We start from the raw sequence: 144,179 nt of genomic DNA on the forward strand, positions 1-144,179 counted from the left end.
TGCTCAATGTAATGTTTTAATTTCTGGTAACACAAAACTATTTGAATGTTGTATCTCTCCAGATAACATTTAAAAAGTTTTAGATAAAGTAAAACTGTATGTAATAAGTTATGTTTAAAAGTGTGTTTCCACTGTGGCACTAACTATAGTTTAATAGATAAACATTTACACATCTTCTCACAACCCCCACCTTAACAACACCATGTTACATAAAGAGCAAACTTAATATGAGTACTCATCTAATGTGAATATGATTACATAATACAGACTGCAGTCAGAAACCCTCTGAGACAGCCAAAATGCACAACTACAATCAAAGTCTAGGTAGAAGTTGTATACCACATTGAGCAACAAGAGACTGAATTGTTTGGACAATCTGAAGGAATATTGCTGCCTTTTGTAGAGTTTTACATTGTGTGTTCCATAAAGTTTACACGACTCAACAAATTAAGAGAAATCATAAATATTCAGTGTCATCTTGTCTGAACAAATGCTAAACAAAAACACTTTAAGTCACCACAGCAGGATGCAAATCCTCCCCTCCCTAAAGTATTCATTTAAAGATCATAAATTCAGCATTTAGTCAGACGAAAGCAGCCAGCCAGTGGCTCACGCTGTGCATTGTGGTAGGGGGGTGAAGACTGCACAGCGACAGCTTGTCGTTGTTTTTTCCTGCCTAATTGTGGTTTACTAACTGATATGTAGAACAGACATCTCTTGCTCAGCCCTGCTCTTGTTTTTCGAGGAGATAAAGCAGAGCTGTAAATGCAGCTCTATAAATCAATTGATGGTGGCAAAAAGCTGCTCAGTGTCTCTTAATGGGAAAAAGAAATAAGTGATTTTGAGGTAACGTAATATTAAGAGCCGTATGAAGAAACATGTTCACTTAAAGCAACCATTCTGTTCTCTATACAGCAATCAGCCATTTATAGTTTGGACAGCAGGCTGTGTGATCTGAAGACATGGCACCCAACCTCATGTGCTGTCAATATATGTCACTTGGGATTTCTGTGAAGGTTTTTATTATTATTAACAGCTAACAAGAATGCTATAAAATGTGGAGGGCTATAGAGCTCCAAGGCTTCAGATCTTCCTGGGTCCCCCTCAGGCAAAACAGAATGAAAGTCTGCACAGGCAAGCCAGTGTATGATCACGGCAGTTTAAGGAACTGTCATCTATGTGATGATTAATCAGACAGGTTTAGCAGGTCTTTGAATATGCTCGAGAAGGAGCAAAACACGGCTGTAACAAATGCCAGCCTGCCTTTCCCCATCAGGCAGTGTGCTAAATTGTTTACAGTGAAAAATGCTAAAGGTTTATTTGAGGATGTTTATCTGAGTATGAATTCAACGCTTTAATGAGGTTTATACCGAACCGTCATGTGACAGAGGAACAGAGAAGGATGCAGGCTTGGGCCCTAGGGTTTTACTTCCTTTTGTCATCTCTGCTCCTCTGATCTCTGAAGTCTGTGCCTGCAGAGCTTCCACCTTGTGTTTCGTCTTTGTGGCATTTTCAGCAAGAGGACTGATGGGTGAAGGATTGAATGTAATAATTGGAGCTTTTAGCTTATTTGCAGTAAAAACCTTCATACATAGCCCAATGCAAGACTGATTAGAATAACTTGTTTCTAAGGCTCACACTTGAAGAAACAATTTCGTGTCTATTGTGTGGAGGTGAGGGGGGTGGGAGTGTGGGTGTGTGGGTGTGTGTGGGGGGCGGGGGTATTCTTCAAACGCTGTTGCTGAATGTGTCAGTATTTGAAAGTTAGCACAGCAGTATTCACTTGGAGAGGGAAATAATTGGCTGCACTGTGCAAAGGCGTACATGTCAGTCTTCCTTGGTGCAGCCATGGATTTGAAAATGCTATGAACTGTGCCTATTTCAACACGGACTTTGTTTAGATGCAGGTGTACTCAATATACAATGAATCTCTTAATGAAAATCTACAACCAAAGAGCAACTTTTCCATCGTTTTTCCTCAGTGGAACTTTCCTTTTAATCGTTACTTGATTTTGTTTATGCGTGCAACTGCTAATACTTGCCCAGTGCTGAGACTTCCATTAGTGCCATTTACATTTCTATGATGATAATTTGCCATGATTTAATGCCCATATGAGGACATCAAAGGATAATGTCAAAAGAGACGCTGATATGGGAAATGACAGGTTGCAGTATTTTGATCCCAGATGGTAAATCACCCTTTGCTGACTTGTCTCACTCGCTTCCTCTGATGTTTTTTCACGCTTCCTTGGTGCTTCTCACTGTAGGGGAGAAAAGAAGGGGAATAGCTGATAACATTTTTTTTTGTTTTTGCTTTATGCAAAAGCAGAACGAAAACTGTATGAGAGTGAATGTGGACATTCTGTGTGAGCCCCTGGCTCCTGTTTTGCTTTAGAAGAGACAAAAGACAAATGCTTTTGAAGCATACATTAGTTTTGAAAAATGAAACTTTTCTCATTCTTATTATATCAACCTGAAATATGAATTCAACCAGCCTTTTCCTTCTCAGTGGCAAACTGTCAGCGGATACCGTTTTTAATATCCACCTACACATTAATAATACAAATTACAATCACCGCGGGTATTGAAGCATAAATGAAGATATGGCCCCCATAGGTTTCACTGAAAGCAGAATTTATTATTTTTCAACATAGTTCCAATTGCTCCTCAATGGCACTTTCTCACCTAAAAGTGCACGGTGGCTTTCCACAGCTTGTCATACTGTCATATAGGGAAAGTACTCACAGCAGCAGCAGCAGGACAGGAAGACACTAATAAGGTGACAAAATACAGAGCCAAGCATTTTCTAGGGGGAAAATGCTGCCACCATGATTTCTTATGGAAAAGAAAATTAATGTGCTGCACTACTCCAATCCTGAATCTTATCTGTCCCCTCAGAATTTTTCAATAGTTATTGCAAACGAAATTGTTGGATTTCTCCAGGCTTTTTAGCGACAACAACAACAAAAAAAAGTCAATGTGATATGCTCTCTATTTGCAGCTAATGCATAATGATTGGGAAAAAATGCAAGCGCAGTAATATTCATCTTGTTTTGACCAATGGCTTTTTCAGTGGTTTATTTCTGAGAAGCGAATGCTCAGCCGTACGGAAAACTGTGTGCTCATTGTGCTAATGAACCTGTTTTCAGTGGCAGCCATAACTGTCACTTTGATTCACAGCTGTCTCCAGCTTGGCACAGAAAATAAACATTCATACAAAGAAAGGCGTAAGAGAGAACTTCTCTAAAGGGCTATATGAAACACCTGCGCAGCCCACTTCACCATCCATTAGATATAAACTACTCTCAGATGGCCTATTCTCAATTGGACAAGATCATTAGTTTTGCTTGAGCCCCTATCACTACATAGACTTAACCGTTACCTCACAAGGGACTCCCACCTGCAGTCCCGTACATTGCTTCTTGCTTCCCGTAGCCTCCTTCGCTTTTTACATTTCTTCCCCCAGTCATCAAACTTTCATCCTTTACCTCCGTTTTTAAAGCATTCTCTTCATTTCCACTATATATCCTGTCATCTCTTACCAAAAACCGTCTAATTTGTCTTTCAGTTTCCTCATCCTCATCTTTGTTGTTCTATGTTTTTTCTATGTACAGCTTTCTGCTCTACCTTTCTCCTCCCCTCATCCTGAATTCACTCTATTTGTTCCCCGCTCCATCATCTCTGCCTCACTGTTTCCTACATCCCCCCTGTTCCCTTTTCAACCCATCCACTATTTTCTCCTGTCCTCTCCGCCTTGCTAAACAGAGTCCCACATTATCCCCCTCCTGCTTCTATCAGGGGTAGCTAGCCTGTCAGCCCCAAGCCTTAGTTAATCACTCAGGCAGTCGGGCAGCACGCTGCTAGCTCCCTGGACACTAATAGCAAGACAAGCAGAGAGCAAAAGAAGGGAGGGGGGTTGGGCAGACTCATTAGGAATACAGGTATTTAAGGAAATGGTCCATTTCGAATCAAAAGATAATTTGTCTTTTGCTCAAGCAAAGGCTTTTTTTCTGTCATACAGACTGGAGTTATATTAGGTTAGATACAAATGTGTTGTGCTGCTGGCTATGCTGAGGCTGGCTGTTGACATTATCAATTTTAGGCTTGATAAATACTTCCTGTGTTTAGATGGCATATTTTATTCCCAAAAGAGAGGCTGGGTTTGCTACCCGAAAGCGTTTTTTTTGTGCTGACTCCATGTTGCTGCCGGACCGACGGGGCAGGACTCGATAAAGTTGAAATATGACCTCCATTTGCACAATGACATTGCTTCAAATAGAAAAAGGTTGCTGTCAGGTTTCTGAGCTGATCAATGCCTTTCAACAAATCCCTCATTGCCCATTTTGTGTTTGCATGGCCAAATCAATATGAGTACAAATAAAAAATTCATACCTAACAGGCAAATGAAACTAAGAGGTGGATGATAATACTTTAAATGCAATAAGACGAGGTCTACAAGATGACATCTTGTCTCACCTTTGATAGATATGTTCCTCAGTTTCAAAGTCTGAAGCCATAACAAAGGATGCATTAAATAAAATCTTGAAGTAAAACACAGCTAGAGTCTTTCTATCAAATTTGCAAGGCCGTTTATTGGTCATCTTGCATAAATCTTATTCATTTAAAACTGTAATGTGTGCATGAGCTTTATTTCCATTAACCTTTAGCCATAAATTGATGCAAAGTACCCTGTGTTGCACCATTTGCATTTTAAATCAGTGTTTGCAACACAAGTCAATTAAGACAAGCAAAACACAGCAAAAATGAAGAGCCCAGCATGTGATGCGGAGCAGTGGAGGAAAGGCAATGTGTCATTTGGTGGTCTTAGTTCTAAAATCATGAAAAGAATTTATTCTGTACCAAAAAAGTAACTGCTAAATTGAAAAATAACAACGCCAATCTATTCGGTAAGGCCAAAGAAAAAGGCCCTTGCTGAGATTAAGAATGAGAAAAAATGAAATTGTCAAACTACAAAAGACAAGTAAAAGGAAACTAGTTCATACAAGTAAAAGCAGACCATTATTCTCAATCCCACCTATGGCAATGCCAATAACAATAACACACACACATGCAGAAATATATTTTAAAAGGTATGCAATGAGGGAGGGAGTGGAGGAGTGGAGAGTGAAGGAGAAAACTGCTGCTCTACTGCCACCCCAAATGCATAAAAAGTGAAGACGAAGGCTGTGAACTGTTCATTTCTCCAGCTTTTTTTAAATATATACACTCGCCAGACACACTACACCTGTTCAGCTGCTCATTAACACAAATATCTAAACATCCAATCACAAGGCAGCAACCTAATGTATTTAGAGATGTAGACATGGTCACGAAGACCTGTGGAAGTTCAAACCAAGCATCAGAATGGCCAGCAAAAAAATTTGAGTGACTTTGAACCTGGCGTGGTTGTTGGTGGCAGACGGTGAGGTCAGAGTATTTCAGAAACTGCTGCTCTGTTAGCATTTTCCCACACAACCATCTCTGGGGTCTACAGCAAATGGTCTGAAAAAGAGAAAATATCGAGTGAGCAGCAGTTTTGTGGGTGAAACTGCCGTGTTGATGTCAGAAGTCAGAGGCAAATGACGAGACAGCATTGAGCCCCAGAGCAAGGCAACAGTAACTTAAATCACCACCTGTTACAGCAAAGATGTACAGAAGAGCATCCGTGAATGTGCAACACATCAAACGCTGAAGCAGCTAGGCTGCAGTAGTAGAAGAACAGTACTGGGTGCACCTTCTGACAGCTAAGAACAGGAAACTGAGGCTATAATTTTCACAGACTCACCAAAATTGGACAATAAAAGATTGAATAAAAGATTGCCTGGTCTGATGAGTCTCGATTTCTGCTGTGACATTCAGATTGTTGGGTCAGAATTTGGTGTAAACAACATGAAAGCATGAATCCATATCCTGCCATTTCTTAACAATTCAGGCTGCTGCTGGTGGTGATGGTGTAGTAGTGTGGGGGATGTTTTCTTGGCATAATTAAGGTTTCTTATTACTGACTGACTATCGTTTAAATGCCAAAGCCTACTTGGATATTGCTGCTGATCATGTCCATCCTTCTTCTGACGACTGATTCCGGCAGGATAACCCATCATGTCACAAAGCTCTAATCATGTCACATGGGTTTCTTGAATATGATAGTGAGTTCATTGTACTCACATGACATCCACAGTCACCACATCTCAATTGATGCAAACTACTCTACATTTCACTATTTGCATTTTAAATCACTGTTTGCAACACAAGTTATCATATATACAGCAATTAAGTGAAGCAAAAACAGCAGGAATGAAGAACACAACATGTGATGCATAAGCAGTGGAGGAAAGGAAGTCTGAAATCATGAACAGAATGTATATATAAATATAATGTATGCAATGCATAATTAGTGTAGTGTATTTAGTATGTTGTACATAACATATATGTTAATGTGAACCAAGCCAGTTTTGACCTCCAATTTCCTAATGATCCAAGAAAGTCAGGGTTTGTTACAATATACGCATTGTGACTTTGTAGTAGGCCACTGGTAAGTAACTCAAAGTAAGTTTTTATATCATGACTTAATATTAAACTTTTATTTTAAAAAACTGCCATAAAAATGAAAAACACCGTGCAGAGCCATACCACAATATTATGTGTGCAATGTGGAGATCTGCAAGCTCACCCAGAAAAGGACTCTTCATATGCTAGAGCCCTGAAAGCATTGATGCCTGAAGAACTTTTTAAACACAAGGGTCCAGTGCATACCTGTCAGCAGATAGAAAGCACGGAGTGTTATATTGGGACATGATGTCCTGTTGTGGTCCCCACTCCACACATGCATTGGTGACCTAATGATGACATCTTTACAGTAACTGACTCAATAAAATCATTGGAGACAAAGAGAATGTTTTGGCAGTATTCTGGTGGGCGCTGTCAGGCTGTATAGTCCCGCTCTCAGCGTGTATAAATTCACACACTGAATAAAAACATTTCTCAAAAATTAAAACTATACTTGTTGCTTTGCTCAGGTGTTCTTGTTATTATGTCCAGCCTATTTACTCTTAAATAGATTAGTCCATTACCAATTAACAAAGGCAGACTTGCTTTACAAAAAACAAAAAAAACCCACTGGTACAGTGAGTGCAGAGGAAGTGGACCTGTCACTGTGCTGACATCCTTGCTATTAGAGGAACATTCTCAGGTGCAGTGGCTGGCAGTCTCAAGTGTTTACCGGGGAGCATCATTAGCCTGGCGTCTCACAGCCTTAAAATGTCATATATCCACAGTAATGAACTGTGAGAGCACGCACTATTCCCAAACTTCCCCCTCTACAGCACCCACATTAATCCAAATGCTCAAACTCTGTAACTTGAGTCCCTCCACTCATTAACAGTGGCAGATATCAAGATAGGAATAATGAGGAAGTGCCCGCAAGTCAGGACATATATTAAAGAAATAGAAAGTGCAGGAGAGAGAGACAGACAGAGAGAGGGAGAGAAGGAGAGAAAATCCTGTCACAAATGGGAAAACACCCTGGAGAAATGGCCCAGGCTTGGATGACAAACAGCATGCATTCATATTGTTTGGTGATGGTGACAGCGTCTTCTTCCAATGCCAGAAACATAATCATAAGAACGTATACAACCCATGTGTACGTCCAACAAAATGCACAGTTTTAACAATGTTCATAACATTCAGCTGTGGATACAGCAGCATTTCTCGCCCTGGTATTATAGAGAAAAACATATTTATTAAAAACAAATCTAAAAAAAAGCATTTCCTATTTCCCAGCATGGTGTGGTAGAATAATACTGCTTATGCTGAATGTCAGAATTAAGGAGAACAGATACACACACACAATAGATAGAATTTCACCACTGCAGTACTTCTACATTTGAGCTCATTTTTATTTATTTGTATTTATTTTATATGTGCAGTGCTAAGAATGTAACTGTAGTTGTCAAGGACACAAAGCCAAAGCAGCAATGTGTGCACATGAATATAATTTCTAACGTCAAGAAGAGAAACTGCAAATAGGTTTTGGGTCTATACCAGAGAAGGAAATGTAATATACATTTAATGTACAGCTATTTTCTTGAAGAACTAATTGTGCTATTATGTGTATAGTTTAAACCTAAGATTCAGTAATTACAGAAATTTTACAGAAATGCAGTTTTATGTTCCTGATCATGAACCGTTGCTATTTTTGACCATTCACTTTTAGTTTAATGGAAGTAATATGATAATTTATTTCTCTTATCTTCTACCTAATTAATAATTTCCTGTTTTATTTCAGATTCTGTTTTTTGTTTCTGTAGGGTTTTTTTTTTTTTGCAACTCCTGCGTTCAGCCAATTAACCTTCCAGCACTGTGCAAACCTTGCTTACATTGTCTTCACACATCCAGTTGAGCAATCCAGTTCAACTCCACTCCAGCACTCTTTTGTCAGTGACACCTGCATTAAAACAAGGATTACAGACTTTTATCCCAATTTCTGTCTGATTTCTATATCTAAGTCTGTTACGTGTTATACAATTTCTAAATATGTATGTATTCTGCATTTCATCACTGAAGAACGAGATTCTGAAATCAAATTTTTAAAGTAGAAAATTCTGCAAAGTAGCAAAGAAGCTTTAATTTCTTCATGCTTGTTTCTCTGTAGACACCAAGTCATACAGCTATTTGTTGTAGTGTAATATTAGCCATATTTTTCATCTATTGTATAAACATATTTTTTGTTGTCCAAGAACATCATGACTAAGGTAAACAAAGCATGTTTTAAAATATTTATTTTTAGGATTTTAGCATAGTTCATCACCTTGTTTTACCAAAAAGTAAAAAAAAAAAAAAATACAACAACTTGTACTTTTTCATGTTCTAGATATTGATTAAAGATAATCCGGTCTTTAAGACTGACGTCATTAGCCAAATGCCTGGCCTAAACTGCGCTGCAGGTCCTTATGTCAAACGAACACTGCAGCATCACTGAGAGTTAAAAACTGTCTAAATTCTTTCATCTGTAATAAAATGATCAGCGTTGCTGCTCTACTATTGTAGTGTAACTATTAAGTTTAACATCCAGGCATCCATGAAAAGAGAATTTATGAAATTTAACGGAGTTAGAAGTTAGCAGGAAGTTAGCTCACTAGTTTCCACGTGTTCTGACAGCAAATTAAGATGTACAGCTCTGCTATCACTTCCGACATAAATGAAGACAGAAAACTAAACAGCAGTGATGTTTGTAGGGTTACTGAAGTTTGGCTAGCTGGTATATAATGATGTGCTACATGATCGCTAGCAACACAGCTATGTTAGCATGACATAAACAGTGAAGCTGGAGGACGAACGCTTTTTCCACTTGATAAAAGTTAGCATGAGGGTTCCCGGTGGTTAGGGACAAACGCAATCGCATAGCAGGATGCTGTAAACAGACCAAACTTCAGTCAGGAGAACAACTGAGATAATCCATCCTTATTACGAGGTTGGTCATTAACCTTCCTGTCGTGTTCGGGTCAAATCTGACCAATTTACACATTTAAAAACTCATAAATATTGTGTTTTACATCCGATTGCCTGGAGGCCTTATGACATCCTCCACACTATGCACTTCAACATATAAAAGTGATGAGCACCTCTTTCGTTAAATTTTGAGTGTTTTAATCAACTTTGTTACATCTGTGGTGTTCCCGGTCAAAAGTGACCACTATAGACAATAAATGTCCCCCCCCCCCTCCCCCCCCTTGGCCTCTGACCCCCTGAATGGCCCACTGAATGACAAAATGAAAGATCCACTTTTACGACCTACTGAACAACCCACTGAATGTCCCACTGAATGACCACTGAACGACCCACTGAATGACCCATTGACCAACCCACTGAACTGAATTTGGTGGTGAAAAATGTTTATATTAATTTAAGAGCAGTTAAAACTGACTGGTCAATTTTGACCAGAAACACTAAAGTAAAGGGGAGGGGGTGAACACAACCGGAGGGTTAATATACTGCTTATGGGCTGGGCTGTAGTTACATTGTAAGGTTTTAAAAACTGAGCTTTAAAATGATTAGCGGTAATAAAAACCAAGAGAGGCCGGCAGTGATCACTGACTGTTTTTAGGGACTTGTTGAGATTAAATAGAACAAGATACAAAGAATTAAAACATGTTAAAAACACAATAGTCTTATTAAACACAAAGTAATTTGGGCCTGGAACCGGGGTTCGTTATGTCATCACTTAAAGACCGGATACTGAAAAAATATGGTACTATGATTGGTTGCTTGTTACCTGGAAGCATTTGTTTCTGTGTAGTGTACATGTAGTTTACAGGTCTGTAAACTATAGACCTCTGCTACTTTCCATGGTGATTTTTTGCTAAACCCAAGAACCAAAGAAATATATATACAATATATATTTAATAACTGTGTTCTGTGAGTGTTGTGGCTCTTTTATTGCACACTGACACCATTGGAACATTTTAGATGGTCATATTTAATGGCTCCATGCACACTGTGGACACATTCAAAAACTGTATAGGGAAGCAAAAGCAAAGTGTCACCATAGTCTAACATCTTTAACTGTAGCTTAGTTTCTTCTCTCTAATTCACATGTTTTGAATCTTATATCATAAGCCTTTCTAAATAATGTCATTACTTATACTCTAGTAGTAAACTTCTAATGTGTTCACTCTAATACTAAAATAACTGTTTGCAAAATAATTTGTGGAATGCAGCTTTCAGTCAGTTAATATGTGTAGGCTGCAGTTTATACATTTCAGATATAGCAAGAAAACTCCCAAAACAACTTATGAATATATCCTTTTCATAGCATGAATTTCAAAGAACAGGGAAGGGAAGTGGGAGGAGAAATGTTTTATGGGCTCTAGGAGATGTTTTGCGGCCTTGTGAAACCAGTTGAGTGAAGCTGAGATTAAAGTTGGAGTAAAATGTGGTAAGCTCTCATGTCGTACTTACATACTTCCACAATACTGACTTTTTGCATTTGTTATTAATTCTTTTTTTATCTCTTTAACCAGCTTTTGATGATTGCCGTGTTATTTTTCCAAACTGTGATGTAAGTAAACAGCTTCCAGTTTCTCATTATTCAAAAGTGACATTTCCTACTTTCCCATCTTGTAATATAAAAGACATTGATGGAAAATTAATGATAATAAAAATATATTAGAATACAAAAAGTAGTAGAAAACAAAAATAAGTTGCTTTATCTACAACTTTTTTTTCTCCAAGAGTCTAAATCTGTCTAAATGTAAAGAGTCCAACAGAATCTAGGCAGCCAGTTCGACCACACACCAATGCCAATGTATTTAATGCCTTCATGAATAACTGTCTCTGAATTTCAAAGTGTCATCAGTTCCACAGGCTAGTTCTTATTACACATCCATCCATCACCGGAGGAGATTATATCAATATGAAAACTTACCAAACCAATTAATATGCAGGTATTGACTGAATATTGTTTTTAGTTTTGCAGCTTCACAGTATATTGCAGCTCACTACAGTTATCCAGATCACATTTCGTGCTGCTCATTGTTTGACAGACATGAACGTCAAATTGCATTGACTCAAATAATAATAATAGTAGTGTATACTTTATTGATCCCCGTGGGGAAATTCCTCTCTGCATTTAACCCATTCACTCAGTGAAGCAGTGGGCAGCCACTGGGCGCCCGGGGAGCAGTGCGTAGGGACGGTACCTCAGGGCAGCCGTTCAGTGGATTTGAACCTCCGATCTTCCGATCATGGGGCCACCACTCTATCCTACTGAGCTACCCCCAAATAGTCTTCTACGTGAAATAAATGTAACAATACTGAGTTAAATTTCACTATTACCTATTACATCACCTATTACAGAACCTTTGATCCTTTTTTGACTAATAACTGTACTCTAAGTTTGCCCTACCTTAAGCCATTAATTGCATGTATCTAAATGATGGGAATTTCAGAACTAATGGCAAAACTGACAAGAGAATACTGATAACATGTTAAGGAAAAAAGTACCAAAGTACTAATTGGTAAATATAATTATACTGTCCAACATGTGAGTGACTGGAGAGAATAAATAAGATGTATTGAGCATTACCCTGCCATCCTTACTATTACTTGCTGAAAATCATTCTCTTTTTCTATTTAATCATCTACATTTAGAAAACTCAAAAGAACATGGCAATTTTGTTCAACTTGGAAACTTCTCTGCACAGGTATATAAAACCATTGTGCCAGCAATATCTCATTGTGTCTTTCCATTGAATTGTTTTGCTTTTTTCCATTCAAAACATTACTTTTCCCAACTCAGTCACAAAGGGTCTCCTCCTTTATGCATTTAATTGTTATGTGCAGAGATGTGTGCTCTGACATTTGTTTTTTTAAATTTTCAGTACTAAATCATAGACTTGTGTGAAACTTTGATGGTGATACACTGTTTTGTTTATAGGAAGTGAAGTGCAAGTTATCCATGATTCAGCAGGAAATGAATGAGCTCTATTCAGGTATTACCAATGCATGAGAGAGCCCATTGTTCAGTAGAGTAACGATAAATGTAATTATACCAGTGAAATCAGTAAGTGCAACTTAGTTTGAAAAGGAACAGTGGGACAAAGCAATTTGCATTATTTGGTTCATTTTGTGGGAGGTGTGCGCGTGTTGGGGGTGAGGGGCTAGGTCTGGTAAGTCAGGCTGGGTTTAGATCAAATAGAGGTCTGATCGTTCAGCGTTTAAGTCAGAGCAGTCTTTAAATATGCGGGTTTGAGAATTGAGCTGGTACGAATCCAGGTAACTGGCACAATCCTACCCTGGGGCAAGATATTCATCCAACTGTTTCAGTGGTGATGTACTTCCAGGTTCCTGGAAATCAAGCTGGGAGGCTTGCCATCTGCTGGAACAGTCGATGGTTGAACCTTCTTCACTGGATCTTCTCCCGTTAAAATAAAAGACCTGACCTGCATTTAAAGATATAGTCCCCATTCTGCTTTGTCTTCTATTTGATCTAATCTTTCTCTTTTGTTCTGCTGTATTATATTCAATTGTAACATTAAAATCAGTTAATGCTCAGTGTAAATACAAATGCGGTACTTTTTAACTTAGCTACTAATTTCTCAAATTCCTTTATTGCATATTACATACTTGGCAAATTGACAAAATAGACATGAGACATTGAAAAAGATTTTTAATGAAGCACTTGAAGACATGTAAGATCTTCATATCCATCTCTTTTTGTTAGTAAATGCAAATGTGCTTTTTAAGCTGTTTCATCAGATAAACACAATAATTTTAACAATTAATTTGACATTATTTGACTACATTGTACATATATTATACTATTTTATTAAATACTGCTTAAGAAAAAAAGAATCACGTCTTTAAAATAGAAAACGAAAACACTCCAATGCAATCTCTTTTAAATAACAAATAAAATGCCCATATTTTCGTGGCACAGTTATGAGGCAGATCAAACAAACAGATTAAACAATTGCACCGTAATTTATAAAAGTGCTTCTCTCTTTGTCTTTCACCTTTTCATATGAAAAGTAGCACGTTGTCAGTACATACAATGTGTATGTTGATTTTTACGGGCATTACTCTGTGAAAGGACATCTATTCATAGTCTGGACAGACCACACAGTCTTTGCCATCAATTAGTCAGGCAAATAGTTCAGCCACTTTTTTATCCACTGTTCTCTGCTGGAATTATGTTTCAGCATTTTTAGGTTACATTCTATCCCATTTGATATAGTTTCAGACAAAGGCCCACAGTTTATCTCACAGGTATGGGAGGCTTAGGGGCACAAGCAAGCTTGACATCTGATTTTCACCCTCAGCCCATTTGGGCAAACAGGATGTAACCATAAGGAGCTCTCCATCCCTGTGTGGCCTCCACAAACCCCACCCTGGACACATAATGCACTGATTAATTTGTCCACCTTTGAGCCTTCTCTAGGCGATCAGCCTCCTCTTTTCCCTGAGGTGAAATAGCTGGTCCCTCCGTGCAGCTACAGCACTGTAACATCTGGAGAACCACTAATGCTGTCCTCCAGAGAAAGACTGAGCAAAGTAAATGTTTGGCTGACTGTCACTGAATCCCAGCCAACCAGTTTACCTATTCTCTAAGGATGCTGTAGTAAAAACTGATCCTAAACAAATGTCCCCAAAATTATTGAGACTTTTGAGGTGGATAGTGCTGTTAACCCCATCTATGTTAATATGAAGATCCTTAGAACTATGAGGATTCATGCTATCTTCCACATGTCTCACTTCAAGCCAGTAACAAGCTTCTGCAACAAATGTTTACATTTTTGACAGGATGACAGGATGTTTGCAGGGTACAAATATGCCATACACAGAGGCAATGTCTGAAGGCACATATTGTTAATGTAATACATTAGTAAGCATAGGATATGAATGTGGAGAACAGAGAGTCGTGCACTACTCTCTGAGACAGAATGAATTTGTGGAGTGTTTTTCAAAACACCATAACTCCCATTTTGTTTGTAACGAAGAAATGTGTCAGCGTGTGCAGCAGTGTGCCATGGTGGTGTTTTCTTAATGATTTTTGGATAACAGTGGAGCAGAGAAATAGCTTTAATTAGACTTTAGACACAGCCAAAAGATAAATTCATTATTATCCTTTGTCTTTTCATGGGTTTTGTTGACAAATGTGAAAAAATATCCATGTTTTTTTAAAGTGTGTGTGTATGTGTTTGTGAGGGAGATTTATCCCAGATTCATTAAAGTCAGTTTCTGATCATCATTATTGAATAGGAAATAACTGCCAGTCTTAGAATATCTGTCCTTTGTGAAGTCAGGATTACAGATATTTAGAGGATAACAGATATTATTAAAATACAAAGTCAGTGGGATTTATGGAAGTTAAATCTGAAATGAACAAAATTTTAATTTGCTCGCCAAAGATAATGGTAATTATATTATTCATGCTTTAGTTAGCAAGACCTCTGGTCTGAAATGTGGCTGTCACAATTAGATGTCATGCTAAAGGCCACAAGGCTTTTGTGTGTGTGTGTGTGTGTGTGTGTGTGTGTGTGTGTGTGTGTGTGTGTGTGTGTGTGTGTGTGTGTGTGTGGTGAGGGGATGGGGGACTTTTGGATCTCTGTTCATGAAGTTGAACTGATTGTAAATGACATGAGCTACTTATGCAGACCATTTTTACACCCTATCTAGACTACAATCAGTTTATCTCCCAGCCGCTCCTCACACTGACAACTTGTTCTCTTATCTCTCCAATACTCAATCTCCTGTGTCTCATGTGGCTGGAGCAAAAAAGACTAACATTAATTTATACTCAAGACAGCATTCATCAGTTAACTTACTTCGATCACCAAGCTGCATTATTGTAATGAGCAGAAAAACAAAATTAACAATAAGAAAAAAAATCTCTGAAAGTGATTTTTTTTCACTTTCAGAGAAAAAAAATCTCTGAAAGTGATTTTTTTTCTTTTCTTTTCTTTTTTTTTAGAATTGCTGACACATGTCTTTGATGATGGAAAAGGTTCATTTTGATTGTGACACATTGCTTTTTTTCTCATCAATGTATTTACATTCACCATACAATGATTAACCAGCTGATTAAACCTCATGTCATAAAAACATAAATATGTTAGAAATCTGCCAAAAACTTATTTGTTGGTCAAATAATAAACAGAATTAATGTTTTTTATCTCCAAATTTGAACTGACTCACCTTACTTCTCTGAGAAATCTAAAATTAATTATCTGTAACATTTAACCACTAAAACTAATTTTCTGTTCAGATTTTAAATTTTAAATTTAAAAAATATATGCTTTACTATTTTTCTGCTTTGGTCTTTGGTCTTATAAATTTGTATGGTATGTTCCCAATATAAGTTCCCGATCATCCAGCTAATGGCAGTCTCAAGTGCTTGAAAAAAAAAACAAAAAGCATGTCCTGTGGTCTTGCATTTCATCCAAGTGGCTTCATCAATTCTAAAACAACTGATAGAGAGTCAAAGGTTTTTACCCCTAATGGTGGCTGTCCCTCATGTGTTAGCAGCAGGTTTGCTGTCCTCTTAAGTTTGTGTTCCATTGTTGGTGGGAGTCAAAGCGGAAGGACTCGTGTCTGGGTTTTTGGTGAACTTTAGTGCTGAGGCTTCTGTCCTCCTCAATAAGCACAACACATTCCAGGAATAATAACCTTTTTTCCTTGGAATCCTACTACGTGAACTTGATATTTCTATTGACTGTGTTCATGGTTTTATTGAAAGCCTCTACCTCCTGGGTTGACTTTGACCCATGTTATCTGAGCACCAGCGTCTTAGTGCTGTTCAGTCACTTTCCTTTCCACTTCCTCCACATAAAGGTTGTCTACAGTAGCTGACACCGATAAACCCACGGCACACCCATGCTTTTGTCTGTATGCTGTCGTGGTATTTAAAATAGGATTGCAAGGCTGAGTTCTAGCATCACACAAATCTGATCAAGGATGAAGCCGGTGCAGCTCTATCCGCAGCTTCATGCTGTAGGCATTTTCTGACAATCTCCACTGCAACAGTTATTCAACTCTTAATCAGTTGAGTAGAGAAGAATGGTGCACTTTTCTTTACCAGCTGGTAATAAGATGATCCTTTGGTCAATACTAAGGGACGGATTAGCGTTCTTTTCCTGAATGGTGAGGTTGGAAGTAGGTATTTTTACACTAGAGAAGAGCATTGATACCTTCATCCTACTTTGTTCTACTTCAGAGTGTGCCAATTTATTCATTCTTATTGCTGTCTCTGTGCCTGTGATGAGGTCCACAATGGGCTGATGATATAAAGATATAGCATAGTTGGATCATTTGGCTAGAATATCCCTATTTGATAAGTTGATAAGTAAATGTATTTATCCTGGTGGTCTGTAGTGATGTGTCTGTAATGTCTTTTTGCTGTGATCCAGATGGTATGGTTATTACACTGAATAGAAAATCCTTGCTTGTGGCATTTTGAACTTGAAGTTTCTTTGCCTTATATATGATGTGCAAACTGTGCCCTTTCCATGAAGACAGAAACTTCTTGTAAGATGGAAGAAGGTTGTCTGTTCAAGCAGGGTTTGGTTGATCTAGTCCTGGATTACATCTGTAGTTAAAGAGACCTGTTTTCTCCTTTTACTTTTAGAGCTGATTTTGTGCTCGTCATAAGATCTGCACAGCTCTATGTCTCTTGACTGTGGACTCAAGGCACAAGCTCTTGGAAACCAGTGTGGACTGTCTGTACCTTAGGTTAAAACAGAGCTGTTCCTATAGCCAGCTTTCCTGATACCTTTTCATACTTCTACATGAATTGAACAGTGTTTCTCCCAAAGTACAACAGAATATGTCTGAGTAGGTTCTCAGTAATCCAGGGCGCGGTAGTCTTGAGAGCTTGAAAAAAGGGCAACTTGACTTTGTTTTGGTTCACAATTACATTTCATCTCTTTAAGCTGACATTATGGGATGCTCTGAGTGCACTATATAAGGTACAGTAATATTGATGGTCCATTTAGAAAATTCTAAATGGCAAATAAATAAGATGTGAAAGTGCTGAAGAATAAATAATTGAACAATTTCACTGTTGAAGTTTAAATTCATGTAACAATTTATATCTTACCTGTTTTCAATGTGACACTGGACCACATGATTTCATCATCAAACTGAGAGTCTGAAGGAATGTGTGTACACAAGGTACAAGGCATAAAACCTCAGATAAGTAGCAGGGTGAAGCAGCAGGTATCACAACAGTGCACGGCTTCCTTTTGTGTTGTTGCCTAGCCACATCAGGGGCGGCAATATTAGAAGCCGAGAGCTAACGGTGGGTTTCCAAGTAATAGAGTCCTCATTAGAAAGCTAGAGGAGTGACTGTGTCTTAAGTCAGTTTCTGATCTCAGGGGCTGAGTGGTTCGTGTTTTTGAGTGCTTCATTTTTTCCCCCTCCTTGCTGATTAGTTTTGTTTTCACACTCTTTTTACGTTCACTTTCACTCTATGATTAGTTAGGTTTAGGCACCAAGATTACTTGGTTAGGTTGTTGCAGAAAACAGAGCTGACTTCTCAAGGACTGAGCTCATTTAAGTTGGTCTGAGGCAAAGTGGAAAACTGTCCTGTGGTCTGAGAAATCAAAGAAGCAAGCGTGCATTTCAACTTCAAAACTGCACTGCTTGGTCTCCTCAGCTCCCAAACACTTCCAGCGAGTTATTAAAAGAATAAGCGATGAAACGAAGAAAACAAAACAAAAACAATTCCATATTGGTGCCATCTAATGAAAAATGAGCATGTTTCTCAAAATGATAAAATTTCTACATTTTATCGCTGAATCGTTTTGGTTTTGACTTTGGAAAAGGGTTCATTTACTCAACAGGAGCTAAAAGTTTCACTCTAGGTATGCTTTGAATTTTACAATGTATCAAAATGACTTCCAGCTCATTGTCATTTTTTTTCTCCTAATCTTTCATCCAAGACAGTGGATGAACTGAAATTGTGTTTTTCTTTGAGCAGTTTTGAGTTTCTCAGAGTTAAGCAGTAGTAGGGCATCAGCTTTGATTGCTTCTCGGCCTGGAGTGGAGCTGCAGATCCATACTCGAGCCTGCAGTGGGCAGGTGCAGGAAAAGGCCCTGATAATTGGCTGGCTAGTGTGGCTAGGCCTCCGGTGGGGCTGGGCTGTGACTCCTGAGGAAGACACACAAAATGAGCTACTGCATCAAAAATTGAGGTTGGCAACCTCCGTGCACGTCCGGGCGATTTTTCAAATGAACATTTCTCAGCCCCAGAGGAAACCATGGCGCTCCTGCTATCATAAGCAATTTGAATAGAAATGGACACAAAATACTTTTTTTCCTGACATGCATTAGTAGGTTGGGCAAGAGGGCAAGCTGTGATATTCAAAGAGTTGTGGATAAGAGAGCAGGAACAAAAAGAGACGTGTTTTATTTTCTAAAGAAATGAGGTTAGCATATTTTGGTGACTGTAGTATCTCTTTTAAGCCTCACGTTTCCTTTTCCTCTTCTTTAAAGAATGAAAAGAGATCAGAGAAATGGGCTTTGAGTCCTAATAAGAACTATAAGGGCTGCGTGGAGCATTTTGCTGGCATTGACAAGGAGCTTTGAAAGCCCAGAGCAGAAATAGCTCAGTTTTCACATCAGAGGTTCTAAACCTCTTATTAAAGTTTGATAAATGTTGCGCTAGACATGTGTGTTATCAGCTTTCTTTAATCCAAAGCAGCTATAATAACACAAAGGTCTGCATTGTTTTTCTACAGTTGCATATTTAAAGACAGAGTGAAATGGTAATTTAAGATATGAATATATTTCAGGTGGGAATTCATCACATTCTTCAGAGATTTGATTTAATGCCTCAATAGGGCGTGAGTTTTAGCTGACACGGAGTCTATGGAGAACCACACTTTCACTAACACAACAGTGACACTAAAAAAGCAGGCCAAGGAAGAGAATGAAGAAGCAAAACAGGATTTGTAAAAAGATTTTTGCCCCAACTTGAACAAATACTGTGTCTTAGAAATGATGTTTCTGTAGAACTAAATAGCAAAAGCAAAAAGGGAGAAAAAAATAATTGTGGTCCATTTACAGTAGGGCAACTCAGAAATATATCCGTTCTCGATGCATGAGTTATATAATCACTGTTATATGTTTGTATTCCACCAAAAAATATCTGAACTTTTAATACACTTGTATTTTGTATTGAATTGTACTGCTACTTTATTGTACTGTAGTAATGAAAGGATTATTGTTCAAAATGTTGTGGCCAGCTTGTGACCTATGTTCATACAACCTGAACCTGAACCTAAACCATAGATAAAAAGTCTAAATGTGAGCGCTAGCCTCTAGAATGAGAGCTTTCTGTGTCTGCAATCTGAGTTACCCCTTGCCCACTTCGAATGTGATGCTTGTTGAGTAAACCAATATTTTGCCCACTGATGTGGCCTAACAAGTAATTCATATATTTAGACTCGGCAAGCTAGAATAGCAACCCCTCAGTGGAGCTAGCTGGATGCCACACATCAGCTTGACTTGATTGGCTTGTGTATTTCTTAAAATTTAATCTGAAATTACTGTATTACACATAGACTTCTTAGTAGACTTCTTTGCTCCATCAGCTTTTGTATGTCAGCTAGAAAATATTTTCAAAGCAAGCAACCCTGAGCAGCCTAACAGACATTGGTGGGTGTAATGCATTCCAATGTATTGCACTGCTGTAATTACATTACATTTCTTTTCTTTCTGGAATGGAGTAATCTAAGACACAAGGGTACTTAATTCAGTAACCACACCAATTAAATTATGTATCCTTTAAAAAAAATCTGCATGCTAGGTGGATAGAACAAAGAAAAAACTAAGAAATCAAACATGAAAAAAAGTGATGGTCAGTGGCAGGAGGTGATAAATAATAAAATGATCTACACCTTTTGTAAAGTGGAGTTCTGAACATTAATTTTTATTGGAAAAAAAGCACAAAAATATGGTGGTACAGTAGAAACTGCACCTCATTCAGAAACACCTGTTTTCTCCTGCTAACTCATAGCATGTGCAAACAATCAACCCAAGGTTGATTTTCAGATAAACATTTCTATCTATACCAGTTTTTAAAGAAGAATTTCTTTGACTACAACATTTTCTCTGTGAAGTGTTCTTTGAGCTGGTTTTCAACTGTTCTATCAGCCTTGTGTTGACACTTAATTCAATTCAATTTCATTTCATTTATACAGCGCCAAATCACAACAACAGCCACCTCAAGGTGCTTTATATTGTAAGGTAGACCTGACAATAATACATACAGAGAAAAATCCAACAATCATATGACCCCCTATGAACAAGCACATTGGCGACAGTGGGAAGGAAAAACTCCCTTTTAACAGGAAGAAACCTCTGGCAGAACCAGGCTCAGGAAGGGGCGGGGCCGGAGGGGGGAGAGAAGGAAGACAGGTTAAAAGACATGCTATGGAAGAGAACCAGAGACTTAAACACTAAAAGAAAGATATTGTGTGTGTCCTCAAAATGACTGAGATTTATGTCAGTGAGTGGGACTGTAGCCTAAAGTTTATATTGATAAATGATATAAGACTGATTTCAACTGGATGATTTTTTTTTAAATTGGAAGACAGTGGAAACAATGCAAATGACAGGATGCTGGGAATAAACCAAACCGAAATAGTGACTGTGTTGCATCTCTTTCTAACTTCACCTTTTAGCTAATGTTTTGCTGGATTTATTAACATTTGTTAGCTCTAAAACCACTAGATTGCTGATATGAAAGCTTGTGAGACAAAACACAAACAATATAAAGCAATGAGCTAAAAGGGCCAAACTTTTACATAGAAGGGGTGATTAACAATGCTCCGTGTGTCCATACAAGCAAACACTTGTACACATCACATTGATGCAGCTTCTGTGAGGCAGAACAAATACAACTACAGTTTCTCAAAGCTGGAAGTTGAATTTTTCTACCCCATTATCCAAAATATTCTATTCTCCTCCAGGCTACCCTCAAATCTGATGATTTGGGGGAAAAAGTTTGCCTCAGATCCAGTTTGCATGTCACGCCTGGACAGAACTTGGCAGAGCTGATTGAGGAACACATTTGCATTTGGCCGACCAAATCAGTATTTTTATAGACCTCTTTCACAATTACATATTCTCAGTGTTAATGTTACTTTCAGATGGAATTAGTTCTTTATGTGCTCTGATGCTTGTAGTCCATTAATTTAGTTTTATTGCCGCTAAATTAGATTCACTTACTCCCTCTGGCAAGGAAGTGGAATGTGCATAAAAATAACTTATACCCCTAAACATTTGTTCTCAAAATATTCAGCTCAAGTGCAGTGTAGGTAGGCCACCTGCATGTCAATAACCTTCAAAACTCCTTCGTGTTTTTGACGTTTATTATATGAACCGAATTGCTCGCGTTCTCTTTTTTCTTCTTTTTTTCCATTTGCGTCTTTAAAGCAGTCACAAGCTGTCTCTTGCCAAGCTAGGACATCATGTCTCACCGCCCACTCAACTTTCCGAGGGAATGTTTCCTCTAAGGATCTGGCATCAAGATAATGATAATATTGTCACCTTCACCCACCACAGTCGGTACAGATGGTGCTCTTTCCTTTTCATCCTTTAACATTATGCTTTAGTGCCACTATTAAGGCATTATGAGTTTGCAGTAGTGTTTTCTTTCTGCTGGAGAAAGGGCTGTGACTCTCAGGGTCACTTTGGGAATTGTTACTGATTGCAGCTTGTGTGGTGAACTATGAAGTACATTTTCAAAGAGCAATGCAGATTGTTCTGGAGCCAGAAGTATGCCGAGGAGAAACTACATGACAGTGAGCAACAAGCAAAGGAGAACAAGCTGGTGAGAATATTTTGAGTCTCGAAATCACAGAACACCTGCCTTTGGAGAAGAGAAATGCTGCTGTTTGAAAGTTGAAAGGGCATCATGTAAAGAATTTAATGTAAACCTTTGAGTTTGAATATGCAACAAACTTCAATTGATATGACAAAGAAGCTGTGGACCACAGTTTTGGGAAACAAAAGATGATTTGAATATTGAAGGTATAATAATGAGTAATAATGTCAGTAATAATATGTAGATACTAGGCTACACTAAGGCCAGATAACATACCTGTCATCTTTGCACAGTCTAAAAGGAAAAACAAATTATAAATAAAATACATTTTTCTTTGTAAACCCCAAACTAAGTGCACTAAACGATGGTAGTGCACAGTATGTAATTCTGTTAATTAGACTATAAATATTAATGTTCAGGGTTTTTGCCAGAAGAGTTGTTAAGCCAGACGGCTACCCATCCACCTACTGTAACACAAATTGTGCAGCCCCGACGGCGGAACAGTGTTACGTATGTGCAACTCTTGCTACATTTGTAAAAATACAAAGAGACTAGAGACTTCATTTTCTAATCCTGGTTTGAAGACAATGTAGTGTAGTGTATTCCAGCAAAAGAACAGTGAATCCCAATTACCCTCCTTCACATACAGCAATTAATAATCTAATTAGTGGATATGCAGTAAATGAACAGCTATCATTAGTTACCATCACTGTTATATTTATGTATGGAAAAATAAGGAAAATTAGGAAGGTTCCATAACCTTACTGGCCATACAATAAAAACCTTGACCTTTACTGTCAATCCTTTCAAACTATACCACTGAATCAGGTGGCTGTTTTTCATGCCAAATCCCTGGCTACTACAGTCTGTGTGTCAAAGTATGTACTGAGCCCCAAGTTGGTCCTGATGCATCTGAGTGAGTGTGTGCCAAAAAGATGTTGTATGAATGTGCAAGTAAAGAGGGGAATGAGGCTTTTCATAGTGCTTTTCTGCTCTGAGTAGAAAAGGCCGATGAAAGTGCCAGTCCATTTACCACATACTTGGAGGTATTGTAAAGTTGCTATAAGTGGTCAGACATTTGTGTCTAAAAGGCATATCACTAATGGTCTAGCAACGTTAAATAAGTACAAGACAGACAAGACATTGAGCGTGTTTTTCACTAGCAAGCATAAACTTAATTTATATGAAAAAAAGAAAAATCAAAGTGAATCTTACTGTTTTTTCCTAAACTGTTACTCAAGAAAAAAAAAACAAGTCTCTTTACATGACATTTTAAACATTCCCCACATGCAGTTGCTTTTCATGAAACTTAAAACAGTCATGAAAAGAATGCTCAGCTCATTTTTTTTTTCCAACCTTCGTTCAAGAAGGCTGGAAAGCTATTTTCTTTGAGGACTTTTACAATATAGCTTTCAGGGCTCTTAAGCTGTGAGTTCATTCAAATGGACAAATTCTGAAGAACCTTGGAACAGCATGGAGCTTAGATACTGGAACTTTTAAAAATGTTTTATTAAATATCACTGCAGCTCTGTTAGCCCCTCAGAGTTGAGCTGTGGTGGAGCATCAAGTTATTGCTCTCTGAGCCTAGAGGGGAGCGCACCTTAATACTTCATACAGTCTGAACAGTTTTGTTCTGAAACAGTTGATTGTCTTATTTGATTATTAATTTCTTTTTTTTTAAAGTTACAGTTTTTAAAATGATTATTCATTGTAATTGCAAGTTTTGTCATGTCAGTGCTTCCTTAAATATCTGCGTATATCCGTGATAACTGTGTTTGTTGTCTAAGTGACTAAGACCAAGACTCTTGTCTGGCTCTTGTCAGCACAGACAGAAACACCATATCATCATGTCTCAAGTATCAAAGGACTGCTATCGGTAAGCTCCTGTTTGAATATCTTATGATCAGGTCGGGGAGAGTCCTTATCACCAAAACAGATTAAAAAACGTAATTTCAAAGGTTTTCGTGGTCCAAAACACATCACAGCAAAATCTTTATGATAATAATAAAAACATCTAAGTTTAATATAAGATACCAGCACACACTTAAAAGCACTTCGTTTACTGACCACCTGCCCTCAGCTCTCATGAACACTTGAAGTTCCTTAAAACTATTTTTTTCAACTGGTTTTATATTTCTCACACTTACACTGATGTGACTTTGTTTCTCTCATTTTTGATAGATTTGGAGATGTTCTGACACAGTCGTCTATCCGTCACAGTTTGGCTCTTTCAAAATCCAAAATCCCTACACTTGCCAATTTTTCCTGCTGCTAACACATCAACTTGAAGACAAAATCTTCTTAATACATCCCCTACTAGCAGGTGCCATGATGAAGAGATAATCAGTGTTATTCAGTTAACCTCTCAGTAGCCATTATGCCTGATCAGTGTAACTGCTTGAATTAGGTTAATTTGCCAATAAAGAAGTTCTGCAAAAGTAATAATGAGTCTGGTGTGATTTATGGGTGTTCAAAGCCTGAGTTAAGGGTTTTGTCCGCCTAGATTTGGATGCAGCCATAAATAAACAATAGGTTGGTTTCAGGAAGTAAGCATAACTGAATTTTAAACTGTTTACCAACAAATTAAACTTACATCAACGGTTTCTGTTATTCAAATCAAAAACTCTTTATTATTAACAGCTTGTAAACTGCGATGCCAACTACAGTTACCATATTTGTGAACAATTTATTTAAATGTATATCTCATTTTGGAGTGATTCAATGGCCGCTCATGCTACTTTAGAAAAGAAGTTAGATCTAATCATGCATTCATGCAATGGTTGATTCTGAACACGTCAAGCATTTTATCTGGGTCACATCTAGAGTATGGCCAGTTTAGAATCACCAGTTCATCTAAAATGCATATTTTTGAAATGCGGGAGCAAAATACATTATATTTATAATAAACGCTAAAGGCATAAAACTGTGGACATGCAAAAGCTTTCCCTTTACTCTTCCTTAGAGATACAGTACAACTTTTCCATTTTCTTTCTTTGTTTTTCTTGATAGAAGCATTATAATGATAGTCAGACGCATGAAAAAATTTGATTCATGCTTGGTTCCCTGTTGTCTCTTGGAGCTGCTGTTTGTGGAAAACATATCACTTTTATGTTAAATGAAATAGAAGTGGCTACATGGAGTAAGAGAACATTACACACAGGGGTTACTTTGATTGCTGTAATGCATGGATAATTTCAAGCCAAATAACTATGCAGAAAAATAATGACAAAAGCAAAATACCAGACAGTCTGGTGCATGTTGGGGCTTACACTATGTTCTATTAAATGTTGGAAAGCATAAATTCCCTGCTGCTATCGTATAATTACAGTATTAGTATGTTACAGGAGTTTAGCTCAGATATGAGAAAACAAATGCGTGAAGCATTTTATGCTTGTGAGATTGCATCTAACTAGCAAATATGTATTCTTTCCATGCAATGTTACCTTGTGTCAGAGTTATATCAGAGTGTTTTTGCAAGGTCCAATCATCTACTGATCTACTCTTTCTACCAGTGCAATCCATTATATAAGTAAAGCAATGCTAAGATTCATATATTGAGTAATTTATCACACATTATCGTTCAGTTGCATAGCTAAAAGTACTGCATTGTTAATTTTTTAAGCTGCCTTAAACTTAAAAAGCTTTAAGTGGTGCGAAATGTGACAATCTTTAAAACTTGTGGTTGAAAAAAAGTATTTAGTTTTTATCCTTCTGCTGTTCTAGCAGAAAGAAGTAGCTGAGACTTCTAGCATAAAAGCATCACTGCCATCTAAACGTGGGGAAAACTCGTGCTTTCATCATGTGAAACAGATACACACACACGCATACTACAACGTGTTTGTGTGTTGGGGTCAGAGCTGCAAACTACACTCAGTACAAAGCACCTAAAGGATCTGGAGTGTGAGGCTTATATTTCAGGTTGGAGTAAGACATAAACCCTGCAAATTACAACAGACTACAAACCACGGGGAGAAACACCTGAGATATCAGGCTTTGATGCTGTGTCTTCCCCACTGCATCAAACATCAATGCATGAGAACAAATCTAAAGCCTAGAAGAGATCTTAAATCCAGAAATTCTCTTCTTATCACTACTGACTATTGCACATATTGCTGCATTTCTAAAATAAGTCAAACAATGGCTCATCCTCACAGGAAAAACAATGCTGGACACTGGTTGCTTTTTCACTTATTTTCAAACTAGTCAGTCAGTATCTGACCATTTTATTTGTTAAGCCACTTAACACTGACCTATCAATCATTTCAGCATAATAAAAGACACCTAACTCAAGGTCTTAACCAGTGTGATGTTTACACTTAACAGAAAACTCTCATATTGGCTAAATGAATATTCTGAATTCAGACTCCATACACTGAAGGAATTTTTTAAAAGGTTTAATGGGAAACAACAAGTTATTTACCGAGGACGGGAGCAGAGCTTGAGTTATGGTTAACTCAGTGATGAACTGCTGGAAGCCCCGTGGAGGGAAAGAGAGGGTAATATAAGGCTGACATTAATGAGAACAATCTTACTTGTGAATGGGACTGGTTGGATCCAGGAAGGGGTTTTCTGAGGGCAGGTGGAATCCAGAGGCTAAGAGTGCCTGTGGTGGAGAGTGTGTAGGTGGGTGAGTGTTCCAGGTGAGTCCTTCTCTTTCAGGTACCAACAGAATTGAAGCTGAAGGCAGTGCAGAACTCCTAAGAGCAGCAAACAGGGGAGTGGAGTAGGAATCCAAATGAGGGAAGAAATCACTAAAACAGATGGAGCAACAATATTAATTCTCAGGGAATTCAAATCTTTGGTGCAGAGAACCTGATTACTGCTGCTGAGGTGATGATGATCTGGTGGAGCTCTGCTGTCCGTCCAACCTTAAAATACTGCATGGTTGATTGCATAACATAAATATAAAAGAATGACTCAAGACTTTTGCACAGGATTGCATGTCATTATAAATCTCACAATATTGAAGTTCAGGGATGCAGTAGGTGTAAAAATGTATTTCTTACTCCTCTGATATGGAACTATTCCTGCAATGAGTGTTTCTCATCATGTAGTCATGTTAAAAATGTTGTTGTAATTTTGTTATTATATATTTGTATATATATTCATAGAATAGAAATATTCCTAAATGGTAAATTCCAAACAATTTTCAATTGATTGAATATTATTTAACATATATATATATATATATATATATATATATATATATATATATTAAATATTAATATTTGATTAATATTTCATTCATTTTATGCTAAATGTTTTTCAACCCTGAAAATATCACGTTGCTATCTCCTGTGCTCATGAAGTTGTGAGGGCTTGAAAATACTGGAAAAATAACCCAATTTAATAGACTCAAAATTAAAAATTTGAAATACCCAATTTGCTCTTCATGGGTCTATAACTTGCTAAAAATAAATAAATAAGTAAATAAATAAATAATAATAATCAGAATTGTTATTAAATACAAGTATTTGTGGGTGATTGCAGATCATTGTGAGCAGCTCAGGTGGGAGGCGTTGACTGATTTATTTCATGCAATGAAACTGTGGTTTTGGAAATTGGCAGTCAGTTCAATGGCAATAGTTTCTGCAAGTGTTCGCGGGCTATCACTATAGCTGTGTGAATTTAGTTCATTTGCCAGTAAAGAAGTGCTGCAAAAGTAGGAAGGAGACTGGCGTTGATTGTGGGTGTACCGAGTAAGGGTTTTGTCATAGGACAGATTTGGATTTAGACAAATAGATAAATTATAAAATAAACTTCATAAAGTTAATACTGAGCAATAACTAAACAACTTACCAACAAATGAAACTAGTATTATTATGAATCTACTGTTCAAATCAAAAATGTTTTCTTGATAGCAGCACCAAGAGTAGCTGTCAGTAACTTTAATGATATCAATGTCCTGTTTAGGTGACCTTTAAAATGAGTGATCATACATAAAATGAAGAAGTCATAGTGTAACAATATCTAGCTTTGTTTTGGAATGATTCTTTTAAAAAATGAATTGGAAATGTTGCATTTAAGCCCCTTTTCCATTAGTACATACTCGGATCAATTCACCATGGTTCGCCACGGTTTTCCATTAGGTCATACTACCTGGTATCAGGTACTTTTTTTAGCACCTGCTTGGCTGGGATTCCGAGCAATCTGAGCAGGTAATAAAATGTGACATCGTCACACTGCATGCCACTGATTGGCTGCTCAGTCGCGTCTCTTGTTGAGTCATGAGAGCATCAAAATCAAAAGTGACATTTTTGAAACGTGACAACAGAATAAATAATGTTAGTAACCCCTATCATAAATCTGATAAACTCATTATAAATGGCACTATATTAGTTATTACAGTACCATTTAGAAAGCCAAAAAGCATCTATGTACACAAGAACACCATGTACAGACCACACATAAAAATGTATTTTATTTAGTGTATTAACAAATCGTATTATACATTTTATAGACAGTGTTTTTGTAACTTTTGCTTCACAAACAACAGCATTATAAAAATAAGAGCACATGTAACATATATTGTGAACATGATACATTGTTTGTCAGCAAGTCCGGAGTAATACAGCATTTATTTATTCACTTTGTTTATGGCAATGACTATTTTCTTACAAAAATGTGAAGTAGAGCTTAAAAAAATGAGTGATTTTATCATGATATGAAAAGCAAAAAGAACACGGTGCCCATAATTTTCCAGCCAAAGAAGGAGGACTGTGATATTAAAACAATTACTTATGTTGGGCTTTTTTTAGAAAGCAAATGTAGCGAGGAACATGCTGGTGTTGAAATGAAATGAGTGAGGTGACTACATTGCTTGGGTAATATTTTATCAGCAAAAGCCTTTTGTTTACGTATGTGAGCAATTCAGATTTGTGCAATCTACAAACATCAGCACGCTGGCAAAATATCAGTGATGGCAAATATTGAAATTCATATTAATAACTATTAAAGTTATTGTTTTCATCAGAAGAGAAAAAAATCAAACAATGAGGCAAGTATGGTGAAATCCTCCTTATTTCTAAGACGTAATACAAATTTATACCAAAAGCTGACATAAGAATCTCAAATGCACTCTTGAGACCCATGACAACAAATAACATGTCCCCCAAATGTCCCTTGCACTGCTCCAGAATTGCTCTTAACTATCGTCAGAGTTGTGTGGTGATTGCTCTTCCATCTGTGCGCCTGGCCACCTGCCCACTTCTTAGCTACATAATTTGGTTGTTTCGTATTCCATCGAGTTTGGCTGCTTGGCACTGAAAGTCTGCAACGCTGCCTGGATCCTGGCAACGTCTGTAGTGGACAGTTTGAGCCGGTGCCGCAGCAGACAGGAGAACAGGTCCAGTGGCTGAGCTCCTGGTGGGGAAAGCCTGTTGACCCGATCCCGGATCTCCAGCAGCTGAAGCAGGGCTGAGTCCTGCGATCCCTGAGTATATGGGTAGTCCAGCTGTAAAATCAAGTCCTGGATCGCTTCCGGGTCAAAGTGCATACTATAGCCGTACACCTGGATGCTGTTGATCTTCATGTAGCCTAGATTTCGTCCTGATTCCAGGTACTCCAAGGGTTCATAATATACAGTTCCATTCCCGTTACTTGAGGTGCCCCTGATCCGGCTCCGTAGATAAAAATGCACTGTCTCAAAAAATGTTTTCCACTTGTTGCCTAAAGTCAGAGTCCAATTATAACAGTCATAAGGAAGGTCTAATTTAGTCCTCTCCCAGTCTGGATAGTTCTTCTGCTCAATGGGCATGATCCAGCTCTCTGAGTGGCTCCCGCCAAACGGATTGATATAAACAGACAGCATGGGGTCCAGAGTGATGTTCTTGGTAAGGCAGATCTGTAGAGACATCCCCAGGAGCATGTGGACATGGTTTGACTTGTATTTGTTACTTTTCAGTGTCAGCAGCATTCTCTTCCTCCACGATGGGTCAAACCAACTATTCAGCCTGACGTCGTTGCTTACGAAGATGCCGTGAATGCTAATGCGGTTGTCACGTTTCTGGAGAAGATAGCGCAGCTCCATGTCCTGCAGGTCAGTCTCAAAGCCTATGTAGTGGTCAGTGGAGTCTGGCACTTCGTTGCGGCACACACCCTGGCTCAGCATGTAACCCTGGTTGCAGGTGGCGCAGCGGGAGCGATTCTCATAGGAGCATGACGCACAGGAGGTGCCCTCCCCCACTGTGCATGGGATCAAGCCCTGGCAGGGAGGATGCTCATAAGGGCAGGAGCAGCTCCGGGTTTCCTCCAGGTAAGAGCCGATGTGATTGTTTTCGCTGCAGTACATGATGGAGAGGATGTAGTTCAGCCAGTAGCTAAAGGGCCTGCGACAGAGACGGAGCAGTGGGTAAGATTCATTGTTGATGCAGAGTACATAACACAAGAATCACATGGCTTCAAACTTTAATTATATTATTTCTAAACTGAACAATAAAAAATATAGATATTTTGATGACAAACTCAATGCTCCTCTGTATGGAGAAAACCTGTGAGCCACTTAGTTTGATAGTGATCATCACGTATGCTTTTCATCAATGTGAAGTCTCACAATCCCATTTACTGTCTTCGCTCACATCTCTTTTCCCTTTCGGGTCACTATGCTTACATAAGGTGCGTTCTCTTTTGTTGGCTGTTGAGTTTCTACTTTATTGTCAAATATAATATTTATAAAAATGTTCCTGATTGTTCACATCAGCAGGTGAGCTGAGTAATTATTAGACAGTCATATATTTTGAGTAATTTGACATTTCATTAACAATAAACACTGTATTTTAATTTTTAAAAATTATAGTGCATACTTTCTTTCTTTGTGGAAGCTGTTACATTTTAACATCTATAAACAAAAACAGAGATGACTCAGGATAGAAAAAGCGTTTTTCCCCCCACACATACTTAAAAAATATAAACAATAAAAAAAAACACTTTTTGCATGTATTTCTTTTCAGATTTTTGCCTATAAATAAGAGATGCAGTGGATATAGATGGGAAGTTGAACAATAAATATGTGGGCATGAAATGAAAATATGGCTATGGATATAGCAGTTATGCGGTACTTCACAATTATGAAGCCATGAAATGTAAATGTCAAAGTCCCTCTGCTCTATGTGATTCGTTAATGACACATGAAAATATGTTAAATGAAATTTAGAGCAACCAACTCTTGCACTGTAAGGAGTAAAACTGAGTCATTATTTTAACTAACAGATTGAAACTATGAGTTTCACATGCATGGTTAAGTGCTTTCTGAAGAAACACAGCTAAGTTAAATTTGTCTGCTTCCTGACTAGACTCTGTAGGGGAGGGAAGGTGCATTATGGGGGAGATCAACAGTCATTGCTTGTTCTGTATCACTTCATAATCTCAAGAGACCAATGCCTGCTACGCAAGTCCCACATTTAAGCGATTCATTCAAATCCTTCAATGTTTTCATGAAATCCCTGTAGAAAAGATTTCCTGTCCACTTATCCAGTCTAAAACGCATCCTACTATAGATGGATCACTTGTCGTTTCACTACAAATATGCAAGGTCAAAAAAAGATGATGAGTTAGAAATACACCCATTTTATATTTAGTGCTAAGAAAACGAGCTAATTGGGTAATTGGAAAGTCTCCCTCTGTAAAATAAGCTAATGCTAATTACATTACGATTTTTATGTTGTTTACTTTGAGCAGAGCTGAAAATACTAAAAAAGATACACTCTTGTTAAAAGCATAAACAACCAAAGCAACCAAAAAATACAGAAATGTAATCAAAACATAGCTTCAGCTTTGGCATCACACAAAATTTCCTGTAAAACAAAATTAGGTTTAATAAGAGGCTGATAAAAATCACATTAGGAAAATACATCATTTAGTTAAGTTGGAAACGTGCAGAGTCTAGTCTAGCCCTATGTATATCTAGAACCATACATATAGTATATGATTTGCAAAATACTCTATTTATTCCAAGCCACAAACTATATCGGTGAAGCAATATACCGAAATTGTTTCTGAATGAAAGAGCAGATGGAATGCATGACAGGAATATAATGTGGTAAATTAGTCTGTCGCTTGCTATGTTCCACATCTGTCAGATTTTTTAATCCACTTTTGTTCTTTAGCAGAGTGGCTGTTCTGTTGCTGTAGCCGTGTGCAGCTGGTAAATTAATTTAAGGGAAACAAAAGTGCATGTATAAGTAATTTACATCTAAAAAACATAATTTTGAAGGGAAAAGTACCGTTTGTTCAAACAGTTGTTAGACTAAAGAAATTAAACTGCACTGTGTGTGTGCTGGTGAGTGTGTGTATCACTGGGAATTTGAACCCATGATAAACAGTAGTGTTAGCCCTGCATCAGACTGGCCAGGCTGTAGCCCGCCTCTCACCCTGTGATAGCTGGGATAGGCTCTAGACCCCCTGTGACAATGATAAGGATAAGCAGAAGAGGATAGACAGATAGATGAATAAAAGTTAGATGTAATTCCTAAATCAGGCTTTTTTACCCTTTTCCACAAATTAGCTCCTCAATGTTTAATACATTGACTGGAAAAGCATTTGATACATTCCTATATCGACATAAATACTATGAAAGTGATAAACTGCAGTGAATGGAGATTACATGGGGGTGTACCCAACAAATAAATGCAGTAAATATATGCAAAACATTTTTAAAGAACATTTTGATATTTTGGATATGAAGCAATTGATTATAAAAATAGGCTATAATACATGTAATATTCTACTGAGTCAATTTTTAAACTAGCTATCAAACTGGATACGATTGAGTTGTGTTTGAACTTACACAACATATTTAAATGGATTTCGTCTACACAGTCCTGCGTCTCTAGATTCTAGTTGGGCTGGAAAAATACACACAAATGGTGAAGCTAAGCAAAGTGATGATAAGGGTGAAACTGTGTAGTAAACAGCTGGATAAACTAACATACTGCTGCTGCAGACTTCACAGTTATATGAAAAAAATGGAAACAAATGATTGTGAGTTCACTGATATTGTCAATTCTGTGCAAAAAGCAATATATTCAAATGTGTTTATTCCACTTTAATTGAGAAAACAATTATTTAAAAAGAAACATGGCTTAGAACACCTTCCAGTGGTAAAAATAACTAAATATATAAACTTGTGATTGCGTTTTCTTTTCTTTTCCTTTCTTTTTGTTTTCCAGCTCTATAATTTGTTCCTTCCAGTGTACTGTACTTTTACTCACTAATGATGCATATCTTAGGCATGAAAAAATAATTATCATGCAGAGCTAAAGTCTATAGAAGGCTCCTGGTGTTTCTTAGTTTCGAGACCATTTTTTTGTTCTTCTTTTATAAGTGCTTTGAACCGGCAAGCCCCCTCTAGTATTCCAGCATCACAGTGAGCGCAGTCAGTGTGATGTGGAGAAAAACAGAAAGGAGCAAAAGACTTTTTCTTTTTCCTCAAATCAAATTTTAAATCTGGTGACATTTTGTCAAAAGATAGTCGATGTAATGCGTTAACAGTCTTAACGGCACCCAGCTTGTCTGAAACTCATCAGCGAGAGTCAGTTGTGCATATCTCACCTCCAGAGTGGAGACTGTGCACAGCAAGAGAGAGGAAGCTGTCTCGCCATCATAAGCACATTTTGTCAGCAGGACATGTAAACTGTCATGGAGACGCAGTGTGCAGTATGGGCAAAAGAGAAGCCGGGTGTTCACTCTGCAATCTGTTCATTGTCTGTCAGTTCATTTCACACAGATCAATGCCACACACGAACTTTCTCCTTCTGCCACAGAGTACATTTTGACTAGTGAAGAAAACTTTTTTTTCTCCTCTGCACTAGATACACTTCATTTTTTCCATTACAAGCCACATTTATTTACTTTGGAAGCACAGAAAAAGCAGCCTATCAGTTGTTTTTGTGCAGCTCCATCACGGCTGCCCTGACACCTCTTGTATTCTCGGAAAAAAATTAAAGGAAAAAAAATACTGTACATAGTTCCAAAGACTGCGCTAGAAAGTTACAAAAGAAACTCCAAAATGGATTTACAATGTAACAGCCTACATTTTTTTTTATGTTTGCTTTGTCTTCATCTCACAAAGACCGTGAAGCTTTGGAACATGAATAATGGCTACAGAGATGTACAAATATTCCATACGAAAAACAAATCCTCCGTGAGCTCATTATGTACAGGGCGATATGAGTATGAGATGTAAGGTAAATGAGGATAAAATCTTTGTATATTCTTGCTATATATATATATATAGATATATATATCTATATATCTATATATATATATATATATATATATATATATATATATATATATAGAGAGAGAGAGAGAGAGAGAGAGAGAGAGAGATATCTATATATATATATATATATATATATAGATATATATAGAGAGAGAGAGAGAGAGAGAGAGAGAGAGAGAGAGAGAGAGAGAGAGAGAGATATATATATATATAGATATATAGAGAGAGAGAGAGAGAGAGAGAGAGAGAGATATCTATATATATATATATATATATATATATAGAGAGAGAGAGAGAGAGAGAGAGAGAGAGAGAGAGAGATATCTATATATATATATATATATATATATATATATACATATATATATATATATATATATATATATATATATATAGAGAGAGAGAGAGAGACAGAGAGAGAGAGAGAGAGAGATATCTATATATATATATATATATATATATATATATATATATATAGAGGGAGAGAGAGAGAGAGAGAGAGAGAGAGAGAGATATCTATATATATATATATAGATATATCTATATCTATATATATATAGATATCTCTCTCTCTCTCTCTCTCTCTCTCTCTCTCTATATATATATATATATAAAACTATTCACTATTACATTGACAAAGGGCAGTATATTCTTCAGTGCTGTTTGAAGATTCATCTCAGCTCAAAACACTGCAAGTCGCCTATTTCATCATTGTAATTTAGCTGTTTGCAAGCTTTTATACACAGATGGGAACATTTACTAAACCTGTCACCATTTTCCATCAGGGATGAACATTTTGCATCTCTTTAATTTTTTTGCATAGCACAGATATTACTAAGAATATAGCTGTAAATGACCTCGGTCGCACCTAATTTGCATAAATTGCTACTAAGGAACATCTGATTCTGCAGCATTATGATGCTATATGAGGAAACGGTGCTTAGGACTGGAGCTGAAAGCCATTAAAAATCAAGTTAATATGATATGAGGGACCATCTGGAAACAGAAATGCAAAATCATGCGAAAAAATAACCATTTGTCGTTGTATTGAATCTTTTGTGGTATGATTAGTGCAGGACTGAGAGCTCAGCCACAGTGATTTTGATCCATCTTTTAATCTGCCTTTATCGCTCTTATACATTTCCCCTTAAATATCAGAAATACACTTTTCACTATAGTGATGGTCAATCTATAATGTTAATAACCTGCATACATTTCTATTCCCTTATAAGATCTTTGCAAATAAGTGTCAGTATAGCTCATTTGGCTGTATAGAAAACCCATATACTAAAGGGGTGCAGTACCTTGAGTTTGAGTCTGCAAATAAAAATTTGGATTCCCTAAATATACTACTTCAGGTGAACTAAACAATTTTTGTGTTCTATTTTTAGGAAACAAAACCTTTTCTTTACCTTGCTTAAAAATGTAAGCAAACACAACTGTGCTTGCAGCAACTCCGAATTTAACACTGCATATGTGTACAGTGCTGTGAAAAGGTATTTGCCCTCTTCTTGATCCCTTAGTTTTTTGCATATTTGTTACACTTCAATGTAAAATAGTAATTGCCCCCTAAACCTAATAGCTGCTTGCGTCACCCTTTGTAGCAAGAACTATATCCAAGCTTTTGCAATAACTGGCAATGAGTCTTTCACATCACCACTTTGCTTTGTAGAATTGCTTTAATTCAGGCTCATTGGAGAGCTGAATTAAGCAGCCTGTCTAAGGTGATGCTAAAGCAGCTCAATCTGATTTAAGCACAGACCTTAACAGGCCATTGCAAAATATTCATTTGTTTTTTTTTAACCATCCAGGTGGAGTTGCTGGAGTCTTTCGGCTCATTGTCCATAACCCAAGTGTCCTTGAGCTTAAGGTCATGAACTGACAGACAGGCATTCTTTTTTAGATTTTTCTAGTAGAATTCATGGTTGCATTCATTTCAGCCATCAAGCCATCCATTTCAAATTGTCCAGCTGCTGAAACAGCAAAGCAGTCCAGACCCTCATACTACCGCAACCATGTTTGACTGATGGTATGATCTTTCTATGATGCTATGTTTGTTTTTGCCAGATGTAACAGGACTCAAACCTTGCAAAGTTTCACTCTTGCCTTGTCAGTCCATAGAATATTATCCTAAAAGTCTTGGGGATCATTGATATTGTTTTTGACAAATGTGACATGAGCCTTTGTGTCCTTTAAGGTCAGCAGTGGTCTTTGGAAATCTCCCATGGCTGCACTCCTGGAGTAATTTTAGTAGCCACTTCTGGGAATGTTCACCAATTTTCAGTTTTCTCCATTTTCTCAATGGCTCTCCACTGTGGTTCACTGGAATCTCAAAACCTTAGAAATGGTTTTGTAACCCTATCCGTAGATGTCAATGACTTTGTTTTTCCTCTGTTCTTGAGCTTCTTCAGATGCCAGTATAACGTATTTCTACAGGTTCATTTTTTAGGGATTTCTTGATTTAGTGTGTCTGGCAGTAATCAGGTCTGCATGTGGCTAATAAAATAGAACCCAGCTTTCCAAAAAATGTGATTAATCACAGTTAATTCAGGTGGGTTTGGAAAGCATTTTCTCCTTAATAAATGATATCTCCATTTAAAAAAACTGCAAGTAAGAAATCAGGTATGAGCCAAATACATGACTTACAACACTGTATGTTCCCATAGATTTTATAGGTAGTTATGTACAGTTTGAATGAACAGAGATATATTCCCTCATTATAGAGGAAATGAAGGTGGGGGCAATTGCAGATTCGAGCTCTATATTTAAAAAAAAATCACATTGCAGAGGATGAATATTTGGTTTCTCACCTGAAATAGCTCCTAAAATAAACCTGGGTACTTCAGCTGCACTGACATAATCACATTTCTTTTTCATAAGCTTTTGTTGCAGACTATACAGCTAAACTTTGTGGAGAAAAACACAAAAATAGATGAAATGATCAACAGAAGATCCACGGCAGATTTTCTTTAGTATATGATTTCATTGCAGTCAAGTTAACCAACAGGAAAAATGGCCCAAACTTTGCATATTCCTTTGAAACACTGCAAACTTTAATTTCACAGGAGGATAACTTTGATTTCCTGAATGTAAAGGAGACCCGGGCTGGGAGTGCAGCCAAGTCATCAGGTGTGACACTATAGCTCACTTCAGTGAGACCTCGGTTGAATATCAAAGTGCTAATGTATTGTGTGTATTATTAGCATAATGCCTAGTTCAGGGGATAACAAAGCACTGCGCACAGAGGGGGCTGAGGAAAATAAATGAGCACTGCCGTTTGCAACGTGCTTGAAAGGACTTGCAATGTGGCTGCAGGCTTTGGAATTTTTGCTTATTTTTTCACACTCATGCGCGCAAACACACGGCCTAACACATCTGTATCCACAGAAAGGTCAGCAGGAATACTTATATTTCTCACCTCTCTCTCAGCATAATAATTTTGGGCTGAGTTTGACACCTTTTGCTGAGGGTGAAGAGCTTGTTGATAATGCGTCGTGCTTTGCTCAGGAGCTGCTGGGTGCTGAGCTCCAGCTGTTTGTAGCGCTGGAGAATGGTCGGCTCCGTTTTCCAGAAATATTGAATGGCCGATGCGTTCAGAGCATAGAATGTAGGAAGCCTTCGAACAAAGTTCTGGAACTCATCTGAAAGACAGAGGACAGGCAAGATAGTTTAGTCTGCTGTGGAAAAGAAGTGGATGGTTCCTGTCTGACTTTGCCTAACTGACTTGAATGCTTTCTCACTATATTTGGCTAATTTAGTCAAGCCAAAATGAGAAAATCAGTTTGCAGAGTCCACGTAGACTGAAGAGCTGTGGGGCAAACTGGAAGTGATATTGTTTGAAACATAGGCTAATAGAAAAAGGCAGAGCTAAATACGGTGATGGGGTAAGATTCATTAATGAATAGCATACAGATTTTCTGCAGCAAGTCTGTCAGGGGGAAATCAGGATGGGCATGGAGCACAGAGGATAACATCTGTCAGCCTTTCAGAAATGCTGTTTGCCTCATGTGCTAACAGATTACATTTCAATAACAATATCATCACAACCACGATAGGATGTATGGAAAATCGAAAACATGCTCACTTCTGATTAGAAAATGACCGTGCTGTTTGTCTGGATAATAAAGCATCAATTTGGGAAACCAATTAAGCCCCAACGCCTTCCCTGCTGATTATGTAAAAAGCTTTACATGTTCCTGTGAAATTAATAAGTTGAGTGTTTTCTATGACCTGTATTTTGAAAACTAAAGAAAAATCACATGGTGCTGCCTCCACCATTATTTTTTTTCTTTCTTCTAATCACAGATTTAGCAGATTGTGTGATATATTAATTTGTCTTAACTAAAATTAGTTTCAAAGATAAGACCATTACTGGTGTCCAATGAGATGACATAATCCAAAAATGAGTCTGTCTTTTAAAACATCCCATGAGTGTCTTCATCGTAATAACCATCACTGTGATTTACATTTGAATAACAACAGGATTCTGCGTCAAAGAAGAATAAGAATATATCTCAGCTTATATAAATATTTTAGCATTGCGCTTAACTTATTGAAACATTAAAACATCAGTCATGCAAACATGCAATAAAAACAAGCTTAGTAGCAAAATGCAAATCTGACAAGACAAAGCAAGTTTAAGTGACACTGGCTGTTAAAGGATGTCATGTAAAAATAAAAATACATCCCAAAAAGACTGGCTAATGTCAGCTAAAACAACTAAAATACGATACTGTCAGATCATTGTCCAGTTATAGAAAAAAAGAAGGAGAAAAAAAAAACATAATCCATAAAAGTAGCATAAGAAAATAATTTTTCATTCATGAGAATATTGTTTGTTACATGTTTCAGTATGTGTGAAATATATATAACAGTGCTGTCAGCGTTAACGCGGCAAATCTCCGTTAGCGAGTTAACACGGATCGCCCCGTGCGTGGGGCTGCACGGCACTAGCGCTTTAACGAGCTAACCGCGCTAACGCATTGACGCTGTGCAGCCCCACGCACGGGGCGATCCGCGTTAATTCTCTAACGGAGATTTGCTGCATTATTGCGGTTATGGTGTTAACATCATTTTAACGAGATTAACGCTGACAGCACTAATATATAATATTAATGTAGACTGGCTATGCACACACTGTATAGAAGGATTACTATAAATATTATATTTCCCAATAAATCTAAATTTCCCAACTATTTTAACTAGTACGATTTATTATTCTGGAAGACAAAAGGGGTTTAAGTGGTTGACTATGAAAATTAAAAACCAGGGTAGTATAAATGTGTTCAGTCTGAAAAAAATAACTGTGGGAGTGGCTCAATAGCCACGTGTTTAGCCCTGGAGAACCCATGGAGTCAAATTTGACCCCATGGTTTCCCTAGAAAACCAATGGGGTCGGCTCTGACCCCATGGGTTCTCCAGGGTTAGCTATTACATTGATACAAATGCGTCTAGCATTGAGTGGCTGGTTCTTTACTGCATCTTATTCCCCCTCCTCACATTTCCTGCCTCCTTCCACTGTCTAATAAAATGCCCAAAAGTGATTTAAAAAAAGGAGCAGTAAATTGCTGATCTTTCAGCCACATTATCAAGATTACACATCGTGCAGTAACAGCTGGAATTTTTTTGTCTCTAGCATCCAACTAAAGTCTAACCTTTCCAATAAAGAGTTAATATTACTCACTTTTATTAAGGCCTACAAGTACCTGTGTTATAGATGCTAAATTTACAAGAGGAATATTGCGAGGATACAATAAGTAATCAATACTCAGACTATCATTCTTGCTTTTATTTTCTCTTGGTTACAATATTGCAATGGCATTTTATGGGAACCGAGAAAAAGTGAACGTATTACTCCATTTTATAGAGTCCATGACCCTATACAGGTTGCCCATTACCCATAGAGCTGATTTTAACATTTTACTTATTAGTTTTAAAGTCCTTCATGCCCTGGCCCTATAATAAACAGTATTATAAGTATTGAGCCATTCCTCCTTTCTCTATTTCTTGCTAGAAATGTATTGAAATGTGCAACCATACATGAAGATACAATATATTCGGTAAAAAATATTATTTCTTTAAGTAGTCCTCAGGGATAGCTGTAGAGGATTCTTGAAGAACATTCCAAAGCTCTTCTTTGGATGTTGGCTTCCTCCTGCTCAGATGATGACAACAGTTTGAACCAAAGACTTCAAACTTGGATTCAAGTTTGAAATATTTTTCAAGATACTCTGCAAGACTTGGCCACTGATTTTCAGTCCATGTTCTTGTGTAATCTGGGATACCTCAGAGCCCTTTTCCCCATTTCCCTTCCTTCAAAATGGCTTCTTGTGACATCATCGAAGTTGCCCAACAAGAAAACTGAAGGGGAGGCTGGAATGGCACCAAAACCTCTGAACAGGTGGATGTAATTGTCAGGTATATTGCCCTGACAGTGTGAGCAGCTGTTAGATGACACAAAACCCAACGTGAACATCCGCTGACCCATTTGGTGCACTCTATGCAGGATTTTGTATTGTATTAATTGTAGATCGGGGTTTCTAGTCATTTTAACAGAGAGTGTCCTGCATATTTTAGTATGCAGCATTCAGTATTTTGGGGGTTTCGAGATTGAGGAATTGCACCACACTTGATGGTGTGTGTAGTTTGACTTGATAAGGCTTAAATTTCTTTTTTTATTATAGATTTAATTTGTTGATATTCTAAAAATCTATTCTCGTTAATCCCATGTTGTAAAACTAATTTGTCAAATAGAATAGTCTATTCTTTCGAATAGGTGTTCCAAGTATTTAATTCCTTTGCAACTCCAATCTGGGAAGTTTATCATATTGTTGTTTTGTAGGATATTAGGGTTGTTCCAGATGAGTGTACGTTTACATGGGGAAAAAAAAATGGAAAAAAAATTGGAAACAATTTATGGTACCTAATGTACCTGATGATGTAGTTTTAAATTTGTTCTCTATCTTGTATCTATGTGTTGGCACAACATTGGTTTATCCCTTGACTTAGGCGCTGTTTCAATGTTTACATGATTAATTGGTCTGTGTTATGTGACTCAATAATTAAAAAAAATGGTCTAGTCTTGAAAATGAGTGAAAAAGCAGCAAATGTCCAAAGAAAAACTTTAAAAAACCTTCAGAAAGCTTGGAGAACTATGTCTCAAGACTACTTAGAAGAAAAATTAAAAGAAGTCTGGCTCCTTGGAAGCAAATTATAGGGCGTGAGCTCACAGTACTACACACTGTACTACTTGCACAGTAACAGCTCAGCCTCAAATCCTCAGGCAGAAACCTGTTAAAAATTTCTATGTCAGTCTTAAACACAAAATACAATCGAGCATTTGCTCTTAGGACTCCTTGTTTGTGGAATGACCTGCCTGAGGAAATCTGGCTCGCTTTGTCAGTGTCTTCTTTTAAATCGCAGATCAAGACTTACTTCTGTTGCAGTGCTTTTTGTATCTTTTTAAAAGGTTTTATATCTTTGACATTATTGGCATATTTCCATCTTATTTCTGTTTATGTTCATTCTTTGCAGTGGATTCACATTGTATCTTGTTCTTATTCTGACATCGCACTTGAGTTTTGACCCATTTTAGTGGATATGTAAATTGTTTTTTGTATTTTCTTCCCAGTAAGTTTGCTGATTTTGTGTTTCTGGGAGGAGTTGATTTGAAAAATGGGCAAAAAAAATTGATACATTCACTTCTTATTACTATTCATTATTTTATACTGTCATTTGGCTCCTTAAGCAGGAAACATATAGAATATAGGTGTACTTACAGGCTAAAAAACAATACTGATTAATTAAATATAGTTAGCAACATGGCAAAATCATAATGTTGAATAACCATGAGAAGGTGGGAATGGCAAGTCACTTTTTAACTACATTATTATTTTATCACCAAGACAACAATACCTCATCCCTGGAAACTTGCTCTCTAATGACCATTATTATCTTGTCAGCTGCTGAACCCAGGAAGGTAACGGCATTTTCCTTTTGTACAATTTTAAAAATAGAAGACACTGTCAGATTTTCAGGAACACAAGTACAGACACAGTGTGGGTCTTATCAAAAATAACACAATGAGGTTGAAGGGCAACGACGCGTGTATGAGGCTTATTTGGCAGGGTTTTCTTAAATTACTTAATTATGAGGTTATAATTAATAAGTTATGCATCTTAGTAGTCCAGTAACTTTAAGCATGTATTTGACTTACTGCAACATGTTGCAGTTTATTTAGACTAAAGCCTCTTGGATCTCTCTTGGATATGAAGTGCACTCTCTTATTTATGCTCCCCTGAGTCTAGTTTTTCACACTGTTTCAATGCTCTGTTATGACTATGGTTTGTCTTAGCCAAACACTGAGATAGTATACTGATCCAGGTATAAAAGATATGATGTCTTAATTATTAAACAGTTACCACTCAGTGGGTGGTGGGACTTAAAACAAATCATGTCCACCATCCTCTGATGGTAGGAAGCTCATTTAACAATAAGAGTTATGATTATTAATCTCTCTGCTGCTGGTGCGAGTTGTCCTCTATTAGATTGACTATACAAGTAGATCCTCAGGGGTTTCAAGGAAACTTATTTTTCATTATTTAATACAGCAGTGTAACTGCAGTTCTCTGGGCACCTTGCTGCTTAAGTCATTGCCAACTGCGCACTAATCAAGTTGCCCTTAGTACAGAAGCATGTAGCCGGTAATAACACACAGCCAGCCAGGTGCACTGAAAACAGCTTAAGGCAGAGCTGGAAATGAGTGAAACAGCAAGATGCCCTTAGAGCCTGTGGATGCAGCACAGTTTTAATAATGACAGGGGAACATGGAGGCAGAGCTATGCTGCAAGATACAGTAAAATTCAAGACTGAGGAAGAAGAGTTTGACATAACGGTCAACGGGTACATTAGCGGAAAAAAATGCAAAAGCTAATGAGACATTGGTTAATACAACTGCAACATCATTGCTAGTGCTATTACAAAGCTATTAAATTGTATTCTGCTAACAGATTAGAGCAACTGTATTGTGTTTCAAAAGGCATGACAGCTCCTACTGCAGTGAAGAGCTTACTTCTGACTGAATCACTGTTGACCCAGTAATATTGCTGTAATTGCTCCTCTTTCATGTACTGGACTTTGTAAATCATCCATGCATTTTTTTTCTAAAGACAGGTTCAAAGGTCACAAAAGAGTTATTAATCTGAATGCTCGAAAAGTGGTTCGATTTTCACCAGAGAAATTTTATTAATTTCATTATTTTGCTGTTTCTACTACGTCAGCTATTCACTTACCTCTTGCTGTATTAGGCCACTAAGACAAGTGTTACTGATCAATAATCAGTGCTGCTTAAGGGCAGGATTGGATTTATAAGATTTTTACATCAACACAGTGAAGTAAGGTACCTTCATTTCATTCATTTGTTAAGAGCCTTAACGTAGCTGATATTTAATTGTTTTAGAATACCTCCTCAAAACATCCTTTGTTTTACAGAAATCACACATCTTTTAATATTAATGATCCTCATACTTTGTAAGTCAAAGAAAATTGAACATATCATTAAATCATCGAGGCCATGAAGTCAAGCTCAGCCGCAATCCAGGAAGATCAGCTGCTCTAAGAGAAGTCCACATCAGCTGATGGATGGATAGCTTTTACTCTTTTACACGTCCATCTCGCAAATCTTATACAGTGATTGCCATTTGTGTACCCATGTTCATCCATAGAAAGGCAGGGAGGTTCCACCCATGCTGCTAGATAGATATTACTGCAGACAATAGTTATCTGCAGATAATGCAAATAATCTTCTTACTGAACGTAAATCAAAGACAATTAATGTAAACTGTTGCGTGCAAGAATTCCAAATAATACTAAATAAAAGGTGTGTACTGATATGTACAACTGACAATTTGTTATGATCAGGAAATGGTTTAAGAGTTTCTTTCCCTCAAAAACCCTGAAAATAGTTAAAACAATAAAATTTAGATAAGCACATGTGGATTAGAAACATTATAGATATTACATGTGCAGAACAGGGAAAAAATCTGTTGTGTCTAAGTAAGTTAAATGAACAGGGCTTCTTAGTTGTTTTCATAACCATGTGTGTTTGCAAGAAGCTGTTCCAAAAAAGTATTACACTCTGTAATGTTGAATTTCTATTACATAGATTGGATGTAATAGTCCCTTTTACAAAGATCGTCAGTTTGATTTTTCCATCAGTGCCTCCAACAATAGGGTGTTATTTGCAGTCAGTGAGAGGGTCATTTAAAATGGCAAAAATAAATAAATAAATACAAATACTAAAACACTGACCTGACTCTTCAAATTCTTGGTTAGCCATGTTCCAGGAATCTCGGATTTGCAGCAAACTAGTTTCCATAGCCCTCAGATCCACCTCAGGGCAATTACACTGTGGATAGTCGACGGCACACTGGCACCAGCAGTCGTTGTTTCGGCACACAAACTGGCCCTCCTCATTACAGCCAATGTAGCTAAGAGCTGCTTGCACAAACCTGGCCCTCAGATACTCTGGCAGAATGGCCTGGAGGCCTAAGGCAAGGACAAAAACAGGGCACAAACATGGAAATGTCACATGGATGAATGAAGTGGGAGCTGTAAGCACTTTAGGTACTGCAAAAAATTGTGTTTAGATAGCTTTTCTATGGTAGATCTGTAAATCACTGAAGACCAGCTCTCATTTTCTTTTCTTTTTTTTCCTCTCCCATGCTTGACATACACTTGGCGTCAGATGCAATATGCTGAGATTCACTTTAAGTTTTATTTTTACTGTGTAGTTCTGCTACTTTTGTTCTGAATCATTACTGCCCAGGATTCACTTCAGAAGTCTGCAAGCAATGCATGGCTAAAAAAAAAAAAAAAAAAAAAGCAAAAGAGTGATTGAAGCTAAATTCATTCTGACACTCTCGTGTTGCAGTTATAGGCCTGCCAGAGAACAGACACTGTGACAATTCCATCAGAAATTGGGGGAGTTCAATTATGGATGGCCAACCTTGCAAATGAATCTTGTTTTCAGGGCTCTGAACCAAAACGGAGCTGACAGAGTCGAGGTTGTCATAGTTACTGCATCCAAGAGGACCCGTCCTTGTTTCGGTCACCTAAAGGGAGGAAAACAGAGGGGCATAACAACAATTCATACTGTGAAAGTAACTCTCTAATGGCATTAAATATACAAACACATAAAGAGAGTGAGCTATGACAAAGGAGGATGGAAGGGAATGCAGATCATGCAGAATAAGATTAACAGTCATTCCCTCTACATCTCCTCTTCTGAGAAACACTAAATATATTACAGATTATTTAGACTTCTCCATTGAGCAAATCATATTTAGGATAATGACTCTGTGAGCCAGTGAGCTGGAAATTGAGTTGTGATCGGGTCCGCAGCGTAAGGCGTAATGAGTAAGTTGGGGTGTCATCTGTCAAATTCATCTCTACATTGTGTTTACCCAGTATAATACCCACTGACACCAATAACATGCTAAAATGCATTGTAAGCCCGTGTAAGCATGTCATCTTCAATTATACACCTGAGGGTTTGTGTAATTGCTTGGTTCAAACTTTTACAGGAGGCATGCAATATTGTTCCAAGACTACGTAGGTTGAAATATGATGAGAGGATTGGCAGCATACTCATCGCGGTAAACAGTGAAGCCATTTTTCAGACTCGATGATGACAGATTCATTTTTACATGTTAATGTTTTACTGCAAAATGACGGATACAAATACACATTAGATCAGATGCAGTCGGAGGAATGATTTGGTAATCCTATAAATCCTCACAACAGTTCTATTTCTGACGAAACTAAGCAGCACACTAGAGGCTCTGTGCGACTGCAGGAACACAGGAGCGCTTTGAAGTGAATCAGCTTCCTTGCATGTTCGTGTTAACACGCTCACCAGGTATAATGTTCAACCGTTTTATTTTTGCATGCTAACAGCTGCTAATTAGCACTAAAAACAAAAGATCGTTGGCTTTACAGATATATGATTCATGGTGTAGTCATATAATAAAATCCTGTGGTGTACCTCTCTTCATAGAACAGATAGAACAGTATTTAACATAGACAAACACACAATAAATAAATATAAACAACAGATATTTTTTTTTACACAATAAGATATGTAACAGGCAAACAATTTAAAAAAAATGTTGTAAAGTGCAGTTGTCTGCAGCATGTCCTCAGCTCTTTTAAGGCATGACTGGTGGTTCTTGTTTTTAAACTTCTTCACCTTCTTCCAGATGGCAGAGAGACAAACAGTTAATTTACTGGAAGGGTTAAGTCCGCAGCAATGCAGCTGGCCTTCTCCTGAACACGGTCAGCATACACTGAGTCTAGGTTTGGGAGAGGACTACCCACAATCCCATGTGCTGTTTTCACTCCCTGGTCCAAGTCCTTCCTGTCCTATTTTGTGTAGCTGTCATTTGCTTATAGTGTCATAATGGTGGTAAATTAATACATATCTGGAATCAAAATATATTTACTTTGTATGTGTATTTCATCATCAACATGAACATTAAAATGGCGTGACAAAATGATGAGGCAATTAGAACTAAGAGTAAGTGTGACTGACTGAATATAAAAGCATAGTATAAAGCCATATTGGACTGACTTCATTTTACACTGGCTCTTATGGTAGGCTCTTAGTCTAAATGATGTTCTATATGACTGTTTGTCATTATGTCCCAGAAGGTGATGGAATTATAGTTCTAAAGAAATCTCATTTGTGACAGGCACATCTGTGACATACATTTTAAAGATACAGTTAAGGAACTGACTAACTACTATACAACCTGCGAAAAGGCACTGAATTTGCACAAAATCTGCACAATTTTGGAAAACTAACCGGGGTGAGAGCCATCATCTTTTCCAAAGATATTTCTGCTTGCTTGTTTGGCTGAACCATCTAGATTTTCCACTAATTTAGCATTTGTCTATATCTAAAATCATTAATTATTTTAGTCATTAGTGCACAAAACCCAGTGGCATGTCACGACAAATCCCTTGTTTTCAATGTTTTCTGTGGCGACAAACAGCTTTCGAGCTGTGTGGTGTTTTCTAAATTTTCCGTCTTTGAGGCAAACAGATAACATAAAGAAGAAATAGAAACATGGAAACCGTAAACCACTGAAACGTTAATCAAACTAGTTATTCTTATTTAGGTTTCTTTTAAAATCAGTGACACACAAGACAATACTCAGTCATAGGTGTATAATGTGAGATTAACACGGTGTAACAAGCTTATTTTTGGCAACTTTTAGTCCACCTGTGGAGGCGCAGAAAACATAACTATAATTCTGGCAGTGGGTGTGTTTGCTTCAATCATGACCAATCAAGCACCCCATTTTTCAGTCACTCGAAACAAGCACAGTTGGCTGTGATGGTAGTCTGACAATTTGGTGACTGAGAGAAGAGAGTGGGGCAGGTTTCACAACGAAAAACTTTACCCAGAGGAAATTGATGTGGCTGTGTGGGAGGTGTAAAGTCTTGATGAAAGAATAAATTACAACTCGAGCAGGCTACTGACAGTTTGAGGAGATTACATTACTGCAGCTTGAGGGAAGTAACAGACTCGGTTTGCACAAGTTTCTCTTTCCCTGAGAGAACTCTTAGATAAGTCATGGAAACAGTTCAGTGACATGAAGCGAGACGCCAAACAAGTTGGCAGAAGTTGTTGATTTGGCACGGACAGCAGGTCATTTACCAGTTAGTTTATAGAGGAAACGGCAGCCTTACCCACATGCCATGCTTCATTATGCGATTATTATTTCTGTACATCTGACAATCTGTTATGTTATTTTCGCATATCTGACAATGTCCCACAGTTATAAGGATTACAAAAAGCTAGTGCAAGAAATTCTAGTGAAGTTAATATTAAAAAGCTACAGCAGACAAACATCACTGGAAACAAGATATGTTCATGAATTGTGAGCGTGGGAAGCGCCAGCTGGAGGAGTTTGTTTTACACACCTGCTCCAAGTCAGGTTAATTGACTCAACAGAAAAGGTTCAAGCAAGTGGGAGTAGGAAAGGAAAAAACTATGAAAATTCCCTAACATATAGACAAGTATGTGCAGGCTTTTCCTCGAAAATTGAGTGTCTATTGGAGAAAAGATGTGTGCATGAAAAATGTGCCGCATGCAGTCACTATTGGTTTTCACACAATGTTAAACAGTGAGTCCTGTGTGTAAGCATCGTCCAGATTTTCTGAAATCTCCTGTTTGTTTGAATAAACAGTATGTGTTGTAATCATCACCGCATCCTTTTGTCTGAGTTGCAGACCCAACACCAGTGACCTTACAGTTTGCTTGGTAAATTCACGAAAACGGCACCTGTTATTTGTACTTGGAGCTTTTCGCTTATCACATCAAATCGGCGGTATAGGGGAAAAAAAAGGAAAAAGCAAAGCTGATTCCATAACAGATGTGAAACTGATGAATGTGCGATGCTAATGCAGCATTTAGGAAAACTAGAACCAAGAAATAAATGACAACAAATCTAACAGAGTGTAGAAGATTAGATAATGTTTCTTGCGCTGCATCTGTTGCTTGCTTGTATGAACAAGTCGAGTGAACCTGTCTTTGCCCTGTTTTTTCATTAATCTCCTCCTGTGTGTCAGGAGGAAATGATTCTCTGGGACAAATGAAGCTTTTGAAGTCATTTAGGCAGATAACTGATCCACAGCTCCACTCGAGCTGAATGTGTTTATTTCTATTACCGGTTGGGTGATCTATTAAAACTCTCTGCTTATTCTCTACTTTACAACAAATTCTCCATTTCTTTTTCACTCTAAATTAAAATGTTGTAATTTAATGAATGCTTCACTGAATATCATAAGAAAAAGAGAGCAAGACAAAAAGCAAACAATTTTTACAGCGACTGCTTCAATTTTCTAGCACCATTAGGCCATTCCTTGCTGTTAATCATAAATTGATGCATTAAGGTGCGTTGAAGAGAAATTGGTTTTAAAACACAGCGACTGAGTGCAAGAATGTGTGGCAGAGTGATTACACTAATAGTATTCCTTTTTGTGCACTGAACAGGGTGACCATCCAAAGTGAGTGTAGTCACTGCTGGCTTTCTCACCGTCCATTTGAAGAAGGTTGGCTTGACATTTTGGTTTAAAAACTTTTCCGTCCTTTGGAAATAAAAGGTTATTTTTAAAAATGGGTTTTGACTCAATTAATCATTTGCACTGTAACGCACCACTCCACAGCTGGAAAGTAAATCTTTTCAGAGGATTTTTTCTTATGTGCTCAGTCCATTATAATGCAGGCTTGCCCACTCACAACAGTGGATGAGAGCACCTAATATCTTCATATAAGAACATGAAAAAATTCATGGGCGAAAAAAGTCAAAGATAAAGTTTCTTTTTTTTTTAAAGCTGATGCTGCAGGTTTTTATTATACCCAGGTGTACTCAGAGGAGCTGTTAGTTGAAAATTGCAATACAAATTGGTGAAAACAGGGAGAAGCTGTTGCTATTCATGCAAAAGCGTAAAAAGCAACAAAATGGCATAGGCCAGCATGCAGAGAAAGCAAACTTACATGACCTGCAACCTTACATTTGACTCAAAAGAGTCACGTACACAACTTAATAAATGTCTCAAGCCAGCTAAATTAAGCACAAAATCTGAACAAACTGAGAGGTGTTACAGTTCAGAGATTTTTACACAAGATGTGATCCAATATGGAATTCTGCATAAATAGAACACCACTTCAGGCACATGTCAATGCTTTTTAAGGTTTTAGTATGTCCTTTAAGTCAGTAAAATGACACATGGAAAGGTTAGGTTCTACGTCAGGGTTAGGGCATCATTCTTGGAAATGAAATAACAACATTATAAAAATGTGCAGTAAAAAGCCACAAAACGGCTTGCAGTGTTATTCATAATACTGGGCTGTGTGGTGATAAAGACATGCTGAACTCTATAAACAGATTCTTTCTCGAAAAGCCCATTTTTATGGAGTTAATGTTAAATCTGCTGAAGAAGATGTGTTAAAACTTGGGCGTGAGAAAAGTTGGGGAATGAGAGAACAACTTTTGATAGGGGTGTAAAAAAACTTTTCCAAGGAGCCTTGAAAAATGCAAACTATATCCAAGTCCCTCCAAAACACCAGATTTGTGCTGACAAAACAGTCACCCATTTCTCCTGTCCTTTTGAGCTTATAGTTTGTGAGCAATCTCAGCTCAATCATTGTTGACAAAAGCTTGATTTAGCGCATGTGTATATGCATGCAGGATCCACAGGCACCAAAGATAAGCTGACAACCTGAAGGGAAATCCATCTCTGTCGCTGTCACTCGTGAATTATTGCCAAAAACCATGACGCTGTCTTCTTTTAATAATTTCCCAAGAGTCCAATAAAAGTAACTCCATCTCCTTGCCAGATTAATGACGGCAACTGTGGTATCCAGCCAGGAGGAAAAGGAAGACTTTTGCCGCTGTGGGCAGAAAAGTTGTCTCTTTTGACATCTGCTTTTGACAACTACAAGGTCAATGAATAACACAGAGTGCAAAGAGACGTGCAGAGGAATAATGGCTGGGAGCTCTGTATCTGCTGTATGCATGCACACATTGTATCAATACCCCATAAAATAAAAACCTTACTGAGCAAGTATTTTTCAATTTACAAAAAATATAGTCTATTGCTTATTAAAAAAATCATAATTTTCATTCTCCAGGACAGGGAGACAGCAGTAAAGCATTGGAGAGAGATGGACTTCCATTCTTCTTTTTGTTATGGATGCCTTAATACAATTAATTAAAATCCAAGCAGCCTATATAGTGACATACAAATTAATTTCTAACACAGACAGATGTCCAACTTAAAGTGGAAAATTGACCAAATGCAAATCTAAAGATGGCTTTTCTATGCATAGCAATGAGGCCATCTGCAAAAGGAACCCAGTGGAGCAGAGCATGTGTGCACAGTCAGCCTTCCCTATTAGAATGCAACCCAAAAATGAAAAAAAAAAAAGTTTTTTGCTAAAGGAGCGAAGACTTTTTTTTTTTAAACTGTGATCAGTAAAAGCCACGGATCAGTTGGCGGGGGAATTATTAATGCACCATAATTGTATACAAGATAATTGTGCTGACTATGTTTGAATAACTAACAGCTGCATTTAATGGAACATTTAATTGCGCTTAAAGGCTTTTGTAGAATAAGCACTTTGTGATGCTCATACATGCTGTGGACGTGACACATTTCACTATGCCCTCAAGGCTTACCTTTTGATTTACTTATTACAAGCCAAGTACTCATTTAGAATTCACTAAACCTAAAACCATATTTAAAAAAATATTGGTCCATAAGACAAGTATTTTTAATCACAATTTTTAAAAGATCAAGATCTAAATTTTGCTGAAAAAAGCAACACCGTAACACGATCATTGTAACAAAATCCCATAGATTTCCGATAAAGATTTGACAACTGAAATGAAAGCCTTTTGTATTCTCCGGATGGCAACAATGAACAATACAAATATAAAGAGCATGAAAATTAAAAAAAAAAAAAACAACACACACACACACACACACACACACACACACACACACACACACACACACACACACACACAAAAATGCCCTCTACAATAAAACCTGAAAAAATATACTGGCTAAAATAATCAACCTACGGTTAAAGCAAATATGGCACATGAAAATATTCCACTCTAGAATTAATAGATAAATCCTGTTAAAAAGATCCATTAAGTTGTTATTACTGAATATTTAAATTACTGTCTCCCTCCCACATTACATTCCTCTTTCTACCACTTTGCACATAGTTCATGAACTATCAACCTTGAGCTGGTTGCTGAAAAACAATGGCCCAATTTTTGCTGAATACAAATCTACAAAAAGGGGTTTAAAAGCTAGGAATACCATGACGATAACCTCAGCATAATTTACCATGAACAATTAACTGACCTCAAGCTAAAACTCTGCCAGTGATCCTGACACATCTCCATGCCAACATCAAGATTGCTCTGCCGATTTCCTTTTGAGTTAACCTACAAGCAAATATAAGTGGGCTACTTAAAATGCTTTAGCCAGCAGACAGTCTTGTTGCTACACCCCACTCTGCAACCCTCTTCCAGCCTAAGTTTCCACCATTCATTTTTGTTTCTTTCTCCCCTTGACTTTACTGGCTTTTAAAAAAATATATTATTTAATGTTCTTTGACATGGAAGAGCAGGGTTGTGTTCTCCAATCATAGGCTATACAAGTGGCTGGCAGGTGTGAGAACAGAAACATTCTGGCAAATATGAATTAGTAGAGCTGCAATAACAATCCTACTTTGACTAAAGAGGTTCTAAAAGAAGTGCTACTAGTACAATGCTATGTGGCTACTATAAGCTGCATCTATGCAGAGGTGCTCTTATTTCCACCCACAGTCCAGTTGGGTATATGTTGGGTTAATTTTGGCTTCTAATTTAGCTTTAGGTGTTGATTGAACATGAATGGTTGTCTGTCTTTCTGAGTTGGTCATGTAATAGACTCTAGTTTAATGCTGAAACCTAGCTGGATGAGCGACTGAGAAAAATTGAGTGCTCTGGAAGTCTACTAAAAGAATGAATACCTCTTTTTCCAAAGATAATCTCATGTTTAGAGTCTCTAAAATCTCCAACAGGCATTTAACAAAACTGAGATCTGAAATGCTGTTTTTAACTCATTTTATTTTTATCATTCAGTGAGCTTTTTTACCCACACATTTGTTGTGGTACCTCACTTGTTTGTTTGTGTTTTTCCTTTAATTTGTCTCTATAGTCAAGCAAAGCAGGCATTCCCCAGTGACCCCTGAAGGCATCCTCCTCAGCTTCTTCTTACACTCTTGTCTGTAAAATATGTAGGTCTGCTGCTGCCACACACATTCGTTCAGGGGAAACACTGCTGCTTGTAAAGTTAACATTGCTCCCCTCTGAGATGGCACAGTGGCCCAACACACAAGTGAGCCATTTTGACTTTTGGAGCAGGTGAGAGCCAGAGCCAGGATTTGGCATCGTAACTGGACTAAGCACAGCACAGCTGCTTGTTTTCCTCAGTTTTCACAGTGGAAGAAGATAGATGGTGGATCTCACTTCTCCCACTGGAAAGGTTGTGCACACACAGAGTAAAGGACACCTCAATTTCTCCCTCTAGTTCAAATCTGTTTTATTTGGTAGAGCAGCAGTGAAGCTGTTTCACTGCAAACAGATAAACATGATAACAAAAAAGAAGAAAATAGAGCAAATTCAATAAGATTATTCAATAGGAAGCACATGAAATCAAACAAATCTGACCAACCTCAAAATCAGCTCTCTTTTTTGTTAACATAAAACAACATAAAAGTATAATCAATAAAGGCACTCAAAATGTTACCACAATAAAATGAATATAAACTTTATCACCTTTTGTGACGCTGACCCTGCAAGCATGACAAATGGAAGCTGTTTGATTAGTGTGATACTTTCAAAGTATTATCCAAAACGTGTGAACATCAATATTATCTCTCTATTTCACACTCTCTGACAAGTAAAATGGAAACTTATTGACTGAGAATAATGACTATAAAATCCTGGAACTAAAATACTAATGATCAGAACACTGATAAAACAGAAGGGCACCAATGCTTATTTCTATTATGCTCCATCACAGATACCACTGATGCAGTTTCCAATAATAAATATGCTCAAAATCAGTTATAGAAAACCAAATGCATAGAACAAATTTACATTTTGTTTTTTGCAACACCTCGAGTGGAATTAAATTTTTAGCTCCAGGTATTTTTTTGCAGCGCTTTATTGATTTAAACACAAACTCACAGTCTCATGTAGATATTTGATGTACTTACATTACTTACACTTTTATTTTAATATTCTGGAAAAATACATTTTAACCCACACATATGTTCATACAAGGCCTTTAGCAAAGAATATTTTTATGGTACAAAGGCACACTTCTTTGTGCTTTCATTAAATACACTAAAGTTATTGTCTATATTATATCTTATTATAATTATTTTAAATATGTTTTTTATATTGTTAAAAAAAACAGTTTATCCTAACTGGAATGCACCTGATTTTTCACAGGCTAAGAAATATTTTCTTCCTGACAACTGACTGACAAGAAATCATTAGAGATACAGTTTTGTCTGATTTAATTGTAGATGAACTGAAGCTAACAAATTAAATAAAATAGGCTTGATAAAAGGTAATTACGCCACAAGTTGCCTGTTAAGATACCTGTCTTCTCTGAATCAGATTATGCAGTGTCTTGCAAGGCAACTAAATGGATGATAGCCTATGTGTTACTAGTGTGAAGCCTTGGCAGGGCAAAACAGCACTTAGCCCTTTAACATGTTCCACTGATACAGATGGCTCTGAGGCACATTCATTATTTAAAAATGTGGCTTTAATATTATTATAATACCAATTAGGAGCATTTTACTGATGAACATTCATCACTGCTGCAAATCTCTCATATGAATAATTCCACAAAACAGCATAAAATGTCACTTAGTGAGCTTGTGTTGTCAGATGTTTGAGCAACAATGGACTTTGGATGGCTGCACTTTCTGCTTGCTGGAGAAAAAAAGTACAAGATGACATTAATGTTTCATGTTTAAAAAAAAATCATCGCTCATCTCAAAATTGCCTCATTCTCTGCACCTTCAAGAATTGCTGTTCCCTTAATCACCACAGCGTAGTGGATGTGCAAATCCACATTTGCATCTGAGATACGTTTCCGCCTGTTTATTCAGTCTTTGAGGATTTCCGTGCATGTTTAAGACCACTTTGTTACACTGGCTTACACTCTAATGTCAACCAAAGGGGGGGATAAGCTTATAAAGTATAAGCAAGAAAAAAGAGGAAGAGGAAGCAAATAGCATCAGAATGTGATTATTGTGTGGCTTTTGGAATGGAAAAAAAAAAGGCACGGGGGGACAGAGGGGGACCTCTGGTAGCAGAAAGTGCAATTTAATACTGAATGTGCTGTTATGTTCACTAAGGGAAACTAAGCTGTGCTTTTTTTACTGCAAGTAGTGGAAGAGGGGCCGAGGGAGCAAATTTGACTCTGTGTTGTTTTAGCTCCTCGGGCCTCACCTCTGTTAACCTGCAGCACATGAAAAAGAGGAAGCTGGGAGATGTCTTCTCCCAGCTTCCTCTTGACATCTAAAGTCAGATTTCAGGTTTGCCATAATCAGCTTCTTCGTCTACAACATATCAAGGAAGGGAACTTATGTTAAAATTTGGTGAAAAACATGGTTAAGAGCCAAAAAGAAGAGCATTTATCTTCCTTTCTGAATAATGGCCATGAAAAAAAGGTCTGTCCATAATGAATTATTCATCCATGCTCATGATGACAAAGTACTTTGTCTTTTTTCATTTGGTTTTGTTTATCATCGCATCAAAACAGCCTCAAACTTTGGAAGCCCTGTGCTCTGAGATTGTTGCTCAGCAGCAGTTATCTGCTAATCTTCAGATGCTCAAACTTTATTTGTGCGCTCCTTAGCTTGAACAAACTGAGTGTAATGGCTGAGCAGCTAAGGCAGGCACAGCAGATTGGGTCAAGCATTCCTTATCACTTCTCCTTCCTGTCAGTGATATTCCCCTCACAAGCTTAGTTTAATGAATCTTCAATGTGGACGAGCTGGCGCAGCAAATAAAAGGTAAGTAGGATGACTATTGCGACTTTTCCTGTGTACTTGGATCCTGGGCTAAAAGGCCCTCTAAATAAGGCTTTTCTGTCCTCATCTCATCTCTTCTACTCACCCGCATATGACACCTTAACTCGTACCACAAAATGTTTGACAAATGACGGCAGCTCTCAAAGGAAATTACTGAAATGGAAGGGCTGATTCATCACACTATGTAACAGCAGAGCCATTTTTTTTTTTTTTTGCACTCTTATCTCATTTTTCCCGTCTTTGATTATTTTCCAGAGCTGCTTCGCTCAGTCCTACAGGCCTTCAGGCCAAGCGTTTCCACCATTTAAATATGTTATCTCTTAAAACCAGGGGACCAATGCTCTTCTTAAAGGCAGCTTTGTTTTGGCATTCGTCTTCATTTGGGTGAGGTAAAAATCCATGTTTGAAATTAAAGGCTGGTGATGCTGTGAATATTTTACATCAGTCACCTGAAAATGCCTCACAAACAAACGTACCCTAGAGGGCTTTTTCTCTATTCATCTCAATCAGAGGGGTTTTTAGCAGCACTTTGGTTCAGTGGTGGCTGCCAAATCAGCTCAACGTCCTCTTGCCAATTCACTTTAGAGAATGTACAGTTTTATCTCTGATGGACTACGTAGTGGGGCATCACTAAGGACAAGTCAATGAAGAATAGGCTGCATCTGAGGAAAAAAAGCAAGCAGTTTGGCTTTTTTTTCTTTGTTACTGCAGCTACACAAGGAACCAGACCGGACAGTCAGGTTTTATTTATTTATTTTTTTCCAAAGTGAACAGAGCCCTGCCCATGTTTGCTCAAAACTGCTTAATATTAGTTTATAAATGCTGTTTATTTGTGATTTGGATGGTATTCAGTTTTTAATGTAGGAATTTAGATAATAATTTGATGTTTAATATGAAAAATTTCTACAATTTCAACTGGGGCACAATACATCTTGCTCACGCTCAGCAGTGATCATTACGCTTCCGTTCACCTCATTGTTGTGCTAATTAGCAACTTTGTCATCCAGAATTATCTCTTTCATACTCAGTGAAAAATCTATAGCTGATGTAGCTTCTGCTCTCTCTTTCTCTCTCTCTCTCTCTCTTCACAGCAGCTGCACCCACACAGAGGCTGTGAACTGTTTGAGAGAACAAAGTAAGACAACTTCTGTTGCTTCTTTCTCTCTCAGTGATAACTTTCAATGTAAAGACACAGCACACCCATTAACATTTGTATATGGTGATCTTTTCAGACATGTCACAGTTATAAAATCACCCATCCACTAAAGGTTGTTATTCACACTAACTACATGCTTATCCACTTCACCTAACATCTCTTTTATAAGAGGGTTAATAATGGTTTGGTTTTTCTTATCCCTACAAACACTGTTGCCTCATTTAGCAACTTATGTGGATGACTTTGTAACTTTGTAAGGTTACAGTTAAAAAAAAACTACCTCCGACCCCCCGAAAGATCAAGATTTAATTCAAAGAACTTGCACATATAATTACTACTTATTTTTTCAAACCGGCCCTGTTTACCCTGTCTAGTAATTTTGGATTGTTCATGCTTTGCTTCTTCGAAAAGGGCTGTCTTTATCATAATAGATTATTTCAGTAGGTATACCCAGGTGTTAAAGTGGGCTGCAATGATTCGGATTCCACCACAGTCAGTTCATAAATTTAAAAGAAGGCAGTTTAATACAAAATACTGTGAAGCAACTTCCTTTTTTATATGTTGCAGTCTGGCTGTCCTTTCCATTGAAGACATGGACATAGTTAAATTACCACATAATTACCACCTGCACATTCTGCAAATCCTTTTTCCTACTGATCCTTAACATGTGTCCATGCTGTAAATGCCAATAAAGTTGTGGTCAGAGGACTTTAGTATCTAAAAAGCTCTTCTGAAGGCAAACGACCGCAGTTAGGGTAACGCTTTCTAAGATTATGAAATGTATTATTAATTACCAAACAAAAATGCTAGTACTAGCTCTGGAACCTTCAGTGTGAGGGTTAATGTTTGCTTGTTTTCTTAGACCAGGGTTGGGGAACTCCAGGCCTCAAGGGCCTGTGTCCTGCAGGTTTTAGATATCACCCTGGGTCAACACACCTGAATCAAACGATTAGTTCATTACCAGGCCTCTGGAGAACTTCAAGACATGTTGAAGAAGTTATTTAGCCATTTAAATCAGCTGTGTTGATTCAAAGACACATCTAAAACCTGCAGGACACCAGCTCTCACTTCTGTCTTAGACAGTAGTTACAAAGACACCAATTTGGACACATCACAACCCGATATTGTGCTAAAATGTGTAATGGACACACATGCAGAAGCTGCATTACCATAAAATATTTAAAGGCAAGAAGGCGGTAGTGAACAAAAAAACCTATAGGATACATTTCAGTCATTTCACATTCAGTCCTTAATCATCAGAAATGATTAAGCTAGGCGGCTAATATGTATATATATATGTAAATGTGTTAATAATGTCTGTTTAAATGCTTTTCCGCTGTTACTGCAGCTTCTGCATGTGTCTTTTTCACGCTTTGGAGGAGTGAAGTGTGACATAGATACGGTGAACAGGCGTGTCTTTTACATGTTTTGTCGTGATACTGGGTTGCACATCAGGCTTGTATCCATTTTTAAATTAAACAGAATTTTTATAACAACTACATTTCCACATGTTTTTGTAAAACTGGTACTTTTTCAGTAGGTTTGTAATGCGCTCTTATATTTGATGAGACCACAATCAGATCCATTTACTGATGAATATCATTTTGTAAAGTTACCTTGCAATAGTTTTTACTATTTATTTTGATTCACATATTTTACTGTGTACTAATTCTCAATTTGGCGTCATTCCTCACATGTGCTGTGTTATCTAATCTGATCTCATTTGAAATAATATCAGGTAATTTTACATTGCCTCCTCATTTTCAGCTCAGCACATCTTCAAAACATTCAAGACATGCTCTCACATAAAGCTTATTTCTTAGTCAGTGGCACTGCAGGAAAACAGCAAAGATCTATAAGCGGCAAACATTGATTTGTTAGTCAGGTCAGGTGTCTCTGTTTTTTAGCAGATCCAATCTCAAAACTATCACTGCAGAAGCAGGTGTAATCACATGACAAACAGACTGAAGAAGCTGACCGTGTCTCAGACTGGTGTTTTTACACATTGTTATTGTTACCCACATTCTTAGATGTTAATCTGTGGTTTACCAAAGGTAGGCGTAAACACATTAAAGCCATGTGAAGTAACAGATTCCTCTGAAAACATAGAGAATTTTAAGTGAAGGACAAACCCAGCCTATTCAATTCATTCTGCTTGATAACAACTGACAGAGTGATGTATGAACACACCCTGGAGGTATTAAGCTGTAAAAGATGCAGGGTGATATTTACATAAGCCTATCTAGATATTCTCAGAATGCCGCCTCATATGTAAGCTTGTGAATACACACATTAAAGTGAGAAAGGAAGTAAACAGTATTGCTCGCTTCATGTCTTCTCTTGGTTGCTCATTGAATGTGCATGTTTACTCAAATGTCACATCAAAGCCAACACAACAATGCAATACTTGCAAGGAAACTGATATTTTTTTCTAATTTGTCAGCTAAATAATATTAAGAAGATTATTCAGTTTATCAGCTTTCAAACATTATAGTTTCTTTTAATAAAATAAATATTGTATTTGACGTTTCAGAGTTATTTTTTTCTACAAGCAACTTTTTTAATACCATAGACTATATATAAAAGATGTAATCACATAACGCAACATTCAGTGCTACAGATGCCACATTGGCTTTGTGGAGCCCAATATAACATGTTTGGATGAGAAGGTGGAGTGCTGAGTTATCAGCTAGCACCACCTAGCTTAGTAAACAAGTTGCATATAAATTTGTATGGGTGTATTACAGACTTAATTGCTAATTAGTGATAATAAGTAACATATGAAAATAGTAGAAGTTTGAAGACCAAAACTTGAGTATTAAAAATGGCTATATCCAGAAGCTACAGCTACATGCGTCAGTAATTAGCTACAATTATAAGTATGAGGCAAACTACCATTTTTTATACCAATTTTTTTCAATTCAATTCAATTTTATTTATATAGCGCCAAATCACAACAACAGTTGCCTCAAGGCGCTTTACATTGTAAGGTAGACCCTACAATAATACATACAGAGAAAAACCCAACAATCATATGACCCACTATGAGCAAGCACTTTGGCGACAGTGAGAAGGAAAAACTCCCTTTTAACAGGAAGAAACCTCCGGCAGAGCCAGGCTCAGGGAGGGGCGGGGCCATCTGCTGTGACCAGTTGGGGTGAGAGAAGGAAGACAGGATCTCAAATTAGGGTTATAAACTTTAACAGACTGTAAACATTTTTTTCTCTTGTAAAGCCATTTTAATATGGACGTCCACGGGGATTGACTCACTTTTGAAAGTAGCCTCAAGTGATTATTTAAGGAATTACAATATTTGTATCTTTATAGTGGCTTCATTTTCAGCCCCAGGTTGTTGGGTTTTTAATTACATTTTTACAAGCCATTCAAGATTTAACATGTATTATCATTGGTGTGACACAGGGTTGTAGGAATAATCTCCTATGTTACTAAATAAAAAATAAAATCATTTATAAGAATTAAAGGTTATTCTTTAATTATTTGATGACGGTGGTAAGCCAATATAATTTGTGCTTGGCTTACAATCACAAAAAATGAATACTTTAAGGAAAAAAGGTAAATGGAAAAAAAAAAGTATCTAAAATATTCTGGTACAATTGTGCCTTCTATAGAGAAGAAGAAAAATAAATATATTAAATGCATTCAACCTGACATAATAGAGCACGTCTATTATGCCTTATATATAGTAATTATACTTATAAGCCCCGAGGAAGCTTATCTTAGTATAAAAAATAATAATTATAAAATTAATTCCATAAAATAAAATGAAAGCTTGGCAAACCACTGTTATAATACACATTTTGCCCAACAGTTTTGTAAGTAAAACTATTAAGCAATAAAGAGGTTGCCTCACTAATGGCTGCCGGTGGATTTTTGGCTAGAACATTAGGTAAGGTCTTAAGTGCATTTAGTCCTAATGGTTCATTAATTAAAAATGGTAAGAAAAATAGCTGTCATTTAACACTCTGCACAGAGGTTCCCTGTCCTTACATAGTTCTAATCCCCTCAACTAAGGGCTTAAAAATATTTTAATATTTCTATTTTGCATTTGAAGCAGGGCACAGTTGCTCATCAAGGTCCTATCACAGGCTGTAAACTGCATAAAGTAAGTGGTAGTAAGTGGTTAGGACTTGGCAAGTACTGACCACTGGATGGGGTTTTCTTGATTTAGTCCAATAAAGAAAAGAATATACAGCATACAGCATGTTTTTTAACTTTAAAACATATACAGCATTTAATGGGGTAGTTGGACTTCCTTTATAGTTCACCTGAATGAATAAATGTAAAAAGGTAACAATCCCACGATGACCTCTTATCAATTTGTGTACTATTCAACCAGTGGAAACTTGTATGTCAGCATATCAATGGGCTCTTAATATGCAGGTACAAATATAGTTGTTGAATGTGTGCATTCTCAGTAAATTTGGAGAATAAAACAAAACAACAAAAAAAGCAAAAACAATCACTGCTTGTTGACACAAGCTCCACTTGTTAAAATTAGCCAAATCTGCTGATTGTATGGTTACCACTGAAATACACCGTACTGGCTGTGATTGAATTAATTCTTTAGTGAGGGGGCTAATCAAGACCACTTTGCCATGTTTTGAAAAATACAATAATTATGTTTATCCAGTGAAGCAACATCCAAGCAAATTGGAACAATGACTCAATGAAATGGCTGCGTTCATAGATGGAATGCTATAACAATGGGAGCCATTTAAACGATTGGCAAATAATGTGATTCCGTTGTTATGTGTGACTGAAGCCCAAAGAGAAGCTGACTTTACCTTGATGGCGGTGGAGGCGATCTGGATGTGGTGCAGCTTGTGCAGGGTGCTCTCCCTGTCAATGAAGTAGGAGGCGGCCAGCTGGTGCAGAGCTTCCAGCGTCACAGCTGTGCCATTTGATTCACTCGCTTCTGATGTTCGACTCAACTTTCGCTTGTCCACAAATATCATTAATGACTCTTCCCCTGCAAAAACGCAGACGCAGTGACACATACAGATTTATTATTTATGACTCCTCCGTGAGAACATCATCATACTCAGTTGTGTAACTGTAAATCTTAACACATGAACACCTGTCAGGACTCATCATCATCTTTACATTAAACTCATAAAGATGGAAACCTGCTAAGAGAACAAACGGCCCTTTTAATACACCCTAATTTAGTGATGACTCTATTGCTGTATTGCACAAATTGAGATTTGTAGAAGTCTTATTATTTATTATTTTTTTCAGATAAAGGCTACATAAGTTTTCCATACAATAACCCCGTAAGCACAGGTGCTCAATTGATTGTGCTAAAACAAATTCTTCACCATTGCGCTGATCTAAAGGTGGTGGGAATGTGCCAGGAAACAAACGAACAGGGGAAATTAAGAAGACTGTGATGCAATAAAAACTGGACATAGGCACTGAAGGATGTGCAGTTCAAAAATCAGAATTGCAAATTTTTTTGTACAGAGGTTGCAAAACACAATACTTTTTGTTAGCCAGCATAACTTTATATATTACAATATTTTTACAGACCACTACTAGCACAGGCTAAAGGTAATGCTGTGCGTTATCTTTGGCTTGCAGCTGTATTTTCTTTCCTTTTGTTTGCAACCAATAATGTGCAAGATTGTCTCTCCGATCTATTTGAATACTGTTGGTATTCAGAGTTTATGCACAAGAGACAAAAGATGAAAAGAGCCAAACAGAGCAGCTGGGAGGTGATTGAACACCAGATAGCTGGGGGCTTTGCTGCACATTACAGCACTCAGGCTAACTTAGATCTATTGTTATGGAAACAGATGATCTACTGACAGTTTCAAAGACAGATTTTACATGTTGAGTCAGAAAATCTGCGTTTAAAAAACATACAAATGATTCCACATTCTTGGCCAAAATTAACTTAAATATTTAGAGTAGTTGAACGAGCGCAAAGCAAAAAGCTTTTGAGCATTAAACATGTTTAACTGACAGACTCTCTGCTGCTAGAGGTTTACTCTTATTCTGAAGATTACCCTTGATGCCAATTTACTTATTTGATAGACTAAAGTCAAAAGCAACAAGAATAGGCAGACAGAGACACTGTGCCTGCATATGTACTTGGCTCTTTTCAATAGGATAGTTGTTGGAACACAAGTTACAGCAATAAAATTGTGAAGCTAAATAAAAAAATGAAAGTCCCTTTAGCATTTTTTATTTGGGTTTTGAAGTAGAGAAGAGAATTTTAAAGATGAAAGGCAACTGAAAATGCTCCAAAGTCTCAACAGACAAGCAAAACATGAGGCTTTTTTTTCCCACTCTGTCAAATTCACTCTGGGTCTCAAGCTGAAATACTTGTAAAGATCCTGAAAAAGTTTCTTTAACCCTCTGTGGTCCAATTTGTCACCGGTGGTGACTGGGCTAGGATTAGTGTTAGGGTAGGGACAGAGTTACGGTTGACACCTATGATGACTTCGACATCAGAGGGTTAAAATTTCTTGTTGTGTAAAAAAGGCTGTGTTCATCTGGCTTCCTAAAACATCACCTTGTTATTCGCATGTTTTAAGGCAAGTCAGTAAAAGCAAAGATAACCACAAGCTGTGTTCTTTATTTACCTCCCAGTGTAGCAGAGAGCAGGAAGTGGGTCCCGTATTTCCTGATAATGTTGTCTGTGATGGCGCTAAGACTGGGCCTCCTGCCCAGCTGCCTAATGGTCTGGAGGAACTCGGGGTCCAGAGGCAAGGAAAAGCCATTGTTCTCTTGTCTCTCCAGGGCCAAGCTGTTCACCTTCCATCGGCCAAACTCCCTGCAATGTCACACAAACACATGCTCGCTGTAAGCAAAGGAAAACAACAACATGAATGCTGCATTCATGCTCGCTTGAAAACAGTCCAGCCGAAGCCAAATGTTATATGGACTCCTCCATAACAAGGTCTTGATTAGTCTTTCCTTTGCCGTCAATACGTGAGAAGAATCTCTGTTTTGGCTGTTTTGGGACATTTCCTCTAGACACACAATGCAAAGACTAAATCCACCACGTTGATCTGAACAGTAGTTGCAAAGAAATGAAAATAGGGTCCCTTGCCGTTTTAAAGCAGGCAGGACACAGCTTACCCCTCACAATGAGGCCCATATTCAGAACTGTTCCTTGCTGGGCATAAAATGTGATGTATGCATAACCTCTAAGTGAATCATGTGTGCCACTCTTTAAAGGATGAATGATCTCATGCTGTTCCTACCTCCGGCTCACAGAATTGCTTTGCACCATGGTGTAAAAAATATTGTGTTTTTCCACCAATTTTAAATAATAGAGCAATCTTTTCACATCTCCAGTCACTGTTTGAGGAACTGTGGCTGGACAGTCTGTAATCATGTGTGGAGTCTTGCTGCTTTTAGGACCTCTTTTGGAGAGAACAGGCTTCATCTGTAGCCGATTGATATTCAGCCTCGCCTTGGAGTATGCCAGCTGCCTTTATCTACCAAGTGCAGACTGAGTGCTGCGGCTTGATGCATAGATTAGTGCTATTCAAATACAGCTGGTAATAAATAAGGTTCTTCCCGCAAACTAGCAGGGGAGAAATCTAAGACCTTTCAGTCATATTGGGTAGTTGACTTGGCTTTTGGGAAATTTGCTCGAGGCGTTAGGGTAAAATAAAACCTGTTATATCAAAGAATGGCTGCAACGCAAGCATAACATGTCTTCTCAAAGATGTATTACAAAACCAAATGAACTTTAACCCTCTGAGATCTGATTTCTCCATTTGCAACAACCCCAACCAAAACCCTTCCTTTAATCGTAGGCAATCAGAATATGAATATATTGTTTTATTGAATATATCTCCAAAGTGTTAGCAATCAGGGAACAAAAAAATTAAATGTTCTCACTGGAAGACATCAAAAACTATTTAAATGTTTCCAGATAGGTCTTTTTTACCTTTTTCCAAAACATATCTTTAGGGATAAGTTTATTACTTGCGATGAGTTGATTAAAGTAAATCATCAAGTTCTGGGAAATCATTTTAAAACAATAAACCTTTATTGCTTGTCCTTCTTTTACACATAAACTGTTACAATTGTTATTACTCATAATGTCCAAAGTTTCAAAAAGTAAGTCAGCATAGGCTTTGTGAGGCAAAAGTCCAGGCTTCAGACAAGTTTTCTGTCATTACACACCATCGGTTCAAAAAATTGAGCATTTTGTTTTTGTTTTCATTTTAAATTTGAACTTTTAAATTCACTGCAGAGCCTGGTCAACTTTTACACCTATATATATATATATATATATGTATGTATAGATATGTATGTATAGATATATATTACATGAAACCCAGACAGATCATCTAAGATTTAAATCGTCAACAAATATTACCAGAAATACCAGAATGATGAGAAAAAGATAACTATTTATTTTCATTTGTTGCTGTTACTCTGCAGAGAATACTGAAAAACATCTCTACAGTATTGTGTCCAGCATTATCCCTTTTTTAAATTGATTGTGTAATGGTACACTGTGCAAGATGCCCTAACACGGCAGCACCTCATGTCAGTATATATCATTTTAAATTACAATTTCCACAAAACCTTAACCACTGAAAAGGTGCCCACCAGTTTCCATGCTTGCCTTCAATTAAGTGGGGACCATAATTGCATACTATATTGCATTTTAAGTCTTTATCAATATGACAATATCCAAAAACCTAAATGCTGTAGGTCACCAGACTAATATACCACTGTCATTAAACAAACACTCATAAACTCCAGAAGATTTTTAATTAGTAAATGAACAAATAAATATATGAATAAACAAACAAACAAATAAATGCAGTCTGCCAGTGGTGACCTAACTTATTGAGCTTCATATTGTTTTACTACTATTCTGAGATGCAGAAGCCTTCTTTATTGCCCACAATATTAAAGCCAATGTTGAGATGTAGGTCATCTACTGTAGTCTTTTTTTGTTACAAAATCTACTTCATCTGTTTGCCTAACTGTCATTTTCACAAATGTGTCCATGCCCTGGTTTGTGTGTTGATTAGATCCAACATTCACATAACTGTACATGCACTTAATAACAAAATAATGTACTTCGATATTATACCTGTTCACTGATCTGCACACTGTTGATTTTCACACCTTTTTAATTTTGTTTTTTAACTTTAATTTTATACTTGTATCTGGTCGGAAATTGCACAGCATTAAGCATTTCACTGCATGTTGTACTCTGTATGATTGTGTATGTGGCAAATAAAAGTTGAATTTAAGATTTGAATATTCCTGAAAACTCCAGTATTAAAAAAACAATATTCCTGTATCTTTATCATTTTCTTCTTTCAGGCGCATAAAACATAAACAAATCTCCCTGACATATGGTCAGTGTAGTTATTTTTTTTACTCAGCTCTGCTGGGATTAGCTGATTGTCGTCTTTGTAGCTTGCCAGTACATGTGTTGCCAACAGGGAAGTTGTAGCGTGCCCTCTGATTGGTAAACTATGCACCACTCACATGATTGAAGGTTGAAGGGTGTTTCTCCCATCTCTTCCTTATCTGCCTTTATAAATGTGGGTACTGACAGAATGACAAATAGCTAATAATAAATGATAATACTGACCTGCTGATAAATCTGTCGGGCTCTAGTGTTGATTCTTTGTAGGTCTCTGTTGAAGGTTAAATAGCGTTCTGTTGTTATACACTGCTTTGCTAGGTATTTCTTTCAGGAAGATGTAATCTGTGTTGTAACTGAAGCTTTAGTATCTTTCAGAGGATTTCACAAGGAGATAAAAGATAACAGGATAATACTGACAACTTCCACATGCCTGAGCTACCAGCTTATGTGATATATATAAGAAGTAATCTATCAAACATTCAAAAAACAATTTTTGCTGTAGATTTCTTCACAGCTTGAAATGTCCTTACAAAGAACCCAGTGAAAACTGGGATTTATCACCTCCCTCTCGCGCATACTCCCTACATTCCACAGACACACGCCAGCTTCAGAATGCAAAGATAAATGCACGTGCATTCACACACCCTGCAGCTTCAAACATCTGAACAAAGCTGCCCTTGCTGCAACAACTTTGCTATCGCCCAGAACATCGCATAGTCCCCATGGGTGCGGGCCTGCTGCCAATCAATTTTCCACCAATAACAATGACCCCCTGAGAAAAATACAAAACAGAAAACAGCTCATTAAGTCCTGTTTCATGTCGGTGTTTCTCTATAACGAGCGGCCATTAGTGTTTCTTTCCATCCGCTGGGGCCATCTGAAGGAGGGAGCAATGGAGAGAGAAAGAAGGAGAGCGGTGCCGTGATCGGCACACTGCCTCGCTATCCTGCTCGCTGATGGACATTTTCGAACGGTGTCACAGCTAAGCTGCAGAATAACAGTGTCTGCACACACATGCACACGTTTGTTGACGAAGACTGCAATTCAATCTCACCGTTTTCAAGAGATCTTGCATTTCATGGAAGAGTGCAAGTTTATTTCACCCCTTACTCTTCTCAGTGAGACTGGAGTTGAGTAACTGGAATACCCTATCACACACACACACACACACACACACAAACACACAGACACACACACACACACATAATAGGCAGGCTTATTTTACCCACAGCTCTGTGCAGCAGGGGGCTTCCTGCGCTTCTACCTGTCACACCCCCCTCTGAGCAAGCTGGAGTGCTGTGTGAACCAATAGGTGGAGAGCGACACAGGTCATGATCAGAGCATGGGATTCGTACCCCACTACTCGTCCATCACCAGATGTCTCAGATACATCACTCAGTATGGACTGCCTGAGGGCGTCTTAGTGTCCAATATAACAAACCACAGAATGAAGCGAGCGAATAGCGTGCTGATACAGTTGAAATATGGCAACAAGCAAAGCAATGCACACTTCAGTCGGTTCACTATGTCACTGAGCACACCAAGGGAGCGTTTGCTTCTTCTGATCTTCCCCCAAGGTATGTTAATGTGGGAATTACTGCAAGGAAATTAAATATTTTAAAATATTTATTAAAAAATATGCAGTTTAAAAACATAAAAGTGTACTTTGTTGTGAATCAGTTTAAAGCAGCAGTAGGATTGGAGGATTTTCTTTTTTTCAATCTCTTTGTTGTTTTTATTCAGTCTGAAAATTACTGGCCCTCAAGATATCTATCTGTCCTTTTCAGGTGCCAAAAATGCTACATCTATATATGAAATGTATATGTATATATAATCACACCATCTGCTCCAGATTTTAAGCTGCAGTATCAGGAGACAGTCTATGTTTAGAAATATTTTTTAAAAATAGTAAAATGTTAATTTTATTCTTAGATTTTTAAGGTTTTACTGATTCTTTTAAGTGAATTGAAATGCATTTAAGTCATTTTTGGCTTCAAGTTTCATTCTGTATTTGTCGTGTAAATCTCAAGCAAGGTGGTGCAATGTTAGCACAGTCACCTTACAGCAAGAAAGTTCTGGGTTTAAACCTGCTGATGTTCTACTTGTGCCTAGGTGCAGATGTGAGATAAGCAAAGCTCTGAGTAGCCAGTAGTAGTGTAGTAAACATATTACTGCCAGGCCTTTTCTAAGTGTATGACTGAAGAAGATGTAGAAACAACAACATACACACAAGTTTTTATTTTTATATTAAGGTACAAATTTGTTCCCAGAGATTCTGGTCTTTGTAAAAACCAGTACAGCCTGTTTAGAATAAAACTGTAGTAAAAGGTACGTCCCTAATGACAGGTAGAAAAGAGTACATTATCATTTAAAAGTTTATTACGTTAAGGATTCAGACCTCAAGTCAAAATCCTCATACACATTTTATTTAAAAAAAAAACGCATAAGAAATATATCATTGTGATGATACATCAGTAATCATACAAAACCAAGTCGGAATAATTTCAAATGGACCTGCACATCAGCTGATGTTGATCAATTAGGTTGAACGTGTCTTTGGCTCATTTACAAACTGCAACACAGTCACACTTGATCAACATTGTGTGAATGCATCATGTAATTGATTAATAACACAAACCTCTGCCCTTGATCTGTATACAGTACTGAGACTAATGACACTTGAATCTGAACCTCTGCCATTTACGCACATGTGCACATTTTGCAAAAACAGATTTATTATACAGGGTTTTTTTTTCTCCTTTGGCTGTTTGTTTTTATAATATAATTTATTTAAAATTATTCTGTGTCTGTAAGTTAGGTTGGCATGAATAATCCTCATAGCTTCTACGGGTCTACGGCTCTTTTGGTGTCTCTTTCAAGTTAATTCTAGTGAGCTATAGTGCATTTTCATTTCCACCCACCAGAAGAACAATTAAATGTCACAAAGAAAGAAAAATAAGCTTGACTTGTCTTTGCAGGTGTTCTGCTTGTATTCGTACACTCTTTCCGGCAGCGAGGCAGTTACTGTTAAAGACAGTTTTCCTCCATCTCTCATTTCGTGGCTGTTTTACTCAGATACTCTGTAATGACTTTACAGCAGTTAGGTCCACATCATTGCGCTACGAAACTCTGGATTCAAACTGTGATTCATGAAGAAAAATAATTCCAATATTTAAACAATGGAGAAAACTTTGGCCTATATGATAATTAATGCACATTTGTCAGTGGTATAAAGGGGATGACATTAATTAAATACTTTTCTTTCCCAATTGCTTCAAACAAGTCTAATTTCACCTTTGACATCAGGCAGTACTGTACCTTTCTTTAATGATATACTTGTCTTTCCTTTCACATATGATTTTCCTCTCATACAGCTTATGTTTACTGTTTATATGATGGTGTATTCCAAATGCCAATTAGATCCTGTTCACACTGGTAAATGAGAGCCTCTCTTGCACAATTTTGTCATTGGTTAGGTTTGTTACTTTTTCACTCTTGCTAAAATAATCAAATTGCTGCAAGAAATGAAATTGAAATTCTTGACTGAGCTTGAGCAAATGGCCCTCACATGGCAGGTGTGTTGCAAGAGGAAGCAATAACTGATTCATTATGTAGAGCCTGTGTTCACTATTGGCATTTTATGGATGAACATGAAAATTTCGTAGATATCTTCACTTTATTTGTTATATCTGTGCAGCAGTACATTCCATTAATAAGGTAAAGCCCTGTGCAAAAGTCTTGAGCCACACCTCATTTCTTGATATTTTGCTTCCAAAGAACCAGATTTGTATTGTTTTAAAAGTATTCTTCTGCAATAGTTTCCACTTAATATTGACCTACGAATGAATCAAACATGAATAACACACCTAAATTAAGAGGTGTGTTTAATACACAACTTAGGAAAGAACCAGTTTTAAATGACTATCCTTGAGAGCTTTATTACCGGCAGCCTGTGGCAAAAACACATAATTTGTGCCCATTTCTTTAGTTGAATCTACAAAATTCCAACAAAATGCAGTATGACAGCCATAAATATATTTATATTTGCACCAAAAGTGATTCCAAAAGAGCTATTAGCTGAAAACGCAGCATATCTTAGCATGGGGCATAGGGTGTCCTTAAAATATCAGAGGAAACTACACGAGTGGAGGACAAAACAAGAAGTGACAGGTCTAAAAACTATCTACCGCAGATGAACTATATTTGAGAGTCAAGGCCTTATGAAACATAAAAAAATCCAGTAAAGACCTCACACAGGACATGATAGATGCATCGCGGTTCATCTATTGTTCACTGTTCAGAAATTGTACCCATATCCCAAATGGTCTCAGTGGGAGAGTTGCTGTTCCTGTGTTCCTTCCTTCAGGGAAACAAAGAGAAAGGGCTGAGGTAGGCCAAACTCCTCTACGACGATTGCCTGGAGAACTACTCCTGAAGGTTACTTAAAGAAATTAAAGAAAGCCTGCCTAACAGCATTCAGGATATGTTGAAGAATAAAGGCAGTCATACTAAATATTGACTTTCGAGCTCATTAGAAATGTGCAAACTCTGTTTTTACCTTATGTGCTGTATTTCTATCTACAGGATCTTTGCTGCTTTCAATAAATGGCTGCAATGAATCCCAGCAAAACCACAAATAAATAAGGAGAGGCTCAAGACTTTTGCACAGTTCTGTATTTGTGACCTGGAACATAGCCATGGCAACATTAATCTGTAATTTCTTTTAAAAAAAGACCTAAAAAGGACCTTTAATTCATAGTGATTAAAGCCACTACAGGACTGTATTAAATTAAAAGAAAACAGGGCAAGACACAAATAGTACTGCTAATAAATTTTGATGAATAGTAAATTGAAAACACATTTTCATTTCACTATTTAAAACATTACTTAAAGAAGAACTAAAAACTTGCTAGCAGCACTTCATCATTATTATTTTATCATGATTTACAAACACATGCATCTCATCAATAAAGGCTAAGTAAGAACATATTGTTGTGTTTTGTAGCTGGGTTACCCCAGATACCAAAATAACCCACTGTGCAAAACAGTTGCTTGATGTAGACTCAAAGTTATTTCAAGGACCTCCCTAAAGAGAATAGAGCAAAATGAGAGAAATGTCCTTCATGCTCCGTTCAGTAAGATAAACCAAATATACATGCATTTAGAAAACCTTGCGAGCAAACCGCGGACACTCCGCCGCTTTCGATGTCACATTTTCTTTTCCTTTACTGCAGTTTGCTTCTCCCTCCTCATTTAATCTGATGTGACGTTGATCCTTCTCAATATGCATGCATCATTAGCAACAGGGAAATGGTTTTTAGAAATTAAGAATTACAAACAAAGAGGCTTTTCTTTTGAGTGACATCAAAAGAAATTCTACTCGTGCCAGTTGCGTAATGAGCATATCCCAGAAAGACACCTTCATAGCGGCTCCCATCAACTTTGTTAATTGAGCTACTTATGATGCCGTCTTTAAAAAACGAGTTGGAGAGTGAAATGAGAGTGGGAGTGGGATGGGAGAGGAGAAAACAGACTCTCACCCTCCCCGTTTCTTTTCGTCATTGACGCACCAGATAAACAAACTAGGGAAGAAAGGAAGATCAAGACGGGGAAAGTGAGTGTAATGATGTAGTTAATAGCTGCTGGTTGTGAACGCTTTGCAGAATTGCCACCAACAGTTTGTCCAACAACATCAAACAAACATTAGACCATTAATTTGTGAGAATCCTATTAAACCCGCTGAGAGGTCCTATAAACAAGGCAACATACTGCTTCCTGTTCATTTGGCTTTTTCATGCCTTTGATATAACTAAGTGATACTCGAGTACACGTTTCCAACACTCGACTCCCACCTAAGAGTGTGACCTTTTGTCAGTGGGAATCTAAAACTCCCGTAGAGCAAATATATGAATTGTGAATGCAAAATTATGCAGTGTAAGCTATAATAATACTGTATGTATAATACTTTAATACTATTTTGTCTAATTATGGAATAATTATGGAATAGACATTTTTATACACAAACACTAAATACTAAAAACAATTAGAATAAAATTATGACAAAATTTAAAAAAATTAATGACATTAAAAAAAACAAGGAAATTATTTCCCTGTTGTTTTTCTTTCCACCTCTCTCAGTTGTCATTGTCTAAAAAAGGCAAAATGCCCAAGCAATAATAAAAGAAATGAGCTGTCGTGCTGATGTGTATCATTACTGTGTTATTAAAATTATTGCTAGAGACACTGCAGCAGCTGCTGGACACTAGTAGGGATATTTTCCAATATTGTGCACCCTTGAAATCAAGAGTTATCATTACATACTTTTAAAGGCATTTAGCTGTATAATGTATTTAGTTAGGTAGACTTGTTCAAGTTGGATACCCTTTAGTCAAAACATGGCTTTAAATATAATATTAACCAAAGTGAGTTCAGATTTTTGCACCAGTTTTACTCTTTTCTTTCTTTTCTTTTTTTTCCCAGGACCATCAACAAAGGACCAAGTGAGGACACATCTTTCCCTCCGTCAGTTAGGCTTTAAAAATCCTATCATTCCACTGAGTTAACTAATGATGTGGCGTGACATGAAACATTCTCTTGGTTATACCAAAAAAACCCTGCCAACTTTCTAATGAGGAGGACAAATGATTCACCAGTGAGGAGAGGAAAGAGCAGAAGGAGAAAATAAATCCCTCACAAAAAATCATGTAAGTCGACTGCAATGAGTTGACAGTTTTTTCTGACGTTAGACAATTTCTACAATAGTTTTCCAAAAAAACTTGCAGAATCCATGCAAAGCTGTGCATATGGCATCTCAGCTCGTTACAAAGACACTTTCTGGTGTTATTTCCTTTAATTTGACGCTTGTCTGTACTTTTGTTTCGTGGCTTCTCATAGACAGCTGTCACTTCTAGCACACAAACAAGCCTGAAAGCAGAGCTGTAACCCATACTGGCAATCCTCATTTTCACTGTCTTCATCAGAAAACAGCCAATTGCTGTCTTTTTTTTTTTTTTTTTCTTGGTTTTCTTCTAAAAGAATGTGTTATGGCCTTAGTGCCGCATGTTGTGTTTTGTTTCGCTCTTTCTGTCTCCTGTGTCTCAGGTACCGCCTTTCCCCCGTGGAGCAGGTAATTGCGCACGGCTGTCTCCATTCGGCCGTCGGGGACAGAGTACAAAGGCTGGGAGAAAAGGTGCAGCGTGGTGCCTGTGGACTCATTCTGTGGAATCGTGTTGCGCTTACACCTTAGGAGAGTCTTTAGCTTACTTTTTTGTTCAGCTTTTATCCCAGTTCATTGCTTGTTTTGGTGGAAGCCACTTTTCTTTTCCCTTTTAAACATTAGTAACTTGTGATGAATGGTTAATTTAATCACTCACGTTTCAACTTCCCTGATTATTTATGCCCAGAAAACCTTTAATGTGATTCTCCTCTAGCAAAATTTGTCAGAAAACCTGACAGCAGAATGAAACAAATATTTGTATATAGCTTTAAAACAGCAGCCTACTGTTTTGTTTAAAAATCAAAGCGTTTATTAACGGCAGTAATAAAACATTGTGTTAGAACAGTTTGGGCAGAGCATGAAAAAAAAATCGCATTATCTTCGGCTCATTTTAAAGTTTCACAGCGAACAGCTGAATAGTAATAACCAACAGTGAATCCCACTCAGGGCGGCTACATCGTAACTGATTGCACCCACTCAAGCAATTGCTTATCGTTCCTCCACAGCACGTTTCAGAAGAATCCCATAAGATGCTCAAAATTATGCACTGAGTCTATTTTTGTAGGAAGTCATGTGAAGCTGCACAGAGCTTGTAAGGAGGTCAGGAAGTCAAGCACGGGAATGGCATAAAGCATCCGATCAAATTCTAAAATAGCAGATGCTGAGCAGAGAAAAAGCTCCACTTCTTAAAAGCTGTTAGTTTGATTTGAAGCCACGTAGGACAGAAAAGACACAGTAACGCAAATGTGCACCTTGTGTACTTCTGGAGTCACTAATACATTGATGCCATGCCAGTTTGCATTTACACTCCACAAATGTGTGTATGTGTGCATGCATGCGTGTGAAGGTGTGTCTGTGTGTTCTTGTTGCTCAGATTCCTTGAGAAGTCCCTAAAAGTACCAGAGAACAATTTTTGAAAAAATGGTCACGTCCTTGACGTAAATGTATCTGACTAAACTTATTACTTGCTTTTATTACCAAAGAAAAACCATTTTTACAGCTCTACACAATTTTAAATGAACAATTTGGATAAAATAGGCACTGTCAGTTTCATTTTTCATGTTCCCTTTTTAGCAAAGCTTTAACATTTAAAGTTTTCTTGGAAGAAAGAGGAAGCATTCGTTTTAACTTTTAATTTTTTAAAGACCAGTTTTGAGAAACTGTGAAATACTACATATTGTAAGAAACAAAAGCTTTCCCAAATAGGCAGCTGCCATTAATGATTTGTGGCTTCCTTGAATACAACTACACCTCTGATAATAGAAAGCAAGGGCAGCTCGAGAGAGCAAGATCATGATTGGCAGCAGGGTTTGCTGATATGGAAGCTGCTTATCCCTTTTGTGCTGCAGTTTGTCATAACATTGTTGACAAGGGACTACATGTCTCTCTCTCTCTCGCTCTCTCTCTCACACACAAAGACGCACACACACAAAATGCGGACTCACACAAGAATGTCTGGACTCACACTGTCTACATAATGAGGCATGCACATACTGTTAATAGGCCAATACACTGTGTATACACACTTAACCTCACAAATTCATACACAAATAAATCAAAGAGCTTGTTGAAGAGCGACCAGCTACAGTAAATCCTGCTCTTTGTGACAGTTTTGTCGACAGTTTTGTCGACAGCATGCACGCAGCGGCTTTTACAAAGTATGACATACTGTAGCTCTGCACAATACATCTTCAGAACACAAGATTCAAACCCAAAACAAGTTGCACATTCTGTTTTCTGGTCCTTTCTTTACTGTGTAAGTAAAACACTTTTTTAACAGCTAATTCTGTGACAGCACGAACATCAGCCCGCTTGACAGGCAAGCTGGAAGCAATCGAAGCTGGGGACTACAAACAATTAACAGTAACAGCCTGATTAAAAACATCATCAATTTTAAATATATTATCAAAGTCTTTCCATGTGGTACTGTCAACCCAACAGTTATTTCTGGGTTTCCATGACAATCGTGTAGATCAGTCTGCAACAGAGCGAGACAAGATTCAAAGCCAGTCAAGCCATCAACGTCAGTATTTATAACAGGCAGCAAAGACATTTTTTCCCTTCTTGTAACTGCTCATAACCATAATTTTCTTACAGTTTTAAAGGTTTTATTAGTCACATTCTTACACTGACAGGTCCATATTTAGAACTTAAGAGAGGACACATAAAACTCTGCAAAATCACAAATTAAATTTCATTTTTTATTCTAAATAGCATCCGATTGATTTTGTGAGCTTCAAATTTCTATCAAAATACAGTTTTAATTTCACTGACTGCAATCAGTACATCTGAATCTTACAATACAGTGCCCTGAAAAAGTTTGAGTTTTGGCGTATTTATCACATTTACATGTTTCACATCATCAAAAAAAAAAAAATACACAAAGACAACCGAATAAATACAAAATGCAATAATTTATTAAGGTGAAAAAAGCTATCCAATTCAAAATGTAACTGCCCCCCAAACCTAATAACTGGTTATGGCACCCTTGGCAGCAAGAAGTGCAATCAAGCGTTTTTGAGACCTGAGAATGAGCCTTTCACATCAGTGTGGAGGAATTTTGGCAAAACTGCTTTGCAGAATCATATACAGTCATATTGGAGGGGTTTTGACCATGAACGGCCTGTTAAAGGTTATGCAAAATAATCTTAATCTGATAAGTCTTTGTCTAAGTCATTGTCCTGCTGCATAACCCTGACATACTGACACAAACTGATGACCACAAATTCTCTTTTTTTGGTAGGGGGCAGAATTAATGAGTCTATTACAATACTGCCACCATTTTTGACTGTTGGTATGATGTCTTTTTTATGTAACACTGTATTAGTATTAAGCCAGATATAATGGGCCTTAAACCATCCAAAAAACTTGTCAATTGTATCATGTCAGTCCACGGAATATTTTCCCAAAAGTCATCAAATGTGAGACAAGCCTTTGTGTTCTTTTGATCAGCAGTGGTTTTTGCCTTCGAGCTCCCCATATATGTCTACTCTCTTTCTAAATTATGAACACTGACCTTACCCAACCATGATGTGTTGCTTTTTAAAATCTTTTAATCTTTTTCACTTTGTCACACAGGTTCAATCTAAGTGATTTCTTAATTCAAGGTGTCTGGCAGTATTCATCTGAAGAACGTGAACACCCATGCTCTTTCCAAAAATGTGGTTAATTCATGATTTAACAAGGGGGAAAATTGCTTTTTCACATAGATCTGGTAGGTTTGGAAAGCTCTTATAACTTAATAAATGAAATCCTCTTTTCAAACTGCAGTGTGAGTTTGGTTCTTACTTGGGTCATTTTTGTCTAAAATTTGTGTGACAATTTGCTAACAAATTAACAAATCACTTTTTCACACCACTGTACGTCACCCAGGTGACCCTTGGGTAATTTGCCATGATGACTGTCTGTCAGATTCCCCTTTTTCTAATTTAAAAAATATCCAAGATGGCTGAGGAGACTGAAAACAGTAAATAGCTACAGATACTTGTGTATTCACCTGAATGACAGAAAGGACTGGAGGACTGACATTGATGCTGCGTAGGAGAAGGAGATGAGGAGTGTTTGTGAAGCTCAGATACTGCACTGTGTAAAGTAAGATCTTAGAAATCTTCGACAAAACAGTGTTAATGAGTGGCAGCAGCAATGCCAGATATGTCAGCAGGATCAGCAAACTAGCTGGAACCATTCTGGGCCAAAAACTGGAGGCGCGCGAGTCAGTGAGGGACATGAGGTCACTTAACAAAACTGCTCTCCATCACGGACAATCCATCACACTTCCTTCATTCCACACTACAGGGCCAGCAGGGATCATTCTCCCTTAGACTTAAACCAAATTAATCAATTGCCATAAAGAATGGTTCAGGAAATCATTCCTACAATTCTCTATAAAACTGTACAACAGGTCTCCTTTTTTATGGCAGGTGAACAAACCTGTCAGGAGAAGATTAGAACTTTAGTTTTCTTCACATTTTTTGATTAATGAATTTATTATTTATGCATTGTTCTATCTCATCTTTGTAGTACAGTGGTCCCTCGCTATAACACGGTTCACCACAGCTGCCTCGCTGTTTCGCTGATTTTTTTGTGCAATTTTGCATGCTTTTTTGTGTGTGTGTGTTTTGCATCCTGATTGGCTGTAGACCATTGTCAATCAATCTCATGCATTGTCACCTGTACAGTACAGAATGCATTCAGCTTGTCAGATTTACATAAATCTTGGACCACTAGCAATGTGACTCTGAAGTGCTGTACTGTGTGTTTGTAAGTTTTCTCCCCAACAAACACAACAATGTCAACAAAATGTTTTGTGCTTTCAAAGGCACCTGCGGGTCCCTTTGGCTTCATTCTATAATACTGGACTTATTTTTCTATGCAGGTTTGAACTTTGAGAGTGCTTAAACAAGAGAGAAAAGTGTGACAATGTTCATGCTTGTCTGAGAAAAGTGTATAAAGTGTGTAGTGAGGGGTTTTACAGCCTTAAACATCTAGAATAATTGTAAAAAATAACATTGGCTAATTTATGGATTTCACCTATTGCGGCTTATTTTTAGAATGTAACTCCCGCGATAAACGAGGGACCACTGTATATGAGATTTTGCTACCTTCACTGTGGCCATATAACACTTTTACTATTGCCAATATTGCAATGCTATCTATTGAGTTATCTGTGCAACTTAGCATGGCATTCAGACATGTAAATAAGGATGGTGTGTGCATGCTGACAGCAACTTCAGTAACTGTTTTCTTCTACACTGGTCAGCTGATATACAGGTGTATGCAGTGGACTTCCTTGATTTTGGCGGATCAATGAACTGAAGTGAAATGAATTGACTGTGTTGGTGCTTTTAAGTACTTTAATCACAAAATGGTCATTTACCCTGCTTACTAAATCTGTAGTTCTGCATAATTTGTATCTAAGTACACGAGGAGAGAGACATGGCTTTAGTTTAAAATTCTAACTTTGAATATTAAAAAAAATATTTTAAAAAAGTTTAGGTTAAAACTAATCTTTAAAATTAAATTCAGGAGTGAAAAAAGTCTAAAACTAGGCTTAAGCCACATCTGGAAACGTTGTGCATGTGCTGAGGCATGACATTAGCTGGACATTTAGGAAAACTGACTTTTCTGCTTTCAATCTACTAGTTTGTTTTTCCTAATACGAAAGTCTAGCTCACTGTTAGAGGGCCCAATAGTGCCTACAGTATGTTAAAGCAGGTTTATAAATCCTAAATTAGTGTTCAAAGCAATTCATAAGTTTTGGCCTCAAATACTAATACAGAGACATTTTCATAAAACCTGTTTTCATAGACTTCTAACCAATAAATCTCTGTTCTGTCCTTTATAACTCCCCAATCCCACACTTGTCAGAAGCCATAAGCTCTAGTTGAAGGAAGTACTTGTCACTATCATTGCCGCTGGTGATTAAGAAGGGGCTGCTCTACCTCTTTCCTGAGGATGTATTCGAAACTGAAGGATAATGAACATACTTCAATTCACCGGAATGAATAGAGGAAAAATGGAAGGAAATTTGAAGAACATGAACACCCGTGATCTCCCTGGATATATCCTGTAATGGTTTTAAAATAAAGATAGAAAAATAAAATGCAATGAAGTCAAATAAAATATACAAAAAAGAAACCAATCCATACAATAATATATTGATTATAAACAAACAAGACCCTTGCAGTTAGGAGCCTCTGCGCGCAAATGCATTCTACGCTCACCAGCACAAGGTCAGATTTGATTAGGCTGTGGACGTCAGGCAAGCGGAGAGGCAGAAGAGAAGCACAGGAATGTGTTCTGAATTTAAAGAAATGGCAACATAAATGAAGCATGAAATGAACCAACTGTATTCATTCAGTTTTTGGTTTTTTTTATATCTAGAAGACATAACAGGCAAAAGCTTGGATTTTTAATTTCCTGAAATTGCTCGAAATTATCTGTCTCTGTGATTTCATGACATCGAATGTCTTTGTTAGCAAAGTGCAATGATAGAGTATTGGTTTGGGTGTATGAAACACATTACATCAAACCTGAGTGCTTCTAATTTTGGTCGGTCCTGCAATCCTAAAGGACAAAAATAGGTTATAGAAAAATGACGCATTTGAGCACTTTCTCACTTCGCACCAGTTTTTAACATGATACTGCAACTACTAATCGTTTCTTTCTGATCTGCATGATGGCCCTGATCCCCCTAAAAAGGGAATTGTGCTCATGGTGTAAAGAAACCAAGGCTGAACTCCCACCTTTGACCTACACATCAGGGTTATCATTTCGCATGGCTAATAGGGATACATGGAAATAAGTGTTGTCTTTGAAAATACACTTTTTCTGTTTAGAACAATATTTAACAGTCCAATCTTTTGTTGGGGAGAAAAAATATATTGCCACATAAACTTACTCAATGTCCTCCGATCTGTAAACAAAGACAGTGGTTATATTGCCCCAAGCATCAGTAACTAAGTACAGCACATTATTTTATACCTGTCAAAGCATCAAGTTCAACTTTTGACATTGTTTTTTTTTTACACAGTAACGTTCAATTCCAATTTGCAAACAATAAGTTTGAAATTTGTACAACTAACTGAAAAACTGAATAAAAAGACCTATAATCATCAAAATTGAAAATGTAGTTTAAAGCAGGTTAATTCATTGTGGATACTCTATGAAATGTAAAAGCGAGTAAACATGCTTAAATGTAGAAATGAATAAACAGCATCAGTAAACAGGCTGACTACATTTCCACAGACGATGGGTTTTATATGATTATTAAAATGAAGTGTTTTGAAGCTACTTCTGATGGCTCACAAGCTGACACAACTGATCCAAGAGTGCAAACTTCCACCAAGGCAGCTCACTCTCTGGGCAGTATTTACTTTTAAGGGAGTGGTATTGTATTTGCTATGTATTTACTTTGTACTCTTTGTTCTTTTAAAATATACTTTAAGAAGTTTCTCTGGCAAAATATGGGCTTTTGTTTTTTGCTGTGTTGAAACAATTTGAATATACCTGACATAACCAGCAGAGGTGAAATGTAAAATTGAGTACAAAGCTCAAATTTGACTTGATATTTGGATGCAGACTATAATGTCACACTTGAGCATTTGAGCATTTGCCACTACATTTGTTTGTAGTGTTTGTAGGCAGCAGAATTTGAAGTATAGGTTTAAAGACATTTTATAAAAATCGGACCTTTTTTGAGCTTAAATAAATGACGTCCAAAGAAACATGATATTTAGAATCCCCATATATTACTCGCTGTATGCTTATAATAGAAAAGAAATTCAAATTCTTCTTTATAGCATTATTTGTATTATTATCTATTGATCTTGAAGGAGAGGTCAGAAGTCAAATATGACCTGATATTTTAAATTTTTATATGATACTTTCCCAATGTTGGCAATACACACAAATCTAAGGATCCAAGTATTATAAATCATGAAGTTGTTCTTGAAGACTTTGGGGGCATGTAAGGCAAACATTACTGCAGTGTTACAATGACTCCACTCTACACCCTTTTAAAGTTTTAACAAACTTAATGAAAACCTTTTTGAGCTATTATGTTTACAGACAGAATGACACACACGCACGCAAATGTGTTTACGACCCCGGTGGAGGCCAAAGGCTGAAACGACTTGGTCAAGTAAAACTGTTATTTATTCTTTGAGTATTGCTGGAGCTTCAGCCTCTTTATGCGCATACAAATGCCACGACAAACATGAACTGCTCGGCCAATGTTAATTACACACTAACAATAAGACAACCGCACCAGTTTTATTTATAAAGCATTTTAAAATAGCTGAAGCAGATATAAAGTGCTATTAACTATTGACTACTAAAGAAACAACAACAAAAAAAAAAACAAATACCAGTAAAAGGCAAAACAGAAATTATTTAAATATTTGTTGAGGCAAAACAAATGAGAAATGTCTCACCCTAGTAGACCTAAACCAGGTTATCAGTTTTTTGGAACTGTATGAAGAGGCAGAAATGCCATGATGACATTTCTGTTGGTTAACAGTTGGTTAACAGGAAGTCTACTCGGTGTTTTGTGGCAGGTTGGAATAATAGGTGTAGAGCAATGCATTTGCTGCAATCATGATTCTAGAGAACACAATGGTTGGAGAGCGTAGTGTGACCAAAGTTAATGTGACAGTGCAATGAACTTGCAATCTCATTGCCTTTGAAATGGGGGCCAGGTCTGCAACCATTACAGTCACTCGGCATATTTAAAGCAACTTTGGTTCGTCAAGACACAGCATGGAGTCAGTGGCTTAGTCTACTATGGGTTTGGGTCAAGTTAGCAATTACACGTAATCTGTTTGTAATAAATGAGAGAAAATCACGACTGATGCTGAATCGATATGCTCAGAGGTTCTTACTCTGGCAGATTCGAAATCTTGATGCTGTTTCGTTTCATGGCAGATTCCACCATGCAGAGTATGAAGCTCACAAAAGGGGATGCATTTTAATGCCTTATCACTGATCAGGGGAAAATGACCAGACTCAAATAACCACTCAATACAACTACGGTATATAGAAGAGAATCTCTGAACATACAACACACCCAACCTTTAAATAGGATAACAGCAGCAGAAGACGACTCTGGGTGCCACCCTTGTCAGCTAGGAACAAGAAACTGAGGCTACAGTTCACACAGGCTCACCAAAACTGGACAACAGCAGAATGAAAAGATGTTGTTTGGACTGAAGAATTTCGATTTCTACTGCAAAACTGGAATGGGTGTGCATAGAGATATTAGTTTCTGGAAAGGTTATTGCGCTTTCTATGATTATAGGATATTTGGTTCTATGGATGAGTCATTAAACATTATTAAGATTTCTAACTGATTGCAGAACATACAGACTGATAGATCAATCAAAAGAGCAAATATGATTAAAAGACAAAGTGCTTGGATACAGACTGCCGTATGAGTCAGTAACAGAAAAGATGAGCCCAGGAAAGCAGTAATAGATTCATAACAGTCCTTTTGTCCTCTGTAAGAGCTTTTTTATTTCCTCCAGTCTTTTTGGAGATGTCCCCAATAAGCACCTACATTCCAGGCAAAGGGAAAATTGTTTATGCTTCCTTTTAATTCTTAAGGTCAAACTTCTTCAAGATGATGGCTTAGAAATGGGTTTTGTTAAAGTGGGCATTATGGAGAGTCCCTTAAAATGCAGTTCTGACATTATGCATCCTGGTTCTTCATAGATTTTTAGTCCTGATATACGACCTGTGGAATGTAAGTTGCCCTAATGCACATTTTGATACTTTTATATCAAGGTGTGATGCAATTTAAAGCTACATGTGTCACTGTTCTGACAACTGATCTGTGTTTTTACCTATCAAAAGGAATCCAGGGTCACATCTGACGTCTTGTCTTTATAAAAGAGGAAGGTCTTAAGTTTGAAGACCTGGGTGACAGCTGATCAAAGGGTGCTCTGGAGCTGGCTGTCTCACTTTTGGTTGTAATTTTCATACAGTGAACATAAATCATATTGCAGCTGGCCTATATTTTCTTCATAGAATTCCAGAGTCTGTGCAGTGTTGTGTGTGTGTGAGGGGGTAAAAATGCCTTAACTTTTTGAAGCACTGGCATCTGACCCTCAAAAATTTGAAAAAACAAAACAAAACAAAAACAAAACGGTTTGATAAATGGACAGCAGATACCTTGCAATAAATCATTATAGAAATGTTACAGTGTGTCTGAAAAACTGTCTTGTTTGTTTATTGAGTTGATTAAGTCCTAAAACTACTTGTTGAATTATTTTGCATTTAAATGTACTTTGAACATATACAAATGGCAGTAATACCATTGCACACAACCATCTAGACTTTTAATGTATCTCCATTTTGAAGCGTATTGAGGTGACTGGTGTTTTGATTTTATGCTATATAAAGAAAACTGAATTGAATTCAATTAGTACACTTGCATTTTACACACTAAGAATATCTGTGCATGTTCTTTATATGACATTTACAGTATTTGTGACTGTCATGCTAGCTGTTGTGAACATTTGTCTCATAAAGTTTAACAGTTTAACTTAAACAAACACATAACAGCACCAGAACAGATGCATATGTCTGATTTTGCCTGAAATGATAAAAAGAAAACCCAAAAACCAAACATCTGAGACCGTTGGCAAGATAGCTGGCTACAAAGCCACTTTCTATCCTTTTTCTACTGGCAGAAAAAATTGTGATGGTCTCTTTTCCATTACAGAGTCAAGATGGTTACCACTGAGGGTTCGAGGGGTACAGAATTTAATATTTAAGTTTCCCACTGCCATCTGGTTCCTTGCAGCAGACTTCATCCGGCTGTATTTGATAGTGTGAAAACACTTACATACTAAAAATAGCAAGGGTAATTATCGAAGTATATGACTGGAGACGCAGCATTTACTACAGTACACTCTTCCACATCTTTGTTATAAAGTTAAATTGGTGACTTACTGAATGCAATCATAAAAAACTGTTAATTTGACTAATCAAATAGTAATTCTTGCTATCTAACATGCCCTCACATTGCATGGAAACAAGATTTTCATAGTAAAATGGCAACTTGACATTTTAGTCTTTATCAGAGGCTTTAAGATAGTTATTTTTTTTTAATATTAGATAATCTTCTCAGGAGCACTGATAGTATTTAATGGCATTGTTTACTATAGTATTATGATGCATTGCACTGTGATATTACATTGCTTTGCTCTTTCTCCCTTTTGTTCTTCTGTTTTGTTCTCTTCTGTTCATTGCTTTTTCATTGCAGTTGTAAACCCATTTATTCCGTCCCATTTCATAATCTCTTTTAAATGTGCTTTCCCATCTAAAGCATTCAAAACACAATAGCAAAGTCATAAACACGACAATAGGCTAAGTCAAATGACAGGTATTGTGAACATCATGCCTTGACAGCCTATCCTCTCCACAAACATGTCTGCATATAATTGAAACACTAATCACTCCATAATTACAAGAGACGACTCCTTATATCAAATGAAGTCAGTGTAACAGCTACTAGGCTGACAGGAGAAAAGAGAGGAGAAAACACAGGAGATGAGGCGTGATATAAAAGTTATGGCCCATGAAGAAGAAGAAGGGAGGAGGTGACATTTTGACTAATATGCTACTGTCTGTGGATATGGCTCGACTGCACTCAAGAAATCATGGCGCAAGAGCTTCTCACATGTGCAGAGATGATTTCTCAACACCGAGAGCTACTCAATAATTAATCTGAAGCATACTTTTGTTAATTTTACAGCCTCCCCTCCAGCAATGATGCACATGTATTCAGCAACTGCACAGAAATATCTTAAAATCTCATCTCGCACTATCAGTGTGAACAAGGAGCAGTGAAAAGAAATGCTGTTTATTGCTTCACTTGCTTTTCAAATAAACCAAGATGTACAAGCCGGACAAGGAAAGTTGGAATCATCCAACTGCCATCAGTAATAAAATAAAAGCCACAAAGCTGTTGTGAGATTTGCGACCCACGCCGGGAGAAGAGAAAGAGCGAGTGAATAAACGGGCATTTTAAAACCACCATTATGCCTGACATAACAGGTGTATTTTTTTTCTCCAATCACATTGGAAGTAATATCGTTAAGTGCCTCTATGCCTGTTTTTCACTGCTTTTGAATCCACTGAATCCATTATATTATTGCATTTGATCAGACCTTGAAAAGAGAGAACTTCTTTCTTTCACTCAGAGGATTTGCAGTCTGAAAATCACATTTGTTACAATGTTTCACATTTACGCTGCTGCGACATAAAGCTGTAAATCTCTAAGCTTTTTAATCTGCCTTTTAATGCACTCCAGGCAGGCGATGGGGGGGAAAAAAGAAAAGAAAAACCTTACAACTTTTACTCTGAATAATACTCAACTAAATTGTTAATTTTTGGAAAGAAAGAAAAAAAAGGATATAATTGGAAAAGACTACAAGCTGTTCTGATGCAATGATCAGCCGGCAGGGGGGGATAAAGCTGTGTTTCCTCTCTTCTCTCTCTCTTTCTCTCTCTCTCTCCTTTTGTACTCCATCTCCTACAGCCCTCTCCCTCATTCCCTGACTCCCTCTCCCCTGCCCCCTGACGGGAAAGGCCAACTGAGCTCTGGAGAATATTTATGAGCAAGGGAGAGCAATTGGTTTGAGATCATTCGACAAGGGTGGAAGAAAAGGAGTAAGGGAGGTAGGGAGAGGGGGCAGGAAAAAAAAGAACTTGACAGAGACATGGAGATAAAGGAAGAGACGGGGTTTACATTTTAATGTTTAAATTTAACCTCCCTCATACCCGGTGAATACTGAGACTGAGTTCATATTGCTATGTCTCATCTGTCTTTGGGTGTGCATGCCAGTATTGTACATATACTTTATACTTAGGAGGTGTGGAATCCACACAAGCACTAAGGAAAGCTCTCCAAATTGAGGCCAGCTTCAGTTTGGGACTGACACACAGTGTTGGTGATTCAAGAGGCAATAAAGGGACTTTTACTGACCCATAATAGGCTGCAAAGTGTCTGCAAGGAGCCGGACGCTGTTGTCGGTCAATACAAAAGATTATTTTTGCCTAGATTTTTCTTTTTTTAAATAAAGAAGATTTAAAATTCATGAGTCTTTTATGAGCCACGCAACCCAAACAAACAGCACATCCCACTGCAGTTTGAAGGCACTTCTGATCTCTTCATTTCTCAGCATCCTCAGCTGCTCAGTGAAGGATGACAGTGCCAGGAGTGCAAGATATTTAAAGCTTCGAAAGAGTTGTGCTTTTTTCTTTTTCAGCCCAGGAAACTAAATGACAATGCAGGAACTCTATTCAACATGGTGATATTTCACCTTTTTCACTTGAGTTTCTATTGGATTTCTGCTCTAATTAGGTATCGTACTGTTCTAGAGTGAAACTGAAAAGGCCACTGTAGCCTGAGGGGAAAAGACGGTTATAGACCTGTCAAGTTTGCATTATCAGATATTCGATTGATGGTCAAAAAAAGTCATACTGTCTGTAAGAAAATGTTGTCTAGAAGTTGGCCAAAAATATGAGCGCATGTTTTAGCTGTGTGCAAATGTTAGATTTGCAGCACTTGGGTGGGGTGCAGAAAGGGCAGGAGGGCACAAGAGCAAGCAAGGAGAAAAGCAGATATGAAGACGTCCTGAGAAATGGAAAGACGATGCCAACAGAGAGGCAGTGAAGGAGGAAATGATGGATGTTGGGGAGCCAGCAGCGCTACATTCTCTGTCTTTGCCTGGCATTGTCGCCCCTGTCAGCTGCTAAATGCCAGTGTCAGTCAAACCTCTGTTCAGCTGGCAACAGCTCCTCTGCCACACGGCTGAGGACACCCCGGCATTACTCTCATCTATGACTATCAAAGCACTTACCTGGCACACACCGGCGCAGATACAGACACTCAAGTAAGCACACGTAGTTGCACTCTCACATATCGTGGAGCATCTTCAGCCATTGTTGTTGGCACATCAGTTTTTCACAAAAGATGTGAAGTCAAGCATGTGATTTTTAAAAAAAATTGTTTATGTTTATGTACATCAAAAACAAGGATTTTTTTTATTCCAACCTCCAGAGGACATTCACACCCTGAAGTCAAAACAGGAATGCTCACACAGTCTACTTAGGATGGTGATTTATAGACTGCATAAGATGATACAGCCATCAAACAAACATACACCAGACTTTGCCCTTTCAGTCTGTGCTAAGTCACGCTGACTGAACCCACAGCCTAACAGAATTTGATCAGTCTCGGTTTCAGTGCACACTCTGAATGCTGGAGGTACGTTTCTATTCCGAAGACAGCAAAACTTAGGGAAATATGACAGCTCGTACACTCACTTGTGTAAAAGACTTTTAAAAAATCTGCTAAATGTGTTAACTCTGGTGACAGTGGCAAAATCGCCTTCCTTTCCTTTGTAACGCAAGCTGTGGAAATGGAGAAAAAAAACCCACATGGATGTTGTACACCATTTTATGCCATATATCCAAACCAAGAGACCGCTGAGTAATATTTTTAGCTTTCATCTCTGAAATTCTCAGTGTTTTCTACTCCTGTCGGGAAATAAAATAAAAACAACTAAAGAAAAATTACATCACAGCAAGCTTTCAAACAATACCCCGCTGCTTCGAAAGCACACACCCACTACACTTCACACTGCACACTTTTTGAATCCATCCTGTCACACATCAGCGAGCTCAGCCAGATATCTCTTATGTCCCACTGCTTTGCCCAAACCCCCCTGCAGTATCTTCACTTTGAGTTCCCACTGATATGCAGCATTTTGAGAGTTTGTATCATACTCAAACCATATGTCGTTGCTACCAACAAAAAAGGCAAGCAGTCGCACCCAAAGATGCTTGCATGTGTGCAAACTGCATGCAGTGCTTTTATTTGTATGCAAACCTCCAAGTAATCTTCTCAATACATCATCCCCCAATTCACCACCCACTAAATCTGCATCTTTTATAGACTAAAGAAAAGTATGCCCTAATCTCTTGTTTAGTATACCCTTAGGCTTAGTATACCCTTTTCTAAAGAAGAAGGAGAGGGGGGAAAACTCCAAGCAAGACCACATGAATCAGAATAATTACATTTAGCCTATTTGACTTGACAAAAACAGCCTTGATTTCAGGTATGTAAGCTCTGCAGCAGTCAGCTGGCACAACCACTGCCGTCTCTCACCTGTATATCTTGTACTTGGTGGTGAATCCCTGATGGTAGCGCTCTGTGAAATCAACAAACTCCTGCGAGTTGTGAAAAGGACCCTTGTCCGAAAGGAGCCAGCCCAGGGGCCCAGTGGAGCCGCTGAAGCCTGACCCGGCAGGGTCCGCAGCACTGGCCCCTGCTACCAACCAGCTCTGGAGCAGGCTTAGTGATAACCACTTCCATAGAAACATGAGGGCCGTCAGTCTAATGGAGATGCACGGGCCACTCATGCTGTTTCCCCCGGCCCCGGTGACTCCTCATTCTCCCTGCACTGCTGACGAGTCCCGCTGGAAGGAGGAGAAAGAGGCAGACGGAGAGCAATTGAGACAACGTGGACACAGAGGGCACTAATTAGTAATTTTGGTTTGGGATAAGGGGAACAAAGGTGAACTGAGAGGGCTCATTTGTCAAGTAGCGCCAGACCAGAACAAATATTTTAGAGGTTGCATTGTGGAAAGTGAAGCTAATGAAAAAGGTGAGTTTAGAATTTATTTTGGACGACGTAACCTACACAAAAAAAAATCTAAATATTTCATTTCGCTACCTTAGGTCGGTTATTATTAAAAGGTTTAATGTTGTTGTTTTGTTTCTTTGTTTTTTACCTGATTCTGCAAGTACTGGAGTCCGTGACTGGTTGGAATTAGTCTCCGCAAAATCCCCTGATAGGACCGTAAAGTTGGGCTCAGCTGGGCGTGCAGACTGGGCGGCATTTGAAAAAAAATTAATAAGATTTTTGTTGTTGTTGTTGTAGAAAAAATTTCGCTCACAAATTCAAACTCGCGAACAATCTGGGGAACAAAACATCCAACCTCCTCAGAGCGCTCTCTCTCTCACAGCGGTATCTCCAGCGGTGTGCGCTCCGCACTGTAGGTCCACTCCAGCGACCGCAACGCGTTTAAGATGACGGGGTCAAAAAAACTCACAGGCAGACTGGTCACTTCAACACACCGCTGTGACTTGGATTCGGTGAATGCGCGGGTGGGAGAAGCGTGGCGAGCCTCCGTCCTCTTAACTCATTTCTGCTCTCTGCTAGAGGGGCGCGCTCGGGGCGCATGCAGGGCGCAGGGAGAGCTGCTGATGATGCTGACAGTGCCTGGACTCCCAGCGAACGGAATGTGTGAATGGCATTAGGGGTGCTCTCGCTCCCCTCTCTCTCTCTCTCCCTCCCTCCTGTACCATAGCGTCGCAGTTTAATTTATTCCAGCATCTAGCACACACCCGGTTGGTTGGGACGTAACTGGAGGAAGTGAAAGTAGGAGGTGTTCAGGAGGGGTAGGGGGTGGAGGGGGAGGCTGGATGAGGGGATGGTCAGAGAAGGCTAGTGTGCTTGAGACAGATGCCTCATTTCAGAAAAAGCGATAGAAGTCACCTGCAGTTCGGATCAATACAAATTAGAGTGGAGGCGAAAAGAACAAAACAGGAGGAAATCCGGATAAAATGCCAGCTTTAAAAAGTCGAGTGGCCTCACGTTTATGGTCTGATTCTGGCTGATGTATGGCAGGAGCAGTTTTTCAGTCAAAACTGGGAAAATAAAAACAACAGCTACGTTTCAGAAAAGTTGGGTTATGAAAGTAAAATTAGCTCAGTTTGAACTAAGATTTCATGAGTATTTTAGAGTAAAACAGAGCCAATACACTAAATGTAAAATGCTCAAATAGGTATAATCATCACACTCCGGAAGCGAATGGAGGGGATGGATGGTATTATTTTAGTAGCAAATGACTCCCGAAAATATTTGAATTATTTGAATAATGACTTTAATGATGGTGTCGGTGATCATCATCATGACGAAGAGGAAGGGGCAGATGAGGAGGAGAAGCGGGGAGGGTGTATTCACCCCCCCAACCCCACCCCTCAGTTATTCTCGTTATCTTCTCTGCCCTCTTCCTCACTCTCCCCCCTTTTTTCCTGCAGAGTAATCATCACTTTCACCATCAGCAAACTTAATTAGATCTGCTCTATCCCCGTTCTATCCAAGCGCTTGTGCGTCGGACACTGAGCGCGGATCAGAGAGCGGGCGAAAGGAGGGAGGGATATGTGCTGCCTTTCAGATTTTCTGTAGACGTTCAAAGGGAGGTTTTATGCAGGGATTGGATTAGAGAAATGAACACCATTGAGTCGCGAGATTCGCTGGCTCCTAAACTCAAAGGGAAACTGAAATCCCGTGGCACAGCGACTCGCAGAATCTGGAGTGGAAGAATGAGTTGATTTGTCACAGTTTCATCATCATGTCTCGGGATTGGGTGCCTTTTCTTCTGACCCTGCCTTGCAGCCACGAAGACTTGTGAAGGACAACTACCTAATAGGAACAGACAGTCTTTTTGGTGTTTCTGGAAAGAGGGATTTTTCTGCTTGCCTGTTATAAGCAGCATTGTAGCTGACCATTTAAAGTTTGTGTGGAAGCACAGATTCAACTTTTCCTTTTACGCAAGTTTTGAATAAAATATGATTTTTTTTTTTAGTGGAGAGTGTCATGGCTTATTACCTCCGTGGGTTCAAACAGCATTTTAGGTTGTTTTTAGAACACGTGTTTTAATGCTCCAAAACTCACAGGCAGAGTGGAGTGGAAGTCCCCAAAGCTTATATTTACAGTTTCAAATAAATCATTCATCAATCTGAGTACAGTTCTCTACAAGAGCAGGCGTGGCTATGAGTACTGCAGCGTGTACAATAAGTTAGTGTACATGTTTGTTGCTTTTTAGAAGACACGGGAAAGAAAACGAAATTGATTGCCAATTGATGCAGCGTAAGGATGTCCATGTGGACCAGATCTAAACCAGGCACACAAAGGAGGGGGGGGGGGATCAAAGACAATGTCACAGTAAAGTGCTCATTAAAGCTAAAGGAAGATACATCAAATGTGTAGGTCACAGAGGCAGAGCACTGACCTGTAACAAGAAGTGATCCTTATGCTTTTCAAGGCTACAGTAACCAAAGACTGTAAAAGCAGAACCTTAGCAAGTGCACACAGCCAGACACCCTTGAGTATTAGTTTTGAAATGTGGAAATTATGATAAAATTACTTGGAAATCTTCAGTTTGTCCTGCAAGAAGTGTTCTATTCAAAGCAAACACACTGCACCTAGAGATGGGATGGAAAAGAACATCATAAACATGGATTTTAATTGAAATGCACCACAAAGAAATCCACAAGGTAGAGAGTAGCAATCTGCTCAAACATAATACTTAAACATTCATTACGATATTTAAAAAAAAAAAAAAAAAAAAAAAAAAAACATATCCAAAACAATCAATTATTGTAGGTGAGGTCACTATTGGTGACAAACCCAAAAAGAATTATCACAAACCTCAGCTCTGCTAAGTATTTTGATCTCTTGCAGCTCATTAATTTGGTTTAACAGCCCACAACCTTACTGAGATATTTCCCTGGTGGAGACCAGACCCAAAACAGTTCCACAGTGGTTCCTGAAACAGTTCTGCATTGTGACGCTTATTTTGTGTTGCCGTAAGTATAATGAACCAACAAGTAATTTGCCCCAACACAACATGTAAATTTTTGAATCTTCACTTTGTTTTCACTGTTTTAATTAACATGAAATAGAGCTTTTAAATCACAGCGTGAATGGCAGGGTCATTTTGTTTCAGTTGTTAACAAATACTCTTAATCAGTAGGACTAATATTACTACTAATACTAATAATCCCTGCCTTGGAGGTGATTGATTGATTGATTGATTGAGGTGACACAGGACTAGCCAACTTTGGGCCAGCATGATCCAATTACATTTATCTTTTAACTAATTTATTTATTACTTTTTAGGTTTTTAGCTAGTTACCAATTTATATATTAAAGTAGATTTTTATGTTCATTACATTTGGTTGAAGATATGTTACACTACTGTTTTGTGATTTAGTAACGGGAGATGCAAGATAGTTGAAAGCTGCACCTATGGCCAGAAACCAGACTTGCTTATTCTACATTGCATGTCACATGTTTTGATGGAGCCAAAGAAGAGAGAACAAATAAGGTGGAGTTTTCAAAATTTTAAGCAAGACATCAGCAAAACATTCTGTAATAATACTCTAAACTAACTACATTATATTACCCAAAGTATTCACTTATCTGCCTTCACACACATATGAACTTGAGCAGCATCCCATTCTTAATCAATCAGGTTTAATATGATGTTGCCCCACCCTTTGCAGCTACAAGAGCCTCAACACCTAAAGACTTCCATAAGGTGTGTTTATGGGAATTTTTAACCATTCTTCCAGAAGTGCATTTATGAGGTCAGACACTTATGTTGCACGAGCAGCTCTGGCTCGCAGTTTCTGCTGTAATTCATTCCCAAGATGTTCTATTGGGCTGAGGGCAGGACTTTGTGCTAGGCACAAAAAAACTAAGAAAATCTATCTGGATTGGAACTCAGAATTGTGGTTCCCCACTTTGATAAGGGGGACCAGAGAGTTTGTTAATTTTATTTTAGGGTGCGTGGGAGTTTGTTCAGCCAGGCACAACCAAAGTATCTGGTTCAGTAGCCATACAGCACCTCAAAGTCCAAGGTCAGAGTCCTTAGTTGGTAAAGGATAGAGTGAGTACTTAGGGTCAGGAATGAGTTACTGCCCCAAGTAAATGAATCCCTGGGGTCTTATCCACGAGTGAAGGAAGAGTTGAGCGGGAGACTATCAGATAGATTGGTGCAGCGTCAGCAGTGATACAGACTCTTGTGATCTCTTGTGACGAAGAAAGAGCTGAGCGTGAAAGCAAAGCTGTCGATTTACTAGTTGATCTTTGTTGCATGAGCCCTGGGTAGTGACAGAATGAACAAGATCGCAGATAAAAGTGGCAGAAATGAGTTTTCTCCAAAGGGTGGATCGCAAATGAGGAGACTGGCCATTTGTCTCAGAGTGACAATGCTTCTCCTTCACATTGAAACAATCTAGTTGAGGTGGTTTGGACAGCTGACAATGATGCGTCCTTGGTGAAATGTTCTGGGCATGTCCCAACAGGAGGAGTCCCTGGGGCCGACCCAGGACATGCTGGAGAGACACCTCAGTTTCCTGCATGAGGTGGAGGAGGTGGACAGAGAGAGCGGGTTTGGGTGACTCTGCTTAGCCTACTGACCTTGCAACCTGAACCTAGATAAGCAGCACCAAATGGATGGATGGATATTAATTTTAACTGGGTACTAATGTCAAACGTTCGACTATGCTATTATGCCCGAATAACAATTTCACTTGTAAACACTTTTTAAATAATATTTTGGGTGAATGTAGCCCATTGAAGCATGGTCTAAGTTAGTAACCAAGAATAGACACTAAGCAGGAAAATCACAGTGCAATCAGAAAAGAGACATCTGCTTTTACATTCTCAAACTCTTGTAGTTGAGATTCCTACATCCATCTGAATTGACTTTTTTTATTATGTTGGAAATAACATGCAACTCAAAATAGAAAAAGGAGAGATGTGAAGCCCTAATATATTTATTCCTTGCGAACAATGTGCTACTGAGCTACTGAGCCTTCATGGTGTCCGGCAATCATTACACACAGCAAAATAATAACAACCTGCAAATAGTCTTGTGTCGTCAAACAGCCGGTACACAGACCTGGAGATGAGGTCTCATCTCTGCATGACTCAGTGTAACCCCAACGAGTGGTGGAAAGAACTGAGGCAGTCGCATTTACTCAGCACTGAGACAGATAGTCATTAGGGGAGGTAAACATTCACTTAAGCCTGAGCGTGCTCATTGATGCCACTCAAGGGTCTTTGTGAGGAGTGATCAGGGAACAGAGTGAAACTGAGGTTTTAATTAGCCTGAGAACCTGACAGCTTTTGTCAGTGCTTTGTCTGAGCACTGTTGGCTTTAGCTCCATTTCAGTTTTGGGCAATATAGGGTAGGAAAAGTAATACAGGCACGTCCTGACACCTGACATGTCTAGAACATCTTCAATGCCTCTATGTTTCTATTAGGTCTAGTTTGTAACTTGGTGCTGTATACAAAACATAACTTAGTTGGATCACAGACTCACACAAATGTGGTCATTAAAGAATCAAATAGTCTGACAAAGCTTTAATCAGAATCTGGATTACTTATTGGTCATTTGGACCTCAATCTCACAATTAATCAACTTAAGAAAATCTCCTCCCTCCTCCCTGCTCTACTGGCTTTATCATCATCATCATCATGGTTTTGTTACTCTGGAGTTTTCAAGCTGCAGTATTCAGGATTTTCTTTTTGTGTGTGCTTGAGTGCAATATACACACTGTTTCTAATTAAGCGCCTGGTTCACAGTGAGGTCTTGTGGTGTCTGCTCACTGTGTGAAAAACATTGTGCTATTGTGTACAAAAAGGAGAGCAGTAGAAGACAGTGGAAGTAGATAGTAGCTATGGCTTTGGTGCATTTTTGATGTCGTTCATAATTTTTTCTTTTCTAGACTCATCTAAAAAACTTTCTTTAATATGTCTTTATCAAACCCAATCATCCGGTATTCTTATCCATTTTATATTTTAGCATTTAGACTTATTATTCTCTTTGTAAGTGTTTTTTAAATTATTTTTTAAAGACTTCTGGTTTTCACATATTTTTATAATAGTGTTTGGCCAAGTTGTTTCTTTCAGGCTACAGCATGTGCATACTTCTCTGATGTAGTTCATTAAGGAAAAGCTTCTGTCAATTAAATTGTTAGGAATAAGCTACTTCCTGCTGTGTGAAAATACATAAAAATATCACCAGATGCCATCCTCACCTGCCATCAGCTCAGAGAAAAAGCATTTAACAGTTTGATAAGATAATGTAAACCCACTGTGAAGAATACAACTGTACAACAGGTATGAACGTGTCTGCAGTCACATTACACATTAAATATATATGCATTATTGTGTGATTCATTTCCAACACGAAGACAGATTTTATGTTGTTAGAACTGTTTTGCTTTGCTATATAATGAATACTGTGCATATGTCTGTACTGTATATCAACCACTTGACACCATCTTCAACATATGGGTGCTATAAGAGTGTTAAAGGGTGCAAATTATGTCTACATATGAAACCATTTATAGTGCGATTGCTCAGAGATAAACCATATCTAATATTATTGTAGATTGTAAAAAGCATTTAAGAATGCATTAATAGTATATTTATAGTTTATATTCAAATAAATGATTTATATATTTTTATTTATATAATATATTAATAAATGGGAATTTGTGTATTAATTATACAATATTTAATGAATGTGATAAAATGTTTACGATGACCTTGCAAGTAGATTTATTATGTAAGTAACATGTGTTCTTTTTTTAAATTATTTTCTAATTTGCTCCCTTAAAATTGCCATTACAGACTCATGCTAATGCACTTTTTTTTTTTTTTGTAGCACGAGAGAGGCAGACAGAAAGAAACAGGCAGAGAAATAATAAACTGTGTCAGTCTAGCCAACGAAGGAGAAGCTCTTACCTCTCCTTACAGCCTCCCCAGATGCTCAGCATCTCCCTGTTGTTGCTTCTCTCATTGAACGATTCTGACATTCACATATTCAGTCATGAGTGCAGTGACAGCCGGTGTGTTTATGTGTGCTTGTGCTGGAGTGTGTATAAGATATGATAAGGAGCCTGTGCGAAATCATTCCCTACTGTCAAGGCTGGTAGACTTTTCACCTCATCAGGGAGTTGAGTTCATTTGCAGGAGCAAAATTGTTATTTGCAAATGTGGCCACTTCACTTGAAAAACCATTAACTCGAGAGATTGAAATATATACTGTGTTGAATAGTAAAGAGTAAACATTATTGTATTTTTATTGAGTGGCAAAACACAGGCCTAACAAGCAGATGGTGAACTCCAGTATATGCAGCCCTCAAGATGTTGTGCTTCCAACAATTATACCATATTTCGGCTTTCTTGTCAGTGAAACTTGGTATAATGGAGACACATGTATGTACACAGTCAGCCAAATTGTTGAAATGATGTTGTGCAACCAGCTAACAATTCACAAAGAGAAGGGGACTTAGGTGCGTGTCCACAATGAGCATGCCATAACAAATACAGTATACATGCAGAAAAATGCCGACATCATCCTACAGCTGGTCAAGTTCATGTATATATAAAACCTCAAAACAGTGAGCTATAGATCTATTAACTAATGCTGCTTTACAGAAATGTAAAAGACAAAAAATATTCCCAAATCATTCCTATCACAGACTGCAAGATTAGATAGCAGCAAGTGATTGATTAATTAAAAGTCTGTCTTATGCATTTTGTTGGTTGTTAATAAATAACTCTTTTTTTTTCTTTTTTCTTTTTTTTTTTTAGCTTAAAATAGAGTCTTGGCTTTAAAATGTCTTCTTATGCTGAATCTCATCATGGCAGTTTTTCTACTTAAAGACCATGAAGAATTTAGACTGAAATTGTATTTAGTCATGGTGTAATTATTGCCATGGGAATTGTCATTAATATTATTACATAGACAGGAGCTGACGGTGGGAGTGGAAGGTGCTTTTATTAATACAAATACAAAAAGATGATGGAATCGAAATATATCAGTTACTTCACATTCACCTGGGTAAATGCTGATACATTTATGTCTTTGTACATGTACATAAAAACACATAATGTGTATGTATACATATTTATGAATATACATATACATAGTATACATATATATATATATATATATATATATATATATATATATATATATATATATATATATATATATATATAACTGGGACATTAGCTTTCCCTACCAACTATTTCTGTTCTGTTTTGTTCTGTTCAGCTGGGTTTAACGTGTTTAAGGATCGCAAAAAAAATGGTAAGAATGCTTATCTGACCAAACAGATTTCTTGGCTTGCACTACCTATTGTATAAACCTTGTTAGCATTATGTTTTCCTCTTTCTGTTTTTACGTCTTTAGAGTTGTTTCTCCTTGGTGCAGGTCTGAATTTGCAGGCTGGCCAAGGACAATTCATTCCCTCCAGGGAAAGAAAAGCAAACAATTCAGCAGTGATAGAGAGACTTTTTTTAGTGGAATAAAACCCAGCGTTAGTAGGACATTGTCTCAGTTTATAGAGAACATAGGTCAGGGATAGAAAGTGCCCAGCCTCCGCTTGTGGTAACTGGCTGCTGATAAATGACCTCAGCTAACAGTCCTCTGGCTGCAGCGTCCAGCTGAAATACCAAGAGCTCAGCTATAATCATGCAGTTCACACACGTAAAAGAAGTCAGTTTCTTACACTTTGTTTGTAATTGTCATCACAATATGGAAATCCCCCAAATAATAAGGACCATGACTCTGTTTTGACTGAACTTTCTATTACAAATGAGACTGAATGAAACAAATTTACAATACAGTGACAAAGATTTATGCTTTTGCACACACCCCAAAATGACCTTGCATTAGTCATCGGTTTACCAATGACTTGCAGCAACAGTAATCAGCCATTTTCATTTGTAAGTCAGCTATCAATAAAGCAAGAACACTATGAATCTACAGCCAGAGTTATACCTTTTACAAATATACCTCAAAAGGAGGTATACTGTTTCTGCTAACAGAAAATATTTGGAATCTTTTGTCTTGGTGTTTGGTCAAGAAGTGGCAGTTTAAGTGAATGTTTACCTCTCCTAATGACATGAATACTAAAAGTGAAAGCCTCAGCACAACATTTATTCTATTATTAGACTCAATTGGCTTCTCTTGTTCTAACATATGGTAAGAAAACTGAACATTTAACAGTATTCCCCATTAATCCCCTATTGTCATCATTCTTATCATTATTTCCTAATAGCACTTTAATTTTAAATTTACAGTAATGGATTACACAGAAATGGGAATACATTTTATTACAGTAGATGTATTTCTGAAAGTGCTGTAACTAAGTTATAGTTATAGATATAATTCCTCCACTGTTATTATCTTCAATGCCATGTCCCAACACAGTGCATAGAAGCTACCTGAACTTTAATCCCACAGATGTCTCTGATCTTGTTAATAATTTTACATCTTCTTATGACTGAATACTGTAGCTCCAATTAGAAGTACTTGACTCCCTGGTATAATTCTCAAATGTGCACCTTAAATCAGATGACTTGTAAGCTGGAAAGGAAATGACACCTCACTAATTTTTTATCATCATTTAGAAATAACTAAAAAATAGCTGAATTTAAAAAAAGCCCTCTGTAAAGCTACAACATCTTACTATTAATTGAAGAACAACCCTAGGGTTCTCTCCTGCACTGTAGCCAGGCTGACAAAAGTTCAGAGATCCATTGAGCCAAGTATTCCTTTAACTTTAATTAGTAATGACTTCATTAATTTCTTTACAAATAGCATTTTTAACCATTACAGAAGAAATATGCATAACCATCTCAATGGCATTACATTATCTACAGCTACTTTCAATACCACTGATATTTATTTAGACTCTTTTTGTCGAATTGATCTTTCTGAGTTAACTTCCTTTATTTCCTACAAATCATCAATGTGTCTTTTAGAACCCATTCCTATAAGACTGCTCAAAGACGTCCTAGTAATTAATGCTTCATTCTTAAATATGACTAACCAATAATAATTGATTCTATAACACAGGCCTTTAAACTGACGGTAGGTTAACTATCCAGTCTCAGAGTGATTCTGAAAAACCAGTTAATGCATTTATTACTTAGGCTGGACTAGTGTAATTCATTATTATCAGGATGGGCTAAAAACTCCCTGAAAAACCATCAGTTCCAAAATGCTGCAGCAAGAATACTGACAGAGACTAGAAAGAGAAAGCATATTTGTCATATACTGGTTTCTCTGTATTTGCTCCCTTTTGAATCCAGAATTACATTTAAAATTCTCATCACACCCACGGTCTTGTATAATCAGGCCCTATCTTATCTTAAAGACCGTATAGTACTGTGTCACTCCAATAGAGCACTTCACTCTCAGACTGCAGACTTGCTTGTGTTTCCTGGTTCTGAGGTTTCTTCCAGTTAAAAGGGAGTTTTTTCTTCCCACTGTCGCTAAAGTGCTTCCTCATAGGGGGCTATCTGATTTTTTGAGTTTCTCTGTTCTATCTGTATTTTTGTAGGGTCTTTTCCTTACAATATACAGCGTGCTGAAGCACTTGTTCTTGTGATTTGATGGTACATTGTTATTGTTATATCCAAAGGATGCTGATGATCATCATAGGTTTTCCTCAAACCCCATCATCAAGGCCACAGTTTACTTTGTTAGGTTTAAGACCACATGTCTAATAAAACAATGATATTCAATCAGGATCTACTGTAAACATTAAGTCTTAATTAGCAAATTATAGAATTCTTGGCTCAAAGTGATGACAATTGCAGGCTGGTGTTCAGATGGTGGACCACAACATACTTTTCTAGATATTACTCGTTGGGGGGCTGGGGAGGGCTGATACATGGTTTGTATCCTATGTCACCCGTTATTTATTTTTACTTTTACTAACCGTTTGGTTAGGTTTAGACAACTAAAGTGTATGACATCGTTTTGGGAGAGGTGGTGGTTTTGATTAAAATGCGAAGAGCTGGTAGCTTAGGACCAACACTGAATGGCACCTTGTGTGCTTGTGCATCTGGGATGTTGAGTGGAGAACTGGCCAGGTGTTTGGGTTAGGGTCAGGGTTAGGTTGTGGGTGGTTGGTTTGGGATTAGGACACACTGTGGCATGTAGATAGTCCATGTAAGCTGCAAGCACTACTGTCTCACAGGAAGAAGGTCCTGGGTTCGACTCTGACTGGGGCCTCTCTGTGGAGTTTGCACGTTCTCACCGTGTTTGTATGGGCAATTAGTGGGGTTAGGTTAACTGCTAATTCTAAATTGCCCATAGGTGTGGATGTGAGTGCAAATGGTTGTCTGTCTCTCTGTGTTAGACAGATAGATGATCATTATAGAGCATCTATAAACAAAAAAATTATTAAATCATTTCCAATTATAATTACAGCTATAATTATAGCTCCTATTTTTATTCCAATGAGCATTTAATGCTGTGGGAATGAAATGGGGCTCACTGATCAGTAATAACACCTTTCATTATGTATTTTTTTAATAATGACTAAATGAACCAGTTTAGAGTGTTAAGCACTGCATTGGTAACATGTGCCCGTCTCATTTTGGAATACTGGAAGGACTCCCATACTCCTACGCTCAAAATGTGGAAACAAAGAATGATTGGGAACGTTGCTTGCAAAGAGATGTTGGGAAGGTTACATCACATAACTGGCTCTTCGGTGGAACAATGGGACAGTTTTTCCACCTACATGTTGACTTGACTTGGATATTCGAGCTTAATGCCACAGACATTAAAACCTCAGTGTTTTATGTTTTGGGTGTTTTTTTGTTTGTTTTCTTCTCTTCCTTTTTTGTTCCTTGGGTTGTTGTATTTTTTTATTTGTTGTTATAAAATGCAAAATCTAATAAATACTTGAATTTAAAAAAATTACTAAATGACACTGTGATTTCCCAATGTAGTATATTCTGTAAAATGTTGCTGTTTTAACAGAATATATAACTCGTGAGCAATACTTATTAGGTTTTATAACAGAAAAAAATTAAATGTTTGATAACACATATTTAAATTGTTACCAAAAGTCATAAAAGAATAGAAATGTGCCTGAAGCAGCAGATATTTTATTTATTCTTACTCGTTCAGCAGATAAAACGCAAACAAGCTCAATATAGAGGTTTTATGTTTTGCCCAGCCAACGAGTGTCCTCGGAGATAATGTATATCACTCTGGTTATCTCTGTATCTCTGTTTACTCACGCTTTCTGGCTGGTAGTCCACTAAAGAAACTAGGTTAATCATGAGTCTTCACTTTAGTCTACAGCAACAATTGGGAGCAGTAAGGAAATCAAACAATTATTATGGCAAAAAGTCACACTGGTGTTTTTGCAAGGGAAGAACACTGTCACAAACCTGTAAATAAGTAAGTAAATTCAATGTACGACTTCAGCACCCTCATTACCTGCACTTCATTTGCAACATGACAGCTGCACACTAGAGCAATGACACTTTACTTTGATCTGAACTGTCCCATAATGATGGATTTGTCAAAATCACTGGGCAAATTAAAGTGAAGGAATTTTATTGATTAACTACAGTATTTTCTGTGGTTCATAGAATCAAATTTCTGATGTGTGTTGGGTTTGCTGTAATACCAGCACAGGCTGACTTACTTTTGCCTTAGGGTTTCATTATTTTGTAATAATGAGAATTTTGTGTTTATGACCCTGAAATTGTGGAAATATATGCCTAGAAAGAAGGGATGAAGACAGCAGCAGCACTTTTTTGTGTGCAGCAGGACCACGAGAGCACAGCGAGTGCAGAAAATCTACGGTATAATTAGGTAAATATTGGACTTTTGAATAGTTGGATTGTGCAGCACAAGATGTTTGCAGTAATTTTATGGTCATTGTTTGCCCACAATAGATCTCAAATAACCTTGTTAAGGGTCGCCGCTATTTTGTGGGAGAAAAGGCACCAGCAAACTTGTTAGGTTATAATGATATGCAGACTTCTTCTGTGTTGAAAAGAGGATTTTTATTTGTGGATAAACTAATAACTTCACAGCTTTTAACCTTCTCTTCTCTTCTCTTCTCTTCTCTTCTCTTCGCTCACTAGTAAGATAAATTAAATAACAACATGAAATAATAATTTAAAAATTCCAGAGACTATTAACTTAACAAATTGTGGGTATAGCTCAGCCATTTGCTGCAGGCTGTATTTGAGATAATATGGTAGCTGAGGTAGAGAATCCATTAGCATCTCTACAGAATGGAAACTTGGGCTTAAAAGCTGAGTGCTGCACAAAAATCTCATCACAAATCTTGTGTTCTGCTTCAGCTTGTCTCATGCAGTGCTAATCATTTGCAGTTCTGTATATTTCACTGTTCTCATGTTGTGTGTATCTCTTTAGAAAGACAAATTCTTCACCGAGCGATATTTATGAATTGGTTTGGATTCCCCCTCTTGTGTGGCACAACAAAATATCGTTTTATCAGAGACCATATGTCCCTGCAATACTGAAATTACACGGCAGTGAGATTTTAAGCAGCAGACAACAGACTGCAGTGAAATTTAATGGAATGACTGCAGATGGATGAAGAGTTGGAGCAAATGCTGCAGTGAGAAGAACTGAACTAGTTAAATATAGTATATTCGGCGTGCATGTGGCAGTTTGTGTGACAGACTGTGAGTGTGTGTGTGCGTGCGTGTTTGGCTGTGAGGCATGGCCAGATGCTGTTTTGGGACATGATCTCAGGAGAATAAAAGGCTTGGCTCTCTAAGACCTCATCAGCTGCCATCAACACTGGGACAGTGCAGAGAAAACCAAATTACATGCGATCACAAACACTTACCGAATAAATGGAATGTTGTGATCTGAGGGTGTTTCTGGAAAATGACTGACATGCAGGGGGGACTGCAGGGACCTGAGCTGTCACAACTCAGGGCTGGGAGACATGAAAAAAAAAGAGAGAGAGAAAAAAAAAAGAGAGAGAGAAAATCTCAAGAACTATGAGAAGTCAGAAAATGGGTTTGGTTATTTGGAAAAACACACATTTTGATTTAGAGGATTATGAATGCACCTCAAGCCATTTTATGAAATGGAATCTAATTTAAGGTTAATTCAAAGTATTCATCATTTTAAATGGTATCGTGTTGACGTGCAAAGGGTATTTTAAGAAGAAAAGCAATGCTTTTCTTAAAACGGAATGCTTTTTTCTCACTGGTGTTTGTTTACCTTATGATATTCACTGACTCAAGGTCAGAATTTCTACACCTTTTTTTGAATTTTATTCTGCATCATTACCCAGAGAGCAAGGCAATGGCCATATCCTTGCACTGGGTAATTATTCATGTTTTAAAAAGCATAACAAATGTGCACTTTAAATATTTTGGTTTTAACCACATTCACCTTCCCAGCGTTAGGCTTTATTGCAGTAAGAAATTTTATTTATGAATACTAAAAGTGCCCAAATCTCTTATTAATGTTATTAATATTTTCTTTACTTTTCCTTTATATGACTATCTGAAAGTTTTTGTTTGACCCACATTAATCAATAATCAACAAGGCCATTTCATGCATGCACAGCATTAGAGATTCAGCTGTTGTTCCTCAAGTAGGAAACGTGTTTAATCACTAAAATGACAAAGTGAAAGTAGAAAAAAGGCTATATCTACTGCTACTAGAAGCCCATAAACTAACATTTTCTGTTTTTGAATATTAGAGGATGCTCCTCTGAAGTGTACCAAGCAGATGTTTTGACACCCTTCAAACTCCTTCCTCTGCCTGCATATTCTCACATGGGTCCTCTCCTGGTTTTATTTTTAACTGTCATGAATAAATTAATTACTTCAGAAGGAGCAACAAATGAAGCTCTTCTGTGAAAATAATGGCATCTCACACACACTGTACTATGTTACCCCAGAGTAGCACGCGCGCACGCGCACACACACACACACACACACACACACACACACACACACACACACACACACACACACACACACACACACACACCTGCTCATAAATCTCTGTCCCAGAGGGATCTACTGTTTCTAATTGCGGTCATGTAAGTGTGTGTAGCTATGTTGTTTAGCCTGAAAATAATCTTTGCAAATCATGCAACAATGTCAAGAGTACTGCTTTCACACTTAACATCCAGAGGCATCTACTACTTTAACATTTGAACTTAGTTTAAGGGCTAGCCCATCTGACACAGTTCAGTCTACAACCTTGGTAACTCCTCCTCTTCCTTATATCAAAATGCTGTATGCTTTCTGTTTATGCAAATAATTTCTGAAAAAGATAATAAAATGCTTTGTATCATTTATATGCTGATGACATTGTCTATTGTTCTCGCCACTGATTTTATGGCCACTACATTTTCTGAAGTTTTTTTTTTTTTTTTTAACTTAGCTCCTTTTCATTCCATGGTCAGATAAATCAACAGTAAAACTATTCCCCAGAAGGCTACAGAGAGAGATTGTTTGGAGCGACAGGCTCTTTTCTAGCAGCAGTTATTTTATGAATCAAAAAACATTTTTTGTGCTGTTTCATGTATCCTGACATCCTCCTACAGTTTGCTGCACTCTTCCAGGGTGTTTTTACCTAACTGGCTGAATGTCTTCCTAGCTCAAGAACTGTAAAATATTATTATTCTATAGTGAATAAATAACTACAGAAGTCATTATAATTCATTATTTTCAGCTCATTCTCTTATCTTAAAATGAGGGGTCCTAGAGGAATTTTTTAGAACCAGTTCTTTAGCAAAAGTAATGATCAACTACTATGAAAACACCTCACTACAAATAAAACTGTACTACTGACAAATTGTACATAGACTGTCAAAAGTAGAAACTGAAGAGATAACATATAATGGCTTTATTTTGCCATTTGAACACAAACAATAATCTGGGAAATCCTTATGCTGAGTTCAGTCAGAGATAAATAAATGTGCACATGTACCAGTTAAATGTTTTTTTCTTTTTTTAAACAGTTAAACAAAAGGAAAACGCTCATTTACTAATAAATAACAAAAATAAACCTAATAATAAAATTTACGTGTGCTCAGAATATAAATTCCTCAGGACCAGCCCAACATAGTTCGATCTACCATCTCAGTAATATTACTCCATCAGATGTTTAAGGTTGAGTTTATTTTTTATATATTCTGTTCAATCCACACTAATGAATCATATTCTATATAACAATCTTTGTAGTTGCTAGGGATGGGTATCGAAACCCGGTTCTTGTTGAGAACCGGTTCCCACTGTTTCAATTCCTTGGAATTGTTTGCCATTTTTGCAAACGATTCCCTTATCGATTCGAGTCGCCCCGAATGGCGTCACCACGTTGCGGAGCGTCATTTCCCTGGCAGGAATCATGGCGCCCACGCACCACAAACGCTCAAAAGTTTGGTTATACTTTACTAGAACGGATGACAACAGGGCAACTTGCAATACTTGCAAAGTAGATATTTCATTTAAGGGGGGAAACACTACGAATATGCAAAAGCATTTGCTCACAAAACACGCGATGACCTTAAATGAATGTCGTGTTTTTAATTCTGCTCCGGACTCGTGAATCTCAACCCAGCAGCAGCGGTAACGTTTGCACGTCCTCTCCCGTTAATGCGGCAGGTAAATAATCAACTAACAGTGCATATTATGTTAGCGCGATCTGCCTTATTACAAAACCTGCCATTACTGTGCATTTAGGTGACCATGATGAGAGAGACAGACAGAGTCTGGCTGGCTCAGATGCTGGCAGTTCTCGCTGCAGTCTACCGGTAGCGTCTCCTTTCAGGCCAGAATGTCACCGAGCAGTGACTAAGTTTGTGGTAAAAGGCTTGCACCCATTTGCCACAGCAGATGCCCCCGATTTTTGGTAAGTGAATGTGTTTAATTGTAGGCAGGGACATTACTGGATATTCTTGTGTAATTGCTACAGAATAATTTATGTTATACTTTGTTATTGCTACAGAAGAATGTTTATTATTTTACATTTACAATTTTTTTTTCCTGGGGACCCTGTGACACCCCATTGAAGAGCCGTAGGCTGTGGATCTCTTAAGATCTCACTGTTGGGTTTGTAAGGCCATGTTACTCCTAAATTTCTATCTTGTTCAAGATATAAAACAAAGTTCTAAGCTAATCGACCTTAGTGTTCTCCTTTTTTAAAAATAAGAATCGATAAGAGAATCGATAAAGAATCGAACTGTTAAACAGAATCGAAAATGGAATCGGAATCGTGAAAATCTTATCAATACCCATCCCTAGTAGTTGCTGTCTTGTAAGGGCCACATTCCTAAACACCTGTTAATGAGCTCAAAAACACAGACCTACATCTTGATTAAAAAAGTTATATTAAATGTATTTGTGTTTGTAATTAAAAGTTATCGTGTTGGCAAAATGACTGTTTAGGCTGGTTACGTTTTTTTTTCTCATACATGCCAATCTCAAAGTGCAAGTTGATCTTGCACACTGTAAAATGTAATTCTAGCTGTTTGTTATTTCAACATATTATTCTATATCAGTTTGACGATAGATGACTGAAGTTGTTGTTATAACATAGAATTACAAGTTAAAAACGTCCCAATTACACCAAAAAAAGCTAACTTGAAAACTCATGTCCAGCTAAATCAGAAACTTATGTGAACTTGACAATGCGGGTAAGTTGAGCACAGCAGGATTCAAAACTGCCTCACGTGACTGCTACCGAGGTGCATCATGGGGAATTGGCGGTTAACGACATGCTCACTTTACTTGGACGTTTTCTAATCGTCTTCTTTGGAATATGCTTTCAAGGTGAGTAACATTGGTTATAACTATAAGGAAAGAGAGCTACAAAAGTTGGAACATGTTTTGAATTTATGGCATGACGTGTGTTTTTCTCTTTTACCGAAATGTTTGCTTTAGCTAATGTAACTTTAGCCGACAAGGTCCAGCTTGTGTGTCATGACCAAACTTGACCTAATAAACTGACATATGGCCTTTTTTATGGGTTTAATGTGGCGCTGAGCAAATCACAAGTATTGTGCCGCTAGCTTTAAGGTTGTGCACTCAACCACTGTTGCGATATTAGCAAGCTAACTCAGCTAATTAATAAAGCTTATTTCATATTGTCTCTGTACTTGTAAATTCCTTTCAAGTTCACAGGCTGTTGTATTTTGGTGGAAGTTCATTTTGGCAATATTTCCAATAACTGGCTGGGTTCAAAAAGACCTTTTTGGCAGGACTCGGATGCTTGTTGTCATCTGTTTATCCCTATGTAATCACTTAAGGTGTTATTAACTGCTGCATGCTAAGCTGCAAGAGTGCACTGAGGACAGAGACAAAATATGGTCTACAAACCAGCATTATATTAGTTTTTATCAGATAGTCCTCCAGTGTGCTTATTTTTTGCTTTAATTATATTGTGCAGTTATTTGTTACCCTGAAATGCTTTATGCTTAACAACAGTTCACTATTTTGACTTATTTTTGAACTCTTGTGATCAGTATGACTAGATTGTGTGAGTTTCCATACTAAACGAGCTGTAGTGATAAAATAATTGGCATCAGAGACACTGATTTTTGGCATGGTATACTGCAGAAGTTTTTTTTTTTGTTGCATAATTTACCTTTTAATTAAACTGCATTCTCTGTATTGTAACAAAACTAACATTGTTTATATGTCAGAAAATTAGCAAACATGAATAAATGGCGAAAACAATATAATTATAACATATATTTTTATTTTACTTATTTTAGGTCTGTGAAGCCAAACTTGATGCTGGGGATTTATTTTTGTCAGTGGAGTCAAATGGTAAGTTACAATTTGTGCATTTTGTCATACTGGAAACACCTCAGATTATATTGTAATTTAATAGCTCTGTAGAACAAATGATATAAAGATTGTAGTGTCAGGGTACTTCTTAAGAAGTAATATGGCACTATTGATGATCACATGCAGGTGGCATAAACTAAATATTCAGACGTGTTACCAACAAATGATTCATTAACAAAAGCAATGGAGCAGACTGTTTAGGTTCTTGTGGTTGTAATAACATCCATAACTGCAAGTTTGTCATTAATTTATTTTCACAGGTCTAGATGATCACATTTGACTTTGTCATTTAAATGAGGTGGACTTGCAAACTTTGCGCTCTTTGGGGTAAATTGCTGTCCACTACATATACACAGAATCTGCACAGTATTTCAGATCTAAAAAGGGAGTATGTAATGGACTTGCTGGCTTTAATGTAAAAAGCCTGTTGTGTAACTTTAATGAGGCAGTTGGACTAAAACAGTATTGCTCATCAAGGTAAACATCTGAGGAATAAGGAAACTGTTACTTGTCCTTTTACTCAGTGTTCTTTTAATCGCACGTTTACTAAAGTTTTACATCACATAAGTCATTTTCACAATCATTCTACTTTAAAAGATTTCAAGACAGAGCTTATTGTTCTCTGAACTTCCTTGTTTGCTGAACGGCAGGTAAAGTGCATCTTTTTGTTTGTTTGCTTTTGTGTGTTTGTGTTTTCTCTAATGGGCCTCAGATGACTGTTTGCTTAAATTTGGGTCTCAAAGAATCTTTTTTTAATTCTGCCTGTACTCTCCACCCCTCTTCTTCTATTGCTCAGGTTGAAGCAGAATTTGCCCGTCTTACATCTGTTGACCTGAAAGGGTTCCTTTTTGCTGTGCTTGACCATTATGGAGAGGTTCGTGGAGCTGTACAAAATCAAGAGCGGCATAGAAAGGCTAACTAGGCTCATAAGATGCTTCGGAGATGATGTAAGTGTTCAACTGCGAAATCTAATCCTTTGTTTAAGTTTTAGGTTATCCAGTTCAACTGATGAACTCATTGAAAGAAAGCTGATAAGTAAAGTCTGTCATCATATTTCACAACTGGACATTTAGTGTGGTAACTTTTACAGAATCTATGTATATTGGTGGTAGGTTGGATCTCATATTCTACTTGAATGTCCTGATAAGCCTGATTCAAAATCTCCAATGATAATCATATATTGATGGAATTATGCATCAAAAAGCTGTGAATTTGGAGCTGTCTACATGCTTCATAAACACTGTTTAAAAAGTGTTTTTGTTTTCTTTTTGACTTCTTTGACCAGAGCCCTACACAAAGGAAGAGGACAGAGGACCTCATTTTCTAAAGGAAGATCCCTCACACACTTTCAAGACTGTGAAGGTTAGCATTGTTTCTTTTAGTAAATTTAATAATGACAGCACCACAGTGGATTTTAAATTAAAAAGTACATGTGTACTTTTTCCTCACCAAATGTATTATTACAAGATCTTTGACACTGGATTTGGTCTGGGTTTCAGAGAAACTAACTGGCAAGCTAGCATTGATATTATTAGTGTCTTGTGTTTATTCATGTCTTCACCAGGGTCTTTGACATTTCGCAGCTGTACTGTTCACTTCAGCTTTACGTTTGATTTCTCACATTGTATATTGTAATGGCAGAGATATTAGGATATTTAAGGGGCTGCAGTGGCTGCTACAGCTGTGGGGGGCAATACTTTGGTGAAATGTCCTGGACCCTGGAAAAGAGACTGTGTAGACTGGGTAAGCAATTAAAGGTTACTGGCCGAGAGTCATTGGGCAGCTGGGTAAAGGTGGATGTTGATATTCAGTGCCAATTATGCAACCTGTTCAGCCATGTCTATATGCTCTTTTTTCATGCTGTTAATATAGGGGGAAAAAATAAACTTTAATCAATAAACTGATTAAAGAAGCATTGTCTATGGAGCCATAATCTGATCCTGTAGTGTAGCTGCAGTTTGCACATTTCATGTATTCTCAGCCAGATTTGGTTTAGAGCACAGCCAATATTTAGCATAAGTAGATTTAAATTCACACACTGGTGATGGCAAGCTACATTGTAGCCACAGCCACCCTGGGGCGCACTGACAGAGGCGAGGCTGCCGGACACTGGCACCACCGGGCCCTCTGACCACCACCAGTAGGCAACAGGTGAAGTGTCTTGCCCAAGGACACAACGACTGAAACTGTCGGAGCCAGGGCTCGAACCGGCAACCTTCCAATTATAAGACGAACTGTCAACTCTTGAGTCACGATTCAGTCATCCACCCATGTGTGTGAATGACTGAATGTGTAAAGCACTTTGGAGTCCTTAGGGGACTAGTAAAGCACTATACAAATACAGGCCATTTACCATTTAAATTGAAAATTTTGTTTGAATTCTGCAATTGAAGACATGCTCAGTTATTTATGAACATTGTCTTTGTTTAAAGCAAGAAATGGATTTGTAACATGGGGGTGCATATCTCATTCTGAAAAAACTTTAACAACTAATAAGTGTTACCCAAAGCCAATCACCATCATCCAAAGCATCAGTATGGCTCTTCTTTGGAAAGACATGAATTGTTAAGCACACGGGATATTGTGTAATTGTAATTGTGTAATTTTTTATTTTTTTTTGTCTTTGAACCCTTTTATAGCCGACAGGTATTGAAGACACGTTTTCTAAGAGGATGAAAGTTGGCATTGCGATGGTGAAAGAAGAAGACATCGATGTGTTGGTTGTCCTTGAGGCAGCAGTAATCCTGTCTAATCTGAGGGATGTCTCAAGTGCCATTTCCATGCTGATGGGCCTTCTTTTTGCCCTCAACATACACTATCCAAAGGAACTTAAGGACATCTTTGAAGTCATTCAGAACATCCTAATGAACATTGGTGGAAGGCAGTGCATCTCACTAGTGCATGGTCTAAGAAACAGACTCTTGCAGAAAGCCATGCAGAACTGTAATTGTATGATCCTTAGTGTTAAGGACAGTTTTTATTTTACTGTTTGTTTTTTTTATTCTTGCAAGTTCTCATTCTCACTTTTGTATGTCACTAAATGACTACACTTTACATTCCAGATTAGACAATTACTCATTTGTTCATGGTTTAAGAAACTTATGTGAACAACAATATAATGCTGGACTTTGCAGATGCTTATCTCATGCAAGTCAGTAGTTTTTCCTTTGTTTTGCAATTGAGCAGACTCAAACTAATGTTTCTGAAATATCCATATTATCAAATGTTTCAGAAGCATGCAGTCATTTTCAGAGATATTGGTTCTGTGGAATTTGTTGCAATTGTAAACGAAGACAAATACAAGAGTTTGATGTCTTAGTTGTTATAAACTGATCTTTACTGTCACTTATCAAAGGTTTTGTACTATTTTAATATTTCAAGTTTTATGCTAACAGGTGTGACTGAGCACAATGAAGTTTAAAAATTTTGTAAATGTAAAGAATAACTTTTCTAAAATAGCAAGTGTCCCGTTGATACATTACATTAATGCAGACTTTATGTTGTTACTTCACAAGAATCACTACTGCTCCTAGAGTATTGGTCAGAATTTCATCTTCACCCAAACTGGGCTCAAGACCAAGTTCAAATTTATTGTTTCACAGGGAGCAGCCTTTGAGTTTTGATGGATTGTGAGCCTGATGAGCTACGTCACTGATTTTTCTGTTTCTCAGATGACTAAGATGGCACAATAAATGGTGAATGTTGGGTGCTCATGAGTAATTGTCTTGTCATGTTCTTAAAACAAACTTTCTGTATGAAATGATCAGATAGACTTTAATGGAATCTGTGGGGTTTTATTTTTTTTCTGTAAACAACAGAAAATTAATTTAAAGGAATGTAGATATTTAAACCTGAGATCTAAGATAAACCTAACAGGTAGTTTTGCTGAAATGGATGTTAGAAAGCCAAAAAAAAACAAAACAAAACTTAAGATGTTTAATACACATTTTTCTTTACATCCAGTCAATCAACTCTGATAATTAAAATGAAACTGATTTACAAGTTCACTCAGCTACCTTAAGGAGCTCAGTTAATTAATAAACTTAAATCAACTTAGCTAACAGATTATGTTAGTTAAGCTAAAATAGATTCCTAAGTTAAAAGAACTACTAAAGTATTTGAATTAACTAAAAAACCCAAGTCAACTGAACTAGGACAAGAGTTTAAACAATAGATTATTTTAATTTAGCTGAAAGGGTTTTCCCAAGTAAAGATGACAATTAAAGGAGTTGAACTGACTAATAAATCTCAGTCAACTAAACTAAGATGAAAGTTTAGACAACATGTGATTTTTCATTAAGATAACAATTGGTTGTGTTATAAGAACAAACTCTATTTCTTGACTTAACTTAAAATTTTAAGGCAGCCCTTTACCTCATATTTTTAAGTTGAAACAACAAGTTATATTTTACAGTGCACCTTTTCAGGTATGCGTTTTTTATTAAACTAGACACAACATGAGTCTGCTCTCCATCATCAACACTTTCTTTGCCAACATGCTAAAAGAGTGTGATGAATTTCTTTTATCAAGCTTGTTTTCCTAGGTGGTTAGTAATAGTATCTGCTCTGTTAAGATGATAAATCACAGAACTTTGTTTACTGATCTAATGCTAAAGACAGTAACTGATCTCAGAGAAGTGAACGTAGAGCCAGTGGCATCTTGTCTCATGGGAGACTCAGGTTTCACTACAATGCCGATGTGCAGACAACCAGAAAAAAGTGGATGGCCTTTCAGCTTGACAAGCTCAATCCACTGTTACAGCTATATGCCAATGAAATCAAGATGAACTACAAATTTTAAAACCAAGCAGAGTTAAACCGGCTTCCAGAGACTGTCACCACAAGATGCAATTTGCAAAAAAGATGCAAACAGGCATGACGGTTTATGACATGATGAAGTTTGAGATGAAAGTAGATTACTTTCATTTTCTTACATTTCTAACTGATGTCTTTTCTTGTCTAATTTTAAGCTTTCACTAGATAAGCACCACTTTCCTTGGTCCTCCTGATGGAACACCGCTGGTTAGATAATTTCTTAAGGTTTCCATCCAAAATTGATCTTTGCACTTCATTGTTTAGAGTTTCATCAGTGCAAAAGCATCTATACTATTGTGTGCAAAACAAACGAAGAAAAAAGACATTTGCTCCTTCTTTACCATAGCCTTAATCTAAACTGCTTGAAACCATTCCCCTGACTTTCAACACAGAAACTGCATGGATCTATCATCATATCCACACAGGCTTTACTGCACTGATAAGATGTAAAGTGAGACATCTGTAAAAGCTGTTTTCTTTGTCTCTCTGTATTTCTTTGAACCCTTGCTGTTTTATTCTTAAAGGTGCTCTCCGGTCTATCACTTCCCCCCATATCAGTACAGTACTTATTGGTCCTATTTCAAAAGCACAATACTAACAATTGCTATTGATTTCTAAATAGATATCTGGTGCTTGGCATCTGTGCGACAATCCACATCTCCCAATATTTTGTGGCGATCTGTTATTTATGCTTTTCCAGCTACCAATCTGTTATATTTATTGTAGCAGAAAATGTTTGTAAATGCTTTACCTCTGAGGTTACTCTGAAATTACGCATCAGCCATTTTCTCGGTCTCATTTCTACCCAACAATGAAATACAATTCATACCAAGCTGCTCCAGCATTTATCTGTTCCCTGATCAGTTCAGCAGGTGAATGATTTGTTGAGGTGAGAAATCATTTATATGTATGGGTAAGGATAGCTTGTGTTAGTGTAAAGACAAACATTTGTCTTTGCAGTTCATTCATGTCTTTGTATTTGCTTCATTGACTATACTGTATAGCTGTTTATACATATGCACAAAGCTTTAATGTCTGAAAAGGGTTGACTCTCATGTAGTCCAGAAAATGTAATAAGCTGGTTATCAGAGATGCATATGACTTGGTAGGTTGAAACAAACCTATTTCAGAAGCTTGTTTATAATGTTACCAAGTGATGTATTTTGCCTTTTAAGATTTTTAAAAACTCATTTGTATACTCAACATTGGTATACTCTCTTACGGCATTTGGTGTAGTTTATGTCATACTGTATAGCTGTACTGTTGATGTGACGTTATTTAAAAGGGTTAACAATTTTTCAGCAGCCTTGGCCTAATTTCTCTTGTGAAATATAGTTTAACCTCAAGTAGACTTTGAGAAATGAAAATAAAATGTACAATGGGATTTTATATCATTTTGAGCCATTGTATCAGAAGTTCTCATGAAGTCAGAATAGGATGAAGTATGAACTGAGCACACTGGACCCATTTTTTTTAAAGCATACACAGTGCAAGGCATTGCTGTTTGAAGCCACAGCTAATGCTTTAAAGCAAGATAAGATATGCCTCTGTCAGCACCATCTTCTACAGTGCAAAAACACTTTTAAGCAGATTTGATTGTGTTTCATTATTAAGGAGTGCATTACGAATTCATCCTCTATCACTCAAAGGCACTTAGTCACCCTTGACATAAAAATCTAAGACACAGTCCATTCACTGAAGGATTGTTCAGTAAATTAACCAAATCCCCCACTGCAGAAGTGTCAGGTAATGATTTCCCTAATTACACTTTAATTCAATTTTGTACTATATTGACACCCTTCAGTGCATCTCTGATTCTCAGCCTGTCTCCCAGCATTGCTCACTACTCCCTAAAGAGGCAGGAAGCAGCTCCGCACTGATGTCTTCCATTCACTCTTGCTTTGTGACTGCTGCAGTCAGCTTTGGTTTTGAATGAGAACTCCCTTAAAGGAATTGATTTTTGAAGCATTGTAAGATTGTATGCAGCAACCGTGTCCCAGCTCAATTTGTTTCTTTAGTACTCCACCCAAAACACTAAAAACATTTATTACCACAACTTCCACCTTTGTTTCAAGCCTGGAGCTTATGTGGTTTTCACAGCTTGTAAATGCTGATTCTTTTTCTCTTTTTTGTCATTACTTGTTTTAAACGTACTAAGTTATTATTGAACATGCTGGCAATTGCTGAAGTTACATGCACACACATTTTCAAAGTCTGCTTGAAATTTTCATACTAGCTTTTTACATATAATATAATTTAACATTGTCTGGCTGTTACACAAATGTAATCATTACAGTGCAAAAGTTATCCTGTTCTCTTCATTAAGAATTTTCATCAAAAAATCCTCCAAAATGTTTTGAAAGGTTAGAAATTTACATCTTTATGGATATATGCCAACATGGCAGGTATGCACTAAAAGAAAGCAAAGCATTGAACATGTACAGCCACCAGTGATGGGAATAATGGCGTTACAACACCTGGAGCTAAGGGGGCAAAACAATTGCATGAGTGCTGCTGTTTGACTGAGGAAGAATAAAGTAGTCGTGGTAAGCCAATCACATGACCACTTCAAGATGACAAAGCAACAAGGTGATATATACCAGTTTTTAAATTGTGTCGATAGGCCACATAAAACCAGAGTCATGATAAACATTATATACGCGGCGTTTTCTCCTCAATAGTTTCGTTACGTTTACTGTCTAAGGACAGCACTAGCAAGCACTCTCTGCTTATGACCAAAAAATAAAAAAACTAAACAAAAAACAGCCTGTTCGTGTTGGTGGAAAAATGTACCATGTCGACCAATAAAAAAATGATATGGCAACATGACATTTGGTTGTTTAGAAAGGGGCGGGAGTTTTAGGAGTGACGGCAAGAGAGAGAGAGAGAGAGAGCAGAAAAAGGGAGAGAGCGAGTTTTGAGATGTGATAGATTTGTGACGTTTAGCGTGTTTGGAGTGTGTAGTTAATGTGTTGTCTTGTGTAGTTAGTGTGTAGTGTTGTGTATAGTTTTGTGTTGTGTGTCAAAACAATGAGGCGACTGCTGTCTCCAGTTAGAGAACAGGAGTGATACACCTGCTGCTGTCAGACCTGCAGGTATCAGGCTGTGATGTTCTCCTTTATAGTGGACAGAAATTTTTGGAGTGGCACAAATAATTTGTGTGACATCTTATTGAATGCAGAACAGCTGATTGTTCTGTAAATAGTTTGAAATGGTTATTAAAAAAAGGTAAAGGTAAAACTTGTGCGTATGACTTTAAAGTTGACAATTTGTATTTGCATTTAAAGTTATGAAATATGATTCATTAAACATGTTTGTGGTTACAGTAAAAAATATAACTTTTTCTACTCGGATTTTATGTTTTTTGTCTGATTTTAGATCAATTGTGTTAATACAGTATGTCAAAATGAAAACAAAACTGTAAATTCAGACACATGAGGTTGTGCTGAAAAGAATGATACCAAACAAGGTAAAGTAAATAGTTTTTAAAGGTGAAATGTAGAGGGAAAATCAAAAGTAGTTAAAAATGGCCACAACATTTTTTTAAGTAGCGCAATAGTTACTTTTCAAGTAATTAATTAGTTTTAGAATCTTGTAACTCAGCTACTAACTCAGTTACTTTTTTGAAGAAGTAACTAATAACTATAATTAATTACTTTTTCAAAGTAACTTGCCCAACACTGACAACCACATGTACTATAATCAAGTGAAAATGTTTAAAAGGTAGAACTTTTACTAATTTGTTTAATTTTGACTTGTTTAAAATTCAGGTGTTTGTATGGAGCACCTCAATTTTGCTCCGCCTCCTTCTTCCTGTGGTTTGTTGCTGTGCGGTCATGTGACTCAGCTGCATTGAAAAAAACAATTGGGCTACAGAGAGTGAGAAATTGGTGAGTAGAAGTTTTATGGCTGTAAATGAAAAACAACTCTGCAAACAGCAATGTTAGTAGGGTGGAAGTTCTCTAGTGTGGCAACACCACCAATTTATAAAGACATGAAAAACAAAACTTTTTTTCACCTCAGAAACAACAGCAAAAGAAATAAGGTAAGGAGTGAAATCCCTCAGACAGACTCAGACCCCTACACAGAGGTCAGAGGTCACTGAGTCCTTTCAGAGAGGAAAGCAATATCCAGGTAGCTTATTAAGTGATGAAAATGATATTTCAGTCATGACTTCCATTGGATCTTCCGCATTATAAATTTTAATTTTCAGTAAGATGTACTACTATTTTGTTACTTCTCATCACAAGTTGTCATATAAGCTGACCTGTAAACTATATGCTGACATTCCAACAATATATTGAAACACTTTAAATGAATTATTTTATTGGAATTGACAAAAAATACCTCAAACATAATGCATGAAACTGTCTTAGTATAATATATCCTTTTCCCTGACTGTCAAGTCATTCTTATTTATGCAGCAGTTTAAAACAACAGAAGTTGATCCAAAGTGGTTTTAAGGCAAACACATTTACATTACAGGTAAAAGCTGTGTTTGGTTGCACTAACAAAACAAAACAGACATCTACTTAAAATGTATCCAGATTAAGCATATTGATGATTCTAAGTTCATAAATCATGACACACTCTCTGCCCTACATAAGTTGCAATTAGAAGTCAAAAGTATTGTCATCTGTACTTTGAAAGCAGTGGTGTGTAAACCAACTAAAAACAGGCACCGATACAGTTACTCTGTTCCTATTCTTTGGAACAAGCTGCCTGCTGACCTGAGGTCAATTACAACAGTGTCTACATTCAAAACAAACTGCTAGGTGTGTGTGTGTGTGTATATACGTGTGTGCCTGTGTTTGTTAAATTGTGTTTTATTAATTTGTGAAGTTAAGTTTTTTTGTATTTTTCAATGGCCTTAAGGCATTGTAGACCTACATAGTTTTCTTTTGTTTTTGTTGCATTTATATCTTTTATGGTAAACAACTTGAGTTTATGTGTAATGAAATGTGTATTGATATTGACAGCGTGTGTCCTATGTTAGCAGGCAATATAAAGTATCTTTAAAGAAATGGGTGTGTTGGTTTTGGGTATGTTGCCTTAGGTACTGTTGAAGCATGTTGAAATATGATCCAAGAAGTCCAGTTTAAGTAAGCATAGCAGACATGTGATTAAAGACTTATCAATTGTGTTTACACCACACACACGTCTTTGTTTACTAAATGTCCCATGGATTATTTACTTAATCTCATCAAATTAAAGTATTTATCAACACTGTTAGGCTTTTGGCAAATGCTTATCAGTATGCACTTAGGATAAATTAAATAAATCAGTTTCAGCTGAGCTGACCTATATAGTTATAGTTCAGTCTCTTTAACAATAGAAATGTTTTAACGTTTGTAACAAATTTAACAAGTTAAATACTTCATTAAAACTACACTATGTTGCTGAAAGTATTCACTCATCTGAATCATTTAATTGAGGTGTTCCAATCACTTAGGCACGCATGCAGACTGCTTCTACAAACATTTGTGAAAGAAGGGGACTCTTCTCACTACTAAGTATTGTATAGTCAGCTGTTAGTGGAATTATAACAAAGTCAAAGTGATTGGGAATGATAGCAACTCTGCCACAAAGTTGAGTAAAATCACAGAGTAGTCAGTGAATGATGAGGTGCACAGTGCACAAAGGCTAACATTCTACAAAGTCAATCAGTACAGACCTCCTAACTTCATATGGCCTTTAGATTAGCTCAAGAACAGAGCGTAGAGATCTCCATGGTATGGGTTTCCATGACCAAGCAGCTTCATCCAAGTCTTACATCACCAAGCACAATATAAAGTGTTGGATGCAGTGGTGTAAAGCAAAGAGCAGTGGAAAAATATTCTCTGGAGTGATGAATCACTCTGTTTGAGTTTGGTGATTGCCAGGAGAACAGTATTTGTCTGATGAAATTGGGCAAAGCGTAAAGTTTGGTAGAGGAGGATTATGGTGTGGGGTTGTTGTTCAGGAGCTGGGCTTGACCAGAACTAAGGTTCTAGTGAAAAAACAGTTCATGCTTCAGCATACCAAAATATTTTGGACAATTTTATGCTCCCAACTTTGTGGGAACAGTTTAGAGATGGCCCCTTTGTGTTCCAGCATGACTGCGCACCAGTGCACAAAGCAAGGTCCTTAAATACATGGATGACGGAGTTTGGTGTGGAAAAACTTGACTGGCCTGCAACAATCAAGTTCAGTTAAAACCTCAAACCGATAGAACACATGTGGGATGAATTATAGGGCAGACTGTGAGATAGGCCTCCTTGTTTAACATCAGTATCTGTCCATGTGATTCTAGAACAATGGTAAAAAAAAAAAAAGTTTTCCCAGAAGAGCTGAAATTGTTATAGGGTGGACTGACGTCCTATTAAAACCTATGGATTTAGAATGGAATCTCACTCAAGTCGTGCAAAGGCAGACGAGCAAATACTTTTGGCAATAAAGTCCGTCTGGCCATTCTGGGCCATTTAACTTTAATATTTAATGTGAAATAATCTCAGATCTTAAGAGCACAAAATGTTGTGAATTTTTAAAAAAGTAATAATATTCTGCCATACTAGATTCCTGCTCATGAGTCTTTGAAAACAGTCTGCTTTGCTGATAGGCTTTTCCTGCTGGCCTCAGACCATCATGTGCAGCATCCTGCCTTCTTTTATTGACATCGAAAAAACAGAGAAGGAAGCAACTCTGGCAGGTTCTTCCTATCAGCTCATCATATCAGCTACATCATCACTTGCAAAGCCAACAAACCATGTGACTAATTTGTTCAGAGATGCCCTTCATGGCAAGAGTTTCCAACTGCAGTATGTTGCAGAAATCTGTCCTGATGCATGACGACAATAATCTCTCTCTCTCTCTCTCTCTATACAGTGGGGCACAGAAAAGAATTGGCAAGAGGCGCCAAACACCAGCTACCGGAAGACCGAGCAGTTGCCCAAAACTGCAAGACTAGGCTGACCAACCTGTGTATTGCCTGGATTGACTACAAGAAGGCCAATGCCCCACACCGGTATCCTGGAATGGCTAGAACTATGAAAGATCAACAGGACCCTAAGAACCTTCATCAGGAACTCATTGGGAATATGGCGTATAACACTAGATGCCAACTTCAAGCCAATAGCACAAGTCACCATCAAGTGCGGGATCTACCAAGGAGATGCTCTGTCCCCACTGCTGTTCTGCATAGGCCTGAACCTCCTCAGTGAGATCATTAACACGACTGGCTATGGATACTGACTACGGAATGGCACAATCGTCAGCCACCTCCTCTACATGGATGACATCAAGCTGAATGTCAAGAGTGAACAGGACATCCTGAGGAGTCAGCTGAATGGTAAGAACAAGATCCGGGTTATCAACACCTATGCCCTGCCAGTGATCAGGTACCCTGCTGGGATAATAAGCTGGCCAAAGGAGGAGATAGAAGCCACTGATATCAAAACCAGGAAGCTCCTTAACATGCATGGAGTGTTTCACCCCAAGTCCAGCACCCTGAGACTGTATGCTAAGTGGAAGGAAGGAGGCTGGGGACTGGTGAGCGTCAGTACCACAGTCCGGGATGAGACAACAAACATCCACAAATATATCAGGAGGATGGCTCCAACCGACTGTGTGCTCAGTGAATACCTCAGACAGCAGAAACCCAAGAAAGAGGAGAAAGAGGAGGAACCATCATGGAAGGACAGGCCACTGGCAGATAGAGGAAGTGGCTGATATTCAGAAGTCCCACCAATGGCTGGACAAAGCTGGACTGAAAGACAGCACAGAGGCACTAATCATGGCAGCACAAGAACAAGTTCTGAGCACAAGATCCATAGAGGCTGGGGTCTATCACACCAGGCAAGACCCCAGGTGCAGGCTGTGAGACAGTCCAGCACATAACAGCAGGGTGCAAGATGCTAACATGCAGGACATACATGGAACACCATAACCAAGTGGCATAGTATACAGAATCATCTGTGCCGAGTATGGCCTCAAAGTCCCGAGATCAAAAGTCCCGAGGGTGGTGAAAAATGACCGAGCTAAGATCCTGTGGGACTTCCAGATACAGACGGACAAAATGGTGGTGGCTAACCAACCGGACATAGTGGTGGTAGACAAACAGAAGAAGACGGCCGTGATGATAGATGCAGCAAATGATGAATACTGAATGACAGCAACATCAAGAAGAAGGAACACGAGAAGCTAGAAAAGTACCAAGGGCTCAGAGAAGAGCTTGAGATGATGTGGAGGGTGAAGGTAACAGTGGTCCCAGTGGTAATCGGAGCACTGGGTGCAGTGACTCCCAAGCTAGGTGAGTGGCTCCAGCAGATCCCAGGAACAACATCTGAGATCTCTATCCAGAAGATCGCAGACCGAGCTTGAAGGATAGACTGCCCACAGGGGCGAGAGGGGAATTTTTATATATATATATATATATATATATATATATATATATATATATCAGGGCTGTCAATTTAAATATTTAATCAGGATTAATCTTATGATTGTCCATAGCTAATTTGTTCTGAATGTATCTTACAGGATATTTTTCATGTTTCTAATATGGCATGGAAATGGACAAATATACTTGCTATATTCAAATGTATGTTTATTTTTGCAACAGTCCAAAACAATGACAGCTAATGTCTAGGATATTATCCAGAAAAACCTTTTGTATTCTCATAAAGTCCAACAAAGTACACTTAAGCATATATTACCACACAGTGGAACTACAGTACCTGCAATCTGTAGCCACCCATTTAGCTCTGGCGGTTGAAATTTTTTTCCTTGTAGAATTGTCCAAACATCTCAGTTGAAATTGAGCACAGTCTGCAGGGGAGAACTCTTCCCATCACCTGTGTAGCTGGCTAGCAAGTGTTTTTGAGTGGTTTTTAACTGAGTTCATATTGACAGTAAATTCAAATAACTCTCATCTTGTTGAGGAAACCATCTGGCAGAGTTTTAAATCTTTTTCTTCAAAAGACCCTTTTCTTTATCCATTTCTGCCATTTACAACGTTACTGATGCCAGATATCATGCTTTCATATATCATGAACTACAGTGGCAGTCCAAAGGTCAAAACTAAGCATTCATGTGTCAGCAGCGTAACAATATACATATATATGTAGGCCTGTCAAAGCTATGTTGACAATAACGACAACATGCCTTCTGCAGGACATCCCTGTCTTTAAAAAAAGGTCTGCAGAAAGCACCATGTCTGGCCCCACTAGCAGTATGTTTTTTTGAATAATGCTCTATCATATGAGCCCTAATACACTATAACTTAGGTGATCTTGGACTACTATGCAGAACACATTTACATAGAGAATGGGAAGAAGAGGCACACATTCTAACATATGCATGCCCACACAAGTGTACGCATGGTGTTGTGTACCCACACTTCCACCATAACAGGCAATATGTTTTCTTCACCCACACTTGCTATTGTTGGTGAAATTAGCATAGCTCCCACAGCAAGTTTTCACTGGATTTCCCCGAGACACACAGAGGCAGAGAAAAGAAACAAAACACAGAAAAAAAAGGAAAAGCAGCATGTTGGGCAGAGAGACGGATGGAACAGGTGCAAATATTGCACACAAAGAGGCCAAACAGAGAAGCCAGTGTCAAGCACATGGAGGCGCTTGTGCGAGAGCAGAAATATTTAGAAGGATAAAAACAGTGGTGGCACTTAGACTCCACATCCATCACAGAGGAGACTGCTGTGTTTGTCCAAAGGAGAAGGCTTTGAGGGTGTGAGCAGACTGCAAAGTTAGCTGACTAGGTGGCTGGCTAGGAGACGAAAATCTTCTGGATTACACACACACACACACACACACGCACACACACACACAGAAAACATGGCATTAGGCTTTCCAGTATTGTGGCTAAAACTTAACAGTTAGTGAGCCAGAATTGACTCAAACTACTAATCATTTAAGACATTTTAAATTATTGCAACAACTGCAGAGCCTGTTAAAATAAAAGCAGGACAAGAATAATCTGGTGTGAATGAAGCAGTGATAGTTCACAGACCTAGTTAGTCAGTCCCATAAATGTAAACTGTCTAAAGATTACATTAGTCAAGATGCAAAATGTTTATAGTGGCTCTTTCTGAAAAGGTACAGCAAGTATACTTTCTTCTTTTCTGTAACAGTGAACCTTTTTTTAGGTGACTCAGAAACAAAGATCCTTTGTGGACGTCTATTACAATCTAACTTCACTGATTCTATTAATAACATTGTTAGTTACTACAGTAAGCAACTGGGTGACAGAAAGAGTTTCATTATTTGCTTGAGATCGTCTTACCATGTTCCCATTTACACTACATTCCCACTACATTTTGTGGTATTTTGCGCTGTCAGTCATTTTTTCTACCTGAGTGCTGCCAAAAATATGTTACCAATTGAGTGCTTTTTGATTTTTTTTTAATCCTGTGCTCCTGTGTTTTGTGTTATACACTTTTGGTCATGAAGGCATTCTTTTTTAAGTGCAGGCCCAACCTGCTGCTTCAATTCATAGGTCTTTGAAATGTCAATGCCTTCTGTGTTGAATGGCATTTTTTTTTTTCATTGCAAGATCATTTTTTAAGCCACAACAGTTCACCCGCAAAGGTTTCTGCTTCTCTGGATCTTTTCCAAAATTACAATTTCTAACAGAAAAAGCCAAAAGCTTTTCCACCTGCTGGTTGACACCCACAGGGGATTTCAAACCCTGCAGGACTGACAAGTCAGATAGATTTTAAACCTCTTTCTTTGTATGTTTTGGCCTTATTGATCAGAATAGGTGAAAGACTTCATTTTCTGTGTTTTTGGATCTACAGTGTCATGAAAAAGCTTTTACCCTACTCCTGAATTTTCTTTTGCATATCTTTCACACTGATAGGTTTCAGGTCATTAAATTCATTTTAATATTGGAAAGAGACTCAGATAACCTGATTAAATACAAAATGCAGTTTCTAAATGATGATTTAGTTTATTAAGTGGAAAAAAGGTCATCCAAACCTACTTGGCTCTGTGTGGAAAAATGACTGCCCCCCTTGTTAAAATTATGAATTACTGGTGATGAATTATATTTTTTGGAAAGCTGAGTTCAATTTCAGTAGTCACACCCAGGCCTGATTACTGTCACACCTGCAGAATCAAGAAATCTCTTGTGGTCTAATCAAAGTCAACGCTGAAATCCAATTGAGATGCTTTGGCATGACCTTAAACAGGCCGTTCATGTTTGAACATGTGAAAGGCTCAGTTATTGTAAATGGTTGAGTTCTTTCAAGGATGACACAACCAGTTATTAGGTATAGTGAGCAATTACTTGTTCACATAAGGCCAGATGGATTTGGATCAACTTATCCCCTTAAAAAATTGAATGACCATTTAAAAACTACATTTTGTCATTTTTGACAAGTGTTAATTTTTGATTATCTGAGACCTTTAAGTGCAACAAATAAGCAAAAAATAATGAAACGGGCAAATACATTTTCACGACACTGTATATTTATCCATCCATATTTATCCATATTTACCTTATAAGAGGCCATGTCCACTGTCTTTACTCCAGATTTCTTTTACTTGTCTGCTCCTCAGAAAAAAATAAAGATTTGACCAGGAGGTGGGTGGGGCTTTAGGGATAACTGCTCTCACTGACATCATAGTGAGCCAATAATAGAAATAAAACAGTGTCAAACTGTATCTCTCAAGCCTGAGATTTTGGCTTATAGTGCTTACTTATCTGAAACTTCAGCAATGATTAATAAGAGCATCTACTAGTGTAACAGTGATAGACAAAGGCATAGGACCCTTTTAATATCTTTATAACATCATGGCGCATGCCAAAACCAGAAACTTTGGGTGTGTGTAAAAGAAATAGTAGAGGCACTACCTCAGTAAAACAATCACTTTGAAAAGAGCTGTGTTGACATTTAAAAATTCAGCTATTGAAAGATTAAACAAAAGATGTGACTAACCATATATAGTATTTGTTTGTTTTTGGGGATTTTATGGGGGTTGTTTGTAAAAAAACACAACAAAAACGATAATCAAAACAGCTCTTTAGCAGTATCACAAAGGATTTATAACATTTTATTGTGTAATATATGTTATACTGCAAGTACAAATGTATGTGCTCTGGTATCCCCTCCTTGGTATGAAAAGACCCCCTTTATAATGCCCATGGTATTATAAATGTATTATAAAGTTATACTCTGTCATTTGAAATTCCTCTCTACACCTCACTCTTCTGCATAATGGTACATGCTTCAGACAGATGTGTTTATCTGAAAAAAAAAGGATAGAAGAAGAAGGTCTGACGTGAGCATAACTGAATGAAAAATGCTTTGACTGAAAGTCATTGGACCTGATGTTGTTATATTTTGTCCCTTTTCATTGTTTTGGCATGAATAATCTCATTAGCTATTGTCTGTGTATTATTTCTATAATTTAACTGAGAAAACGTTCTTTTAAATCCTCCTCATCACCTTGTGTCTGCACGTCAAATTCATTTTTAATCCAGATTTGCCTGCACAGAGAAATTCACATCAGCTCTAATGTCATTACCTTTAAGTGTTATTTTGCTAAAATCCATAGGAGGGAGAATGGCTCATTGTCACTGAGCTTCCAGGATCCCTTAAGGAGGGAAGGGGGACAATATCCCTTCTTGACATTTGATGAATAATCTACTCTCCCTGAACGGGGCGTCCTCGCTAGATAACAAAATGCCACCCGTGTCAGATTGGTGAGAAAATGACTGTCCAGCAGAGCACAACAGGCTAACAGCCAACACCACCACAAGCTTTCTATCAGCTTCCCCATAAAAAGACACCTCCCGCCTGGCTGAGGAACTGTGTGCCAACACTTCTGTTGTCTTCGAAGGTTCTTGGAGAGCAGCAGGAGGATGAGAAGCTGTGAGCCTCTCATAATGATGGTGTTAATGCCGTGCATTATTTTAAAGTCATGTCACAGTGAAATGCAACTGTCTGATGTGACGACTACACTACACTAGATGTCAGGGGAATGCATGCGAGTTTCACTAGTCTGGTATTACTGCAAAATATTAAATACTAACTAAAGATAATTTTTTTTCAAGACCTGGAGATGTGATCTGAATTTCAGGAGTGGGACCACACCTTATTCACGCCCCTTCCGGCCTCAGTCTATATAGCCCCCTTCACCAATACCTGCTGTTCTCATTTTCATACCCCACCCTGCCCCCAATTTTCTTTTCTTCTCCTTTTCCTTTCATTTACTTCTCGTTAGTACATGGGGATCTTGTGTCTTAACGATACATTGAATATAACTATAAGAAAATATATTTGGTTGGAGACTTGAATGAGTTCCACCTGGTAATTTCTAGTCTATACCAAGTTAAATTTCAATTTATAAGGCAAAAGTACCTTAGAGAAGCACAAAAGGAGAAACAAGACCTTTCCTGTGACAATAAATAAATAGGTTCCTGTTCATTCTGGACCTCGTCACCTTGATATGTTTTGCCCTGGTAGTTTTAGCATTCGTTTTGACATGGTGCATTTCGGGAACGACTATCCAGGGAAGGGGGCTTAACGAGCTCTTTGTCTTACTCAATTTTCAAGTCATACAGACTGCCTTTTTTCCACCCTGTAAGTTTCTTATTTGTTGCATTGTAAAGTGGTTCTGCTTTTTACCTCGCCATTTCTACAAATAAATAAATGCTGCACAATCCCCTCAGGAAAATGAACTGTTTGTTTTCTAAATAGAGCATAGTCATTATTTATTGTGTTATTTATTTGTTCTGTGCTGTTATCGCTTCATACTGGTGCTGTATAGTAGTAAATAAAAATGGGTGAATAATGACCATCACAAGGGAAAGAAACAAATTTGAACTTAACTAAGAAGCAAAGATTTAACCATACTTTTCAGGTCACTTTTTTTCCTTTAAAGATGCATTTTCATGTACCTTGAAAATGTATCATCCAATCTGACCTCATTTCTTACAGCCTTAATATTCACTACTACAAAAATAATCCATCTAAAGTGGAGATGCATAGCATTTTTTTTCACAGCTTTATTAATTTAGAAAAATACACAGCATGTATTATTAACATTCTCAAGCTCATATAAAAACTTGCATTCATCTGATGTGACTCTAAGTGTATGAAGAACAACGCATGAATGTGATACTAGACTTTGAAGAGATTTTTGGTACAGCTGTCACAGACAGTAATACAAGTTCAATGACCATCGCGGCCCTGCAGAATTTCTTTTGTCCACAGGTCAGTCTTTTGTTCTGGGTCTCCACAAAAACCACGATTTTGGAAAATTTTAAGAAAATTCTCTATCAATGGAAACAAAAAGCTTTGATTCAGAAAGATGAGGGCATGGGCAGTAAGCCCCAGAACATGGAAGTCTTGTGGAAGGCAAGCAGAAAAAAGAAAAATTCAAATGAAAAAAAATGCTTTGATAAAAGGAAAGTTCACTGTTGTCATTTTTATTGCTGTGGTGTGAATGCATTATCATTGCTGTGTGACACTGGAAACTGGCTGGGTAATTATTTTTACCTCCGCTGAAGCTCACTTTGAGTTGTAACTACCTTGTTTTTTAAATGGGTGCTAAAAGAAAAGCTTTGTGTGTTGCTCTAAGAAATGAGAACTGTTGAGTGCCGTAGAACTATTATGAAAGAGCCGAGCATTTCAGCTTCCCTGATTTTTTTCTGTTTCCTTAAAGATCAGAATTGCCATCATTACCAAAGTCACAAGCAGCTGTAATCATCTATGCACAATGTACTGTTTCTGAAAAACTAAGTTATGTATTTGATTTTTAAAAATACAATTTTACCAACAACATATTCAATCTGTGGATTTTGTTATTGATTGAAGAAGAAGAAAATAGTTTTGGCTGCTCCCTTACCTACAAGTGGTCACCAAAGCGGATATTTGATTTGTTGAGTTTTACACTTAATGCACTTCCCCCAAGGGGATTTGTGGGATGTCCTCACAGGACTGAACTGAGATCTTTCACTTCTTAGGTGAATGTGTAAATAGTGGGAGCATGTTGCCAGGGGAAATGTGGAAGTCATCCCTCCGCTTCGTCTACATGTCAGCGATAAGCACTGATTGGAAAACTATGCTGAATTCAAAAAAAGAGAAATTAACTGAATTCTCTCATCTCTCACAGCTATACATAGCTAGATAGCATAGTGGTAATACTATCTGCATTTGACTTTTACTTCAAACTTCTCTGGGGCGTGTTCTGATTTTAAGATACTGGCCTCTCAACTGGTACGAGAAATAAGGACTTATAGTAGTGCTGTATTGGTAAGGTTACTGCAGTTTACACAGAAAAAAACCCCATAAATTCTTTTTCGTCGTTCTGGTTTGCTCTCATCACTTGGACCAAGATGTAAGACCAAGATGTTAAAGTCAGCCGACAGCAAAAGGGCATGTCGCGATCTCCTTCATTGTTGTGTGTCTCTCCCTGTGTTTCCCCATTTGTTTCGATTTCCCAGTTTAGTTTTGTATGGTTTACCCATTCAGCAAATAAAGCTGGTTTTGAGTTTTAGTCCCGTTTCTGTGAGTCTGCATTTCGGTCCTGCACACAGTCGGATCATGACAGTGGCACTAAGTCACCACTCAAAGCAAACCAAATGTACATAAGTAAATGACCATTACTTCAATTTTTAACCTTAGCATGGATTACTCCTTCAGCTGACATGTAAGGTGCTGTTTTGCCTTTGGGAGTAACTTGTAGTTTGGTGTCTTGCTCACAGATATTTTGGCAGTTTGAGGGTCAACCTTGTGATTAGTGACTACCTCAGCCACGACGAAGTTATGGAAAAAACTAGTTTACTGGTCTTATTTGTATAGTCACAGTGACTGTGTGTAGAGCTGACTGCTTTCACAAACATGGTTGCCTTCAGCTCAGGTGTCCTTTCACTGTGCTTCAACATCTTCTGTATATTTTCTGCTGTCGAGACAGTTTAAGAGGTTGATTTAAAATCCAAAAGATGTGTTGCATTGCAGTGCAGTTCTATTGGTAAATTTTTCCACATAAATTTCACCACATGAGGTGCTGACCCTGAATGCCTGCAACACACACTAAGCTCCTGCTTAATGCCTACCGCCTCTGACACATTAGCCTCCAGGGGTTTGACATCTTCCACACTAGACCTATATAAAACTGCAGAAAGAGATAGGTCGGCAGTCTTTGTCCTTTTTCCTCAGCACGCACTGTGTTCAAAGCTTCATGATACCTTGGTTTTATGAAATACAGATACTCATTTCTATTATATATACAGCATCTTATGAAGTGCAGCTTGAAGAAACAGTAATCTTCTTTACTGAACATTCAATGAAATTATATGCTGTTATAGATGGAGCAGGAGAGTTTTTTTCCTTCTTTTTTATTGCATTTTTCTCCACCATCAAATAATGCATTTTATTTGGCTTCCTTGAGTGCTTCCCTTTGCTGTCGTTTCTCTTCATATTAAATGAAATCAAAATGTCATGTCTTTGCCGCAGTCATTACTTTGTAAACTATTTGGTCTTCGAAAGTAAATAAAAGTATCTCTCCGCTGCATTTATACGTCTCGTATTTTCTTTCTTTTATTTTTCACTTTTACAAGCCGTTCTCTTGGATTAATGTCCTGCTTGGGGGACAAAAAAAGACATTTGGAAGCACATTTTCAACATTTAAAGGCACATGCATTCGATGAGAATGATTCAGCTTACGTAAAGACAAAAAATATTTTACAGCAGAAATTCAAAGCATGCGTCAGAGAATGTACAGACTGGAGTGAATACAGCATTTCATGCCCAGGCACGTCCGCTGCAGATCTGAAAAGGGACGGATAGACTTGACACCGAGAGCCTTGACACTTAACATTTAGCAGCATGAAGCAGTTGTCGTCTCGGAGAAAGATTTACTTTACAATGGCCTATGTGCATCTTTCTATAGGGCCTTCTGTATATAGAAGGAGCTGACAGTAAAAGCACCAACTTTTCAAACACTAAATGACTGTGAAACAGGAATCTATGTGACTTTTGTGTACCATTGTTACACCATCAGTCTCTGTGTTAGTATCACAGGCACTGTTGTCTTTATTCGATCTTACATGATTGCTCTGGACACCTGTTACAAACTGAACCGTCCCGCTCTGTATATCTGCTTTCCGACTCCAGCCTAGTAGAGATGTTTAAATGTTTCACCAGCCCCGCCCGGCCTGCGCCCAGCCAAATCCATTTCATCCTCTCTGCAAGCTCAGTTACAGACAGATAGATCCTTTCATCCCCCAAAGAGGTGCCCTGCGCTTCAGTGTAACAGCGTGACAGACAAAAGCTTGGGGGGGGATGCCCGTGGCCAGCCCCCAGCCTCATCTCCTATCCATAATTTCGCCTGCCTCTGCCATTGCAGATTACCTCCATGGAAATCAGTGGTGCTTGGCTGTGCTGGTGAGCGGCTGGCAGCAATGGTACCAGCATATGTAATGACACTGTCTGTCTCACAGTGACAGAAGAAGATAAACATTGTCGCCTCTGCAGCCACATGTGTGACAAACATGCCGCTATGTCACCCTTTTTCTTTTCTTTTCTTTCTTTTCTTTTTTTTCATGTCTGGGGAATCATGAAGTTGGAGGTGAAAGATTATCGTGCTTCCATATAGAAGAAAACTTGACTCCACCATACGTGGATGTAATCCGCTCTTCTAAAGAGAAAAGGGATTAGTGCAGATGAAAGGATTCCGAACACGGGATTTTAAAAGGGCTATTAATGCCACCTTATGCACAGAAATGCACACAGGCACGCACGGCCACGCGCACACACACAAAAAAGATTTTTAGTTTTTTTACACTTTAGATTTGACTTCACGTGTCGCAGCAAGTGTCTACAACATTTCTGGAACTATTTGTCCTCCAGCTTCTCCTCGTCTTTGTCTTATTTTTCCCCATTCTTGCTCCTACTGCCTTCATCTCCTCATTGTTTCCTTCTCATCCTTAATTACTTCTCCCTCGTCAATCCCATTGCCTCCTTCTTCTTCTCCTCGTCCTGCTTTGTCCTCTTTTACAGTAGTTTGTCCTCCACCCTCTTCTACTCCTTTGCTTTTTCCTGCCCATCCTTCATCCATCATTTTGCCTATTTCACTTTCTTTTCCCTCTCATCTTTTGTTTTCTTTATCCTCTTTTCACTTACTGTTATTTTTTGCTTTCTCTATAGCTTCTTCACTTCCTCCTCCTCATCTCCTTGTTTCCTTCTGTTCTTGTTAGTTTTGTCCCTTTTTTTTACATTACTTCCTGTCCTTTTCTAGTTATATTTTCCCTCTTTTTCTTCTTCTTATTGAATGGGGAGAAGGTGCATTTAATTTTTTGTGGTTCACAGCAATTATTGAAAATAATGCAGATTTTTTTGTTAAAAAAAAAACAAAAAAACATTTTTGTTAGTGAGAGGATCTGCTGTCAGCAGATTCTTCCTATGTCTCTATCACTATGTTAACAATTAAACGTGACAATATCATGTAATAAATACCAGCACACACTGTTTACCTCAAATAAAATTAAAGTGTCAGTCAGGTTTATGTAGCAATAACAGATACACTAACAGTGAAACCTATACTATCATAATGCAGGAATGCTGATTAAATAACCACCCAGTGACACTTCCTACAGTCTGTTTGCTCATTTATTTTTAGAGGTCCCTGCAGTGTTGAACACACTGAAGCAATAATCCTGGCAGAGCGTGTGCTTTATAAATCACAGCACTGAAATGCCATAACAGATATTGCAGTTTTTCATATGTATAGTTGGGAGCGTGTTCTTCAAAATTAATAATTCACAAAATTAATATATTGTGGTGGTTCACTGTATATCCTTCCACTAGAGGATAAATCTTTTTAATGCACCACTATGATTCATGTGCTCATTGTGTTTTCCCACATGGGGTTGATTTAGTCAGGAGTTACGGGTCATCGAGGAGGGCAACTACTGTAAGTTTTGGAATGATGGGGGTATGAGAAAAGGCCGGCCTGATAAGACCGATGAACTACTTCCCAAGCTCTGTTTGTTATTAACGAACAGCTAACAAGACAAATGCACATTGAGGGTGAAAACGTACATCTTGATAGTGAGGAATTTCCCCACGCACCTCCTCTAAATCGTTTCAGCATTCCTCATTCACTGGGTAGTTTATTGATATTGGGGGGGATATTTATTCTGTAAGCCGTAAACTGAGGCTGACTATGGTAATGCACCATGTCTCCCCGTGAAAAACATCCTTTAGCAACACCAATCCTTTAGCAAGAATGATTTCAGAAAGGCTTCAGGAAAAAAAAAGAAAAGCAGAACTGCAGAATCTGTCAGGTGCAAGAAGCAAACAGAACAGTGGTGTGTGGAAGCATAAAACACCTCCTGTGCATTAATTTCTCTTTAGTTGTGCATGCAGCCACTTGCTTATCGCAGGATGCAGAATGCGCCTTACATTCTTTTTGAAGAATGTCAGTTTTTCTTTTTGAAGCATACCATAAAGCTTCTGAAGAGCAACTTTTTTTTTTGATATACGTCCTCTCAGGGCTGGAACAGCTCACTGCTTCACTTACTGACCATAATGAAAGTTCAAACACAGACTGAATTCTCAAGCCTCAGTTGAACTGTTATTAAAGAAACTGTGGATCCCACAGTAAACATGATAGGTTTCATAAGTACCTTAAAAAACTCTGTTGGGTGAAACTGAATGGTTTACAGATTTATTTTTATATAGGTGTGAACCAAAGGTGCTAAGAGCATGCTCATTATTGTAAATACAAGTGGAAGTTACCACTTGTACATGCACATCCATTTACAGCTAACCATGGATGTCCAACAGAGAGTTCCTGTTGATCATTATCATTGGTGATACGATTTAGGCTCTAGGTGAGTGAGTTTAGGAGCCTAGCTGAACAAGTACCGGTAAAGTAATTACAGAAAAGTGAATATTTGAAGACCAGGCTGGTAACCAATATCTGGAAATTCGCACATGCAGCCTCTATATTTAAGCCTGCTGTTCAGCTGCAATCTTAACCAGGTTGAGATTCGAATAGAACTGTAAAATGAAAGCAGTGCTCAATGCTCAAGGTAGTGCTGCAGCAGCATTATCACTCGCTCTGTTGGAAAGCAGTACAAAGCGATCCTGCCGGTGATCGTGTGTAGACTGCCCGAGGCAATCTGTGTGTGTTGTGTCTGAGGTTGTATAAGAAGAGGAGCGGGTGGGTAGTGTGGGTAATTTTAGCACGTGCAACTTCATCAAAATGAAATTTAATCAAAGAATAGATGACAACTTAACCTCCAAATAATGTTTTTCCAAAGCTATGTACTATTTAACATTGCTTTTGTTTCTCTCCAGCAGTGTAGGATCTGTTTTATCACCATCCTCAGTTAGCTCCTTTTTTTTCCTCCCCTGGTGTGCATTGCATCGTGGACAAGAGAGTCCATCAACAGTGAACTTACAACTGTAGTAATAATTATATTTTATTTATACAGTGCTCACAGGAACACGGAAATAAAGCATTCAAGTCATAAAAGTAATCGGCTGACAAATCATAATAAAAGTTACAGACATTCTTAAGGAAATAAGACAGTTGAAAGGAAATTAAGACTTGAAAGGCTTTCCCATAAGAGTATTTTTTAAGATGTGACTTAAAAGAACTCAGTGATTCAGTTTCTCTGATTTCTTCAGGCAGAGGAAATCAAACCCTTGGGTCACTGACTGCAAGTGTTCTATCCCCTTTCGTTTTTAGCTTGGGCTCTGGAACAAATAAATAATATCCTATCAGGGATTTCAAAGTACCTCTTGCATACAGTATGCAACTAAAAGGAAGTAAGGCCACGTAGGGCATTTTTAAAGTAATCAATAAATTCCTAAAACCATTTCTAAAATATACAGAGAGCCAGGGTAAATAATGCTTCCATTAAAGACTCTTAGTAGTCAACACTGTCAAATAATACGGTGGGAGAAATAATTATTTAACTTCCTGCCGAATTTGCAAGTTTAAATACTTACAAAAACATGAACAGTCTGTTTCTTCTATTTTAGTTTCATTTTAATGGAAAAAGACAGAATACAAACAGAAAATCACATTACACAAGTACACTTAGTCTACAAAAGGGAAATTCCTTTTTTGCACACACCTTGGAAGCTGAGGGCAGAACTGAGATTATGCTTTAATAACATTACTTACTCTCACTGACTCTGAAGCGTTAACAATGAACTTTTTTGGTTCACCTAATGCATACTGCACCAGACACATACCCAGGGCAAAAATCCACCTTCAAATTTCATTCACACCTGGCCATTATTTTGTTTCCTGGAGGAAGGAAGGCCTAATTAGAAAGAGTATAGGGGTCCTTATGAAGTTCAGAAAGGTTGCAACAGTTTGCTTTGTAATCCCCCAGATCCAGAGGGTACATACTCTCAGGGATATACCTTAATATCAAACCAATTTTTAAATGATTTACCTGCAAGGGAAGTAAACAATTTAGTACGGCTTTTATTGACTGGGCAAAAATTGCTTATTGTGCAAGAAGAATTGTAACTAGAGTAAACTCCATTAAAAATAATGTGCAGCAGGCATTTCTCCCCATATCACGTCCAATCTATTGTTATCATTGTTTTATATTCTCCGTGCCTGATATTACCAATAAAAATTCAGACAAGAGAATCCATATTGCTGTGTAGCTATTATTAAAAAGCTGGATTACACTGTGGCATTTCACTGCAATTCCTCTTTCTCTATTTGTTTCTGTCTCTGAAATCAATTGTTAGTAATCATAGCAACAAGAAAGATGGTTGTCTCGTCTTTCTGACCCTCCCTGTGTCTGACACACTTGGAGACAAAACTCCAGGTCTCTATTGGCTCTTGCGACTGAACGGTGGAATTGCAACAGGAGAAAGTGACCTTTTAATCCAAGTCTGTGTGTAGTGTGACACTAGCTTGCAGCAATAAAGCTCTTTTTCCATGATCTAACAGAAAATGTAGCAGCCATCTGAAAGAACAACCTCCAGCACAGGGTGTACTTTTCTCACAGAAACAGAAGCTATAAGAAAAATGATTAAAGCACTGAATTTTTACAATTTCCTGTTGCTCAGTAATGATAGTACGAGGTAAGAAATAGAGGTGTTTTTATTTATGCATTTATTTGTATCTGACTAGGCCAACAATAACGGCTAAGGAATTTGAAATCAGTATTTGAGATGCATTTTATCTGCAAAGCTCTGGAAGTTTGGGCCAATAATCAATCAAAGAGACAACAGCTGCTTTTGCAATCATGCTAGCATCAGTTTCTTTCTGTAAAAACTACAGTATCCTCTGTGGCATTAAACTTTATCAAAGTACTATGTACGGTGCGTTTCAGGAATAGACTCAGACATTTAGACCACTGGGATGTATTTTAATATACATTTGCAAAAGACATGTAGCATAACATACAACAAAGTGTATTGTATGGTAATGTTGACCATTGAGTTGATATTTAGAAAGAAAAAAAAGAATAAACTGAAAAATTAACAGATCTGATTCTGTACCAGCCACCTTATAGTTAAGGTTAGGACAATATCAAAGTTGCAGTTATCAAGTCGGCAAAAGTGTAGACAAAGAGAATGAACTGACTGCAGTTCTTTTCTGTTTTGATAATGGGAGGTTACAAACTTAGCACCTGAATTTTACATATATATATAGTTAGTTTCATGAGTATTTGGACATCAACAAACTTAACAGCTGATTTTAAATGAAAAAATCAAAATGTAATGAAAGGTCTGAATTTTAGATTTGATTCAAAGGGTTTATAATTTTTATACACAGTCCTCCATTTTCAGTGGCTCAGCAGGAATTGGACAACTGACTGACAAACAATTTCATGGTCAGCTGAGCGCTGCTCTCTTGTTAAGTAAATAAAAGATCTGGAGGTGATTCCAAATTTTGAACTTGAATTTGTTTGCTTTTCACTGAAACTCTCAATATAAAGAATATAGTGTGAGAAGCAATAATTAGGCTAAGAAAACAAAATAAAGGTTTTAGAGAATTAAAAACTTTGGGAATGGCCAAGTAAACAACCTGGTTCCTTGTTAAAAAGACAGAATTCACTTACCATCTCAGCAGTACCAAAAGGCCTGCAAGACAATGGAAAGATGCTCAAGTGGATGATCACGGATCATGTCTTTCCTTTGTTAAAAAAAAAAAAAAAAAAATTCTAACATCTTGCCAATATAATACTGTCGTTGAAGCATCACATATCATTGTCAGTTTTAAATCAAGAAACTCCTTCATGAATGGAAATACAGTTTCCAATAAGGTGCAAACTATTGGTTACACTCAAGTCCAAGAAAGCCACATCTGACAGAAAGCAAATAAAGAAGCACATTCACTTCTGAAAAAAATTTGTTGGACAGCGAAAGAATAAAAATCAAGATGAACTACCAGAATGATGAGAAGAGAAAAAAAATGGAGGCAGAAATAAAGAACTGATGATTTGAAACATATTACATCGTCTGTGAAACAAGGTAGAAACACTGGCATGGATACGTATGGCTGGCAATGGAGCCAGGCCCACTGTATAAAAGCTACAAGTCTGCACTTCAATCACATCTTGATTGTTTGATTTAAAATCCACTGAATTTGCAAATAAAGTACTTAACTGTGTGACCCAAATGTGTGTGTGTGTGTGTGTGTGTGTGTGTGTGTGTGTGTGTGTGTGTGTGTGTGTGTGTGTTTGCTCCAGCCCAAAACACTCTTTAGGTGTTGAAAAGTTATGGTCAGTATTTACTATTGAGGTGTCAGTTTTGGAAGTGAAACACATAAACAGAGTTATTTGTACTACTGGTATTATTGCCCACGGATTTATAGGTATTTCCCTTACAGAGCGCTAAAATTGGGAGGAGTATATTTAAATGAATCATAAAAATTCAAATGTGATTTACAAAGCAGGCAATTTATTGCAAACTGTTCTGAATTTAACACCAGAGAGAATAATGCCTTATTTTGCTTGATGTGGCTGTGTTGATTTATTTATTATCCCTCCCCTGGAGATCCTAGCAACTTAGGTTGGTGCTCAACACTGTTAGTGCTGTGACAAAACTTCGGCTCCATTGTGTAACCCTTCACTCACTGCTTGTTTAGAGCTAACCCCCACATACTTCTGTTCCTCAGTGTTAGTGGTATTTTGAGTAAACCAAATTGAATGTCGAGCTTTGAAGAGACAGGAGGGATCCCAGTGCAAAAAACAATTACAGATTACAAGAATCCAGCCATTTTCCTTTTTTACATCGAGTGATTGGTTTACAATTTCAGGCTTTCAGTTGTTTCTACAAAAAGATCGTTTCAACCTGCGAGTCTTTTCTCAATAGTCCAGATATAATTTTATTATTTAAAAGTTTTCTCTCTCAGATGTGGTACATAGCAGACAGATATGGAGTGAGTTAGATTCATGTCTGAATTGTGCAACTGTAGCAGCATTTTATTAAATAGCTGCAGCCTCGAACACTCTACAGAAGGTAAATAGTGTTTTGTGATCTTGTCTGCATTTCATACATGTCAGCTGTTGCACACAGATTTCATGTTTCACTGGAACAGATTGCAATAATGCACCCCTCTCTGTTTAAATCCTGTGCTCCTCCTGAGCTGTCGGATTTATCCAGAGATCACACACATTTATCCAGCACAGTCCCCAACACTTTCTAACAGAAGACTTTTGCCTTTTTATCAAAAACATATTCATTCTCCTTCCATTGCCTGTTATTGATTTGAATTACCATGTCTTTGGTTTTCTTTCTTTCTTTTTCAGAAGAAACCCATACAGAAAGCCTGAGCATTGACTGTTTCATTTTGCTCATTCCCTTGTCGGTTCTGCTTGTTTTTGACCTGCTAATATTTGTGTTCCCCTTGGTCGAATCCTGGTCATTACTGAAATTGATGCATGTATATAAATTGGCACATTGCAGAACACTCTACTCCCATTGGCAAAATTTTTTCAATTTTGATTTCATGCTGCTTTGTCCTGTCCCTAAGACTTCTGGGCTTCATGTTATTTGTTCCTTTGACTTTTATAGACAGGGACTTCCAATATTAAGTCTCAAGTCTCTTGCAGTCACTTTCAGGTTTGGGATTATACCTCCAATTCTTACTTTATCACTGGGACCATATAGAGCCTTATATTCTTCTATTCCTCATACATTCTTTTTGATTTCACTTTCCGGTGCAAATGCAACCTCTATCACAACTCCTGTCACTATGACTGGTCTGTTAGCTGTTAGCAGTGTTTGCCTATCTGAAACTTGAAATCCCACAGGATCCAAGACCCACTAGAACTTGTGATCTATACAACCCACAGATGTTGCTGACTACACCACACCAACCACTTTGTTATGCTTTTCAGTGTAAATTGTCTCTGTTTGCATGTTACATCCTGCTGCAATGTGCTGGACCGTCCCAAGTCCTGTCTGCTGTGGTAGACTGCTGCCTCTATAGATTTGGTACCTAGTGTCTTTCTGTTTGTGCTTCTACTATGAGGAATGCATAATATTAGAGGAATTTGCATACTATTAGAAATACTGTTTTCTATGTTTGCATGAAACAAATCTGTTAGTTTAGGTGATAATCTGTCACATATATGGCCAAGTTATAAAAACGTGACTAACTAAGGGCTGCACTATTAATTAGATTTTAATCTCAATCACAATTTTGGTTTCCCACAGTTAAGTGAACATGATCAAATGATACTGAATATGCATGCTCCACCAATAGAACCGAAAGCAAAAGCAAATCAAGTGCTCCCTAATCAGTGTACAGCGACAGTTACAACTTTTGCCTGCACTGTGAAGCCTGAAGTTTCCTCGATTAGTCTGGACATCTAATACTACTTTAAAAGACAGATAACAAAATTCAAATATCCAGCACAGTAGTAGGTGAGAAGCTTGTCTCTTTAGGGGATATCATCGTCCACTGTTTGGAAATACATCAAGTGATGTTAAAAAAGAACAAAACATATGCAGAGTGCTTTAGAGTGGTGTCTGCCCTGCAAAGCAAACAAGTAACTTATTCAACCACCTGAAAAGACATCCTAAATTGGTGTTTAATGAATGCATGAAGGCCAAGAAAAATACTGCAGTGGTTGGTAACATGAATTGCCAGCAGACGTCCATAAGAGTGAGCCTGTACAGCTAATCAGTGAATCCATTTAGCTGACAAAGTTGAAGTGAAATTATCACCATGATCATTAAAGATATAAATTTAATAAACACAGTAAGCAAACAAGTGTTCAGAAAAATAGTCAACATAGTGGACAAAATATTTGTGCAACTATTTCTCCATAGTGTTTTTGGTATATTTTTTGAAAAAAAAAATTTTTTTTTAATAATTATCTTACATATTTTCCTTCTTCATATATATGCCACGCATTTATGGGAAGAACTTTCTGAAGAATATTTGACTTCTATTGTAGAAAGAATGCCGGGGTGTGTTCAGCTGCCAAGGGTGGCTACTTTGATCAGTCAAAAGTTTAGAATACATTTTGGTCTATAAATTGATTCCATGATTTCTTTCTTCTTCTTCTTTTTTTAACTCCAATTGCTTATTTGTATTATGCTTTCATTTTAGAGTGCAATGAGACATTAAACTGCATAATTTTCAAAATTGGGTTGTTCTAAAACTTTTGACTGGTAGTGTATTTTTATTCAAATGGTCAGAAGGCAAACTAGTCTGTTTTTCTGGTAGAAAAGTTAGTGGATTTTACTGTCCAATGGATTAAGTGGAGAAATTCTGTGAGTATTGGGCTCCAAAAAGTCAGCATGGAAGTAGTTTTAGTAGTGTATAGAACAGAAAGGGGTAAGCTGCAAGAGGTGGGTATTTTCAAATTCTGCCCTTTTGATAATTTGTGATGAATTCTTTGCAGATTGTCTGACATCGTGAACCGATAAACAAGAAAGTGTTTCTTTCTTTGTAATATTTTATCAGCCCCTTTCTGTAGATGTTTTCCATTTCTGTTTACAAAATATATGTGTGTGCATACACATATACACAACATATCGGTACAGTTGTGGCTATCATGCCCATAATAATTCATTCTGTCCTTATGTGATTCATCCCGTAATGCGGGCGATGACATTTTGGTCTTCTAGATGTACCAAACACATGTGAACTTAGTGACCCATGCAAGGGATATAGCAGTAATGTCCACAGTGTTGGTAAGATTCCCCTTGAATTAGCTCATAACAGCACAGATAATGCAGTGTATGTAGGTCTAACCCCTAGGACTTGTCAGCCAGGTTACACTATCTCTGTGTGCGTAATGATGTGTGAGCTTCTGAGGTTTTCTGTTGGCAGAATGGAGATTCGCCCAACAAGAAGGAAAGTAATAAATTACTCTGGCAAGATTTTAGTTCTGCTTAAGTCAGGAGAAGTCACCACGGGGGAAACAGATTGTAGATTGTTTTGTGTGCAAAGAGGGAATGGGGGAGGTTGGTAGTGGCATTTAGATTAATGTGTCTGCTCGCTTTACAAAATGCTTTTTGAATTTGCAAGTGCAATGTAAGCTATCACGTAAGTGCGAAATACATTATATGAGAACAGTATGTATGGCTTTGGGATTAAGAGGTGATTTGCCTATTTTGTCATTAGATGGAAATGTTGCTAACTATACGATGTTCAGAAAGTATAGAGGTGAGCTCTTTGACTTTAACTCTGATGTGGCACGTAGGCAGCTGCTTATGATTAATGTCATTACACTGCACAGTGGTGGAAGAAAGCTCCTTGTGGCGTCAGCCAGCAGCACAAAAGGGGAACTGCCATCTGCAAGAAAATGTAGTAAATAAATAAGAAGTGTGACTTTACTATACAAGAAAAACAAATGAAACACACTATATAACTTCTATAGCCACATCTCCTTCAACACCAGACATGCGTTATGCGAAACAGTGGGGCAACAAAGTGTCACAGCCAATATTAAGAAATCAGCTAAGACTACTTTAGCTTGCTAAAATTCATAGACTGACAAAGGGATGTCGTGTCTGACATCCATCCTTACTGCATTTTACAGTTTTGTCAGAGATTTTAAGAGAAAATCAGATCTAAAGGACATGCTTATATATTTATGTTGTAAATAACTGACTTAGCTACAGGAAGCTTTATAACACTGAAAATGAAATGTAGCGCTATCATTGCTCTTGACTCTTCCGGAGAATATAAAACCAATTTACACGTTGCCATGTCTCCATATTATAGACGTTTTTTTCTGTCTATCTGAATTTGAAAGTGTGTTGCTCACCTTAAAGTGAACCTAAATCCAAGCAATGCCTCAGGTAAGACATTCAAAAAATGTTAACTACTCAAACAGTTGACCTTCTCATATTGTTATTCAGGGTTTCCGTTTGAGTAAAGGCTCCATGGATTCTGAAGAGCTAAGGGATTTTGCATGCAGATCTGAGAATATAATGATTATGAAGCATTTACAGCAGCCATTGAGGGTAAAACTAATTGACTTTGGCTTAGACTGTGAAGTCTCTGAAGCACAGAGGGCCTCACACATTCAGGACAGGTGGTGCAGGCTGGTAACTGCCAATATGACAGAGCTCTGGAAACAATTTTAATGGAAATCTTCAATAGAATTTTTATCGCATATGTCCTGGACAGACAGACTGATCTAGTGATAAAGAGGATGAGATAAAAAAGAGGTGAAATGACCAAATTTTAATGTAATCAGCCCACCGAATGGCTTTTATCAGTTGATATCACTTGCATAGATATTGCCAGTAGGTGGCAGACAGCTGGACTCTTATTTCCTCATTTGTGAAAATAATTTTCCAACTATGATTAAGAAATACATTTACCAATCCTCTTTTGGACATTTTGGTGCCAAAACTGCTTGGTTGTGGTAGTCTTTCACACAATACAAGACATCCATCTATCCATTCATCCATTTTTCACTACTTGTCAGGATCTGTATTGAAAGACTTTAAGAGAAACATACTTGTCTCTCAGACATTCTGCCCCAGGGACGCCACACAGTTAAAAATGCCCAAAACACCTCAGAATTCCCAGTCAGGTGCAAGAACTACCTCAACTGACTTCTTTCAAAGTGGATGAGTAGCGTCTTTGAGGTTAGCCACTCTTGAATGACCGATGAGCCCAGACACCCTTAGTAAATAAGACCCTTGCCTACTTGTGCCCCTTGTATCCGCAGACTTGTTTTTCTATCTATAGCTAGTGGCCAGGGGTGAGAGTAGGAATGTAGATTGACCAGTAAATGTAGACTGTCTTTGCACACAGTCCCTTTTTACCTCAGAAGGCTGGTGCAGGATCTGCATTACTGTAGACACTGCGCCAAGCCTTCTGTCAGTGTCCAATTTAATCCTTCCCTGACTTGTGAACATGATCAGGGGATACTTTAAGTTTTCTCTTGCTTCCGTTAGTGAGAACATCTTAAAAGGTTTGAAGAAAACACTTGTCCTGGAAAGCTATAGTCCTAAATACCAGAAAGGCCATCGAGACCATTAGAAGCATCTGCCAGATCACGTTAATGACAAGGTTCCATTTCATTTTAATACATTCTCATCTCATTTGCTTCATATTAGGTATACGATCTGAAAATCTAAGATATTCTCTCTTTTGTTCTTTGTTTGAGATGTTATTTTGTTTTTCAATTCAGTTCCTTTTTTTCAGTTCTCCTCTGAGTGTCCAAAACGTTATTATCTCACTCTATTTTGCACCACCATTGACATATATACTCCGTGGGAGTAGATCAGCCTGTTCCCATCCCCGGGGCATCGATTAGTGCCATTTTGTTACAGCCTCTGCATGCATGCACAATTTGTCCTTTGGCATGGGTGTCCTGACGCACCGGGTTATAGGATTAGTCTGTCACTACCAACTCATCATTTTATGTTGGGGTCAGTGTCGTCATTTTACCCCCAAACCTTGGTATTTCCCCTTTTTTTGGTGCAGAAAAAGTACAGAGTGAGTGAAGAAGATTGAAAAATTCTCTGTTGGGATGAAACAGTGGTTTATGTCTGTGAAGCAATACAGTTGACAACCAGTATTACTAGAGCTGATTCTAAAGAGCATCCTATGCATAACAGGGAGTTGCAGGAGGTATTAAACAAAGCTAACGAGGATGTGTTAGACTGTTGCTGAATTGATGAACTATCAAGCTCAACTTTTCACTCATTCTTTTACTTACTCTGCCCAGATAAAAAGACTAAGAAGTACTGAGAATTATTCAAAGTTGATGAAGGTCATTTATGAAGGCCAGTCACAACAAATTGTTGAACTTTCAAATCAATAGAACTCAATAAAGATCAAGTACTGCAATGAAGACATTCAGTTTTTCCTTGTTAAAGTTTTTATAATGGTTTGTGCTTGGATTGTGCTTAAAGTTTTATATGCCTATAAGTTGTCAGAACATTTACTTATCCCTATAAACAGTCTACAACAGGGAATAATAATTGTAAATTCTACTTACGTAGCCCACGGGCATGATTGATACATCATTTGGCATCCAATATTACTTAACATCAAAGCAGTGACCTGAGTTCACCTCAGGTCTCTGTTTGCAGTGGTGAAGCTCTCAAATGAAATGTGGGCCTAATTACATTTTATCTGATGCCCCACAGCAGGCCCTGCCCTCTGAGAAATTAATATCTCAGTGTCCACTGCACCCAGTCTCAATTACATTTCTTTTCAAATGCATCAGCTGCCATCCTTCTTGTTAATGTGCAATGTGGGAATGAAAGTATACACAGTTCTCAATTATTCGCTATGCCCGAAAGACCAAGAGGAACTTGGCTACATGCATTTGTATTTGAAAATCACAAAAAAGAAAGCTAACAAATAAAAACATCAGTCTCATTTTACTTTTTCCTATTATCTTACTTCACTCTCAATGTGGATGGATATGAAACCTGATATTTATTCAGTATGTTCTGTTGTGAGGGGTTGAACTGAAGTTTGTTTCCATAGCTGAGTTTTTACCTTATGCTGTGACTGTGTTACATATGTACTTTACTGCCTCTACCTCCCAAGTATGGGTTATCTGCTGAAGATGGTTTTTATGCAAGTGCAACTGCAAGCCAGAAATACAGCTAATAAAAAGGGGGGGGGGGGGGGGGGGGGGGGGGACTACAATGAATCACTGAACTGTCAGCGATGACCCAGGGTTGCTCGTGCGTCCACAAGTGTGCAGCTAATGAGCATTACACCTTTGTAGTCATCTAAAACATTGTTTGTGTGATTGAAAGAGTGGCTCATTATGTGGGCAGGGCCGAGAAAAGCCATTCAGCTAATACACAGTAAAGTAAATTAGAAATGCATGATATGCATGAGCTTTTCATCTTTGCAAGTATGTGTTCATCAAGCAACATGGTAAACAGGAAGTACTGGTGCACTTTGCACTGTTTTAAAAAGAGTCAGGAGTGAAAAACTGTATTGCATTAT

At 37.7% G+C, this 144,179-nt stretch overlaps 1 protein-coding gene across 1 annotated transcript; it reads right to left on the reverse strand.

The window, feature by feature from the left end:
* Positions 1 to 28,765: 28,765 nt before the first annotated feature.
* On the reverse strand, positions 28,766 to 89,816 carry brinp3a.1 (bone morphogenetic protein/retinoic acid inducible neural-specific 3a, tandem duplicate 1). The gene is made up of 9 exons (XM_063460461.1): positions 89,491 to 89,816; positions 89,284 to 89,380; positions 88,658 to 88,968; positions 63,997 to 64,187; positions 62,194 to 62,378; positions 45,553 to 45,658; positions 44,856 to 45,092; positions 37,966 to 38,188; positions 28,766 to 30,654 (listed from the first exon to the last, which is right to left on the reverse strand). The coding sequence occupies exons 3-9, from the start codon at positions 88,909 to 88,911 to the stop codon at positions 29,538 to 29,540; spliced, it is 2,313 nt and encodes a 770-aa protein (XP_063316531.1). The 5' UTR covers positions 88,912 to 88,968; positions 89,284 to 89,380; positions 89,491 to 89,816; the 3' UTR covers positions 28,766 to 29,537.
* Between the last annotated feature and the right edge of the window lie 54,363 nt (positions 89,817 to 144,179).

This window comes from Pelmatolapia mariae, linkage group LG17 (assembly GCF_036321145.2).
Source record: "Pelmatolapia mariae isolate MD_Pm_ZW linkage group LG17, Pm_UMD_F_2, whole genome shotgun sequence".
In the NCBI taxonomy this organism is placed as follows: domain Eukaryota; kingdom Metazoa; phylum Chordata; class Actinopteri; order Cichliformes; family Cichlidae; genus Pelmatolapia; species Pelmatolapia mariae.

What these genes read in the sequence shown, in the direction of transcription:
- brinp3a.1 (XM_063460461.1), bottom strand. Translation starts at nt 88,911, where the DNA reads ATGAGTGGCCCGTGCATCTCCATTAGACTGACGGCCCTCATGTTTCTA. An exon ending in GCTCTCTGCTACACTGGGAG is followed by an intron (nt 62,379 to 63,996) that starts GTAAATAAAGAA and finishes GCGTTTTTGCAG; the next exon opens with GGGAAGAGTCATTAATGATA. An exon ending in CCAAGAATTTGAAGAGTCAG is followed by an intron (nt 38,189 to 44,855) that starts GTCAGTGTTTTA and finishes TCTGTCTTTCAG; the next exon opens with ATGAGTTCCAGAACTTTGTT.